The 144,179-nt window shown below is 42.5% G+C and overlaps 3 protein-coding genes across 3 annotated transcripts; all 3 read right to left on the minus strand.

Moving 5' to 3' along the window:
* Window positions 1–33,343: 33,343 nt before the first annotated feature.
* LOC139387364 (MARVEL domain-containing protein 2-like) lies at window positions 33,344–39,389 on the minus strand. The gene is made up of 6 exons (XM_071133496.1): window positions 39,050–39,389; window positions 37,164–38,384; window positions 35,413–35,621; window positions 35,012–35,183; window positions 34,662–34,712; window positions 33,344–34,336 (listed from the first exon to the last, which is right to left on the minus strand). Exons 2-6 carry the CDS (start codon window positions 38,295–38,297, stop codon window positions 34,220–34,222), a joined length of 1,683 nt encoding a protein of 560 aa, XP_070989597.1. The 5' UTR covers window positions 38,298–38,384; window positions 39,050–39,389; the 3' UTR covers window positions 33,344–34,219.
* A 7,511-nt stretch (window positions 39,390–46,900) lies between these two features.
* On the minus strand, window positions 46,901–105,301 carry LOC139386959 (small conductance calcium-activated potassium channel protein 2-like). The gene is made up of 11 exons (XM_071132870.1): window positions 104,120–105,301; window positions 79,335–79,787; window positions 72,112–72,207; window positions 71,089–71,507; window positions 69,495–69,503; window positions 58,988–59,129; window positions 58,618–58,728; window positions 52,312–52,439; window positions 51,671–51,679; window positions 50,098–50,167; window positions 46,901–47,539 (listed from the first exon to the last, which is right to left on the minus strand). The coding sequence occupies exons 1-11, from the start codon at window positions 105,299–105,301 to the stop codon at window positions 47,234–47,236; spliced, it is 2,925 nt and encodes a 974-aa protein (XP_070988971.1). The 3' UTR covers window positions 46,901–47,233.
* Window positions 105,302–141,080: 35,779 nt separating this feature from the next.
* Window positions 141,081–143,177, minus strand: LOC139387584 (insulin-like 3 (Leydig cell)). Its single transcript, XM_071133925.1, has 2 exons — window positions 142,991–143,177; window positions 141,081–141,370 (listed from the first exon to the last, which is right to left on the minus strand). The coding sequence occupies exons 1-2, from the start codon at window positions 143,175–143,177 to the stop codon at window positions 141,081–141,083; spliced, it is 477 nt and encodes a 158-aa protein (XP_070990026.1).
* Between the last annotated feature and the right edge of the window lie 1,002 nt (window positions 143,178–144,179).

Raw genomic sequence — 144,179 nt, forward strand, 5'->3', positions numbered from 1 at the left:
TTTGTATTTATTCCTTATTTTACCAGGTGAGTTAACAGTGAATACATTCTCATTTATAGCAATGACCTGGGGAAAGTTACAAAGCACAATAAAAATACATAGTTAACACACAAAATATGTAAGCACTTATTGAGTAGACCTATCTTTGTTTAATTTAATTATTATTCCAACAATACAAATCAATATTATTTTGTAAGAAATGTAAAGTCTTTTTACATGCTGCAATAAAGTTGGCGAAAGTAGAAGCTCGTCTTTTGTTTGTAGGTATTTTAACTTGGTAATGATGAGTACAGTGGTGGTCGGTGCCATTTAAGATGAGGGAGGACAATTTTTTATAATGAGTATTACAGCATATTGGATGACTGTCATTCATATTCCATTCACCCAGCTCAATGTAGCGTCAATTGTTTTAGGCTGCTACATGATACTCAGATTTTCCCTTTACCCCATCATGAGGTTATTACAAACTAGCCTATGAATGAAAGCTTACAACGTAGGTGCATAGGTCAAGAGAAAAATGTGAATAATCAAGATGACAGACAGTGACACATTCAATACCGCCTTGAACGCTCTTGCCTGCATCTAGCTGATCTAGGGTGTAATTATTAGTCCAACATTTGCAAACAAGTTTCTCTTGGACAAATTCAGGTATGTTTATCCACGTTTCGATCCATTTACTTCCATTTAAGGAACGTTTTTCAATAGAATCGTCGGAATGAATACACCCCTGATCACACACAAACACAATTCACTTCAGCATGGTCATTTTTCTCATTGTATAATTCCTTATTGCATCTATGTGCTCTCCTCCTCTCACCTTTTCCCTAAGCCTGTGGACTTCAGAGCACAATACACATCAGTTGTCTGTAATCAGGCCTTTCCAAGCCAAACCTTCATATCATGACCGCTAACCGCTACACACAGCCTACATCATTGTCACCATAGTAGTTAACGTCATAGTCAACAAATATACTAGAACTAAGAGGTTAGTAAACCTGCTACAATCATGCAGTACAGTGTACAATCAGCAAGCAGTTTAGCAGCAGGTCCCGGTGGTAATGAATTAATAAAACCAAAAGCTTACCTTGACTTGGAAGAGTTCCAGTGTTGAATAGCCATAGCCAGCTAGCTAACATGGCATCCCTCTCTGTTTGAGCCAGGTGTTTGAGTAGGATAAACTAGCTAGCTGCATTCGCTAGCTAAGTTAAAGTGAAAGTGAAAAAGATACAAAATATCTCTCTCTCTTGCTTGTCATTCATTTTTAAAGAAATGTATTCATTCAAAACTGTTGTCTTTCTCTCTCTTTGAGTCAACTACTCACCACATGTTATGCACTGCAGTGCTAGCTAGCTGTAGCTTATGCTTTCAGTACTAGATTCATTCTCTGGTCCTTTCATTCGGTGGACAACATGTCAGTTCATGCTGCAAGAGCTCTGATAGGTTGGAGGACATCCTCCAGAAGTTGTCATAATTATTGTGCAAGTCTATGAAAGGGGGTGAGAACCATGGGCCTTCTAGGCTTTCTATTGAAGTCAATGTACCCAGAGGAGGGTGGAAATCAGCTGTCCTCCAGCTACACGATGGTGCTACATGATGCTGTAGACCTTCATTCCAAAACAATGTGTTTTGATTAATTATTTGGTAACCTGAATATATTTTGTATAGTCTTATCTAAAAAATATAACTTTTGTTATGCTTCACTACTTTTATTTGTATGAAATTCACTGAGGAGGATGTTCCTCCCCTTCCTCCTCTGAGGAGTTTTCACTGAGTGAGTAGTAAGTATATGGTAATTGCACATAGGTAACTATTTACAGTATTTCGGTAACGTACTATGTACTGTAGGTACACAATAATTACAAAAAGCCCTCAAGATACACTTCATTACAACTAGCTAAATCCTGTGTAACACCTAGTATTTGCATTTTACTTAGGCAGTTATAACATATACTCTGTGTTGTACTAGTGTTTTTTTCCTCCCACTAGTGCTTCCAGAAACTTTCAAATAAGGGCCAGGAAATTAGGATGGTTAATGTACATATAAGTACACATTAATTGCAAATAAGCACCCCTCAAGATACACTTCATTTTAGCTAGTTTAATCCTGTGTACCTAGAAATTGCATTGTACTTAGGCAGATATTACATGTTCTCTGTGTTGTACTAGTGTGTTCATCCTCCCACTTGGATGGTACTTTCGGAAACCTTCAAATGAGGACCAGGTTGTCAGCATGGGTAATGTACTATATATAAGTACACATTAATTACAAGTAATTGTGCCACTTGGATGGCAAGGAGGTTCAGGTTGTCATAATGGGTAACGTACACATTAATTCTGAGTTAATTTTGTAATAATAATCTGGGATGACACCTGTATGAGGTTGACCTATATCTAAACTGTTTCTGTACGCTCAACCAAGTTAACCCAGATGGTACACTTTTTTGGGGGCAAGTGCTAGTTACAACATTGAGGGGAGATTTTGAAGAGCGCATTCATAAGGAGGTAATTAGAGTCTATTGAGACTCCAACCTTTGTAATCTTGAACCCCGCACATCTGTCCACGAGAGATGACAAGCTTGTGACAGTTGGTTACTGTATCGAATGCAGCTGAGAAGAAACAGAACACTAAATTAGTGGAAACTTGCAGATTTATATCAAGTATGGTAACAAGCATTCGTTACTTGGTAACTTTGAGTTATTACAATCAACTTCAATAGTTATTAAATGAAGTGTTACCCATGTCACTTATGAAACCAGCTCCTCCTCACAAGGAGATATTGCTACCGTATGCTGAGCTATGAGCTTATAGTATCTCTGTGAATTGTTAGTGCTAGAAGTAGAATGTCTGAATAAGGGGATTTTTTTTTAAATTCCTCTGTTTTCATCTTTCTGTTTGGATTTGTGTTTTACAAACCCTCAATGGCTCTTTTAATTTAATGCACAAAAACATGTCCATATGGTCAATGGGTGCCATTTAACTGTTTAAACAACTCAGTGCCAGGATTGGCCGAAACCATTTAGTGATAACACAGCCATGAAATTACGAATGGACTTTATCAATGATATGTCTCACATCACAATAGGACCCCAGATCCTATATGGGTCAACAAAATGCCTGTTATCCGTTGGCTGGTTAATGATCAATCCGAGTGAAACCAACTGTGCCATAGACAAACAACCGAGAGACAATGAAAATAAGTCATGTGACTCTCCATAAACTACAGCCACTCAATGATCACAACACAAGGCCATGTTAATTCTTCAAACCACTATCTTGAGAGCTGATTTCACCTTTATGTTATCCCCCAACCGTGACGTCATCCACCTTTTCTATCTATTTAACTATCCCGGTGATAGGTTGAGACCTAAAAGGAATTAAGGCCAGGTACCACAGACAAAAATTACATTTTTGCATGTACTTATCAATTTTGAGATTTTGGGGTATTTTGTTCCATTAATATTATTATTTTCAAAAAGTAAAAAGTAAAATGTCAAAAGGGTAATGAAAATGTATATTTTCATTAGTTCATCATACTACTTTCATCCAAATGTTATACATTTGAATCCCTTTTAAATGGACATACATCCATAATTTCAAAACTCACTACATTGAACCACACATTTCATAGAGAATGTTACAAACGGGACTATATGTAGTAACTTACTTTGAAGAGATGGTGATTGGGTCTAAATAGGTGTTTGAAGTTTGGTAGTCTAAAATTCAGTGTCCTTGTCTTTAACTGCCATTTCCTGAAAGTCAGACTCTTCCCACATGCCAACCAATTTTTCTCAGCCTCAGAAGCATCTGCATTCATCAAATTGCATGTGGTTGTCCTTAGAAGTATTCTCCAAAATTGTTATGTTTTCTTTAGTATTTTACAGATAGAAAGATGGGGGAAAAAAGTATTTATCCACAATCGGCTATTTGTAAGTTTGGAATATCTTAACAAAATCAAACCAAAATATTTAGGCTGACTTTATCCAGCTTCCAGAAAAAAAGTATTTGCGTGATTTGCAAATATGCACCTATTTAATGAGATCACCTAATTTGTATATTTTCAAATTGTATATATTTCAAATATATATATATACAGTTACCAGTCAAATGTTTGGACACTCCTACTCATTCAAGGGTTTTTCTTTATTTTCTACATTGTAGAATAATAGTGAAGACATCAAAACTATAAAATAACATATGGAATCGTGTAGTTACCAAAAAAGTGCTCAACAAATCAAAATATATTTTATATTTGTAACGAGTTTCGTCTTCATACGAAGGAGAGTCGGACCAAAATGCAGCGTGTGGTTTACGATCCATGTTTATTAATAATACGAAACACGAATCTCCAATACAATACTACAAAACAAAACGTAACGAAAACCTAAACAGCCTATCTGGTGAAAAAACACATAGACAGGAACAATCACCCACAAACACACAGTGAAACCCAGGCTACCTAAATATGGTTCCCAATCAGAGACAATGACGAACACCTGCCTCTGACTGAGAACCATATCAGGCTGAACATAGAAATAGACAAACAAGACATGAAACATAGAATACCCACTCAGATCACACCCTGACCAATCAAAACATAGAAAATACAAAGTAAACTATGGTCAGGGCGTGACAATATTTGAGATTCTTCAAAGTAGTCTCCCTTTGCTTTGATGACAGCTTTGCACAATCTTGGCATTCTCTCAACCAGCTTCATCCCAAGATGGCATAGCAGTTCAGACGTATTTTTGTCCTCGTCCTGTCGTGTATATAAATATATAGATATATTTACAACTTTTTTTTCACATACATTTTTAATTTTCCAAAAACTCATCTTCAGAACACTCTCCTGCAATCCGCTTCACCAATTTATATAAAAAAGTATTATTTACCTCAGATCTGTAATCCTCCGAGAGGCTAGCCAGAAATTAGCCAGAAGCTAGCCGGGAGCTAGCCAGAAGCTGGTCCAGAAGCTACTCTGAAGCTGGTTCAGAAGCTAGTTAGCTTATTTACTGGCTAATCGTTAGTACTCAGCTAACCACGGTTTGTGGTCATCGGCTGTCCTTTGGCTCGAGAATCTATCGCCAGTTTTGTACGGCGCGGTGCAGCGCAGCGCGGCTCGGAACGGAACATACCGGATTTCGGCCGCTGGCTCTGGACATCCATACCTGGATCTCACAGCTAGCTAGCTGCTATCCGTGTGACTATCGGCTTTCGTCGATTCCGGAGCTAACATCAATTGTTCCGGAGCTAGCCAGCTGAAGAGTTCCATCAATCACTCCTGGGCTGCAGTCACCTATCCGGACCCGTTTTGCTGCCTACGCGGAGCCCCACCGGGCCTTCACAGTTGGACTGCCGACGTTGTCTACCCGAGGGAATTGTCCGGCTGGCTCCTCCGGCGCAACGTTGCCTGGGCGCCCATCTGCGGCCTGCTAGCCGTTGGCTATCTTATCGGCTGCTATCTGAATAGACAATCGGACAATTTTTATTTTATTTTATTTTTATTTATTTATTTATTTTTCTTCTTGGGCCTCTATAACTATATCTATTGTTTTTATTTTTGTTGTTGTTGTGTGATTTGGATTAATCCCCTCTACCACACGGAAACCCACTAATCTACTGACGGAACGCAAGAGTTGGCTAATAACAGACCTCCATTCTATGCTAGCTTGCTCCTATGCTAGCTTGCTACCGATTTAGCTGTCTAAATCGCCGTGACCCCCAACCAACCTCTCCACTCACTGGACCCTTTTGATCACTCGACTGAGCATGCCTCTCCTTAATGTCAATATGCCTTGTCCATTGCTGTTCTGGTTAGTGTTTATTGGCTTATTTCACTGTAGAGCCTCTAGTCCTGCTCATTATACCTTATCCAACCTATTAGTTCCACCACCCACACATGCAATGACATCTCCTGGTTTCAATGATGTTTCTAGAGACAATATCTCTCTCTTCATCACTCAATACCTAGGTTTTCCTCCACTGTATTCACATCCTACCTTACCTTTGTCTGTACATTATACCTTGATGCTATTTTATCGCCCCCAGAAACCTCCTTTTACTCTCTGTTCCAGACGTTCTAAACGACCAATTCTTATTGCTTTTAGCCGCACCCTTATTCTACTCCTACTCTGTTCCTCTGGCGATGTAGAGGTGAATCCAGGCCCTGCAGTGCCTAGCTCCACTCCTATTCCCCAGGCGCTCTCTTTTGACGACTTCTGTAACCGTAATAGCCTTGGTTTCATGCATGTTAACATTAGAAGCCTCCTCCCTAAGTTTGTTCTATTCACTGCTTTAGCACACTCTGCCAACCCAGATGTTCTAGCTGTGTCTGAATCCTGGCTTAGGAAGACCACCAAAAATTCAGACATTTTAATTCCAAACTACAACATTTTCAGACAAGATCGAACTGCCAAAGGGGGCGGTGTTGCAATCTACTGCAAAGATAGCCTGCAGAGTTCTGTCCTACTATCCAGGTCTGTACCCAAACAATTTGAACTTCTACTTTTAAAAATCCACCTCTCTAAAAACAAGTCTCTCACCGTTGCCGCCTGCTATAGACCACCCTCTGCCCCCAGCTGTGCTCTGGACACCATATGTGAACTGATTGCCCCCCATCTATCTTCAGAGCTTGTGCTGCTAGGCGACCTAAACTGGAACATGCTTAACACCCCAGCCATCCTACAATCTAAACTTGATGCCCTCAACCTCACACAAATTATCAATGAACCTACCAGGTACCTCCCCAAAGCCTTAAACACGGGCACCCTCATAGATATCATCCTAACCAACTTGCCCTCTAAATACACCTCTGCTGTTTTCAACCAAGATCTCAGCGATCACTGCCTCATTGCCTGCATCCGTAATGGGTCAGCGGTCAAACGACCTCCACTCATCACTGTAAAATGCTCCCTGAAACACTTCAGCGAGCAGGCCTTTCTAATCGACCTGGCAGGGGTATCCTGGAAGGATATTGATCTCATCCCGTCAGTAGAGGATGCCTGGATATTTTTTTTAAATGCCTTCCTAACCATCTTAAATAAACATGCCCCATTCAAGAAATGTAGAACCAGGAACAGATATAGCCCTTGGTTCTCCCCAGACCTGACTGCCCTTAACCAACACAAAAACATCCTATGGCGTTCTGCATTAGCATCGAACAGCCCCCGTGATATGCAGCTGTTCAGGGAAGCTAGAAACCATTATACACAGGCAGTTAGAAAAGCCAAGGCTAGCTTTTTCAAGCAGAAATTTGCTTCCTGCAACACTAACTCAAAAAAGTTCTGGGACACTGTAAAGTCCATGGAGAATAAGAACACCTCCTCCCAGCTGCCCACTGCACTGAAGATAGGAAACACTGTCACCACTGATAAATCCACCATAATTGAGAATTTCAATAAGCTTTTTTCTACGGCTGGCCATGCTTTCCACCTGGCTACTCCTACCCCGGTCAACAGCACTGCACCCCCCACAACAACTCGCCCAAGCCTTCCCCATTTCTCCTTCTCCCAAATCTGCTCAGCTGATGTTCTGAATGAGCTGCAAAATCTGGACCCCTACAAATCAGCCGGGCTAGACAATCTGGACCCTTTCTTTCTAAAATTATCTGCCAAAATTGTTGCCACCCCTATTACTAGCCTGTTCAACCTCTCTTTCGTGTCGTCTGAGATTCCCAAAGATTGGAAAGCAGCTGCGGTCATCCCCCTCTTCAAAGGGGGTGACACTCTTGACCCAAACTGCTACAGACCTATATCTATCCTACCATGCCTTTCTAAGGTCTTCGAAAACCAAGTCAACAAACAGATTACCGACCATTTCGAATCTCACCATACCTTCTCTGCTATGCAATCTGGTTTCAGAGCTGGTCATGGGTGCACCTCAGCCACGCTCAAGGTCCTAAATTATATCTTAACCGCCATCGATAAGAAACATTACTGTGCAGCCGTATTCATTGATCTGGCCAAGGCTTTCGACTCTGTCAATCACCACATCCTCATCGGCAGACTCGACAGCCTTGGTTTCTCAAATGATTGCCTCGCCTGGTTCACCAACTACTTCTCTGATAGAGTTCAGTGTGTCAAATCGGAGGGTCTGCTGTCCGGACCTCTGGCAGTCTCTATGGGGGTGCCACAGGGTTCAATTCTTGGAGCGACTCTCTTCTCTGTATACATCAATAAGGTCGCTCTTGCTGCTGGTGAGTCTCTGATCCACCTCTACGCAGACGGCACCATTCTGTATACTTCTGGCCCTTCTTTGGACACTGTGTTAACAACCCTCCAGGCAAGCTTCAATGCCATACAACTCTCCTTCCGTGGCCTCCAATTGCTCTTAAATACAAGTAAAACTAAATGCATGCTCTTCAACCGATCGCTACCTGTACCTACCCGCCTGTCCAACATTACTACTCTGGACGGCTCTGACTTAGAATACGTGGACAACTACAAATACTTAGGTATCTGGTTAGACTGTAAACTCTCCTTCCAGACCCATATCAAACATCTCCAATCCAAAGTTAAATCTAGAATTGGCTTCCTATTTCGCAACAAAGCATCCTTCACTCATGCTGCCAAACATACCCTTGTAAAACTGACCATCCTACCAATCCTCGACTTTGGCGATGTCATTTACAAAATAGCCTCCAATACCATACTCAACAAATTGGATGCAGTCTATCACAGTGCAATCCGTTTTGTCACCAAAGCCCCATATACTACCCACCATTGCGACCTGTACGCTCTCGTTGGCTGGCCCTCGCTTCATACTCGTCGCCAAACCCACTGGCTCCATGTCATCTACAAGACCCTGCTAGGTAAAGTCCCCCCTTATCTCAGCTCGCTGGTCACCATTGCATCTCCCACCTGTAGCACACGCTCCAGCAGGTATATCTCTCTAGTCACCCCCAAAACCAATTCTTTCTTTGGCCCCCTCTCCTTCCAGTTCTCTGCTGCCAATGACTGGAACGAACTACAAAAATCTCTGAAACTGGAAACACTTATCTCCCTCACTAGCTTTAAGCACCAACTGTCAGAGCAGCTCACAGATTACTGCACCTGTACATAGCCCACCTATAATTTAGCCCAAACAACTACCTCTTTCCCTACTGTATTTTATTTATTTATTTATTTTGCTCCTTTGCACCCCATTATTTTTATTTCTACTTTGCACATTCTCCCATTGCAAATCTACCATTCCAGTGTTTTACTTGCTATATTGTATTTACTTTGCCACCATGGCCTTTTTGCCTTTACCTCCCTTATCTCACCTCATTTGCTCACATCGTATATAGACTTGTTTATACTGTATTATTGACTGTATGTTTGTTTTACTCCATGTGTAACTCTGTGTCGTTGTATGTGTCGAACTGCTTTGCTTTATCTTGGCCAGGTCGCAATTGTAAATGAGAACTTGTTCTCAACTTGCCTACCTGGTTAAATAAAGGTGAAATAAAAAATTTAAAAAATGAGGTAGTCACCTGGAATGCATTTCAATTAACAGGTTTGCCTTTTTAAAAGTTACTATGCGGAATCTCTTTCCTTTTTACTGCATTTGAGCCATTCAGTTGTGTTGTGACAAGATAGGGGTGGTATACAGAAGATAGACTAATTTGGTAAAAGACCAAGTCCATATTATGGCAAGAACAGCTCAAATAAGCAAAGAGAAATGACAGTTTCTTTGAAAGTTTCTTCATGTGCAGTTTCAAAAACCATCAAGCACTCAGAGGAAATTGGCTCTCATGAGAACCGCCACAGGAAAGGTGGACCCATAGTTACCTCTGCTGCAGAGGATAAGTTCATTAGAGCCTCAGGAATTGCAGCCCAAATAAATGCTTCACACATCTCAACATCAACTGTTCAGAGGAGACTGAGGGAATCAAGCCTTCATGGTCAAATTGCTGCAAAGAAACCATTACTAAAGGACATCAATAATAAGAAGAGACTTGCTTAGGAAATATGTCTGTTGGTCTGATGAGTCCAAATGTGAGATTATTGGTTCCAACCGCCGTGTATTTGTGAGACGCAGAGTGTGATCTCCACATGTGTGGTTCCCACCATGAAGCATGAAGGAGGAGCTGTGATGGTGTGGGGTTGCTTTTCTGGTGACACTGTCTGTGATTTATTTAGAATTCAAGCCACACTTAACCAGCATGGCTACCACAGCATTCTGCAGTGATACGCCATCCAATCTGGTTTGCGCTATGTGGGACAACAGGACAATGACCCAACACACTTTCAGGCCATGTAAGGTCTATTTGACCAAGAAAGAGAGTGATGGAGTGCTGCATCAGATGACCTGGCCTCCACAATCACTCAACTTCAACCCAACTGAGATGATTTGGGATGAGTTGGACCACAGAGTGATGGAAAAGCATTCCAGGTGAAGCTGGTTGAGAGAATTCCAAAAGTGTACAAAGCTGTCATCAAGGCAAAGGGTGGCTACTTTGAAGAATCTCACATTTAAAATATATTTAGATTTGTTTAACACTTTTTTTGTTACTACATGACTCCTTATGTGTTATTTCATGGTTTTGATGTCTTCACTATTATTATACAATGTGGAAAATAGTACAAATAAAGGAAATCCTTGAATGAGTAGGTGTGTCCAAACTTTTGACTGGTACTGTATATACAGTAAATATATAAAACATGTTTTAACTATTATATTTATTTAGGTAAAAGTTTATTGTGATATGATTAAGGGGAGGGTAGGAAGCATGAGTTTTCACCCACCAATTTAACAACACAGTGTGGCCACAGACTTAGTAACTTAGTTGTAGTCTGGTTACCTATAAGTACAAACATAGTTATGTTTTTGGTTATTAAAAATGTATTAAATTATTTCCCGGTTAACTTCTAAACTACCTCTAACGTCATATGGAGGATCTACTCTGTGCTACCGAGTTCATATGCTAGCTCGGTAGCTATCTCGAGCTGGCTACCATTAGCCATACCTCAGCTGTGTTATCTAGTGAGAACCCATTAGCCGTCGGCTCAAAATGAAAGAGAAAATCATACCTACTTGCTCTAATTGTGTACTGTAGTACCTCGTCTGTTCTTTTTGTTTTGTTAACTTTTTGTCATGTTCTCTGTGAAGTAGGCTATGGGAGTTATGTAACCTTTTCCACCTTCGCTTAGTGCTAGCACGCTTGGGGTCCAACATCTTGAATCTATTTATTTTGGATTACAGCCCTGTGAAGTGCTACCCCGTCACTTTGGTACTGTAGCTAACTCAGTCTGAACTGTCTTTGCTTTTGATCTGTGGTTATGTTTAAGTTGTGTTTTGTTAGTTGTGTTGTCGCTGGTCTCCTGTAGTTGGGCTCTAGCTTGCTGACCATAACCGTGATAGTTGGCTAATCTTGCTAGGCTAATAGTGTGTTGGCTAAATAATTCACGTTAACTGGCTGGATAGCTTGCTGGCTAGAATAACTGCATATAGGTAACATTCCTTTGTAACTGGTTAGATGGCATTATACATTTCCAAAACTTTGGTTTACTTTAATGTAGCTGTAAGCTAGGTGTTGATAGCAGGCTGGTAGGGCTAATGGTATCATGCTCGTAGGGCTAGTTAGCTAGAAACTTTGCAAGTTGATTTGTAACAATACATTCTTAAAGTATTTACTTGTAAGTTGGCTGACAATGTAATTGAAACCAGCAGTCATGACTGCAAACTATTTCAAATCAAATCAAATCAAAATCAAATTTTATTTGTCACATACACATGGTTAGCAGATGTTAATGCGAGTATAGCGAAATGCTTGTGCTTCTAGTTCCGACAATGCAGTAATAACCAACAAATAATCTAACTAACAATTCCAAAACTACTGTCTTATACACACAAGTGTAAGGGGATAAAGAATATGTACATAAAGATATATGAATGAGTGATGGTACAGAGAGGCATAGGCAAGATACAGTAGATGGCATCAAGTACAGTATACACATATGAGATGAGTATGTAAACAAAGTGGCATAGTTAAAGTGGCTAGTGATACATGTATTACATAAAGATGCAGTAGATGATATAGAGTACAGTATATACGTATACATATGAGATGAAGAATATAGGGTATGTAAACATTATATTAGGTAACATTGTTTAAAGTGGCTAGTGATATATTTTACATAATTTCCCATCAGTGGCTCGGGTGGTTGTTGTCCTTGATGATCTTTATGGCTTTCCTGTAACATCGGGTGGTGTAGGTGTCCTGGAGGGCAGGTAGTTTGCCCCCGGTGATGCGTTGTGCAGACCTCACTACCCTCTGGAGAGCCTTACGGTTGTGGGCGGAGCAGTTGCCGTACCAGGCGGTGATACAGCCCGCCAGGATGCTCTCGATTGTGCATCTGTAGAAGTTTGTTAGTGCTTTTGGTGAAAAGCCGAATTTCTTCAGCGGGGTGGAGATGTTGTTGCCTACCCTCACCACCTGGGGGCGGCCCGTCAGGAAGTCCAGTACCCATTTGCACTGGGCGGGGTCGAGACCCAGGGTCTCGAGATTGATGACGAGCTTGGAGGGTACTATGGTGTTAAATGCCGAGCTGTAGTCGATGAACAGCATTCTCACATAGGTATTCCTCTTGTCCAGATGGTTAGGGCAGTGTGCAGTGTGGTTGAGATTGCATCGTCTGTGGACCTATTTGGGCGGTAAGCAAATTGGAGTGGGTCTAGGGTGTCAGGTAGGGTGGAGGTGATATGGTCCTTGACTAGTCTCTCAAAGCACTTCATGATGATGGAAGTGAGTGCTAGCTTTCTTGGGAACAGGAATAATGGGGGCCCTCTTGAAGCATGTGGGAACAGACTGGGATAGGGATTGATTGAATATGTCCGTAAACACACCAGCCAGCTGGTCTGCGCATGCTCTGAGGGCGCGGCTGGGGATGCCGTCTGGGCCTGCAGCCTTGCGAGGGTTGACACGTTTAAATGTTTTCCTCACGTCGGCTGCAGTGAAGGAGAGTCCGCATGTTTTAGTTGCAGGCCGTGTCAGTGGCACTGTATTGTCCTCAAAGCGGGCAAAAAAGTTATTTAGTCTGCCTGGGAGCAAGACATCCTGATTGACTGTAGACCCTGCCACATACCTCTTGTGTCTGAGCCGTTGAATTGAGATTCTACTTTGTCTCTATACTGACGCTTAGCTTGTTTGATTGCCTTGCTGAGGGAATAGTTACACTGTTTGTATTCAGTCCTGTTTCCGGTCACCTTGCCCTGGCTTTCAGTTTCACGAGAATGCTGCCATCAATCCACGGGTTTCTGGTTTGGGAATGTTTTAATCGTTGCTATGGGAACGACATCTTCAACGCATGTTCTAATGAACTCGCACACCGAATCAGCATATTCGTCAATGTTGTTGTCTGACGCAATACGAAACATATCCCAGTCCACGTGATGGAAGCAGTCTTGGAGTGTGGAATCAGATTGGTCGGACCAGCGTTGAACAGACCTCAGCGCGGGAGCTTCTTGTTTTAGTTTCTGTCTGTAGGCAGGGATCAACAAAATGGAGTCGTGGTCAGCTTTTCCGAAAGGAGGGCGGGGCAGGGCCTTATATGCGTCGCGGAAGTTAGAATAGCAGTGATCCAAGGTTTTTCCAGCCCTGGTTGCGCAATCGATATGCTGATAAAATTTAGGGAGTCTTGTTTTCAGATTAGCCTTGTTAAAATCCCCAGCTACAATGAATGCAGCCTCCGGATAAATGGATTCCAGTTTGCAAAGAGTCAAATAAAGTTTGTTCAGAGCCATCGATGTGTCTGCTTGGGGGGGAATATATACGGCTGTGATTATAATCGAAGAGAATTCCCTTGGTAGATAATGCGGTCGACATTTGATTGTGAGGAATTCTAAATCAGGTGAACAGAAGGACTTTGGTTTAATTTATACATTAAGATATTTCTGTTCTAGTTTAGATTATAGAGAATAGGCTGTCTTGCCAGGTCCTCCATATTACATCACACCCCGGAAAAACATTTTCTGACATGACTTCAGCATTCTTTGAAATGCTGATTGGTTTTCTAATAACTACAAAAATAGAAAAGTGAGGTGTAACTATTGCACTATTGTAATTAAAGATGGATCGGCAATGGCTAGAAGACCGGTGACTTCGACCGCTGAACGGCAGCCGAACAAGGAGAGGAACTGACTTCGGCGGAAGTTGTGAGAACTATTGCAAAAACCTACCCTTTAATTGTAGAGCACTGGGTCAAACATTACATTTTTGTGATGTAGGGAGTGATGCAATAAATGATTTGCATACTGTATACTGAACAAAAATATAAACCCAAACATGTGAAGTACTGGTCCAATGTTTCATGAGCTGAAGTAAAAGATCTCAGAACTTTTCCATACGCACAAAAAAAGGTATATTTCAGATTTTGTGCACAAACTTGTTTATATCCCTGTTAGTGAGCATTTCTCCTTTGACAAGATAATCAATCCACCTGACAAGTGTGGCTGATTAAACAGCATGATCATTACACAGGTGCACCTTGTGCTGGGGACAATAACAGGTCACTCTAACATGTGCAGTTTTGTCACACAACACAATGCCACAGATGTCTAAAATGTTGAGGGAGCATGCAATTGCCATGCTGACTGCAGGAATGTCCACCAGAGCTGTTGCCAGATAATTAAAAGTGTATTTCTCTACCATAAGCCGCCTCCAATGTTGTTTTAGAGAATTTGGCAGTACGTTCAACTGGCCTCACAACCACAGACCACGTGTAACCACGCCAGCCCAGGACCGCCACATCCGGCTTCTTCTCCTGCGGGATCCTCTGAGACCAGCCACCCAGCCATACCGATAAAACCTAGCCGTCAAACAAGGAAACTGTTCCATTTGTTTTTCCACCGTTCATTTTTCCCATAAGGGATTTTAGAAACACTTCAAATAAGGTCTGTGTTTTGTGTAGGCTTACCCTGTCGTGACATTTTGATAACCGTATAAGTCTCTCTGGGACAAGGGGACTTTTATCAATATATTCGACTCTATCTACTCTCAGATTCAAAAATGTATTTACCCCCAAAATGAAATGCTAATCAGCTGCTAATGTTGCCATCATAAAGAACTACAAATGCCATGATCTGGACGAGACTGCCGAATTGAGGCAAAGGTAAGAATCTCTGGATTAACTATCTAATGTTAGCTATATTTAGTAATTAATAAATTGACTACATTTCTTTAAATTGACAATTCTGTGAACTCTCTTGTGCAAGTTTTAAATTGACACCATACCGGTTATCAAAGGTGTCAGCTAAAGATGACATGCAGGGACTTGTAGTCTTGCAGGATGTCTACTTTGATGCTAATTTGCATTTTTGAGTCTGAGAGTAAATAGAGTCGAATATATTGATAAAAGCCACCTTGTCCGAGAGAGATTTAGATGGTTATCAAAATGTCATGCCAGGGTAAGCCTACATTTCCGTGTTTGATCGCTAGCTTTTATGGGTATTATGACACCTCCACTGTGGGGCTCTATAAAGCACTTTTGTGGGGAAAATGTATTCTGATTGGCTGGGACTGGCTCCCCAGTGGGTGGGCCTATGCCCTTGCCCAGTCATGTGAAATCCATAGATTAGGGCCTAATTTATTTATTTTAATTGACTGATTATACCTCAGTAAAACCAGGGGTAGGCAACCCTAAAACCATTGAAATTGTTGAATGTTGAATTTATATTTTTGTTCAGTAGAGCTATACTAACCAACCACATTAAGGATTTCCTTGGCCAACATGGGAAGATACTATTGCAGGCAATTTCTGGCCTTATTTACCAGAAGAAAATGTATTCTCCACTTACCCAGCACATTATGTTCCTCTGGTGGCCTGAGCAGTGACTGGTCCCAGATCATGTTGGGTTTGCCATGGCGCCTGATCTTACTGCAGGTTTTTTAGGCATAATACGCAGCTACACACAGTGCCTCCACTACAAAGAACCCAAGCAACAAGCTGTTTGGGGAGTGCATGCTCCAGTTGGTGTAGAATCCATTGGAGGTAGTAGCGTGGGGAGGGCTACAGATGGGTGGGCTGTCATAGTGCCGCAGCTCATTCATGATTAAGAGAAAAGGGAGGCTTGCAAAACAAGAGAAATACATCATATCATGCCATCCTAATATAGTATCATAATAAATCACATCTTATCACAAATTACATAAATCACATCATGATATCAAATGACATCACATACTATTACAACCAATTGGAATGACACATAGGCTAGATCTAGAATGTCTCTCTTCTCTCCATGTGTTCGCCCAATTTAGGTTTGTTGCCAACGACGCTCCCTCTCTCTCAGTGAGCCACACAACTTATCAGTCCACTACAACTCAACCCAGTGGACCTCAATAATTCAGACAGACACCAGAAGCCAGCTGGAGCAGGTGCAATCATGCATGCACAGCGAATTGGCCATTGTTGATTTTTCAGTGTAACATTTCTAGTGTTGATTCAGGAGTTCCATTCACTCTGTAAGAGTGAAATTAACACAGTGGTGTAAAGAACCACCCCTGTTGGTGTTAATAACCAGAGTTATTGTTTTACAAATTGGAGAGTAAAATGGTCCAATCAAAACCACACCCATCTCTATAGTATTTCCTAGCAGGCCCTACTGCAGGTCAATTTTTTAGGATTGTTTTTAATATTTGTATTTATGCATGTGCATTGACTGATTGTGTCGTGGAAATTCTTACACAGGAACACTCAAAGTCAATCTTAATGAATAATTGTTTATTGTCAGCACGCTGGAGAGGTCCCAACCAACTCAATGCACCATAGTACACATGTCAATCAGGAGCTCTGCCTGGGCAGACCAAGCAGTTGTCTTATATATGGCTATACACAGACAAGTTATATTTGCATGATTTAGCATAATTAATTAATCATTACCGTTTTGTTTCATTCATGTTACTGGTTCATAACATGTGACAGACCAATCAATACCTCAAGAGGCTTCTTTCTCTTTAAGCTGAGACCTTGAAACGGAGATATCTTTTGTTCGTTCTCAAAACACGGTCTGTGCGTACTGTCAAATTGCAGCTACTGATTTGAGTGAGGATTTGTACAGTCAGCCACTTGCATGAACACAGAAATGTGTTATTAGAACAGCACATGAATAGAAGACAGGCATTAGTTATAAGAAAAGCACAAACATTAAAATCCCCATTACAATTTATTAATCTAATGCAACACAAAGATAAATCATGTATATTTTTCTAAACTATGCAAATCAGTTAGTTAGATTTATTGCAACCGTTACTGAAATGGTTAAAGTAGTCTTCCTAACCCTGACAGTCACTCTGAATGCAGGTTGCGGATGAATAAAAATTATAATTGTTGGTCATCGTAACTCTGGCTGGATTCCAATAGGAATTACACCGCACTTTGCATGCCAGCATAATGTGACTTGCAGGCCTGAGGTGGCCTATAAACCAGGTGTTCCTTAAAACTTCTTATGGCTGAGTGTCACGCCCTGGTCTTAGTATTCTGTGTTCTCTTTATTATTTTGGTTAGGCCAGGGTGTGACATGGGTGATTTATGTGGTGTGTTTTGTCTAGGGGTTTTGTAGTTTATGGGATTGTGTTTAGTTAAGTATTCTAGGTAAGTCTATAGTTGCCTGGAGTGGTTCTCAATCAGAGGCAGGTGTTTATCGTTGTCTCTGATTGGGAACCATATTTAGGCAGTCATATTCTTTAGGTCTCTTGTGGGTGATTGTTTCCGATCTTTGTGTTTGTTGCACCAGATAGGGCTGTTTCGGTTTGGCCACATTTATTGGTTTGTATTATGTTCATGTTGAGTTTAGACTGCTGTGCCACTTGTGAGCCCTGATATGGCTAACTTGCTTAAACAAATGTGGTTTCTACTGACAATTCAGATGTACAAACTATGGCATAAGGGGATGACAAACGGATTAAGACATTAATGAGCGAGCTAGGGCGGACGTAGTCAATATAACTATTTGTACAGCACTTTTTAAATATACAGCGACAGAATACAGAATATGGGCCGTTCTCCCTGTACACCAAGTCACAACCGCAGGATAAATAAAGGGGGCATATAAGCAGACAATGAAAGCTCTTATAACAGGTTGTAGGCTACATGTGCACCACCAAGTCAGAACATTAGGCGAAATTAAAAGGGGAAAATATACCAAATGATTAGGGTTATGCACATGGGCTACTAACAGCTTACTACACAACATACACTTAGTATTACTTTCTTAGCTACAGTATACATATCTCCCTGGCATATTACATAATTTAAGCAACAGCATACAATACATTTTTGGACTCACCTTGTTGTGATGTGCTCACTTGAACAGGAAGGTGGTGCGGTGGTCCTTCGTGGGCAAATTTTGCCAGCAAACTTTGTCATCAAAGTCTGGCATTCTCTGGATTTATGGTACTTTCATGACAACTGAGAACTCTGAAAAAAACAAGGTCAAGTCATGATGATGTCAGTGATCTTCAGGTCGTAGAGCTAGAAAGAGGCCAGAGTTCCCGACTTACAATTTCGAGTTGGATGACTGTTCAAAATGTATTTTCCCAGTCGGAGATCGTTTTTTCCTGAGTTCCCAGTTGTCTTGAACTAACTGAAGTCAGATATCCCAGTTCTGTGTTAACAGTTGTTTTGAGTGCAGCAGACATCATGCTGGATTGACAGCATGGCCAATGTTGAATGTTTATAATTTTAAGCTTGGAAAAGAGATCCTATTCAACCAAGAATTGGGACCACACACCCACTTATTGTTGAATTTGCAATTTCCAACTTGTTGTGTAATGTTTATGTCCAATGGCCGATGAGCACCGATACGTTTTATCTCTAATTTCTCTTCATTATTTTTCTTCATATGACAAGGATTAAAAAGGATTTGCCAGTAGATTGTCGGCTTGATTCATGATTATGACTGCTAGCTAAGATTTTGAAAGTGTGATGTTGACATGATCAGTCCAATCAAAGCTACTATAGATGTAACGTGATTTGACATCATTTTATTTGTGACCTTGAGCCTTCTTGGATGGGCACTGTGTATATATACTGTATATCCCAGACAAGAGTGAATGGAATAAGTGAATGTGATAAGTGAATATAAGTCAGTGATTGTGTCCGTAGCAGTTTGTATGAATTTGAGCGGTTACATACAATACATGTTAACAGCAGTTGAGGCTTCTGAGGGGAGAACGGCTCATAATAATGACTAGAATAGAGCGAATGGAATGGCATCAAAAACATGGAAACCATGTTTCACCTGTCTCATCCCCTCCAGGTGTCACCCATTTTACCCTGTGTATTTATACCTGTGTTCTCTGTATGTTTGTTGCCAGTTCGTCTTGTTTGTCAAGTCAACCAGCATTTTTCTCAGCTCCTGCTTTCCCCAGTCTCTCTTTTTCTCGCCCTCCTGGTTTTGACCCTTGCCTGTCTGGACTCTGAGCCTGCCTGCCTGACCACTCTGCCTGACCTGACCTTGAGCCTGCCTGCCATCCTGTACCTTTGCCCCACCACTCTGGATTATCGACCCCTGCCTGCATTGACCTGTCGTTTGCCTGCCCATGTTGCTGTAATAAACATTGTAACTTCTACAGTCTACACTTGGGTCTTACTTGAAACGTTATAGAAATATGGAAATTCACAAACAATATTCAGTTCATTAGCATTTACTAATAGGGGTAGGCAACCCTGGTCCTGGAGTGCTTCATGTTTTTGATTTAAGACTTGGAAGACCAGGTGTGCTGAATTTAGGCTATCACTGAACTGATCAATTAGCTCAGCAATAGAACGTTCAATTGAATGGAAGTGGTGCTGTACTGAATGACCAGTTGGAAAATGGAGAAGTTGTGGGTTCAAATGAACCAGTGCCTTTTAAAATATGTCACTCGTTGATTCAAGCCACACCCGACACACCCACTGAACGGAGCAAACGTAGCTAAAAGTCTGTTCAAGAAGAAGAAGTTCAAAATAAGTTTTGGGAAAACTGTCTGTTCAAAAGAAGTTTTGGGAAAGTGTGTCAATCAGTATAAACCGTTCCGCAACATAGATAACATTCAAACGAATTGAATGCACCCCTGTTTTAGGGCCTGGTTGGAACAAAATCTTGCAGTACCTGCACCATTCCAGGAACAGGGTTGCCTACTCCTCCTTGAGGGTCTTGTGGTGTCGCAACTGTTGTGAAAAGTATTGGGCAACAGCTTTCTTCCAGGGCCCATATTCACAAACTGTCTCAGAGTAGGGATAGTGATCTAGGATAACCTCCCCCTTGTCAATGTAATTGTACTCAGTGTGAAGGAAAAACAGATCTTAAAATCAGTACTTCTTTGTGAATATGGGCCTTGGCTTATCAGCATGCTGGCCTGTCAGCAATGCCACTCCACCTGAAATACAACAAAAACATTAATAAGAATTATCTTACTCTGTAACATAGATAATTAGGTAATGAAACACACATGTAAATGTGCACAAGCCTAATCAGCTAAATTGTCTGAAAACAACACAGCCTATTTGCAGTGAAATTAGGAGGGGCATTTCTCTTGCCAACGTTCAGTCACCAATAAACAGGCAGGGGAACAAAGTAGTTTGACTTAGACGGTTGAATATTCAGTAACTAGCTGGTCTTTAAACTATAGCTAAAATATCAACGCAACATGCAACAATTTAAAACATTTTTACTGAGTTTCAGTTCATAAAAGGAAATCAGTCAATTTAAATAAATTCATTGGGCCCTAATCTATGGATTTCACATGATTGGGCATGGACGGAGCCATGGGCCTGGGAGGGCATAGGCCCACCCACTTTGAAGCCATGCCCACCCACTGGGGAGCCAGGCCCAGCCAATCAGAATTGGGTTTTTTTCACAAAAGGGCTTTATCACAGACATACTCCTCAGCACCCCACCCCGCCTCCCTTTTCCCTCATCAATCTACACACAATACCCCATAATGACAAAGAAAAAACAGGTTTTTAGACATTTTTGCACATTTATAAAAAAAATAATAATAATGATATTACATTTACATAAGTATTCAGACCCTTTACTCAGTACTTTGTTGAAGCACCTTTGGCAGCGATTACAGCTTCAAGTCTTTTTGGGTATGATGCTACAAGCTTGGGACACCTGTATTTCTCCCATTCGTCTCTGCAGATCCTTTTCAAGCTCTGTCAGGGTGGATGGGGAGCATCGCTGCACAGCTATTTTCATGTCTCTCCAGAGATGTTCGATCAGGTTTGGTCCTCCATATTGATCATGACGCATGCAACAAATGATATCAACACCCCGAGGGCATTGGACACAAAATACGAATACAAATGTAACAACAGCACAACACAATAGATAAACAAGTTCCTTGAATTTCTTTTGCGGGTGCCTTTTCATTATAGGATAGACATTTGTGCTTTCTAGCTGCACCAGTCAAAGCATTGGAGCGTGTAGTGAAGCAAAACTTTAGTGGTTAAAAACATTAATGTCCCCCTCACAAACTGAAATTGCATCTTTGTCCCGAGGCAACGAGGCAACGGCGTGCTTAAGGGCCATGCGGACGCCTCCGAGCAGTCGGGTAGGCTGTTTGGAGTGTTTATCCGACTGGATTTAAAAAAATAGTAATAATAATATTATGTCCCCCCCACTTCTAAAACCAAAGCTGCACTCCTGGTCAGATGTATATAGATTTTTAATAAAAAATGAAGTGAAACTTGACAAATTATCATGATGCAAAACGCATCATACTGGCTGTTTTCTATATTTTTTATGTTATATATCTTGAAAACTTGATTGCTGACATGCAAAACATTTTGGGACTATATCAAAAATCGACTAATGAAACAAATACCGGTCCTGCGTCATTTGAAGTGCATCTTATAAAGGCTTCATAAAGCTTTCAGTAAGGCTTCATAAACACTACATAGAAGCTTCACAAATCATCTATAACCGTATATCATGCTCTATAAAGATTCATAATGTGGCATAACTGTATGACATAACCATCCATTTATTTTTTTCACATTTATTAATCCTCTACAGAGCATTAAATACGGTTATAAATTATTGGTGGCCAATTTATGTAGTGCTTATGAAGTCAATCTCTAAAACTTATTACAGCAGAATTATAGCATTGAGGCAATTCCATGGTAACAGAGTGATGCTGAGACTCAGGTGTTTTTATTTAAAATGTATGTCAAACAAAAACCAATGATTGCAGGTAAAACAAACATTTACACAAATAATAAAGATGTTTTACAGTCACATTCGCCGATAGGTGCAGTGAAATGTGTTGTTTTACAGGGTCAACCATAATAGTATGGCACCCCTGGAGCAAACTAGAGTTAAGTACCTTGCTCAAGGGCACATACAGATTTTTCACCTTGTCGGCTCAAGTATTCAAACCAGTGACTTTTCTACTTTTATCAATTTCCACATACAGTGGGGAGAACAAGTATTTGATACACTGCCGATTTTGCAGGTTTTCCTACGTACAAAGCTGTAATTTTTTATCATAGGTACACTTCAACTGTGAGAGACGGAATCTAAAATCCAGAAAATCACATTGTATGATTTTTAAGTAATTAATTTGCATTTTATTGCATGACATAAGTATTTGATACATCAGAAAAGCAGAACTTAATATTTGGTACAGAAACCTTTATTTGCAATTACAGAGATCATACGTTTCCTGTAGTTCTTGACCAGGTTTGCACACACTTGCTGCAGGGATTTTGGCCCACTACAGACCTTCTCCAGATCCTTCAGGTTTCGGGGCTGTCGCTGGGCAATACGGACTTTCAGCTCCCTCCAAAGATTTTCTATTGAGTTCAGGTCTGGAGACTGGCTAGGCCACTCCAGGACCTTGAGATGCTTCTTACGGAGCCACTCCTTAGTTGCCGTGGCTGTGTGTTTCAGGTCGTTGTCATGCTGGAAGACCCAGCCACGACCCATCTTCAATGCTCTTACTGATGGAAGGAGGTTGTTGGCCAGGATCTTGCGATATATGGCCCATCCATCCTCCCCTCAATACGGTGCAGTCGTCCTGTCCCCTTGGCAGAAAAGCATCCCCAAAGAACGATGTTTCCACCTCCATACTTCACGGTTGGGATGGTGTTCTTGGGGTTGTACTCATCCTTCTTCTTCCTCCAAACACGGCGAGTGGAGTTTAGACCAAAAAGCTCTATTTTTGTCTCATCAGACCACATGACCTTCTCCCATTCCTCCTCTGGATCATCCAGATGGTCATTGCCAAACTTCAGACGGGCCTGGACATGTGCTGTCTTGAGCAACGTGACCTTGCATGCACTGCAGGATTTTAATCCATGATAGCGTAGTGTGTTACTAATGTTTTTTTTTTAGACTGTGGTCCCAGCTCTCTTCAGGTCATTGACCAGGTCCTGCCGTGTAGTTCTGGGCTGATCCCTCACCTTCCTCATGATCATTGATGCCCCACGAGGGGAGATCTTGCATGGAGCCCCAGACCGAGGGTGATTGACCGTCATCTTGAACTTCTTCCATTTTCTAATAATTGCGCCAACAGTTGTTGCCTTCTCACCAAGCTGCTTGCCTATTGTCCTGTAGCCCATCCCAGCCTTGTGCAGGTCTACAATTTTATCCCTGATGTCCTTACACCCTCTCTGGTCTTGGCCATTGTGGAGAGGTTGGAGTCTGTTTGATTGAGTGTGTGGACAGGTGTCTTTTATACAGGTAACGAGTTCAAACAGATGCAGTTAATACATACAGGTAATGAGTGAAGAACAGGAGGGCTTCTTAAAGAAAAACGAACAGGTCTGTGAGAGCTGGAATTCTTACTGGTTGGTAGGTGATCAAATACTTATGTCATGCAATAAAATGCAAAGTAATTACTTCAAAATCATACAATGTGATTTTCTGCTAAATCGACAGTGTACCAAATACTTATTCTCCCACTGTAAATGTTTTAATCTGAAAGCCCTTTATGCCAGGATCTGTTCTTATGGCCTCCGCCAGGGGTTCTATGGCTAGCACAAAAAGGAGCGGGGAAAGTGAACAGCCTTGTCTACAACCTCTAAAGACTGGGAAAGTGGCTGACATCATGATATTAGTGGTGAGCTTGGTTTGCAGTTTATAGTATAAAATCTTAACCCAGTTGAAAAACGAAGGACCAAAATTAAACTTAGCAAGGACCTTGAATAGGTATGGCCACTCCAGCCTATCAAAGGCTTTTTCAGCATCTAGAGATACTGCTGCTATACTGTACTAGGATCGCTCCTCACACTGGCCATGTGAATTATGTTGAATAATCTGCGCAAATTATTGGTGGGGGATCTTTTCTGTATAAAGCCTGTTTAATTGGTGTTGGTCAAGTTTAGTCAACTATTGGCCTAATCTATTCGCAATCGCCTTAGAAATCGACTTATAGTCAGCATTGAGGAGCAAGATCAGCCTATAAGAAGAGCATTGTAGGGGGTATTTATTTTTATTATTTATAACTTTTATAATAGCCTTGAAAAAGGAGTCCGGTAGGCTCTGTGTCACAGCAGCTAAATTTAGAACATCTATCAAGAGAGTAATAAGCAAATCCTTAAACTCCTTTTAAAACTCTGGGGGAAAGCTATTGTCTCCTGGTGATTTGCCGGATTGTAGAGAGGAAATTGCCTTTTCGATTTCTGTTTTTGTTAAGGGATGATCTAGTTCGTTTTGGTCTTCCTGTGTGAGGTGCGGTAGTTAATTAGTAGACAGAAATGTGTCTATCATTGCTTGTTCCGTTCCATCAGAAGTGTATAGAATAGTATTGTTTAAATTACTCATTAATCTCTTCAGGGTTGACCGTTTTGAGTTTCGATAGAGTTGATGGTTCTCAAATTCTCCTCAGTTTTGATCTGCTTCCTCCCCCAATTCAAAATATCTTTGCCTAGTTCTAAGAGTAGCCTTTTCAGTTTTGTAAGTACTTAGGGTATTATATTTTCGTTTTTTATTCACCAATGAGTGGTGTGTTTCTTTAGAGCCAGATTTATGGTGTTCCTTTTGTAGTAATAGGATTTTGTTCTCTAATTCATTCAATTCAGCAGTGTATTTCTTTTTAAGACCTTTGCTATAGGAAATTATTTGACCACTAAGAAAGGCCTTCAATGTATCCCAGAGTACAAAACTATTGCGAGAGGACAGACAGTTTGCTTCACAGAAAAACTTAATTTGGTCTCTGATAAATTGACAAAATTCTGTCTGTTTCAAAAGAGTTTGGTTTAGGCACCATTTACAGGTCCCTTGAACTCCATCCGGCATCCAAACAGAAAGCGTGAGGAGAGAATGAACTGAGATAGCTCTGGATAAATACTCAGTTTCCACAACTATGGGTTAACTGTGCTGGTAGGAGAAAATGATCAATCCAGGTATGAGAATTATTAGGGCAGGAGTAGAATGAGTAATCTCTATCTTGCAGGTGGAGCTTTCTCCATGTGTCTATCAAATTGAAGCCTTTCATAAATTATAAAGTACATTTGGCTGACTTAGTCAATGAGGTTGCTTTAGGATCTATCCAGAAGGGAGGAGCAAAATAGAGTTCTGATTAGATTTGCCAAAGGGAGGGCGGGGAGGGCCTTGTAGGTATTTCAAAAAGTTGAGTAGCAGTGGTCCAATATTTTTCCAATGCGAGTACTACAGTCAATGTGTTGGTAGAACTTCGGTAGCGTTTTCCTCAAATTTGCTTTGTTAAAATCCCCAGCTACAATAAATGCGGCCTCAGGATATGTGTTTTCCAGTTTGCATAAAGTCCAGTATAGTTCATTGAGGGCCATCGTAGTATCGGCTTGAGGGGGAATTTACATGGCGGTGACTATAACCGAAGATAATTATTTCAGGAGGTAATACTAGTCGGCATTTGATTGTGAGGTATTCTAGGTCGGGTGAACAAAAGGACTTGAATTTCTGTATGTTATCACAATCACACCATGAGTAGTTAATCATGAAACATACACCCTGCCTTTCTTCTTGCCAGAGAGTTATTTGTTCCTGTCTACACGATGTACTGAGAACCCAGCTGGCTTTATGGATGGGGACAGTATTTCCCAAGAGAGCCATGTTTCCGTGAAACAATTCCTGATGTCTCTCTGGAAGGAGATCCTCACCCTGAGCTCATCTACTTTATTATCCAGAGACTGAACATTAGCGAGTAATATACTCGAAGCGGTGGAGGATGTGCACGCCTCCTGAGTCGGACTAGAAGTCCACTCTGAATACCTCTTTTCCACCGTCGTTGTTTTGGAGCAGCCTCTGAAATAAGTTGAATTGCCCTGGGGGGTACGAACAAAGGATCCAATTTGGGAAAGTCGTAGTCCTGGTTGTAATGCTGGTAAGTTACCGCCACTCTGATGTCCAGAGTTATTTCCGGCTGTATGTAATAACACAAAAAAACTAAATACTGCAAAGTTGCTTAGGAGCTAGAAGCAGAGCTGCCATATCTGTCGGCGCCATCTTACTCCATTATGTTCTACACCTTTTAGATGTGTTTCTTGTTTAAACGCAACATCAGTCTTTAGCTTTTTCAAGTACATAAGCACTCATTTTCATTTAACAGGTCCATTCAGTCCATTAACTTTCAATGATGTATGATTTACTGTCTTAGCCAGGAATATGTCCAATAAGGGTGTCGGATATTCTTTGCCTATTTTCAGTGAGCCTGTAGTCAAGCACATAATATAAAGCAAACGTCTCTCAGAAAACATTACTGTAACATAAAGAAAACAAAACAATCCGTTCCCTTCTTCCCCCCGGTGTTGTTCTTGAACGCGCCCAGCACAAATCTCACCTGTAGTGGAGCTACACTTCCTGCGTCACTATTCCTATATTCGATTTCTCACATGAAGGCAAACGTGAGCCTGGAGCTCAAAACCAGTAAATTAAAAAAACAGCATCCTTATATGATACAAGTAAAAATATCATGGCTCAGCCATACAAAAAGGTCTAGCACATCACAGTGATGCCTCTGAGGACCATGCCTGTCCCAAATAACAATGTAAAAACAAAGTGACACTCTCTGGTGAAAACAAATAGTTGTGATCTTACCTCATTGATCTGTCCTTAGCCTCTCTGTGATATTCGGAACGGTAGCGTCCCACCTCAACAACAGCAAGTGAAAGTGCAGAGTGCCAAATTCAAAACAACAGAAATCTCATAATTAACATTCCTCAAGCATACAAGTATTTTACACCATTTTAAAGACAAACTTCTCGTTAATCCCACCACAGTGTCCGATTTGAAATAGGCTTTACGGCGAAAGCACACCAAATTATTATGTTAGGTCAGCACCTAGTCACAGAAAAACACAGCCATTTTTCCGGCCAAAGAGAGGTGTCACAAAAAGCAGAAATAGAGATACAATGAATCACTAGCCTTTGATGATCTTCATCAGATGACACTCATAGGACTTCATGTTACACAATACATGTATGTTTTGTTCGATAAAGTTCATATTTATATCCAAAAATCTGAGTTTACATTGGCGTGTTAGGTTCAGTAGTTCCAAAACATTCAGTGATTTTGCAGAGAGCCACATCAATTTACAGAAATACTCATCATAAATGTTGATGAAAATACAAGTGTTATACATGGAACTTTAGATAAACTTCTCCTTAATGCAACCGCTGTGTCAGATTTCAAAAAAGCTTTACCGAAAAAGCACACCATGCAATAATCTGAGTATAGCGCTGGGACAACAAAACAGCCAAACAGATATCTGCCATGTTGTGCAGTCAACAGAAGTCAGAAATAGCATTATATATATTCACTTACCTTTGATGATCTTCATCAGAATGCACTCCCAGAAATCCCAGTTCCACAATAAATGTTTATTTGTTCGATAAAGCCCCTCATTTATGTCCAAATACCTCCTGTTTCTTCCGTGTTTAGTACACAATCCCAAATCACGATGCGCAGGCAAGTCCATGCGAAAGTTTAGACGAAAAGTTATATTACAGTTCGTAGAAACATGTCAAACGAAGTATAGAATCAATCTTTAGGATGTTTTTATCATATATCTTCAATAATGTTCCAACCGGAGAATTCCTTTGTCTGTAGAAAAGCAATGGAACGCAAGCTAACTATCACGTGAACGCGTGTGGTCAGCAAATGGCACTCTGCCAGACCTCTGTCTCATTCCCCTCTCATTCGCCCCCACTTCACAGTAGAAGCGTCAAACGAGGTTCTAAAGACTGTTGACATCTAGTGGAAGCCTTAGGAAGTGCAGTATGTCCCCATAGATACTGTGGTTTCGATAGGGAATGAGTTGAAAAACTACAAACCTCAGATTTCCCACTTCCTGGTTGGATTTTTTTCTCAGGTTTTCACCTGCCATATGAGTTCTGTTATACTCACAGACATCATTCAAACAGTTTTAGAAACTTCAGAGTGTTTTCTATCCAAATCTACTAATAATATGCATATATTAGCAACTGGGCATGAGTAGCAGGCATTTTACTCTGGGCACCTTATTCATCCAAGCTACTCAATACTGCCCCCCAGTCCCAAAGAAGTTATAGAATAATCCAGCAAAGCAGTCCTACCGGTTATAAAAGTAATAAGGCATGCTAGTGGGATACAGCCCAGCACAGGATGTTGGTGGCACTTAATTGGGGAAGATGGGCTCTTGGTAATGGTTGGTGTGAAATAAGTGGAATAGTATCAAATACATCAACCATTTCCTGAGCCGATCGCCTGCAGTCCACAGAGAAATGTTCCAACTTCTTTGGGCGTTTTGAAGAATCTTCTCTGTCCACCATGGATGATTCTCATCGTTGCAGGTTGAAGCAGCGCAAAGGGAATGGTCTTGGAGGTAAATTATCTTTACACCTGGTAGAAGTCCTTCCTGCGTTTTACCATCCCGGGACTCATGTCTGGAAATAATTGAATTAACTCCCCATTGTATAGGATCAACCCCTTATCTTTGAAATGTTTGGCCGACAACTGAGAACTTTCTCTCTGTCCTGGTACCTCAGGAACTGGACAAGGAAGGGTTCTGATCAGGGGATGGGCGAGTGACCTGTGTGCCCGTTTGATGATCAGGGGCTCAGCAAAATGTTCTTTGCCCAGAAGGAAGGGGATAATGGCAGCAGAGAAATCAATGGGGTCTATCCCTTCACAGCCCTTGCGGAGGCCGATAATTCTAATGTCGCTTCGCCTACTGTAGTTTTCAAAATGGTCGACCTTATTCATCAGGTATTTGTTGTTTTTTGCGCAGTTTCTGTAATTTCGTCTCCATGCCCTCTAGCTTGTCCTCAGCACTGCTGACACGCTCTTCAGCCTCTTCCATTCGTGATCCTAGCGTGATGATTGATGTTGTCAAACCTGAGATGGAGTTGTTGATTTCAGCCAGCTGTGCTGAGATGGAGCAGCTAATCTCAGCCGTTTTCAAGTTAAATTGTGTTGTGAGGGAGTTATTGCCTTCTGTGATCAGGGTGGGGGCTAGCCTAGCTTCTTCCTGATGTGTAATGGCGCCATCTTGGGTTTCCCAGGAGGCTATTGTCAGAGGTTCTTTCTCCGTAGTTCTTTGGCCTGTTTTAGTGCTTTTCTTGCCTTTTTCTGTCTTGTAGGCATATCACCAGTTATCAAGTTTTAGGATACATTTGTTAAAGATTCATCGGGAATTCTCAGTCAAGCTTCTTTCTAGCTTCTCTGCATCATGTGACCCCCCAGAGGTGGAGTTATTAAATTGCATTCCAAATTCCGTATCACCAAGCAAAAAAATGGTAGTTCCAATTGATAACGTTCACTTCCCTGAAACGTCTGTAATGTCATGTTTCTTCTCGCATTATCGCATTGTTATATTTTAAAGGTTCCGAATGTATTTTAAGTTTAACATTACAGTTATTCTCACTTGGAATATACTTTCCGAGGCAATCATCTATTTCTCATGCATGTACATCTCCTCAAACTATCAAAAACATTAGCCATGTAAACACAAACCTCACCACAGAGCAGCAGAGCTGTCTGAGGTTGTGCCTAGGTTGCTATTTAGCTGTAATTAGGACATTTTCAGCTGACCTTTAAACTTGGCAATACTTTCTTTGTGTCTCTGTTTGGAATACACTTGTGTCTTATAAATGTCTGTGTGCAGTACTCCAAAAACAGGGAATATTCAGAAAAACATTGAATCCACATGTCCGAGGCCTCATCACATCGAAACGACTAGTTCCTGCAAAGATGCTCGGAAATGCTAGCTGTCACATGTGCAGCAGCTAAGAAGGTACAAAACATGGATTTAATATACACTGCTCAAAAAAATAAAGGGAACACTAAAATAACACATCCTAGATCTGAATGAATTAAATATTCTTATTAAATACTTTTTTCTTGACATAGTTGAATGTGCTGACAACAAAATCACACAAAAATGATCAATGGAAATCAAATTTATCAACCCATGGAGGTCTGGATTTGGAGTCACACTCAAAATTAAAGTGGAAAACCACACTACAGGCTGATCCAACTTTGATGTAATGTCCTTAAAACAAGTCAAAATGAGTCTCAGTAGTGTTTATGGCCTCCACGTGCCTGTATGACCTCCCTACAACGCCTGGGCATGCTCCTGATGAGGTGGCGGATGGTCTCCTGAGGGATCTCCTCCCAGACCTGGACTAAAGCATCCGCCAACTCCTGGACAGTCTGTGGTGCAACGTGGCGTTGGTGGATGGAGCGAGACATAATGTCCCAGATGTGCTCAATTGGATTCAGGTCTGGGGAACGGGCGGGCCAGTCCATAGTATCAATGCCTTCCTCTTGCAGGAACTGCTGACACACTCCAGCCACATGAGGTCTAGCATTGTCTTGCATTAGGAGGAACCCAGGGCCAACCGCACCAGCATATGGTCTCGCAAGGGGTCTGAGGATCTCATCTCGGTACCTAATGGCAGTCAGGCTACCTCTGGCGAGCACATGGAGGGCTGTGCGGCCCCCCAAAGAAATGCCACCCCACACCATGACTGACCCACCGCCAAACCGGTCATGCTGGAGGATGTTGCAGGCAGCAGAACGTTCTCCACGGCATCTCTTGACTGTCACGTCTGTCACATGTGCTCAGTGTGAACCTGCTTTCATCTGTGAAGAGCACAGGATGCCAGTGGCGAATTTGCCAATCTTGGTGTTCTCTGGCAAATGCCAAACGTCCTGCACGGTGTTGAGCTGTAAGCACAACCACCACCTGTGGACGTCGGGCCCTCATACCACCCTCATGGAGTCTGTTTCTGACCGTTTGAGCAGACTCATGCACATTTGTGGCCTGCTGGAGGTCATTTTGCAGGGCTCTGGCAGTGCTCCTCCTGCTCCTCCTTGCACAAAGGCGGAGGTAGCGGTCCTGCTCCTGGTTTGTTGCCCTCCTACGGCCTCCTCCACGTCTCCTGATGTACTGGCCTGTCTCCTGGTAGCGCCTCCATGCTCTGGACACTACGCTGACAGACACAGCAAACCTTGCCACAGCTCGTATTGATGTGCCATCCTGGATGAGCTGCACTAACTGAGCCATTTGTGTGGGTTGTAGACTCCGTCTCATGCTACCACTAGAGTGAAAGCACCGCCAGCATTCAAAAGTGACCAAAACATCCGCCAAGAAGCATAGGAACTGAGAAGTTGTCTGTGGTCACCACCAGCAGAACCACTCCTTTATTGGGGTATCTTGCTAATTGCCTATAATTTCCATTTTCCATTTGCACAACATTATATGCAATTTATTGGCAATCAGTGTTGCTTCCTATGTGGACAGTTTGATTTCACAGAAGTGTGATTGACTTGGAGTTACATTGTGTTGTTTAAGTGTTCCCTTTATTTTTTTGAGCAGTGTATTTAGGAATTTTCTCAGTTAATTTTTTTTTTAATCTGCAACTGGACAGGGACATTTATAAGATACACTTTTTTCACCAAATCGAGAATGAACAAAGTATCGCCAAGACCAGGTTAGTTGAAAAATTATATGGTGGTGTTTTACTTTAGCCAAGCCGTAATGTTGACTTTAGAGTCATCACATAACGACGTTACAAGTTGTAACTACAAGAATGTGCACCCTACCTTCTCTTGTGTCTGCTCCAAAACGACCGCTCTCTCCTTCAAAATGTGGAGGTATTTGGAAAGGTGGAAGAGATATGACACTTCTGGAAGATTTTGTAATTTGCACCTGCTGTATAGGCTAGCTGCATAATGCTTGACATTAGTACATTTTTATTCAACACAAAACAATGAAAATTGCTCAAATAAAATTCTTATTGCCCCAGCTAGCACATAATGTTCTGAGAACCATATGTTTCTTAGAGCTTGGTGATAGCGTGGTGGTCCTGTAATTATTTTGCATACAACCTTCCCCACACTTTCTGAGAATGGTGCATGATAGTTGCTTGGCTTTGGAACATTCACAGCACATTTAAGGAACTTGACAAACAAACTTTATTTTCTTGATATTTTATTAATAGTATAAGTCATTTAGCAGATGCATTTACCCTAAACGACTTACACTCACGCGTGCATTCATTTTATGTATGGTTGGTCCTGGGAATCAAACCCACTACCCTGGCATTAGAAGTGCTATGCGCTACCAACTGAGCTACAAATCAACATATTACTTATTACTTTAACATAACCTTTCCTGAAATGTCAAACATTAAATGTTGGTAATGTTCTAGGAATGTTCTCCAACTGGTTTGACATTAGGAATATTCTCAAATAGTTTAGAGAATATTAAGAAAAACAATTATTCTGTGGGAATTTTAGTACTTCAGCATAAAATTTTCTACGGGTTCCCTCATGGTTCTATTTAAAGTCATGTTCTCAAATTGTTCCAAGAACGTTAAGAAACAACATTCCTCTGTTAGAATTTCAGAACTTCTGCAGAACATTTTTTACATGTTTCTTCATGGTTCTATTTAAAGTTATGTTCTCAAATTGTTCAGAGAACGTTAAGAAAACATTCCATAAAAAACACAATAAAACTTTAGTAATGTTCAGAGAATATTCTAAGAATGTTATTTAAAAACATATATATTCCATTCTCAGCAGCAACAAAACTCTCTATCCTCGTTGTTAAGTGTGTTCAGGTGTGTTGGCCAATTAGTGGGGATGGCCAACACACCTGAACACACTTAACAAGATAGAGATTAGAGAGTTTTGTTCTCTGCTGAGAATGGAATATATATATATATATATATATATATATGATCTTAATGAGTGCTTGTTTCCTTTGAAATAGGGTCTGTTTGAATAGACTAAAAGGGACAGCCTTTTATGAGTAAAAAAACACGTCATGCTATCTCCATCTTGGTGACTTAGTGGACTTATTCCAATGATCGAGAACAAAAGATTATAGGTTTGGATCTCACTGATACTGTGTCACAATACAAAATAAATGTATTTGCACGATTAATGCCTAAGGAAATACATTTCTATGTGTCTTATTTGTGCTTGGTGTTCAAAAAAGTTAACCCAAAAAAGCTAGTAGTGTTGTTAAAAGTCTTATTGAAACATTCAGTGAAAGATTTAAGGAAGTTAAAACCCTCCAGTTAACCTATAATTTCCATTATCAGAGCTGTAATAAAACCTCCCGGGAAAACATTCATGGAACCAGGGTAAAACGTTCTCAGAACCTCCCTGCAACCTAAAACTAAACATTCCCAGAACAGGCGAAATTGTCACTTCTGTTCTCAGAGATTTCCTTTTTTTAAACGTTCAGTTTTACCGGTCAGAAAACGTATGGCTTCATCTCCACAACCAATGTGAAACCAAAAACATACATTCCCACAACTTCCAAGGAATCAAATGTGCTAGCTGGGGCATGTCATTAGCCTACTGTGTAACAGCTTCAAAATGATTGCTGGTTCTCGACTGCCCTTTTAGCATTTCATATTTTAAATTTCATATGAAAAACTCTCCAAGGATTTGATAGTGTATTGCCCTGTAAGCCTACAAGTGTAAATGCAATGCTTGCCGATGCAATGGGAATTGACCCTGTTAGCATTGTTCACAAAAGTCCAAAGGTATGTACACAACTGCGCTCCGTTTATGAGTTTACGAGTTCATTCACTTCATGACTGAAACTCACACACAATATTCGTGGGAAAGTCATCTTTACAGTAAGCACAAAAAGTGTTACAGGCTATAATGTAACAACACACAGTTTACTGATTTGTACAGCCATTTACTGAAACCTACTTAAGTAACACGCCAAAAACACAATTAGTGCTGAAATAACAGTCTCACAGAGAAGACGTGACAAGAACAGAATAATAATGGCCCCTTTGTTTCCTCTGTGTACGCGCTATTTCTTCACGTCCGACCCTTTGCCATGGTGTCTTGGTCGAAATTGCGGATCCTGTTCTTGATGTGGCTTAATTTAGCTTTCAGATAGTCACATCTTTCCTTCTTCTCCAGGAAGGCAGGGTCCTGTGAAGTCACACAGAAACACACATCGTTTTGACTGCAGCTCTATCACTCCACAGCTTTCCCTCATAGCCCCAGATTTAGCTTGTGATGTATATGTGGTAAATTACAATTTCCAGAGGCCCCATTTCAAAGTGGCAGCAATATTATTCGCATGAACGGGCAGTTTTATTGAAAAAGATAATACTACCTGGGTGTTTACACAACAGTAACAATTCTAATAAATCTCAGTTGAATGTGAAAATGATTGCTGAATGATTTTTGGAATTGTCTCAGCGTGAGCGAGGAAACGTGAGAGGAATGTTAGGGACCTCTGCCCATCACTTACACTCTTTTTTTGCTCGTACTTCTTCAAAATCCGCTGGATTCTCTTCTGTTCCTACAGACAGAACAAACACCCGCAATTCAATTGGTTAAAAGGATGACAGATATTTATGTTTAAAAAATAGTATCATCCAGTCACATGCTATTTTTAGTGGAAACCTTTGTTCAGAACATACCTCTTATTAATCAGTGGCCGTGACAGTGAGATAACAAAAATGTGACTTATACTGAGAAGTGCAGTTACACTTCCAGACAGAGGAAAGTTATCGTGGTGTATCTTATCATAGTGAGATCGAAAAAAAACACCATCAAGCCTCCAGGCCCAGATTTAAAGTGGCAGATGAAATCACTCACCTCATGACTGTTGCCATCTTTGAGGAGTTTACTCATCATGGCATCCAGCTCTCTGAACTTCACAAGGGTCTCACTGATGTCTTTGTGAAGGTCCTTGTACTCCTGATACTGGTCGTTGAAGACAGCTTTGTATTTCTCCCTATCCTCCAAAGAGGAGATTTCTGGATACTTCCTTAAGGAATAAGACAAGACACAAGACTATGATAGATAACCTACCATACATACCATACCATTATTACACCAAGCTTAATACATTTACACAAAATACGAGCGCTCTGTCATTTTAAAAGTCACTAATGACATTAAGTCTGTCTCTCCGTATGCACCTCAGCTTAAGTGAGAGCCGGTCATCCTTGTTCAAAATCTGTCTCAGGATATTAGGCATAGGTCCTCTCACTCACATGACATAATCGGCGATGACTCTGGGCTTCTGGGCGTACCCTGTGGGGATGGCTCTGTTCCGGCTACCTGGCTCCTCTTGCTGAAAGTCTGTGACGTGGAGGAGTTTGGTTGCCCTCATTGAGCTGTCCATCTCATCCTCAAACACAATCCTCTTGGTCTGCGGATTGGGAGATTTGGTCTGGGCCACAGGGATGGGCCTCAGATTCTCCTGAAGCCAAAGTTGAAGCATAAGGTATCATTCAGCAACTCAGAGTATATTAGCTACCAGAGCATCCAATGACACATGTACACTGTGCTGAAAGAGCGAAAGCAACCTGTCTCATTCTTACGCGATCACTCTACAGTAGGGATGGGCAACTGGCAGCTCGCTGACCCCTTTTGTAGGCCCGAGGATTTAAAAAAAAAAGGAATTCAGTTACAGTTGAGAGTTAGAATAGTACAATACAAAAGGTTAAATTGTGAAATGTTGTAGCGCATCAGCAGTTTTTCTCTTGTTCTGTCAGTCACTGACTGACAGTCACTCAATTAGCCATGTCAGCTAACATTTTTTAGATTGGTAAATTAGTCTAGCCAGCTATCTAAACTAGTAGTAATTATGGTTGAATTACTGACCGGTGGACCCCCATTTGATTTTGTTATAGTCACTCTCACTCTCACTCTCACTCTTGGATTATATCATATTAAAAACTGTGAGAGAAAGAATCTCCACCACAGGAGGTTGGTGGCACCTTAATTGGGGAGAACGGACTTGTGGTAATGACTGGAGTGGAATCAGTGGAATGGTATCAAATACATCAAACACATGGTTTGATGCCATTCCATTCGCTCCGTTCCAGCCATTATTATGAGCCGTCCTCCCCTCAGCAGCCTTCTATAATCTCCACCCCGTGGCAAAATGTGTAGAATTGCAGGAAACTAGCTGTTAACTGCACATGTGGTTACTCAGACCCTCGAGCCACTTCGACCCTTCATGATGAGTTGAGATTTTTTTGTGGGCCCCACCCCCATCCCTGCTTTACAGTAACTGCAGCTGTGTGAAGTTATGTACAGTATGTAACTGTATGACTTTGTTCAGCTTATCTAAATAAATAATTTTAACGGTCCAGAGATGCAACACGTATAGTAGAGAATCATATTGTTCCTATATGTTGTCTTCAGTTGGCAAACTAAGCTTATTTGGTTACATTAGCTCAGCTGAATGATGCAATCGCCGTTTTCGCTCCTCACCTTCCGCCCGTGCTTATCTTATTAACGCATTATCTCTGTTGTTCTTTACCTATAGTTGGTTGCTGCGAGAACTGATAAGCTGCACTATTTAAAAACAGTAATAAACTTGGGCTGTAACAGCCAGCTGCACTGCTATATGAAACAATGGTGTCCCCATACGTATCCACATGAGTAGTTTCACTGCTGTTGTTTTGAGACCCAAGGCATTGTTGGCTCATTCCCAGTAGTAACGGTACATTCCGTGACCTCTAAGTGCTGATTAATCTGACACCATTCCCACAACAACTTCCAGATGCCAATGGGCAAGAGAAATACCATGAGTCAGGTTCCTGCTGTAATAAGTGTCATACCTCAGTCAGAGGAAAGGGCAATGTAGAGAGAGTCAAATTAGATTAATACACTAAATGTACCTCACTTGAATGGTGAGATGCGTGTCTGCTAAATGACAACTCCAAAAAATAAAATAAAAAGATGATAAAGGATCAGTGAACACTGGGATTTAAACAAAAATCCAACCACCCACCTGGTTCTCAAAGAACTCCATCTCCCTGCGGGTGGCCTCGTGCCTCCACATCTTCAGACACACCAGGAAGCTGATGAGGTACATCAGCATGTTGATGAAGATGAAAGCCGTGCCAGCCATCTGGCCCCCGTCCACCCGACACAGGCTGGACGTTATGGGGTTAATACCTATAGTCATGTAACACAAACCCCCACGGTTGAGGTCATTCAGGTACACGATACCAGCAGCCATGTAGAGGAGGAACAGGGCAACGTTGATGACGCCTTCAGTGAGAGGCCACCAGGGTGAGTCCAGGAGGATGGTACGGTAGTACATAGTCAGCCCTATTACCAGTAGGAGGATGGTTACAATCCACGCCACCCCAACCACCGCTATCACGAATAGAGTCATAGGTCCATTATAGGACTTCCCCGATGTGCCATATCCATTGTTATACGCACCATTGTACAGTCCATAGGAGTTCGACCACTCACTGTCCTTATGGATGTAGGCACAGACACAGGCAAGGACCATACCGCCAAAGAGAAGTTCAAACCCAGCCAGGAGTCTCAGTAACCCAGGCCATGATTTCATATAGGAGTACTTCAGCTTGTAGACCTCCACCTTCTCAGCATAGTACTCAGCTGGATGGATACTGGTCAACTCTGATTCCTCTGGAAGATAATGGAGTAGGTCATTGTCTATAGGGACGTCCCTCAACAAGGGCCTATGGGAACTCTTGCTGGAGGTCCCCAGTGAGTCCTGAGTGTCCCAGTACCTCCTCTCCAGTATAGGACTGACAGGTGGACTCACCCTGGTCCCATTGGGCACAATCTTGATCCCTGCGGAGCCCAGGTCAGAGTCAGCATCCCCATTGCTCCATTTCTGGAGAATACTGCCCCATGATTGGGGGAGGAGAGTTCTCAACCTGTCCTTAAGGGTCCCCTCGTCCCCACCACCCCCCACTCCTTGTACATATGGGGGAGTGCTGGATGAGTGGGCAGTGGAGTTTGCGTCATCTGAAAGGTTGTCATCTAAGGCCCTCTGAGGTGTTAGCTCTAGCGGGGCGTTGTTCAAGGAGTTTTTCTGCAAAGAGGAGTTCCCATCCACACTCTCCGGGTCTCCTCTCTTGAATATCTTATTCCAGCTTTTCATACTACGGGCTGATATCCAGTAAGGGGGCTCTGGGTTTAGTTAATCATTGAGGATGGAAGAAAGATATCATTTCTTGTCGTAGAGGAACTGTGTGAATCAAAGAGGAGCAAAAACACAACAGGGTTAGGCCTATCGTAATAAGGATTTAGCATTTTTGAATGCGTGTGCTGTGTATTTTTTTGCTTGTAATAATGGTTGATATTGACAAACTTTTCGACCAATTAATCCTATATGACATCATTTTCTACTCACTCCCCTTTATGCTGTAGCACAGATACGTTATATGTCAGCTGTAAATAGTGCTCCCTAAGAATCTTTGATCTTAAGAAAGAAAATGACCATGGTGGAATGTTTGTGAAACACTTTTTTTTCTTTACAGCATTAGGAAAGCAGCATACAATAGCTTCTCACAGGGTTCTGAGGAAAACTCATTTATCACATTGTACAGTCAAAGTCGCTCACAACTCAAAAAAGGAGAACACCAAATTGCTTTCTGGTCCAGACCCTGCATTTTTACAGTTGGCTACTCAACACACGAGACAGAAGAGACTTAAAACTGACCTTTGGCTCCTTCACAATAAATGTACACTTAGGCTTAACGTCTACACAAATTACCAACTTATAACTGTCAACATAAAACCTTCAAATAAAGTCTTAAATAAATCCCTTGAGGATTTTCTTTACAGTGAAAATCGGATTTATATAACATAATGTGGAAGTTAAAAATCTCCTTTAAAATGTAGGCAGCTTACCTTGTTGTGGCTAAGGGCAAGCTCCACACTGGCCAGTTATGAGTTTAGAAGACATTTGAGTGCTGTGAGGCAAAAACCCTTCTCAAAATGGATGCCTCTACAGCAGGCCCAGCCAAACCTTCTTAGGTGACTCAGTTTTGTTATTGCAGGCTGTTGAGCTGAGAGGGAAGCAGAGCTTAAACATTAAACCTGAACAACCTTCTGTTAATGCTGCTGATTGGCTGGCACCGCTAGGCTAATTTCTGTCGGAGAACAGCCATAAATATTTACATTCAAAAGCTAGAGCTTCCCAAACTTCTCTGACGCTCAGTGTATTTTACTTCAACAGGTGTTTGAATGTGTTTAAGAAGAGAACAGACGTCACATTTCCCTGTGAAAGAGTTACGTTTGTTCTGAAACGGTTATCTCTGGTAATACAAAATGCATGCTAAACATTTATCAGGGGCATCCCCTCAGTTTGATATCAATCAAATGGTATTAATCACATTACAACCACTATCTAAGATCTACAAAATAGCTTATCCCATTATCTATAATTCTATTCTATTATCATAACCTAAACAGAGCCAAGTCTGGCACTAGAGGGCACCATACTCCAGTTCTGAGAGCACAACCCCAGCAGCCATGTTCCTGCATCTCTTGTCTCTGTTTCCTCAGTCACGTACTGTGTAAAAAGGCTTTTGACTTTCTCCGTCTGATATGAACATGGCTGGACTACAGGTCTGTCTTTACTCACTTTCAGTTTTGTCAGGTGCGGTGCCGAGCCTGAATCCCTCCGTGCCTCGATCCAAACCAGCAGCTCGCAAGACCTCACCTGTAGTGAGGAGTTTCCCTCCAGGGTTGGAATGATTTAGGAAGTGCTGATGCTGAGCGAACTAGATTTTGCTTCCCCTGGAATGCCTAGACTGATATAGAAAGTAAGGCATGACGTTTGGGCCTCATGCTCGCCTCTGTGTCTATGCTCTTCAGAATCTGCCGTGACTGTGACATTCGTCAAAACAACGGCCAGCGCCACCTGTATTGAGCCACCCATCAGTCAATCAATCCGATTCCACCCTGCACCACTCACAGAGGTTGATGTCACATTCCACACCATTTCTGCATGGAATAAGATTTTATTTTTATTTTTAAGTAATGATATCAAGATATTATCGTCTTCTCTCAACAATGCACATAGAGCAACTCCATTCCGTTGCACCTCACTGACACTCCAACTGGCACTATCATGAGTGTGGATATGAGAGTGCGTTGCACAATGACATTGTTTTATCATCCAGCTAGCTTTTCCTCCATGGTCAACGGTATTGTACAATATTAAGAATGTACCCTAAGCTCACTCGACAGCTAGCTTGAAATGTCACGGGTGGAGCCACCTTCTGGGTGGCTCAAACCGTTGGAATGTTGTCAAGGAGCGTGGTCGCGTGTGATAGCAAAGCAGAGGTCCCGAGTTTGAGCCAGGTATGAGCCAAATATAGCGGGGAAGTGGTACTCGTTAAGCAAAGCATGTGCACATTAATATGGGGAGAAACCTCAAGGCAAGGACATCTGAAGTGAATAGCCCAAACCCTCTCACATGCAACCTCCTACCCCCTCAGTGAGCACTGTATCCCCCCACGGTCTTACCCAGCCTCAAGCCACCTCATCTAGTCCTGTCCTCTGCTGTTCAGTTGGGAACACATAGACATGGAATGCATAGAATAGATATGAATCTCTTTTCCAGGTGGCAGTGGATCGTGTCTGTTATGTACATTGTACTTCTAGTCAGCTGCTGTTGATTTGTTGTGTTTTTGAGAAAGGTGAAGGTCACTTGTTCAGTTGAGAACACTGTTGAGAGCATTGCAGATAGAAATGTAACGTAGATAGAGAATGAACAGCTGGGAACTCTATTCCACATGACAGAGGATCAGATCTGTTCTTTACATTACGTTTCTCTGTAACTGATATTATGTTTTTGCTCTAAGTGACTTCCCTTGTTTATTAAACGGTATTGGTATCTCTGACTTTGATCACTGAGTAGAGGTTGTTGTAAGGGATGACAAAACACCAATTCAGATGGCTGCGGAGTGATGCAAGTGTTCAATGTTACTGTAAATGGACAATGAACAATATGCAACATTTTAAAATTGTGAGATATGATCATGGATTTGAATCACTGGCCTTGGTTGGAGTGATTGTGAGATATGATCATGGATCTGAATCACTGGCCTTGGTTGGAGCGATTGTGCCAGATGGAGGACATGTCCAACAAACATGCACACACAACTTCATGGCTCCGGCCCTGACGCATGGCTCATGGCACCGGAAATGGGCCTCTCCCTCTTCACAGCTAAAGGAAGCAGAGGAGCCACGGCAGCCTGCCACAGACAAGCTCATTTGTAGCGTTTCATCCTGTTTCCCTCAGACCTTCGAGTGAGCAGGATGATGGATACAGGAATGGGAGACGCTCGCTCAAAGAAACATCTCCACAGGAAGCCCCCTATACTTCTCCTCCTCCTCCTACTCCTCCTCCGACGCACCACTGTTTGTCAAAAAAAGACAGAAAATATATATATAAATTCCTATCCTCTGATATCTCCAAGTGTATGCCCAACCACGTTAGTGGAAGGTGATTGGAGGAGTATTAGCATATTGCAGCTGGTAGTAAGTAGCCTCCAGGGCAGACAGGGAGTGGCAGTGGGCACATAATTCAATAAATGACTTCCTATGCCAGGGCTGATGTCCCAAACTGACCTTTTTACACTTCAAGGCCTTTGTGAGTGTTGCGTAATACCGAGGGGGGAGTGGCCACACTTATTGGAAAAAAAAGGTGTGTCATGACCTCTCCCATGATTGGTCACGCTGTATATAATTAGCGTCAGGGAATTGTTTTATATATGTAAACATAAATTACCTCTTTAAGCCGGGCCTGTACATTAATGGGTGTGCCCCCGTAGCCTGTCCATTTGTGACGACAGCTCATAGTTCACCTTAGAATGGGGCCTAAGCAGCCAGATGTCCCCTGGAGGACTGTGTTTATGTTTCAATACAGACTCCGGTAATGTTTTAGGACATTCCCCTCCACAGGATTTATTTACAGGAGGAGCACACGTTTTCTGTGGCTGACACAGCACCATTCTGGCTCTCTGTCGGCACTTGGCACAGCATGTTCCAGTTTCTCTGCTCCTGGGGGCTCCACTCAAAAACAAATGTGCTCATGAGAGGATGGAGGAAACTGTCAAATATGGATTTACAGAACTGATGCCAAACACACATTCAGTTACAATTACCACATGAAATGTGTTATGATGATACCTTATTCTATCAAAAGGGAATCTGAGGTGCAGTATGTACTGTGGGTGTGGTTGTAGAGGTAGTGAGGGTGATCAGTACCACACACTTGTTTAACTTAGAAGTATTTACAGTACTATTTACACTGTCAAATGCTTTTCCTTCAAAATATTAGTTATCCCAATGTTTGTCAAAAATTGGAGAGCGAAATAATAGCTGAAGATAGTCTTTAATGACCAGACGTTCTCCTCATTGGGGTACAACTGTTACCTGCAAATGAAAGAACAACATACTGTATACAGAGCACATACTATCCCCGATTGCCATCCATTAAAGCTGGTTCATTCCGCTACTACAAATGCATTATGTGGCAGTGTACACATAATAATGGTATACTTTACTTTTCGGTGTTTTCATCCTGTTTAACCCAGTTTAAACATAGTCAGATGCCAGCTTTGAGAAGTAGCCTGTTATCTTTGAGAGACCTACCAATTCTTTACTATATTCAGATTATTAGCCCGAACCAGATATTATCAGCATATTAATATCAATTTCCCTCTCTCTCTTTGCAAATTTGTTGCATTTTTAGTGAGGACTCCATTTTCAGAAAACGAGGACTCTAGTTTGCTGTAACAGCTATTGTAATGGTGTTTCGGCAGTTAGCGTGTAGAAAAACCCTGGGGCATGTCATAAGGAAATATACCGTCTAGAACTGAGTTCTCTAGTATAATGTGAAATACAGAGAGCAATACCCTGTCTATACATTACTTTATTCTTTAGATTTCTGTAATGTTCTGAACATTGCGCCCCGCTGCATCTGCCCCTGCGTTAGTACATTAGTCCCATTTGCTCTGTGACTTCCACAATGAGGTCATATTCACGGGACACCCACTCTCACTGCTTCCAAACCCCATGGGGCAAAACAGAAATCTGTCAGTAAATTACGTACAGCTCTAATCTTTCTCTCTCTATTTGCTTCCTCTCTGCAAGCTGAAGTACCTCTACTCTCTGGAGAGGACATTCAAGCACCTCTGATGTCTGTTTACTGGTGCTAAACTAAGTATCACATACTAAATGCAATGTGGAGAGGGACATGGGGGTTCCCCCATCTATTGACCAAATTTTCACGCCATCAAAACGGTTGCTGAAGCAAAAAAACATAATGAAAAATATCATTCATTGTGGAGCTTTTATTTTTGGTGATGACAGATGAAGGAGTTAAATCTCAAACATACAAGGAGGGTAACCCCGGTATGCTTGGAACAGGTGAGAGCACAATGGAGTAGCCCTCCAATCATCTTGAAGGTGCAACACTGATTTAAAGAGAGACTGTACGTAATGGAGTGATATCCCTCAGTTGGAGAGGATGGTTAGAGTGTTGGGGGGGGGGGGGGGAAAGAAATAAGAAGATTCACGCTTGATTAAGTCCAATTCACATCAACCTGAACATGTTATTAAACCAAGAGCTCTCTCTCTCTCTGGACAGCCTGACCGCTGGCGGACGCTTACAGGTACAAACTTGGTCGACTGGTCGGAGGAAGTCAGACTACAACGTCTAACAGACTTGCTGACATGGTTTTGTTCTCCTTACTAAAGCCATATCGTAATACAGTGTTCTCTTGAGTGATAATGTAAAAATCATTTTTTTTTAAATGGGAGATCCATGACCTTTTTGAAGGAGGTCAAGGTAATGAGTATCTTGGACACCTTGGTACTGTGAACCAATTTACTGTCTATAACCATCCAAGTATTTATTTAGTACTTGTTTATATATACAGTACCAGTCGAAAGTTTGGACACACCTACTCATTCAAGGGTTTTTATTGATTTTTACTATTTTCTACATTGTAGAATATTAGAAGACATCAAAACTATGAAATAACACATATGGAATCATGTAGCAACCAAAAAATCGAAACGTATTTTAGATTGTTCGAAGTATCCACCCTTTGCCTTGATGACAGCTTTGCACACTCTTGGCATTCTCTCAACCAGCTTCATGAGGAATGCTTTTCCAACAGTCTTGAAAGAGTTCCCACATATGCTGAGCACTTGTTGGCTGCTTTTCCTTCACTCTGCAATTCAACTCATCCCAAACCATCTTAATTGGGTTGTGGTTGGGTGAAGGCCAGGTAATCTGATGCAGCACTCCATCACTCTCCATCCTCGTGAAATAGCCCTTACATACCCTGGAGGTGTGTTTTGGATCATTGTCCTGTTGAAAAACAAATGATAGTCCCACTAAGCGCAAACCAGATGGGACGGCGTATCGCTGCTGAATGCTGTGGTAGCCATGCTGGTAAAGTGTGCCTTGAATTCTAGATACATCACAGACAGTGTCACCAGCAAAGCACTCCCACACCATCACACATGCAGAGATCATCCATTCACCTACTCTGCGTCTCACAAAGACATGGCGGTTGGAACCAAAAATCTCAAATTTGGACTCATCAGACCAAAGGACAGATTTTCACTGATGTCTATTGCTCGTGTTCCTTGGCCCAAGCAAGTCTCTTCTTATTATTGGTGCCCTTTTGTAGTGGTTTCCTTGCAGTAATATTGGGGCTCCCGAGTACCGCAGTGGTATAAGGCACTGCATCAGTGCAAGAGGCATCACTGCAGTCCCTTGTTCGAAACCAGGCTGCATCATATCCAGCCGTGATTGGGAGTCCCATAGGGCGGCACACAATTGGCCCAGTGTCGTCCGGGTTTGGCCGGGGTAGGCCGTCATTGTAAATAAGAATTTGTTCTTAACTGACTTGCTAAATAATGGTAAAAAAATAAATAATAATTGACCATAAATGATATAAATGATTCACACAGTCTCCTCTGAACAGGTGATGTTGAAATGTGTCTCTTACTTGAACTCTGTGAAGCATTTATTTGGGCTGCAATCTGAGGTGCAGGTAACTTGAACTTATCCTCTGCAGCAGAGGTAACTCTGGGTCTTCCTTTCCTGTGGCCGTCCTCATTAGAGCCAGTTTCATCATAGTGCTTGATGATTTTTGCGAATGCACTTTCAAAGTTCTTGAACTTTTCCGGATTGACTGACCCTAAACTAATGATGGACTGTCGTTTCTCTTTGTTTATTTGAGCTGTTCTTGCCAAAATATGGACTTGGTCTTTTACCAAACAGGGCTCTCTTCTGTATACCACCTATACCTTGTCACAACACAACTGATTGATTCAAAAAGCACTAAGAACAAAATAAATTCCACAAATGAACTTTTAACAAGGCACATCTGTTAATTGAAATGCATTCCATTTGACTACATTACGAAGCTGGTTGAGAGAATGCCAAGAGTGTGCAAAGCTGTCATCAAGGCAAAGGGTGGCTACTTTGAAGAATCTGAAATATAAAATATATTTGATTTATTTAACACTTTTTTGGTTACTACATGATTCCATATGTGTTATTTCATAGTGTTGATGTCTTCACTATTATTCTACAATGTAGAAAATAGTAAAAATCAAGAAAAACCATGCAATGAGTAGGTGTGTCCAAACTTTTGACTGGTACTGTATATATATATATATATTTCATTTTAAAACAGGGAATGCATTTGTTATACAGTAACACATTACTGAAACTCTCTAGATTTCCAACTATAGAAATTCTAGTTTCCTAATAAAAAAGAAATCTCAGTAAAAAAAAAAAATACAACTAAAGTAGCATAAAATCTAAATCTAAATTTTCAAGCCATCCAAAACGTTTTGCTCCATCGTCATTTTGGCACAGAACCATGCAAGGGGTGGGGTTGGTTTCTCAGTTCGGTCAGTGTAGTGTGCCTGTCGCTATTTACCAGCAGACTTCAAGCCATGCCATTATCTGAAGACCTGTGGAAGCTCTGATTTGTAGTGATGGAAAAGGTAGACTACATTTCATAGTTTTGTGTGAGCATGAGTGCACAGCATCGAGCTTGAAGTGAACTCTCTCTCTCAGACACATTCTCACTCGTCTTTCTCTCTGACCTACTCAGATTTTAGTGGTTAGTATAAGTAGAAAAAGAGGAAAAAAAGTTTTCAAAACATTTAGAGATATTGTGTAATGGAGGCAATGTTATGCATTACATTAAGACAATTTCTTTGAGTTTTTGAAGAGGAATGTATCTGAAAAAGGAATGCAATGCTTGTATTCAGAGTGTTAACATCATTAAAAAAACTTGCTCTGAAATTAGTAATTAAATAACCCTCTACTATTTGTACATTCAGGCACTGAAAAATCATGTCAATATGTAACTAAAAAAGATAGTCACACTCAACTTTCCCTTGGTAAGAACAAGGAAACTGAAACTTTGAAATTGGCATTCGTGTAAATTTTCCTACTCAGTAGTAATGTCATGTGCATTCCCCTTGCTCTCCTTTTGTATGACCCCCCTCCCCTCCCCCCTCCCTTTAAGTGCGTTTCAATACTGAACTGACGTCAGAGCTTTCAGAGGCCCTCTTAAACCGCCAACTTGACTTACGGGGAAAACGAAGGCAAATGTCCACCGTTTCCCTCCGTGCAGACACAGGTGTCCTCTGTCCTCCAGGCAGCCCCCCCCCCACCCACCCCACCCCACCCAGGTGTGATAGCCAGCTCTCACCCCAGCAAACCTGAACTCAGTCAGTTTAACTATACAAGGGCTTTTACAAAAAAAGCTAACTTGAACAGCCATACAATGGCTAAAAAATAAACCATATCTCTACTTGTCTCGGTTTAAGTCATTTAGGTTGTTGTTTAGAGGATGTGTCGAAGTTTTCACTCATTCGCATTGGAGCAGTTTCCAGTTCAGTCCTGCCCTGGGAGTTCAGTCACAGCGGTGTTTGTTTTTGGATGCGAAGGCAGAGGGGGTTTAGGGGGGTTAGGGGAACGCTATGGGGCTCCAAAGGAGAAGTTGTAGTCGGGGGTGGTGCGGTTTAGGGCAGGTTCAAGGGCTAGCCGCTGTCAGAGGAGGTGTGTGGCGCCGTGGAGGGCGAGCGGCGTCGGCGGGCGGTGGAGGTCCAGGAGCGCTCTGAGCGTTCGGAGCGCTCTGAGCCCAGCGAGGCAGGCCGGAAGCGGTGCAGGAAACCGTCTAGAAATTCCTGCTGCTGCTGGGTTATGGCTTGGGAGATGAGGCAGGGCAGCGCCTGTAGGCTGCCCGTCACCGAGTCCAGCTTGTCCTCCAGCATGCCGATGCGCTTGTCTAGCTCCTCGCTGCGCTCCTGCAACTCTGACACCAGGTCGTACATCACGTTCTGGGTCTGCAGGAGGAGGAGAGAGAGGTGGTGATGGATCTATTACGGTATACTGTATGCTAACTGAATTTACTGTGTATATAAAAATGTAGTCGTTTGACAGTTGTCATAAATTGCACTAAAAAGTAAATATTGTATTCTATCAGTATTATTGGTATGGTCCATAAATTGCACTCAAAGCATGTATATGTAAATACTGTATTCTATCAGTATTATTGTATGGTGCATCTTTCTGCCAAAGAGCCAAAGATAGAAATTAGCCTAGTAGCTTTGATCTCACATCAGTTGCGCATGACCCCTTACGAGGTAATAATGAACAAATGAATGAATAAATAAATACATAAATCATGTTAGGGTAAACAAGCAAACAACTAGAATCTGAATCTAAGGATCTCAATATCAGAGTTGACAGGAAAGAGAAATATATCTGGGGTAGAAGGGGTAGTAACTAGGGCAAGAACAAATTGATGGGGATCTTTTTTTTATCAGCTATTTCTAAACACTCAATCACTGGAAGTGTATTCATATACAGCAGGGTTCCCCAACTGGTGTGATTTTGATTCAGTCAAATATGATATATGTTTGTGCTACAAGCGATCAATTTGCAGTCTACAAATGATTATGTTCCGGCACCCTAACCATCCGCTCAAGAAAAGATTGTCTCGCAGATTAATCTAGTTGATGATCCCTGATATACATATGCCTTTTGGAAGTGTTCTACATCTGTAAATTCCACCGGTCCTAGTTCTGGGACAATTCAGGATCAAGGATGTCTTGTCAAAACGTAGACTAATAGCCCTGCAGTTCAATTAATGAGAGAATACATATCTCTGAGCTAATTGGTCATTTTTCATCATCATATATATCTGTCATTAACAGAATCATACGCTGAGGGAATAATCTACAAACGACTTCACGGAAAAGCAAAGCCCTTCTGTGCTACTACCCAGCAAACAGGGGGCGTTCTAATGACATTAAGCGACGTTCCTATAAGGTCCCTTTAAGGGTTTTTGCGAGACATTATCCCACTGATGTTCTGTAAAGGTTCTAGGAACATTTGAACATGATGTTAACCTTGGGACTATAATAGGACGTTCAGTACAGGTTATTTATATGTCCATTAGGGAATGTTACGTAAAGGTTCCTATTTGGTTCTGATAGGACGTTATCCATGGAACATTTAATGACCACAAGGGGACGTCGCATGATGATCCCAAGGGAACGTTCTCTGGGGACCTTTGTCTAGTTCCCTGTAAGTTACCAGGACGTCCGTGAGGACCATGTCTCAGTTTTACTAGTATGTTCTCGGTACGTTGTGTCATGGTTCCCAAAAATCTCCAGGAGACCTTGACACAACATCCTAAGAATGTTCCAAAAATGGCCTCGGGGACATCCCCAGAACAAATCGGGAACTAGACAAAACCTCCAGGCGACCATGACACAACATCTCAAGAACATTTAGAACAAACTCGGGAACTAGATAAAACCGTTGTCACACCCTGATCTGTTTCACCTGTCCTTGTGCTTGTCTCCACCCCCCTCCAGGTGTCGCCCATTTTCCCCATTATCCCCTGGATACTTATACCTGTGTTCTCTGTTTGTCTGTTTCCAGTTTGTTTTGTTTTGTCAAGCCTACCAGCATTTTCCCCTCTGTTCCTGTCTATTGATTGTTCCTGTTTTTCCTGTTTTTGACCTTTTCTGCCCGCCCTGAGCCTGCCTGACGTCCTCTACCTTTGCCCCACTACTCTGGATTACTGACCCCTGCCTGCCTTGATCTGTCATTTGCCTGCCACTGTTGCTGTAATAAACACTGTTACTCCAACACAGTATGCATTTGTGTCTTACCTGAAATGTGATAACCGTCAGGGGACTATGACACAATATTCCTTGAATGTCCTAAAAACGTCATTGGGGATTTTCCCAGAACAAACCGGGAAAATAGACAAAACCTCCAGGGGAACATGACAGAACATCCATACGAACGTCCCATAAACATCCTTGGGGACGTCCCCGGAACAAACTGGGAACTAGACAAAAACATCCATGAGTCAAAGATAAAATCATCCTAAAATCGTCCCTGGGGCCGTTCCCGGAACAACCTAGGAACTAGACAAAACCTCCACAGGACCATGACACAACATCCCAAGAAAATCAAACAATTGTCCTTGGGGATGTCCTGGGAATAAACCGGGAACTACACAAAACCTCCACATGACACAACGTCCTGATGACTTAAGGCGACCATTTTGCGAGGTTCCGGGGACGTCCTAACAACTCATTTTTGTTTGCAGGGTAATGACTACTGATAAGTTTAAATAATGCACATACAGTTGCAGAGGTTACCTGTTATTTACATGGCTATCCAATGCTCTATCCCTTAGGACTAGACAGACTGCTTTAACCACATGTGTAGAGAGAGGGGTGGGGGTCCGGCAGTGCAAACACACATTAAAGCACCGTCTTCTGAACATTTTAGAACAGACACCTGGAGTGCAAATGCCACCCACATCAATGCAGTGGCTGGCGGCCAGCTGCGGCCCTTTGAAAAACCCCAGTCTTCTTACCTTCGCCAGGTCCACTAGCGTGTTGGCCTGATCGTTGAGTTTCCTCTGCTCCATCTTTACACTGCGTAGTCTGGGCAGAGGCAGGGGGGTTGGAGTGGGGAGAGAGTGGGGATAGAGGGCAGGGGTTGGTTGGTCGGTCATCAGGGTGAAGGTGGATGGGTGGTAGGGGGGGGAAGAAGCAACACATCTTTGTCAGGAGAACGCTCTCTGGGAGCACGTTGAGGAGAGAGAGAGAGCCTGCATGCATATATAAGCATTCCCAGTCTTGATCATCGCCATACCAACACATGCAAAAAATGCAAAGAAATCTGAGTCAAAACAAAATAAGTCCCCCCCACACATTTCTGTCAATAAAAATGTATAAATAAAGCCTTTCATAAAGGTGACATGACTCTGTATGCTTCCAGCTGTCACACCTTTCCAGCTAGCTGAGTGGCAGGCCGTCAGAGAAACATCAGTCATTGGGTGAGCTTGCAATGACTTGTGAGTGACGTGCACTTATGGTGTGGAGGGTGCTAGTGGGGGAAGGGCCAGAGCCTGTGAATGTGACATACGATAATGCTTGCAGTGGCACGTTAAATTCAATCTATGGCACCGACCGATAAAACACAGTGGCTACCTTAAATGACTTTGTTGATTGATGATTTCGGCGTACTACACTTCCTATAACACTGATCTTCTTGATCTGGTCGCCCTTGGAAATGAGATTCCTTGTCTAGGATAAGGTAAATAAAGGTTTGAGAATGGTGTCTCACTTTCAATGGCTACTGAAATACCTTTGAGATTTGTGCGTTGGTTTGGAGGGATGACGCCAGTCAATCAGTGGATCAACATTCTGGTGACTTGATCAGGTAGAGAGTCCTCTATGGGGCTAATTCTGATGCAATGACATTCAAGGACATTCATTCATGTGCAAATCGGGAGATCACAGCAAAGGCTCTGTTTTCGGGTTCATCTAATGAGAGAGGCTCAGTTTTGCCACTGTCCTTTCTAGCTTGTGCCTGTGAAGGAAAGGACCCGAGTGGGATACAAAAAATATTCTAAAACTGTTTACCAGGGTACTACTATGGTGTGTAAAGACACCACTTGATTTGTGCTCTTTATTGTGAGTGTCTGATATGGCTGAGTGTTGATTTGCCGTAAAAAAAAAACAACACCCCAAAACAAAAACTGACTTTTTAAACTCTGAAGATATGTGTTTAATACAAAATCCGGAGCAAGGATGGGACTGCCAATGCAGGTTAATATAGCCTACATATTGTAGCTATATTAATCATGGTAACATCATAGATGGCGACTTCATTAATGAATGGACTCTGGCCAAGCCGACAAGCCCCAACAAGCTCATACAGCCAGATGCCTCTGACTTTCTTCAGACACCCCACTACCATGTCATCATCAGTGGTAATGTTGATGCTTTCTGTCATTCCATTCAGAGGATGAGGGTAAATGGAACATTAAAAGGAAACCAAAACAATCGGCATCCAGCATTTGAAGGTTCATGCATGTCAAACGTAGACATGGAGAGAGAGAATGTAGAGGAAACAGGAGGAACATAGAAGACTCAACTTACTTCTGAGCTCTGCAGTGATAGAGCAAAACAAAGACAGAACACAATACAAAGTTTTAAACCCCACAACATCCACGAAACAAGTGAACCATTACACTTCTCACTGTAAGCACAGGGTAAGGGTTGAGGAGAGGGGAAGGGAAGGGCAGGGCAGGGCAGGGGAAGGAGAGCCATTAAAGTGCATTGTAGTTTAGACTGAGGATGGTGTGTGTGTGTGTGTGTGTGTGTGTGTGTGTGTGTGTGTGTGTGTGTGTGTGTGTGTGTGTGTGTGTCAGGTGCAGCTGCGTTTTATGTGTGTGTGTTATTATTTTTGTATACTATTGAATAACACAACTTGCTAACTGAACACATGGGATATCGTCACAGGAAATGGCAGCGAGAGTAGGAAAAGTAGGACATTATAACAAAGTGTGCTGCTGGCTAGGAGTGCTGTTAGGAATACACAAATACAGCTAAATACTGTTAGTATGATAGCAGTGCAACTAAAATCACTATTACTTCCTACTGCTTCAACAACAAATAACAATAAAGACAATAACATATATTTAACAACTTTGAACAGGTGGTAAAAAAACAACTAAGTGTTCACATAGGCTTCAGGCATGCCTACAAGGAAGTCATATTCTTTGGGAAATGGTACTTACTGATGGATGGCCTGTAGAAACTTCCGCTGGTGTTTGCGCACCTTAGCGTGATCTATCTTCTTGACCAGCTTAGTGTGTTTGTAGATGAGCCATGTTTCCCTGAGTACATTGGCAGCTGTGTTCTTTACCTGCGGAACAATGAGGAAACAAATGTGAATCCTTACAACATGGGCAAGGTGTCACGCAGTGTTGTGTTCGAGACCACCTAAAGCGAGACTGATTCAAGAACAAGACCGGAGCGAATTTAGTCTGAGTCAAGACCAAGACCGGAAGGAGGGCGAGGCTGAGTCGAGACCGAGACCAAAAAAATGCGAGTCCAATTCAAGACCATGATTGGAATTTTGTCAAATCGTCACCATAAGAGTTCAAAATGTCTAATATTTCTGTATTCATATTTCAGAACAACATATGGATTCTTTAGACATTCAGAATGGTGAAAAAAAGCATGCTGAGGGAAAATAAAGCCACTCTACACATTTTTACTAATGTAACAGTATAACTTTAGACCGTCCCCTCGCGCGAACCAGGGACCCTCTGCACACATCAACAACAGTCACCCACGAAGCATCGTTACCCATCGCTCCACAAAAGCCGCGGCCCTTGCAGAGCAAGGGGAACTACTACTTCAAGGTCTCAGAGCAAGTGACGTCACCGATTGAAACGCTATTTAGCACGCACCACCGCTAACTAAGCTAGCCGTTTCACATCCGTTACACTAACCCAAACACCGTGGGGAACAATTAGGGCCTTCTACACTTTAAGAGAAAGGCTAAGGATTTATAAAATAAAATATAGATATTTTCAATGATGTTCTGGTTTAATCTCTTATATTTTTGTTGGAAAGGAAAGGGTTAACACGGAATTTAAAAAATATCCAATCAGGATTTTACTTTGGTGGTCTCTGGGGAGATAATTCTAGCTAGCTAAGTCAGCCATTGGCTAGGCCATCAGAAGCTTGATAGAAGGCATCTGCCATTAACTGTATTAGGGCAAAATGTTGGAGTGACTGTGAAATCACTTCTCGAAGGCCAACAAGTCACTGTGCAAAAGCGAGCAGTAGCTTTCCCACGGTCTAGATGGCTAGCTTTTGTTGTCGGCTAGTTTGCAGCAGCTGCAGCAGGTGTTATCGAAGAGGATGTTGTTGCTAATTTGTTAGGTTCTCCCTTTTCAAGAATAACTTTCAACAAGAAGTTAAGTTTCAAATGATTATTATCTGGTGAGTGGAACTGTGTTCTTTACTGCAACTCGCATGCTGTTAGCCATCTCTTTGAAAATAGCTTACGTGTGTAAAACATTTCTTACACTTTAGATCACTGGTTACTTTGTGTGCTATACATTAAAACAAAATTGCAATGGGAAGTAATAGTTGTCCATTTCGACTTGGAGATGCTTAGCCTAATGGTTGTGTTTTTGTATTATGATTGGGACCTACTGGCTTATTATGTCTCAGTGAATGGACTGCTTTCTTTCCATCGGCCCTATGCAGTGGTGTAGTGGTGCCTGGAGAAGTGTGTCCTGTGCTAAAAATCCTGTTTTCCTATGGAATTTTCTGATTTTCACTCTCAAAATCACACGTTTTGGGTGTCGTTGCCCTTTAATTAATTCAATTGAGCAAAACAAATGTCCTCCCCATTGATACAAATCAGAGTTATATTATTCTGTCAGGTAGGCCTACATTGTATTCAACATTTAATTGGAGCGGTTTTTAGGGGAAAGCCTTTAGAAATATTCACGCTGTTGGATTCGGGGTGAAACTTTGAACATTGTTATACTCAGAGGTAGAGGAACATTAGTTACAAAAGAGACACGAGGGGAGCCATAATGAAGCTTGGGAGGGGCTGAGTGCAGGGAACACGATCGCATGTGGCAGTACTGATAAAGGGAGAAACCGTTGAAGGATCATGTCACTTAGCTCCCTGCTTAGCAAGAATGATGCAATGTCTAGCGATAAGGAGGAGACGCCACCCTTTGGGAAACATTTAACTTGGTTAAGCTTCTCTAGTGTCCGTGAGTTATTTACTCTGAAAATTAGAACCTAACAATGCAAACAGCCATGATGACTGGATTACACATCACAAATAGCCTAATAACTAAGACTATGGCCCAAACCTTTTCAATATGTCTTTTACATACCCATTGTTGACTTAGTTAGCATTTACTGGTAAATATAAGTCGAAACGTCTTTCCTACCTACCGGCTAGAGATGTCATTCTTCTGTGAGCTGCTCCAGGGACAACCAGTTGAGAGCTGTGCGCTCTTGCTGCCTGCAGATGATATTCCGCTGAAACTTGGCTATGTGTGCTGAGCGCATGTAAATATATATTATTTGCGATTGTGTAGGCTTAATAAATCGTATACCTCCACTACACTACTTTGATATGCAACAGTGGAGATGAACCTCTCTGGGATCGTTCGGGACGCTAGCGTCTCACCTCGCCAACAGCCAGTGACATTGCAGGGCGCCAAATTCAAAACAACAGAAATCTCATAATTAAAATTCCTCAACCATACAAGTATGTTACACCATTTAAAAGATACACTTCTCGTTTATCCAACCACAGGTTCCGATTTCAAAAAGGCTTTTCGGCGAAAGTGGAACATATTGTTAGGTCAGCAACTTGTCACAGAAAGCATTCAGCCATTTTCCAACCAAAGAGAGGTGTCACAAAAAGCAGAAATATAGATCAAATTAATCACTAACCTTTGACGAGCATTCAGCCATTTTCCAACCAAAGAGAGGTGTCACAAAAAGCAGAAATATAGATCAAATGAATCACTAACCTTTGACGATCTTCATCAGATGACACTCCCAGGACTCAATGTTACACAATACATGTATGTTTTGTATGATCAAGTTCATATTTATATGCAAAAACCTCAGTTTACATTGGCGCCATGTTCAGAAATGCCTCCAAAACATCCGGAGAAATTGCAGAGAGCCACATCAAATAACATGAATACGCATCATAAACTTTGATGAAAGATACATGTTTTACATAGAATTAAAGATAAACTTGTTCTTAATGCAACCACTGTGTCAGACTTCGAAAAAGCTTTATGGCAAAAGCACAATATTCAATTATCTGAGAACAGCGTTCAGCCACAAAAGCAAGCCATACAGTTACCCGCCAAATTGTGGAGTCAACAAAAGTCATAAATAGCATTATAAATCTTCACTTACCTTTGCTGATCTTCATCGGAATGCACTCCCAGGACTCCCACTTCCACAAGAAATGTTTGTTTTGTTCGATTACGTCCATATTTATGTCCAAATACCTCCGTTTTGTTTGTGCGTTTAGTTCACTATTCCAAAGGCACAATGTGCGAGAGCAAAATCCAGACGAAAAGTCAAAAGAGCTCCATTACAGTTTGTAGAAACATGTCAAACGATGTTTACAAACAATCTTTAGGGTCTTATTATAATAACTCTTCAATAATATTCCAACCGGACGATAGCGTATTCATTACAGAGGAAAAAGAAGGAACGGCGCGCCCGCGTGACCGCGCAGTAAACAACTGATTGGCCTCAGCCTAGTCCATTTGTTGAAACAGCTCTTAATCGACACCCTTCCACAATAGAAGCCTCAAACAACTTTTGGAAGACTGTTAACATCTGCTGGAAGCCTTGGGAAGTGCAATCTGGCCCCATAGACACAGCATATTGGATAGGCAATCACTTAAATGAAACACTTCCCACTTCCTGGTTGGATTTGTCTCAGGTTTTAGAAAACACTCTGAAGTTTCTAAAACTGTTTGAATTATGTCTGTGAGTATAACAGAACTCATATGGCAGGCGAAAACCTGAGAGAAATCCAACCAGGAAGTGGGACATCTGAGGTTTGTATTTTTTCAAAGCTTGGCCTACCGAATACACATTGAGATATGGATAAAGTTGCACTTCCTACGGGTTCCACTAGATGTCAACCGTCTTTAAAAACTTGAATGAGGATTCTACTATAAAGGAGGGGCTCATGAGACCTCTTTGAGTCAGCGGTCTGGCAGAGAGCCTTGGTCTCATGACGCGCTCTCCCGACTTTAGTTCCAGTGCTTTTCTGAAGACAAAGGAATTCTCCGGTTGGAACATTATTGATGTTTTATGTAAAAAACCTCCTAAAGATTGATTCCATACATCGTTTGACCTGTTTCTAAAGGACTGTAACGGAACTTTTCCAGTTTCTGTCTGGATGAAGTGCCTGCGCCTCATGAAGATGGATTACTGGGCTGAACACGCTAACAACAAGTGGCTATTTGGACATAAATTATGGAACTTTATGGAAAAAATCTGTAATTTAGTGTCGAACTGAGATTCCTGGGAGTGCCTTCTGATGAAGATCATCAAAGGTAAGTGGAATATTTATGGGGTTGTTTCTAACTTTGTTGATTTCAAAATGGCGGATATTCCTCTGGCTGTTTTGGGTTCTGAGCGCTGTTCTCAGATTTTGCTTTTTCCATAAAGTTTTTAAAAATCTGACACAGCGGTTGCATTAAGGAGAAGTCTATCTTTAATTCTGTGAATAACACTTGTATCTTTTATCAATGTTTATTATGGGTATTTCTGCAAAATCACCGGATGTTTTGGAATCAAAACATTACTGCACGTAAGGCGCTAATGTAAACTGAGATTTTTGGATATAAATATGCACATTATCGAACAAAACATACATGTATTGTGTAACATGATGTCCTATGAGTGTCATCTGATGAAGATCATCAAAGGTTAGTGATTAATTTGATCTATATTTCTGCTTTTTGTGACTCCTATCTTTAGCTGGAAAAATGGCTGTGTGTTTTTTCGATTTGGCTATGACCTAACATCTAATATGTTGTGCTTTAGCTGCATTTTTTAAATCGGATACGATGGGTAGATTAACAAGATGTTTATCTTTCATTTGCTGTATTGGACTTGTTAATGTGTGAAAGTTACATATTTCAAAAAAATATTTTTGAATTTCGTGCACTGCCTTATCAGCGGAATGTTGTCGAGCACTAGAAAAGTTCATGGTTATATGTAGGAGCCAGATGGCTTTGGAATGTGCTGGGTGGATGTGAGGAAGTCACAGGATCCCTATAGGGGATACGGGTGGACATCTGTGGATTAGGCAAATGAGGGGTTGAGGCCAGGTCAGATCCCCTTAAATCTTATGGTTTATTACCCAATTACTTCGTCTTCCTGTCGGAGCATAATTGATGTAAGGATTGGAGAGGAGGAGTGCCTAAATTGGAGTATAAATACTTGTTGTGGTGGAAACAACATGTTTTGTCTAATACAGCTATATTTATCCTCTGGTCAGAATAAACTTGGTTAAGCTTTCATAATGTCCGTAAAGTTTTTGTAACTCTGAGAATTAGAACCTAACAATACATTTTACGTATGGATTGTCCCAGCAATCAAACCCACTACCCTGGCATTACCAGTAGTGTAAAGTACTTAAGTAAAAATAATTTTGTTGTTTTTTGGGGAATCTCTACTTTACTTTACTATTTATATTTTTGACAACTTTTACTTTTACTTCACTGCATTCCTAAAGAAAATAATGTACTTTTTACTCTGACACCCAAAAGTACTCGTTACATTTTGAATGATTAGTAGGACAGGAAAATGGTCCAATTCCTCCCTGGTCATCCCTACTGCCTCTGAGCTGACGGACTCACTAAACACACTTGCTTCGTTTGTAAATTATGTCTGTGTGTCGGAGTGTGACCCTGGCTATCTGGAAATGTTTTAAACAATAATGGCGTCATCTGTTTTGCTTAATATATATTAATTTTTATATTTTTTATATATAATATATTTTTCTTTTTGATACTTAAGCATATTTTAGCAATTAAATTTACTTGTGATACTTTATAGAAATGTTTTGATTTACATATTTCATGACTTCAATCATGTCTCATCACTGCAATTCCCCAACGGGCTCAGGAAAGGCGAAGGTCAAGTCATGCATCCTCCAAAACATGACCTACTTGTGATACTTAAGTATATTTAAAACCAAATACCTGTGAACTTTTTAAGTAGTATTTTACCTGGTGAGTTTTACTTGAGTCATTTTCTATTAAAGTAATTTATCTGTACTTTTACATGACAATTGGGTACTTTTTTCGCCACTGTTCATTACATGCGCCATGGTCTCCCAACTGAGCTACAAAGGACCACCAGGGACATAAATTTGTTTGTACTTTTTAACAGTTTGTAATACCGTGTTCCATCATGAACCATAAACGACAGTTCTTGTATTATTTTTAGACAAGCTACCATACAGTAAGTGATGTGACATTTACTTTAGTGCGTGAGCGTGAGTGACTCACTCGTTTGCAGAGTTGTGTGTCCATCATGAAGTTGTGGACATGCTTCTCAGCCTTGGTCAACTCCAACTTCCTGGCTACCACGGCGACCACCAGCGCAGTGCAGCCCGCTCCCTATTGGTCAGAAACATAGTCAGGGCCATTAATCAGTTAATACTCTGAAAGGTGACTACTGAGTTGGGTCATTGTGTTAGTACTGTATGGGTGGTGACCGTTGGGAGGAAATGTTAAGTTGCTCTAGAATAAAGCAAGTTGAAGAAACACAAGTTTTCAGATTTCAAACGTGGCTGTTATGTGGAATAATATGCCTATTAGTCATGAAATAGTGCATGAAACAAACACACAACCTCATTTCCAATGACCGATAACATACCATGATCCCTGTAAGCAGACATACGCCTTTCCCACAGTACGTGTTAGGTACCATGTCTCCGTAGCCAATGGAGAGGAAGGTAATAGAGATGAGCCACATGGCTCCCAGGAAGTTACTGGTCACTTCCTGTGTGTCATGATACCTAAAGTAAGGAAGAGAGAAACAGAGGAAGATACCCATCAGTGACACCCAATACTGTAAAGGGAACCTGAGCATGCTGGAGAGGCCATGAACTAACAGAGGTGGTTGCTGTTAAAGAAGCTATACAATTTGTGCAAAGTGTTTCACCTTTCGTCATGCCTGCACTAAATATCTAAAAGGCTCCCAATCCATGTTGGAAACAAAATGGTCAAACGTTATGACGTTGTGCCATTGCATTCCAAACTACCATAGTTTTTTTTTGTCAATTGCGCTGTGGTAAATGAAGTTCAACAGTCAATCATTCAATGAGTAGCCAAATGAAAATGAAATGGAAGGGAAAACATAATTGATTTCTAGAATCCTTTTAAAGAATCAGATCAAATGCCGATGGTGGTTTGAGAATTCTCCACAGCAAAACACTGAACATATACTATATGTATCAGTGTCTATCAATCAACATGAGAAGATAGATGATTTCAATTGAGAAGCATTTAAAAATGGACATCAATCCAGACGTACACCTGAAATTACAAGATGATTGGAATGAGGAAGTAACATACAGTAAGTTATGCAGCTATGCATTTAAGCGTTATGAGAACCGCAGGCAATTAACTTGATGTTTTACAGGAATTTAATACAAAACTAACCAGTGGCATTCTAAAATACTATAACCATTTTGATCAGCACTCATCTCCCAACAAATACAAAATCAATGCACCAAAATAAAATTGACCATCGACATAATTTTGGAGAGTCAATTCTCGTTTCTTCCAACATGATAGGGGAAAAAATACTTTGGATCTCTAATGTGAAGAGTTTTAACTACCCCAACAAAGGTTTGGTTATGAACATCATCCCTTCAAACTTTGTCACTTCACTTCATTTTTTGGTTTGTTCAAAATGGCAGACAACCATGCGATAGCCAAATGTTCCCAAAAACACAGCAGATATATCATTGATTGAACATTGATAAAGACATTCCCATTCCCTTGCATTGTGGAGAAAAGTCCCAAAATATGCATGTCCAGCCCAACCCTCCCTTTATTTACATAACATTTCCCTGATTGGCTAAGCAGCTGTCTAGGAGGAGTTAAAATACTGAGGCTCATTGTACAATTGGATTACTAACAACTCTCAAAAGTACACAGGGTGACTTTTAAGGATATAGAGCAAATGCCAAATGGGCTGGTCCATTTTTTATGTAGTGGACCTGTAAGTTTTTTTGTGCAAAATAAGAATTATCTGGAGAATGATGGGAGCCTCAAGGAAATAAATGGGCCATAGTGGGGGCCTTAAGGGAAAAAAAGGGCCAATGTTTTGAAATGCCAGAGATGACTTCTGGTCTGAGTCCGCCCCTGATATAGAGGATGATGTTTTCTGCTCGCAGAGATTTTATCCGAAAGGGACCCTTGTTATACCAATCAGGAATATGCTAATGCATCGATTATGCAGTTGTGACCCAGCATGTGGAATTCAAATGGCCGGAACAATTCCACCTATTCAAGGCAGAAATAGAGTTTGGAACAGCTGGGGCAGATGAACTACGTTGGAACTCAAAGTTTCCTCAAAAGAAAGGCTTCTTAAAAAAATCTCCTCCTAGACAGTTCACTTTCATTAACCAACTAGTCATGCCTTCAGCAGCTGTTAAACTCTTATCTGCTTAACTCAACTCTGGTTTCATGCTCAATGTCAGGAAAAACAACATGATCCTTTTTTCCTCAGAGTGAATAGTGTGGGTTCAAGCCACCGTATGGCATGCAAAAAAAGCAAGTCGATACAATACCATGCAGGCATTAAAAAGATGTCCGCATCCTGCATGCTGAAAAGCCAGTATATTGAGAGCAAAGAGAGCGACAACAAAGCCTGAGATCTATTTAGAAATGAAAACCATCCTTGACAAATATCGCAATATTGTCAAGTTGGATGGGGGTTGAATATTTACTTAGACAGTGTTTTATCTGCAAGCAGCTGTAAAAACGCATTAAGAAGCTCAATGTTTTTGACGTCCCTGTCTCTTTCCCCTGGACTCTCCGCCTTCAGTAGCATGCCGTCTGACAAGGCTTTGGAGCAAGGAAGGGGGCCGCAATAGTGACTAATTTGCTCATTTTAGACAATCTACGATTTAAAACGGACAGAGACATTAGTCATTCCAGGTCACAAATTATGTGACAGAACCTGATGGAAGACGTCCGTCAACATAATACATGGATTCCTATTTTACCCTCTGATTAATGTGAAGTTAAGTAGCAAAGCAGAGGTGAAATGTGTCCTTTAAAAGTGACTTGCTTCTACGTCATGTTAATTGTCTAGTGAATCATGATGAGTTCCACTCAATCAGCTCGGTTCATCGGGGGTTGGGTCGATGTGTCGTTTGCACACAGGAACTGTCTCAAATTGCATGGATGCTCTTGACGGCACCAGTGACGCCTTTGTAGGAGGAGTATTTTAAATGCCGTAGTGTCCAAATGATTCCAGGCTGGTGAAAGTGGTTAGAGCATTACACAATGCGAGAGGTTGCTAGAGGGTTCTCAATTTCCGTAATGGTATAACATTGCACAGTGTATGTTTCTCTGTATCGGGATATGTTTGCTTTAAGAATACGTCTTATTGTGAATCTCTACATTTAAGGCTGGACTACGTTGGATGTGGAATTAGGTGGAATTAGGTTTTGGAATTAGGTGGAATTAGGTTTTCACAAAAAATCTATGAATCTTGAAAAGGACACAAATAGACAAATGTCCATAGACTACAGTGATGTGGGCACTAGAAGCTACGGAAGCAGAACCAATTGATGGCATTTTGAAGCTCTCAATATACTGTGTAGTGTTGGCATAGCATGGAGAAGAGCTGGCACCACTTTCGACCTAGTGCGAGACAATTGGAATTGTCTGAAACAAGATGTCTCCCACCCTTGCAAAATATCCCATAGAAGTAGGCTTTCAAAACATCCTTTTGTTATAGACCTTTCATTGTTTGTATGATCACTCCATCAAAAAATTCAGATTTTCCTTACTTCGTCAGCAGCTCTATTTGCAAGTACACACAGCTGAGAAAACTAGATATAAATGCACCTTCCAAAAAGGGCTTTAGAACATGTGAATATGTGAATATCACTTGATTCACACGGTTGAAAACAACCTAACCTGTGACATCACCATATATCTACCGCATCAGCCAACACAAAAGAGACCATTGAAGAACGTAACTGTCATAAACAACATCACTGTCCTGGGTGGTGTTGAAGTACCAGCCTGGTCTCATGGACTAGATGTAACATAATAAATGTAAATCCGGTACACTCAAATTAGTACAATATACAGTAAGTTACATTTGGTATGGTTACATACCTCAGAATTTTGGCAATGAAGTCCTTTACCATTTTTATGCCTCCGTGCACAGTTAGATGGAAGTTGCTAACTAGTGTTGGAATGGAAGTCTATTGGTACCTGTTAGCAAGATAGTAGATACCATAGACCTCCAGTCATTGTGCTAGTGCTAGTTAGCACTGGCTTGGAAACTAACTTCCTTCATACTGGATGCAGACATAAAAATAGAAGTAGATAAAGGGCTTTATTGCCAAAATCCTGAAGTATCCCTTTAAGGCAAAAACAAAAGGAGGGTTGATGGGGGCATAAAACGTGAATGTCTAGCAACCCAAGGGTTATGTGTTCAAATCTCTTCAGAGACCACTTTAGCATTTTAGCTAATTAGCAACTTTGCAACTACTTACTACTTTTGAGCTACTTTGCAAATACTTATCATGTTAGCTAACCCTCACCCTACCCCTAGCCTAGCTAACGTTAGCATAAGCCATTTAGCCACCTAACTAACGTTAGCCACAACAAATAGGATTTTGTAACATATCATACGTTTTGCAAATTCGTAACATATTGTACTAATTGCAATTCGTAACATATTATACGAATTGGGTTTCATAACATCTCATGAAATGGATGATGGACATCCATAAATGAATACATACCATACGTAACATATCATACTAAATGGAGGGAGACAGATTTAGGTATAGATCAGGTTGGAAGTACACAACTCATCCCTGATGGGAAAGGGTTAAAAATGGATGCAGTGATATGGCCGTGGGCTGCTTTTTCCTCTTTGTGTCATCTAGCCTTTTAACCTTGGCCATCTCCCCCAGCTTTCTTTATCTCCCTCTCTCACCATGTTTGGATGAGCTCATGCAAGAGACAGATGGTTTGTCCCGGGGATATACAGTAGCAATAACTGACAATGCGTCCTCTAAGCTATTGGAGGGATTTCATGAACAAGGGATAAAATCAAAAGGCCTCTCTCAGTCATGAGTATTCAAAACTTCCCAAAATCCTGTTGTCAGTTCTATGCAGTAATAAAATGTGACATATATACATTTACCAAAAAGATTGGTTGGAAATAATTGTAACTGTTACATACAGTATAAAGACAACATTACACAGTAGACAATGATAATGCCAAATAAAGCATTATTTGTTGCTTGTATGGCATGCTGCATGCAAGTCTGATTAAACCTGAAATTGAGAAAAACGGGTTTAACCGGCAATTGTGGACACAATACTGTATATGGAGCAGCAAGCAGTATTTTTTGACACGTGTTTTATTACAGACACTTTAATACATACTTTTAAATTAGATTATGTGAGCTAAAAATATAAATGTAATATAAAAAAGTATACTTTTTTAAATTACTAATGTTACTTTCCCCACTACAATTTTTGGGGGGGTTTGTAATTTTGTCTTTGAAACATTTAATTAATTTCTATGGAGGAATGCTTTTACTGGGGAGTGCCAATATGACCGACCTGTGGCTTCAAAGCCTCTCGGTGGCCAATACATAGCATCAGCGATCCATGGTTTATAAACATAATTGCAGGTAGGCCATATGATCCTACTTGCTCTGGACTTCATAGGAGTGACAATGTGACATGATATCCCCAGTTGATATTAACTGCTAACATTAAAGACTTTCAGCTCAAAATGCAGATGTAAAACAGTTTATTTCTGTATTGTGCTTTTTGAAATTGCAATCACCGTTTATGGCTGAAATGACAGGCTACATTTGCATAGCGATGATTTTGCGCTGGAGTTTACCCTGTGTGCGCGTGCGTGGGCTGCAAGCTTTGAATCTCGCCATTTTTGGGATCGAAGGTCAAACGTTTGAAAACCACTGAGCTAGTGAACAGATTGCTGATTTGCTGTACAGCTACAGTGGGGCAAAAAAGTATTTAGTCAGCCACCAATTGTGCAAGTTCTCCGACTTAAAGAGATGAGAAAGGCCTGTAATTTTCATCATAGGTAAACTTCACCTATGACAGACAAAATAAGAAAAAAAATCCAGAAAATCACATTGTAGGATTTTTAATGAATTTATTTGCAAATGATGGTGGAAAATAAGTATTTGGTCAATAACAAAAGTTTATCTCAATACTTTGTTATATACCCTTTGTTGGCAATGACAGAGGTCAAACGTTTTCTGTAAGTCTTCACAAGGTTTTCACACACTGTTGCTGGTATTTTGGCCCATTCCTCCATGCAGATCTCCTCTAGAGCAGTGATGTTTTGGGGCTGTTGCTGGGCAACACGGACTTTCAACTCCCTCCAAAGATTTTCTATGGGGTTGAGATCTGGAGACTGGCTAGGCCACTCCAAGACATTGAAATGCTTCTTACGAAGCCACTCCTTCGTTGCCCGGGCAGTGTGTTTGGGATCATTGTCATGCTGAAAGACCCAGCCACGTTTCATCTTCAATGCCCTTGCTGATGGAAGGAGGTTTTCACTCAAAATCTCACGATACTTGGCCCCATTCATTCTTTCCTTTACACGGATCAGTCGTCCTGGTCCCTTTGCAGAAAAACATCCCAGAAGCAGGATGTTTCCACCCCCATGCTTCACAGTAGGTATGGTGTTCTTTGGATGCAACTCAGCATTCTTTGTCCTCCAAACACGACGAGTTGAGTTTTTACCAAAAAGTTATATTTTGGTTTCATCTATTTTGGTTTCATCTGACCTTCTCCCAATCTCCCAATCTTCTTCTGGATCATCCAAATGCTCTCTAGCAAACTTCAGACGGGCCTGGACATGTACTGGCTTAAGCAGGGGGACACGTCTGGCACTGCAGGATTTGAGTCCCTGGTGGCGTAGTGTGTTACTGATGGTAGAATTTGTTACTTTGGTCCCAGCTCTCTGCAGGTCATTCACTAGGTCCCCCCGTGTGGTTCTGAGATTTTTGCTCACAGTTCTTGTGATCATTTTGACCCCACGGGGTGAGATCTTGCATGGAGCCCCAGATCGAGGGAGATTATCAGTGGTCTTGTATGTCTTCCATTTCCTAATAATTGCTCCCACAGTTTATTTCTTCAAACCAAGCTGCTTACCTATTGCAGATTCAGTCTTCCCAGCCTGGTGCACTTCTACAATTTTGTTTCTGGTGTCCTTTGACAGCTCTTTGGTCTTGGCCATAGTGGAGTTTGGAGTGTGACAGTTGGAGGTTGTGGACAGGTGTCTTTTATACTGATAACAAGTTCAAACAGGTGCTATTAATACAGGTAACGAGTGGAGGACAGAGGAGCCTCTGAAAGAAGAAGTTACAGGTCTGTGAGAGCCAGAAATCTTGCTTGTTTGTAGGTGACCAAATACTTATTTTCCACCATAATTTGCAAATAAATTCATTAAAAATCCTACAATGTGATTGTCTGGATTTTTTTCCCTCGTTTTGTCTGTCATAGTTGAAGTGTACCTATGATGAAAATTACAGGCCTCTCTCATCTTTTTAAGTGGGAGAACTTGCACAATTGGTGGCTGACTAAATACTTTTTTGCCCCACTGTATATGATCGGGTGCAGCGCAAACTTCAAATTGCAGGGAGAGAAGAAATGTGCATCTCCAGAAATTGTTTGGTGATCAAGAAAATGAACTGTTTACTTTGCAAGCTCACCAGCAATGGGGCATCATGCAACAATTACTAGCATAGATCTACCGGTCTTTTGGTATTTCAAAATTGCTTGAAATTAATAATTTACTATTGTAGCTTGCATTTAGAAATGGTTGTTAAAATGCATTATTGCATAATCAAAGTGTGTTGAAGACAAAGTAATATATGTGTAGTTGAACAAGTCTTTGCCTGTATAGAAATTTCTTCACTTGACTTGAAAAAACGTATGACCTGACTTGACTTGCTCTTAGAATGCACAACTTGGACTTGACTTGGGAGTCGCCCATTCTACTTGTGACTCAACTTGGAGACTTGGACCTTGACACTTGAGACATGCTTGTGACTCAAATGATAATGACTTGGTCCCACCTCTGCCCAGAGCAGGCAACATTTTGGACAGGCTAATTTGCTCCTAATATAAGCCTCTGCAGGGGATAGAACATTCAAATGTGACTTGTCATATGCCTTAGCTTGTCCGTGTAAAAACAGCAGCCCTTTTCTACAGTAATTCATCATACTGTATCAAGCAATAAAAAAATCGTAGCACATTTAAGGATTTTTAACGGGTCTCCTTGATTTTGAGCAGTGGCATAGATTATTTTGGGACAAATATGTTGAAATGTAAGAGGGAAGGATGTCAACTGCAGTAAACATATACAGATAGGTTTGCAGTCGAGTTTAATCCTAATTGTGTTTGCACATCAAGCCAAAATGCAAAGCAAGCACTCCACAAGGATTCTAGCAATAATTTCAAGCATTCTAGAAATGCTCTCTTTTCATTACCATTTACTGAACGAAATTGTAATTAAATCTATTTGAAACGAAGTCTCATTACGCCGCAAGCGAAACAAGCCATACCACAGCAAACGCAACCCCCCAAAAATAAGAAAACCAAGCAAAAGTATCAGATAGCACAAGACAACACAGAACATATCTCCTTTAAGCAGCAATTTTGGCCTGAGGAGGAAAGCTTTTGTATAGCCTCATGGAAAAGTACTGTAGTGACTACAAAAGCTATCTTTGACAAACATAAACATCCTCCATGTTTCGGAATGTTGTTAGGTCAAGCTTGTCCATTGTCAGTAATAATACTGCATGGAATATCAATGGCATGATAAATACAGAGAGTGTGGGTATACTCCAATAGTACACAAAATACAACTCAGAATAACTTCTCTTGAAGGTCTAGAAGTCTACCTGGACCATCTTTCTCACAACATACAGTGTGTTCAGTTTGTGTGCATGGAGTTAAATGTTACATCACCACATAATGAGAACATGTTGAGAGTTTATGAAAGGCTAGGCAAATGAATCCAAGAGGGCCATTTCTGAGCCCGAGCTGCATACAAGCAAACTTGAACAGACCCACATATCCTTCACAAAATCTTCGTGGAATTTCAAAGTTTCACACACATATCTCTCAAGTCAGGATATGGCCTGTACTTCATTAACAGCCAAATCCAAACTTGAGAAAAGTACACAGAACGTGAACTTTTTACCCAAACACAAATGTGTGATTTACACGAAACTTGAGTTGTCGTGAAAGTTCAAGTTCAAGCAAACATGTATCTCAAGTTAGGATTCCACCCTTGCTGTGAACTGTATCTTTTGACCGAGTGACAACAACACACACTGGATATCAGTCAGTCACCGGCTAGTAACTCAACCCTGTTCATCTGTGGCAAGGGAAAGTCTCCTGACTTTCCAAAGCTTGTTACATGGCCAGAGGTCCAAAGGGAGACCGGGAAGAAAAACAACGGTCTCATGTAGCCTCGAAGAAGAGTGTTTCGTTTTCAGAGCGAGAGAGAGTGAGGGGGAGAGAGTTGGAGAGAAGAGATAGGACCGGAAGGGAGACAGGCAAGGCATGCAAGTGTATCTGAGTTCTGACTGGATTAGGCCTGCTGGTTATGGATAAGGAAAGAGAAATAAGTGGGGAGGATGAGGAAAAACTGCAAGCATGCCACGTTAGATGGTTACACTAGGAGGATATCCATAAAGGATCATGACGTAAAAGGGAGGGAGTTTGATAGGAAAGCCAAAAGACTGAGGAGCTTAGATAAAGTAGGGAGCTCTGGAGCTGCAGTGACCAGCAGTGGTTCCATCTACTGTACCGTCACGGTTCCTGCCAACTCCGCCACCCACCCCTTCCCTCCACCCACCGTGTGTCAACCCTCCCCCCCCCCGTCTAGGTGTATTCCAGATAGACTCTGTGCTTGTCCAATCTCACATCGTTCTGCCCTTTGGCTCAGGAGCGTGGCCAATGTAACAGCGCAGCAGCAGATTCATTTCCTAACTCACACCCAGCACTTTGGAAAACAAGCTCCTCTTTTTTGGGTGAGTTGGAATGATGTGATGGAGAGCAGTAAACATGAAGACTCCCAGGCTGTTTCATTGTTTACCACGGATGATCACTCAATCCATGTTTTGAAACCTCAAACTGGAGACACTGCCTTTGCCTCGAAGAAAACAATCTCCTCATGACTCCATTTTTGAAACGGTGCTAGAATGCATAGCAACACTCTCACTATTTCCCATCCTAGCTGCAGAGCTTTTCGTATAATGTTTACGGGTTAATGGGGTTATTATAATATGGTTAGATGTTAGAACTTTGGTTAACAAATGTGTCCAAATCAAGCTCAAATCCACACTAACGATTTTGACCAGCCAAATGACTTGACATTTATTTTCACCTCAAGTAAGCACGGATGTCTTGTGTGAATATTTATCTCAGATGAATTTCCTTTGCCACGTCTGGAGCAAACTGAATCAGCTGGTAAAAAGTGACAAAAGCCTGTTGAATACCTAACCATTATGACATCACTCAATCAATTCTGTGAGGGGAGACACATAATGAAATGGTAATGTGTGTGAACCCAAAGGACTGAAAAGCTTTTGTTCCTCAGCAAAATCTTTGAAGTAGATGCTGGAAAGAGTGGGCACATTATGGATCTATAACAATTGCATAAGGAAGAGGAATACATTTTTTTAAAACGAGAATTGCTCTCAGGCTTGCTCGTGAAGGTGACTTGAAGGAGCTGCTCCATTTTTATCACAAATTCCCTCCGCCTCCGCCTCCTCCTCCTCCTTTTTGCTACCATAAAACAGTTTAGAAAGAGACGTTTGGTTCAAAGTGCTGTTCAAATCATAGGTTTCCCCTATGCTCCTAGCCACTAAAAGCCAGGATGTTTTTTTTTCTGATCACATTTTTTTTTATTTTATATATATATATATAGGTGCCACATTCATGCCAGCTAATAGGGAAATACCTAGTCCTCCTTTGCCATACTCTGTTTGGAAAGGATAGCAGTTTTTTGGGGTGGCTGCCCCACGCCATCCCCCCCCCCCCTCCCTCCCCACTCAGGGCAGCAGTGGCGCCAGCTCGATGCAAAATGATGCGTTTTCCACTAGAGAGCGAGAACTCACATGGTATCCCTATGGAGCAGCATAATGGGGAAATAGAAAGTACAACATAACATTATAGACACACGCGCACACACACACACACACACACATACACATACACACACACACACACACACACACACACACACACACACACACACACACACACACACACACACACACACACAAACACATACACACCCAAACACACGTAAACATGTTACTTTCAAATTGAACCCATAATTGGACTGTCTCATATAACATGCACTGCTGCGGACTAGTTTGGCATGGAGTGGTGATGGGGATATCATTTCTCCTGACCCTATTAGCCACTCTATTGTGTTGACCCCAGCCGCATGTTGGGCTCAAGTACCATACATATCCGTAGTACCATAGATACCGTTAAATATTTACTAAAGAGCTTGGTTACATTTCTCTGTGGTTCTATGGTTTTCCTTTGTAGTGTTGGGAAATTACTAGACAGATAAAACACCATCAACAATGCCATCCATACTTTCGATTCATGATTTCCACTGTATTTGGCAACACATGTATCTCTCATTGTTAAATTAAGACTTAAATACCAGTATATGCATCCTTGTGAAAGTACCACTTTAAAATGGTGTCATGCAAGTAACTTCAGCAAAACGCTATTCGTTCCTGTAGACTATGATGAATAGAGTGTTCTTTTGAATGTGTGCCAACAAAACTACTTGGTGAACTAGGATGCGAGTTGCGCCTCACCCTACTGCTTTCCTTTTTCATGTGGAGGTGGACTCAAAGGTCAAACACTCTTTTCTCTGCTGGACCCTATGGCTCGAGGGTGCAGGGGGAATTTGTTAGTGGTGTTAACAGAGGGAGGAAGTACGGGAGGAAGTGTGAGGGAAAGGGAGAAAATAAAATAAAAAAGCAGGCAAGACGTAGGAGAGCAACTGACCGAAAGACTGACTGACAACATGACAGACTGACAGTGAGCATTCCTGTTGACTGATTTGTCTTTTTGACTTTTTGACTTGCAGCCCTTTTTTCATAACGAGCCTTACGGGAGCTGACGTCAACCCATCCCACCTCCCTCAGCCCCTACAAACTAAACAACTTAACATCAAATAAATTATAAACTTCAAATTTTCTCGGCATAAAGCGCGGGGTCTGAAAAAAAAAAAAGTACGCTCTTCCCTGCCTCCTCCCCTTTCTCTGAGAATCTGTGAGAATCCCCACCGCCCCCTTGAGATAAAGCCTGATGTGCAGTTTTGGAGGGAACGGGGATCCTTGGGGCTGCTCAGCATTACCAAAACAAACCATTCAGCAAACAAACAATTAGGCACTCATGAATTATGGAAAAGCTGCTAAAATAGCATAAAAACAAGGAGTAGGGACTCGTGTAGTGATCGCTGAGCTAATGAAACTCATGTTTTTTTCTCTCTCACTCAGTCAGTAGTGTGTGTGTGTGTGGGGGGGGACAACACAACAGGACACCGATAACAGAAAATGAGACTGAGGGAGAAAGAGAGACAGGGGAGTGCCGACACACACAGTGCACAGCGGTGGGGCGTGCGTTTCTGTGGCGTGCGGCAGTGGTTTTCCCTCTCTAGGGAACTCCCTAGCTGTTGTTTACCTCTCGCAGACGCGCACCGTCCAGGCGGCAATGATCCAGGAGGAGATGCTGAAGACAAGCAGCACGGTGCCGGGGCAGATGGTCATGAGGGTCTTCATGACGAAGCGCGTATTGAAGTTGATCTTGTTGAGGGCGCCGATGCTGCGCGACGAGGCGTCCGTGAAGAGCTTGCTGTGCAGCAGCATGACGCGGCCGATCAGGTAGAGGCGCAGGAACATGGGGATGGAGAGGATGATGTCCACGTCGGCGTTGGCCGTCGACGGCGTGTAGGTGAAGGCGATCCGCGCCGTCCACGTGAAGCGGTAATGGCCCGGGATGGGGTGGATGGCGCACACCAGCAGCTCCAGCACGATGAAGAAGATGCGCTCGTACGTCATGGCTATCCTCCAGTCGTCCGCCCCATTGTCCACCATGAACAGCTGCAGAGGAGCACAAAATAGCTCGGTTATGCTTTATTTGACCGTCTTCGTTGGTCACACTTAACAGATGCGGCACTAAACCCATGCATTTACCAGGTAATTATATAAGCAGGTAGTTTCTTACTGCAGTGTGGGTACACATTGCTCCACCGTGCTTAGCTTTATGCCAGGTTTTTAGACCGTACAAACGTGATCAAATATTTAATATACACCCCATCTTATTTAAAAAATGGTATTAAAATAAGTACCAGAGGGCACCTTGTTGAGAGTACATTGCATTGTTGTCTCACAATTTCTTAGTAAATATCATCATATCAATCAACTGAAGAAGGACAGTTAAATATCTAATGTGCCCAATTAAGCTGACCTGTGTAACGGTTGAATCCTAAAAAAAAATCTATAAAAAAACTTCAAATATTACGATTTATTAATAATAGGCATCATAATCAATGCAATAAGATAATCAAACTCAATTACACTGCATGCATTACTGCATCCATGAAATGTCATTTTCGAGCAATTCAGCCAATCACCACACCACCACATAAATGACGGCATAATGAAATGGTATTTCCTGCAACATTGTTCCATTGTTTCGACTCACCTGGATTTCCCGGGCATGGTACATTATTATAAGACCAAGCAATATAACAGTGGAAAGGCTGATAAGGCATTTCAGTGCAAATGAGTACGAAGATTCCTGCAGTGAGAGACAAAGACATAAAATATTTTTTTAGAGACAGTAATATTGACGACAAACATAAATACAGAAAATATATGAACAATATATTTAGTTCTTTATTGATGATTCGTGTAGAACCTATGTTGACTTTCAGAAGAGTCGTCATACCTGGGTCATACCTAAAAGCATTAATATAAACTGTCTAATAAATCTTCACCTGTGTCAATCAGTCTCAAGCAGTCTTAATGGGGTGGCAGGTAGCCCAGTGGTTAAAACAGGTAGCCTAGTGGTTAGAGCAGGTAGCCTAGTGGTTAGAGCAGGTAGCCTAGTGGTTAGAGTGTTGGGCCAGTAACCACAAGGTTGATAGATCAGATCCCCAAACTGACAAGGTAAAAATCTGTCATTCTGCCCTTGAACAAGGTAGTTAACCCACTGTCCCTAAGCTGTCATTGTAAATCAGAATTTGTTCTTAACTGACTTGCCTAGTTAAATATAAAAAATGGTGGGCAAAGCATGTTGATTTCAGATTTCTAGTTGGATGGAGCAAATAAATCCTTCCAACTTTTAACTTCTTTGGAGTGACTGTAGTAGCAGAGAAACACTGACAGTGCGGGCAACAACAAACTGGTGAAAACCACCTTTAATTAGCTTAAAACCTAACGAGAGAGCCCCACAAAGTGTTGTCTCAAACATGGCAGTGGCAGAAAGCAGAGGTGAAACATTGGCTGTCTACAGAATGCTAACTACTAATTCATAAACGCTGCCACTAAGAGGGGAGAGAGGTATTTTCAATCTAATAGTAGATGCAGAAACGGCGCAGTTCTGTTGTGCATATCCTGGCATTAGCAAGACGTGACCCTGGATGAGTGGTGCGAGGGATGAATTGGTCGTTTGGATGCTAGAGCTGCAACGCATATAAAGGAATCATAGATCTTTGGAATGAGGGCCTGCACTACTCGAGTTCCCTCTGTGGGTAAAAAGCAATTTGATAAATCAGCTGTAATAGTGGTGGGGAGTAAAACGTGTTATGGTAATGACGTGGGGTTGTAATCACGATCCTGACAACGGCGACAAAAACAACAACGGGAATCATTCATAAATGTCACTAGCGATTTGTAAAAGCTGCCCATTACTAGGTTGTCAAGGCCCTCAGACGTCCAAGTCGTTGTAAATGGATATTGACATGCTCTCTTGGGGTGGGGTCAAGGAAGCATGCATTAGAATGGGAGCCATTACACTGACCATGCAGCCAACAGACATAGTAGGCGGAGAGAAAATTAGCAAATGTATTTTTAGCAATCAACTAAATTGCTTTGCCCCTCAGGTCTCTGGTACCTCCCAAGACACCCTAATGTCTGAAATTGTTTTGAGAAGTCCCCAGTGAAATAACATTGAGTAAACCAATTAATCCACCTGCCGGAAGTTCAAGGATTTTTCAGTCCCAAAGCTCACTCCCTTTAACGCATTCCCCTCCTTAAGGGCTCGGAAAACCTTGATGCCCATGTGATGTGACATGCAAGATAGAAAATGGCTCATTCGTCTTGTTGCCCGTCTTATGTGGGAGGAGTGCCCTGTCGCTCAGGGATGGGGTCAGTTCAATTTCAACTTAGGTCAACTCCGAAAAGGAATCTAAATGTTCTAAAACAATTGGTTAACACCCAGCAAACAGGGGACGTCCTAAGGAAATTAGGTGACATTCCCATTAGGTCCCTTTAAAGGTTTTCCTTCTGAGAATGTTCTAGGAACATTAAAACATGTCGTTTACCTAGGGACCATAAGAGGACGTTCAGTACAGGTCTGGGTTTGGTCGCAGTATAACGTAATAATGAGGTATTTTGATGTCCATCAGGGAACGTTACGAAAAGGTTCATATTTGGCTCTTGAGAGGACGTTATCCATGGGACATTCAATGATCACAAGGGGGCGTTTCGTGATGGTCATGAGGACGTCACATGATTGTCCCAAGGGAACGTTCTCTGGTGGGCCTTTGTGTACTGTAGTTCCATTTCATTTATCAGGACGTCACTGAGGACCATGTCAGGACCTTTTTAGTACTTTCATTTTACAAGTATAATAATAATTAGGAGGGCACTTTTATCACTATGATAAACATAATACTTTCTCTTAAAGGTAGACTCAGCGGAATGACGTGGCTACCAGCAGCGCCGCAGATATTGAGATGAGCGAGATGCAAGATGTTGCTCTCACACAGTCACACACGGTCCCACAAAATATCTGCGCATGTGCACGGGCTCCGCTTCATGCTGTTACAGCGTGGTAGCCATAGCACCAAAGAAAGCAGATGAGAACCAAGAGATTGTGAGGTTAAATTCAAGATGAGGACACGTTGAATAATAATTACTGTATAAATAAGATAAAGAGCTGTGAATGGATCAGAGGTTCACCAATCAGGTCCTTGATGGGATTGGCAACAGTAACAAGGGGTGAGTTCTAATGAAGCTAGGGTGCCCGTTCCCTGTGTATAACTTTATTTATACATTTATACTTTATTTATTTTTGAGTGCATCTGCATTGAGGAATGGGAGAAACTCTCCAAATACAGGTGTGCCAAGCTTGTAGCGTCATACCCAAGAAAACTCTATGCTCTAATCGCTGCCAAGGGTGCTTCAACAAAATACTGAGTAAAAGGTCTTTCTTTGCAACCATCAAGTGACGTCCCTGTGACTAACCGGGAACTAGACAAAACCTCTAGGCGACCATTTTGTGAAGATCTGGGCACGTCCTAACGACTTATTTTTGTTTGCAGGTTAGAAACCTTATAAACGCCTATAGGCAATATTGGATTCATCAATTCAATTCAAATCAATTTATGGAATTGGCTGGACTTGACCAACACATTGCTGCTGTATCTTTACCTCATGCAGTTGTAAAAAATAAATAAATAGAGTAGCCGTTCCAGCTATTACTTAGGGCAATCAATGCTGGCTCGTAGCATTGACTATGTGGTGACGCTAGCCAACAGTGCTGCCTTGTAAACATTGGGACCGAACCTTTCCCCAAGTGCACTGTGAAAAAATGTCTGGACAGAAAGCACTGCCCAAATCCAAATTGATTGGTTGATAGACCGAATGTTAGGTCTGGGAGTCACGACCAGGCCGATACGACTCTTTGAGTTTATTGAGTTTATTTTATTTTTACAGGGACTGTGCACATTAATCAACGTTTCAGTAAAAGTGCCGGTTTTAGCCAGCCAGCTAATTTTCAACCGCAGTCCCTGGGCAGGTTATTAAAAACAATTACAATATAGACAATAGCAACATAGGACAAGCAAGACATAGCATACAGACAGAGCAACATAGGACAAGCAAGACGTAGCATACAGACAGAGCAACATAGGACAAGCAAGACGTAGCATACAGACAGAGCAACATAGGACAAGCAAGACGTAGCATACAGACAGAGCAACATAGAAAAAAAAGCAGCAAGACAAAATTCATAAAAGCATAAAAGCAACAAAGTGTTTTCACACCTCACAAGCTACAGACAACAGACAACATGGAAAGTGGCAACACACAGCTAGGGACCATGTTCACAAATATGATTGACCTTTAGCCATGTCTTCAAGCATTTTGTGAAAGTGTGATATGTGGTGCAGTTATGTGTGTCTGATGGCGGTGTATTCCAGACATGGGAAGCTCTCACAGAGAAAACGGATTTACTAAAGGTGCTTTTCCTTAAGGGAACTATACAGTCACCTCTCATGGCAGACCTTGTGGATCTGCTGCCATATATTTGGGTTTTCTGTTTAACAAAAATACTGAGTGGAGGGGGAGCCAGGCCATTTAGGATCTTGAATACAAGACATGTGTCGGTGTATTGCACAAGATTTTCCCAATTCAGGAGCTCATGCTTTCTGAGGATGTAACAGTGATGATGGCTATTGAGCTTCCTATCAAGCACTTTGAGAGCCTGTTTGTAGACAGACTGACTAGGTCTTAATGTTGTACAGCAAGCTCTGTAGTCAAACAATTTTGTATAAATCGGAAATTACTTAGGTTGAATTTGGTTATTTTAATTACCTTTTTCACATGCTTTTTAAAAGAGAGGTTGGAATCAAGTATGATGCCAAGGTACTTAAAATCAGATACCACCTGGAGCTTCTCCCCTGACACATAGACATCTGGCTCAGTAGCATCTGTTGCCCTCTTTGTGAAGAACATGCAAACAGTTTTTTTCTTATTGAGATGCAAACACGAGTAACTGAGCCACTTTGTAACCTGGACCATTACAGTAGTGAGTTCTTGTGCATCTTGTTGTTTGCTCTTTGCATGCACATATATCACTGTATCATCTGCATACATTTGAACTTCAGACCCAGTACAGACAGAAGGCAGATCATTAATGTACAGGCTGAACAGGAGGGGCCCCAGTATTGACCCTTGGTGCACGCCCACATCATAGCTAAGAGTGGTCGACAACTCATTGCTCACTCTGACACACCGAGTTCTGCCTTCAAGGTATGATTTCATCCATCTCAAGGCATCAGGGGAAAAGTTGAACTTGGACAATTTTGTGATGAGAATCTCATGGTTAACAGTATCAAAAGCCTTCCTTAGGTCCAGAAACACAGCCCCAACAATGCCCCCTTTGTCCATCTTGGACATTTTCCAGAAGAAAGCAGTTGGCCGTTTCAGTGGAGTGTTTCGCTCTGAAGCCAAACTGCATGGAGTGTAATGTGAAGGGGCTGTTGTTGAGGTGGGCAATCAGTTGTTCTGCTATACACTTTTCAACAACCTTTGACACCACAGGTAGTATAGTAATGGGCTTGTAGTTACTCATGTCAGCAGGGTCGCCTGATTTAAAGATGGCCATTATTATGGCCGACTTCCATACCCTTGGAAACACACCGAGACCAATAGATGTGTTGGTGACCTTAGCAATGGGGCCAATGAGTGACTCTTTGTAGTTTTTAAGAAAGGTAGAGTCCAGCCCAAACACATCTTTGGCTTTAGAGTTCTTTAGTGAGCTAATCACCTTGTTCACCTTTGACTCAGAAACCTCCCTTATGATGAAGGCAGGTTGAGCGTCATTCACTAGCACTGAGCCCAAGAAACCAGTGGAGGGGTTCTGTGTCAATACCCTGACAGAGTCAATAAAGTAGGAATTGAAGGATATTGCTATTTCGACTGCATCCTGTGTTAGATTGTTATTCACCATGATTTCTAGTCTTTTTGCAGTGTTACTATGGTCTTTCCCTGTTAACTTTTTTTAGATTCTCCCAGATCAGTTTAGAATTTCCATTTGCTTCACCAATTATGTTAATCAAAAAACTGTGAAATTACAGCAGCTTCCCCCATGTTGGGTTGTCCTGACACTCCCATGCTCTGGTCAGAGATAATGTCCCAGCAAATACTGAACGTCCTGAGGACATTCGATGACCTTCCCATTAGGTCCGTATACGGTTTTGCCGCTACATTATCTTGTTATCACATCGCGTGATGGTCCCAAAGGGAACGTTCTCTGGGGGACCTTTGTTTGGTTCCCTGTACGTTTTCAGGACGTCACTGAGGAACATGTCAGGACCTTTTTAGGAGGTTATCAGGGCTTTCATTTGACAAGTTCTTAGGACATTGCGTGATGGTCTTAAGGGAACGTTCTTTGGGGACACAATGTCCCAAGAATTTCCTAAAAACGTCCTCGGGGACGTCCACGGAACCAACCGGGAACTAGAGAAAACCTGGGGACGTCCTAACAACTCATTATTGTTTGCAGGCGTCAGACACTTGGAAGTAGCTCTCTCTATTGCTTGATTGTGCAGCGTCTTGTTTGAATTCTCAGGATACCATCAGCAGCCTAATGAAGTTTGGCCAAGCTCTGCCCTCTGATACGGCAGCAGTTGTCTATTCCAATACGAAATCAACCCATTCAAAAAGGCCATCCTTTTTTTGTTTTTGTTACTTTAATACACATATATCTTTATGAAATTGACTGTGTGTTCACCATGTTTAGCATTACTACATATCTACACATAGCATAGGAGGGTCGTTCCACCGATAGAGTACATTTTGGGTAGTGAAGTTTTAAAAAAGAAACGGAAAAGAAAAGTCACCTAATTTTAACATTCTGACAAAGAGCAATTTAATAAAAAACATGTTTTTACCATCTTGAATAAAAAATACAACGAGCCAATAGAGTGCCAAATTAAATAACAGGGTTGATGTTTTCATCTTAAATCAGCCATGAATCCGCTTGTGACAGGGGGAATGGAAGCTTGTTGTGTACAACAGGGAGGGGCAATTAAATACAAGCTTCACCCCAAAAACTGTTTTGTTTAAATATTTCTAGCTTATCCTATCTATCTATTGAGTAACAGGTTGGCATGTTATGTTATGCTCGACGCACCGAGTTTTCCACCACAAAACACCAGAAATGGCTAAAATTAGTAGAAAAGGCTCACCTGCATTTATTATACAGTGCCTTGGGAAAGCACTCAGACCCCTTGACTTTTTCCACATTCTTTTACGTTACAGCCTTATTCCAAAAATGAATTTAATAAAATAAATTCCTCAGCAATCTACAGACAATACCCCATAATGACAGTGCGAAAACAGGTTTTTTGATATTTTTGCAAATGTATTAAAGATAAAAAAAACAGAACAGAAATACCTTATTGTGTGTAGATTGATGAGGGATAAAAAAACAATTTAATACATTTTAGAATAAGTCTGTAACGAAATGTGGAAAAAGTCAAGGGGTCTGAATACTTTCCGAAGGCACTGTACATTCACAACTGCAGACCACGTGCAACTACACCAGCCCAGGACCTCCACATACAGCTTCATCATCTGCGGGATCGTCTGAGACCAGCCACCCGGACAGCTGATGAAACTGAGGAGTATTTTGGTCTGTAATAAAGCCTCCCCTTTTGTGGGGAAAAACTCATTCTGATTGGCTTTACCCCTGCCCTGTAATGTGAAATCCATAGATTAGGGCCTAATGAATGTATTTCAATTGACTGATTATCTAATATGAACTGTAACTCAGTAAAATCGTTTAAATTGTTGCATGTTACGTTTATATTTTTGTTCAGTATACTTAAAATATCCAAGGGACGCAAAACGTACACTATATGTGGAACGACCCAATAGTATTGGAGGTAGGCAACAAACAAAAAGACCACCCACACTAATTACCTTGCCGTAAACTCCCCAGGACAGTTCCGTCTCCGTCACCATGACGACAATCCCAAACATCCCGAAGATGAGGGCGTAGTCACTGAGTCTCTTTCGCTTCTCAAAGAGCGCCCTCCGGTGGCCGAGTCTATAGCCGATGTCTTTGTTCTTCTTCACAGGAGCACCGTTCCCGTCCCTGACCAGGCTCTCGTTGGACGCCTTGCCGGGGTCCTCACTGTTTCCCTTGGAAACAACCACCTCCAGGCCAGAACTGTGCAGCGTCTGGAGGGGCTGTGTTTCGGAGTCGAGCTCTGCTAGGTTGCGCCGCGACGACGCCAGGCTGCCCAGTGGTCTCACTACGCCGCCATTGTGCTTGCAGGTGTTCATGGCTATCTGAGGGAGTCGGCCGCTGCTCTCGGAGAGGGAGGATCCAGCATGGCTCAGCTTCTTTTGCTCAGTGGTTGCCTGGTGGGAAAAAAAGACAGGAGGATGTTAGAGAAACAGAAACCAAACTCAACAGTGCATCAGTGTCTGAGGGTGGAGGGATATCTCACCAATCGGTCTGGTGTCAGAGATTGGGAAAATACAGTATAGTCCTCTTTTGAGGACTATTTGAGCAATATCCCATGGGCCGGAGTCAGAAGTACGAACTAGAAACACTGCTCTGCACTAAATCAATGCTTAGGGATGACAATATCTGCTTTATTGTTCTGCTGCACATGGCACACATCAACTGTCCCTCACAAATAATGCATCCAAATCAACAGGGCAAAAAAACACGAACAGTGAATGAAGATGGATGCATAAATAAAGCCATATAACTAATAGTGGACCCTACAAAGTGCAGAACGTTTCATCTTTGTGCGGCACAAATTTCAGTATGAAAGATTTTTGTGCTGCATGACCATGTTTCCTGTTAAATAAACACTTTTTCCTGCAGAGATGGGTGGGGTGTCCAAAAGACTGTGCGACTGAGTTGCTTTTCTTTAATCAGACAAAGGGAAATGAAGGACATTCTTCAGCCAAAGACGCGTCTTCGTCATCTGTTTGTCAAAAACAGCATCTAAATTGAAGAGGACTCCTGCTCTGACCTTTCGGTGCTATCTTTGAACCAGAGTGTGATTGCATTGCATCACTGGTTCAAGGAGAGGCGAGAGTTAAATGGGGTGAGAAAGCAGAGGAAGTGCAGAAAAATGTACAGTATGTACACCACTGTTCAAAAGTTTGGGGTCACTTAGAAATGTCCTGGTTTTTGAAAGAAAGGCAAAAAGAATTGTCCATTAAAATAACATCAAATTGATCAGAAATACAGTGTAGAGATTGTTAATGTTGTAAATGACTACTGTAGCTGGACACGTCAGATTTTTAATGGAATATCTACATAGGCGTACAGAGGCCCATTATCAGGAACCATCACTCCTGTGTTCCAATGGCCCGTTGTGTTAGCTAATCCAAGTTTATAATTTTAAACACTTTTGCAATTATTTTAGCACAGCTGAAAACTGTCGTTCTGATTAAATAAGCAATAAAACTGTCATTCTTTAGACTAATTGATTATCTGAAGCATCAGCATTTGTGGATTTGATTACAGGCTCATAATGGCCAGAAACAAAGACCTTTCTTCTGAAACTCGTCGGTCTATTCTTGTTCCGAGAAATGAACAGCGCAAACTGGCTCTAACCAGAATAGAAAGAGGAGTGGGAGGCCACAGTGCGCAACTGAGCAAGAGGACAAGTACATTAGAGAGTCTAGTTTGAGAAACAGATGCCTCACAAGTCCTCAACTGGCAGCTTCATTAAAAAGTACCCGCAAAACACCAGCCTCAACGTCTGCCTTCTGGGCAGAGTTGCAAAGAAAAAGCCATATCTCTGTCCAGCGTCTGTGTTCTTTTACCCATCTTTTCTTTTTATTGGCAAGTCTGAGATATGGCACAGGAGTGATGGTTGCTGATAATGGGCCTCTGTATGGCTATGTAGATATTCCATAAAAGAATCAGACAATAGTCATTTACAACATTAACAATGTCTACACTATATTTCTGATCAATTTGATGTTATTTTAAAGGACAATAAAGAGCTTTTCTTTCCAAAACAAGGACATTTCTAAGTGACCCAAACTTTTGAACGGTAGTGTACAATGCTAGCTAGTAGAGTACTACCCTGGCGTGCATTCCAGTGGCATCTCCACAGCTCTTCAGGCAGTTCACTCAGTTTATCATTAATGGCTTGTAAAACTTGACTTCACATGGAACCGTGCATTTTCCAAAATAACGGGGGTGTTTGACAACACTGCCTTTTATTTGGCTTGAGTGAGCTCCCTAATGCCTCTAGATGTGTTTGGAAATAAAGTCTGATTGCCCACAATGGAAATGTACTAAATCGGGCCCAGTGACACTATCACCTGACACAGACCGGACTAAAGGTTAAGGATTAGAGGGGGCCAGGGTGTTCTAATCCCCTTTACTGTATTAAATAGTTTTATCATTGTGTCATTAAGACCCCTTTTTGAAATGTATCTCAGATAGTGGCACATTCCTACCATAAAACCATAAGGTTGCTTGGAATTGGAAGACCTCAAACTTCATTATACACTGCTCAAAAAAATAAAGGGAACACTAAAATAACACATCCTAGATCTGAATGAATGAAATATTCTTATTAAATACTTTTTTCTTGACATAGTTGAATGTGCTGACAACAAAATCACACAAAAATTATCAATGGAAATCAAATTTATCAACCCATGGAGGTCTGGATTTGGAGTCACACTCAAAATTAAAGTGGAAAACCACACTACAGGCTAATCCAACTGTAATGTCCTTAAAACAAGTCAAAATGAGGCTCAGTAGTGTGTGTGGCCTCCACGTCCCTGTATGACCTCCCTACAACGCCTGGGCATGCTCCTTAATGAGGTGGCGGATGGTCTCCTGAGGGATCTCCTCCCAGACCTGGACTAAAGCATCCACCAACTCCTGGACAGTCTGTGGTGCAACGTGGCATTGGTGGACGGAGCGAGACATGATGTCCCAGATGTGCTCAATTGGATTCAGGTCTGGGGAAAGGGCGTGCCAGTCCATAGCATCAATGCCTTCCTCTTGCAAGAACTGCTGACACACTCCAGCCACATGAGGTCTAGCATTGTCTTGCATTAGGAGGAACCCAGGGCCAGGACCAGCATATGGTCTCACAAGGGGTCTGAGGATCTCATCTCGGTACCTAATGGCAGTCAGGCTACCTCTGAAGGAGCACATGGAGGGCTGTGCGGCCCCCCAAAGAAATGCCACCCCACACCATGACTGACCCACCGCAAAACCGGTCATGCTGGAGGATGTTGCAGGCAGCAGAACATTCTCCACGGCGTCTCCAGACTGTCACGTCTGTCACATGTGCTCAGTGTGAACCTGCTTTCATCTGTGAAGAGCACAGGGCGCCAGTGGCAAATTTGTCAATCTTGGTGTTCTCTGGCAAATGCCAAACGTCCTGCACGGTGTTAGGCTGTAAGCACAACCCCCACCTGTGGACGTCGGGCCCTCATACCACCCTTATGGAGTCTGTTTCTGACAGTTTGAGCAGACACATGCACATTTGTGGCCTGCTGGAGGTCATTTTGCAGGGCTCTGGCAGTGCTCCTCCTGCTCCTCCTTGCACAAAGGCGGAAGTAGCGGTCCTGCTGCTGGGTTGTTGCACTCCTACGGCCTCCTCCACGTCTCCTGATGTACTGGCCTGTCTCCTGGTAGCGCCTCCATGCTCTGGACACTACGCTGACAGACACAGCAAACCTTCTTGCCAGAGCTCGCATTGATGTGCCATCATGGATGAGCTGCACTACCTGAGCCACTTGTGTGGGTTGTAGACTCTGTCTCATGCTACCACTAGAGTGAAAGCACCGCCAGCATTCAAAAGTGACCAAAACATCAGCTAGGAAGCATAGGAACTGAGAAGTGGTCTGTGGTCACCACCTGCAGAACCACTCCTTTATTGGGGGTGTCTTGCTAATTGCCTAGAATTTCCACCTGTGGTCTATTCCATTTGCACAACAGCATGTGAAATGTATTGTCAATCAGTGTTGCTTCCTAAGTGGACAGTTTGATTTACATTGTGTTGTTTAAGTTACATTGTGTTGTTTAAGTGTTCCCTTTATTTTTTTTGAGCAGTGTATATACTAGCACCTCCCTTTTCACCTAGAAAAGGTGGGACAATTACAGTTCCCTAGCGACGCCTATTTGTCATGATTCATTTCCCCAATAAGATTACCCTTCTGAGGCCGAAAATAAAACACAATGACAAAGTTTGCTTTGTTAAGTGATTAAAGGACAATCGATCAAAGCAAATGGATATGACTGCCGTATCAGACCAAAGGAGGTAAACAGAAAGGAGCCATGACAGGTTATTCCAATAACATACTGAACAATATTGATGTCTCCCCTTGGCTCTCGGTCACCATTTCTGACCATTATGCTGCAGGCTCTTTTGGTGGCTGAAAATATACCACTGACCGCTGACTGACTAACTCCTAGATGGGGGGTGTCCGTACCATATAGGAGACGACGCAAGAGAAATACAAGAAGGTAAGATGGAGGTACAGTAACACAATCTTTTTCTACAGACAAATCCCACATGGATATCCCAAAAGAGCTCATTCTGTACCATCCTCCCAACTCACAACACATCATCTATTCCATTTTGGCATTTGAACTACTGTTCCTCTATTCTGATGCGTTTCATTTCGGTGAATCTCCATGCATTTCAGTTCATTGTATTTGACTTCCATGGAAGAAATCAAAAGTATCATCATCATGTCATAACACCCGACTCTTTGCCGTGCAGAGAGTGCTCTCTCCCGTTTTCCACAGCTGAAAAGATTGTGCGTCCCAAATGTCACTCTATTGCCTAAATAGTGGACTACTCTTGACCAGAAACCACACCCAGCTCTTTACCATGCAAACGGGTGCCCTCTCCCGTTTCCCACCCCGACAAAAAGCGTGCGTCCCAAATAGTGCATTACCCTATATAGTGCCCTATTGGCCCTGGTTAAAAGTAGTGCAGCATATAGGGAATCGGGTGCCATTTGGGACGTGAAAGGGCACAACAAGCCGCGGTTGCCTTTGTCCGCTGATCATCCTTCAGAAGGAGACATGGGGTAGTTGTCTGTCCCGGCGAACGCTTCCATTTTCATTCTGAATGGCACACAGCATCCAGCCTGTATGAAATGGAGCCTCTTAATCAAATTGAAAAGCCACAGTGCAGAACAGTTGAAATGAAGCACTGCAACTCACTGCCTATCTCCTCCTCTAGCTCCCTCCCTCCTTCACTCCCCTCTCCAGCCGGCTCCAATCTAATAGAATACCCTCCTTCTTTTTAAATGCACACACACAATCCCTTGGAATTGAAATAGTGCACTGTACAGCCAACCCATGTGTGTGTGTGGGGGGGTGTGTACATGTGCATAAGAGTGTGTGCATCACAGGAGGCTGCTGAGGGGAGGACGGCTTAAAATAATGGCCTAAACGGTGCGAACAGAATGGCATCTACGCCTGCATGGCTGCCTGCCAGCCTGTACGCCTGCCTGCCAGACTGTACGCCTGCACGCCTGCCTGCCAGCCTGTACGCCTGCATGGCTGCCTGCCAGCCTGTACGCCTGCCTGCCAGACTGTACGCCTGCACGCCTGCCTGCCAGCCTGTACGCCTGCATGGCTGCCTGCCAGCCTGTACGCCTGCACGGCTGCCTGCCAGCCTGTACGCCTGCCTGCCAGCCTGTACGCCTGCCTGCCAGCCTGTACACCTGCCTGCCAGCCTGTACGCCTGCCTGCCAGCCTGTACGCCTGCCTGCCAGCCTGTACACCTGCATGCCTGCCTGCATGCCTGCCTGCCAGCCTGTACGCCTGCATGCCTGCCTGCCAGCCTGTACGCCTACATGCCTGCCTGCCAGCCTGTACACCTGCCTGCCAGCCTGTACGCCTGCCTGCCAGCCTGTACGCCTGCCTGCCAGCCTGTACACCTGCATGCCTGCCTGCATGCCTGCCTGCCAGCCTGTACGCCTGCATGCCTGCCTGCCAGCCTGTACGCCTACATGCCTGCCTGCCAGCCTGTACGCCTGCCTGCCAGCCTGTACGCCTGTACGCCTGCCTGCCAACCTGCACGGCTGCGTGCCAGCCTGTGTGTATTCGGACATGAGGCGCATGTGTGAAGGAGGGCCGACTCAAACAAAGAAAACGGAGGGACACGAGGGAGGAGGGAGAGAGGGAGGAAAAGAGAGAAAGACAGGACAGACCCCTGGGGACCTCCCCAGCCTGCTCCTGTTGAGACAGAGAGCTGTAGGCTATAGTTGCCGGTTTGTCACATTGCACAGACGCTGTCATATTTCTGTGACAGGCCAGCAGGCACCAGGGCTGGGTTGTCCAACCCGACCAAGAGCACCAGCCAGGATCTAAGCACGTCTAATTAGTAAAGATGTAACGCACCACCGCCTATTCAGACTAAGCCTGTCTGCGTCCTTGCCAGAAAATGTTCTAAGGAAAGATCTTAATGTACTTTGATGCAGTAAAACTACAACGCTTCAATGTAAACACTGTAACCAATTACTTACAGAATCCTTGCTGTATACTTTACAGTATACACAGTAAACAGTATAAATTCACTGTATACTGATATATGTTTAGTCTTTCTAAGGCAGTACAAGAGGAGTTTTCCTCAGTGGAATCAGTATGGGCCGTCCTTTGAGAAAAACCTTTGGTGAAAATGACTGCAGTTTGATAGCAGGCACAATTACAGGCTTCCTGAAGCAGCATTCTCATCCCCATCTCCTCCTCGGAGATGAAAAGAAAAATGAATTATGGCTTAAACAAGACAAAACTCCCCACAGAGACGACAAGACAGGTATTTTGCCGGTGTTGAATGGCCATTGTTAGAGCTAATAATGCACTAGGCGTTCAACAGCATCACAATAGTGTACTAATTAGTATGCACCAAGGTGTCACAGTAGACACAGAGAATAATACTGAGATCCGAGTGATATAACCAAAGGGTTTAGGACTCCCTTGGGAGACAAATAGGACCTCATTAGTAGCATGTTTAACGTGTTCAATTCCAGAAAATTCGTAGAATGAATTGGAATTCAGTTCTTGGTTTCAAAAATTGTCCGTAGATCTCGTGAAGTCATGAATTAAAATTGTACTCAGTTCTGGAATTTACTGGAGTTGATAGTTGACTTGACTCCCTGAATGTGATTAGTACGTAAGTCGATTGCAGAATGTAAATGTAAACATAGATCATGCTAGTGCGCACTACCCGCGTATTAGTACATACAGATGTTGAGCCAGTTTGCTACAGCAGGAAAATAATCCTGCAGAAACAGGAAATGTGAATTATTATGTGGATTATAATTAATGGATATTTTTTGTAGGGGTTGATATATTTTTCATGGGGGAAAATCAGGTAAAAAATGTCTAAGTGGAAATTACAAACATCAGAAGCCTTTGTAAACCTCAAATAAACTACAAGTTTAAAATGCCCTGCATTGCAGGACTCTTCATCTGTACACTATAAGACACTGTAATTTCAACAGTAAAGCACTGAAAAATGCACAGTAAAATACCCTGAATATGTTTTATAGATTTAAAGCTGTAGATTGCACTGCATGATGGGTAAAATGCTGAAAAATACTTATTATTGTTATTACAGTAAAAATGTATATTACAGTAATAACTTAGGCCTACAATAGATTCACATGTTCAATTGCAGGCGAGGTGAATGAAGCTCAGAAATTCATTAAGATGAAAAAGATCACCTAGATAATAATTGTTGTAATGATTAGGCTTCCGCTATACTGCAGCCTCTGGGTGCCACAGTGAATAAACGGACTGTTATGTTTGCACCATTACTACAGAGGAAATGGTAGTATTGTATTTCAAATGGCACTGTAAATCCACCCCACAGAATACAGTACCCTACTGTATTTTTGGAGCACCAAAAACATTTGACCACTAGTGGGTGCATGGTATTATTGTGTCTGGCTCATTAACATATTGAGGCATGCCTTGCATGAGGTTACATTTATTTCTATACATACAGTACCAGTCAAAGGTGTGGACACACCTACTCATTCACGGGTTTTTCTTTATTTTTACTATTTTCTACATTGTAGAATAATAGTGAAGACATCAAAACTATGTGTAACGGCCGTTGTTGATGGAAGAAGGTGAGGACCAAGGTGCAGCGTGCTATGTGTCCATTTTTATTAAATGAACACGGCAATAACAAAAATAACAAGGAGAACGACTGAAAACAGTTCTGGCTGGTGCAGACACAACAGAAAACAGAAAATAATCACCCACGAAACACAATAGAAAACAGGATCCCTAAATATGGTTCTCAATCGGGGACAACGATTGACAGCTGCCTCTGATTGAGAACCATACCAGGCCAAACACAGAAATAGCAAATCATAGAAAAACTAACATAGACAACCCACCCAACTCACGCCCTGACCATACTAAAACAAAGACATAACAAAAGAACTAAGGTCAGAACGTGACACTATGAAATAAAACATATGGAATCATGTAGTAACCAAACTAGTGTTAAACAAATCTACTCTCTGTTCATCATATATGCAGAGTCACTTTAACCATACCTACATGTACATACTACCTCAATAAGCCTGACTAACCGGTGTCTGTATATAGCCTTGCTACTGTTATTTTCAAATGTCTTTTTACTGTTGTTTTATTTCTTTACTTACCCAAACACACACACACTTTTTTTTTCTTTTTTTTCCCGCACTATTGGTTAGAGCCTGTAAGTAAGCAATTCATTGTCTGGTGCACCTGTTGTTTTCGGCGCACGTGACAAATAAACTTTGATTTGAAAACATATGTTATATTTGAGAATCTTCAAAGTAGCCACCTTTTGCCTTGATGACAGCTTTGCACACGCTTGGCATTCTCCCAACCAGCTTCATGAGGTAGTCACCTGGAATGCATTTCAATTAACAGGTGTGCCTTGTTAAAAGTACATTTGTGGAATTTCTTTCCTTCTTAATGCTTTTGAGCCAATCAATTGTGTTGTGACAAGGGGATGGTATACAGAAGATAGCCCTATAGTCAATCTTATGGCAAGAATAGCTCAAATAATCATAGAGAAACGACAGTCCATCATTACTTTAAGACATGAAGGTTAGTCAATGCGGAACATTTCAAGAACTTTGAAAGTTTCATCAAGTGCAGTCACTAAAACCCTCAAGCGCTATGACGAAACTGGCTCCCCTGAGGACCGCCACTGGAAAAGAAGACCCAGAGTTAAGTTCATTAGAGTTACCATCCTCAGAAATTGCAGCCCAAATAAATACTTCACAGAGTTCAAGTAACAGACACATCTCAACATCAACTGTTCAGAGGTGACTTCATGGTCGAATTGCTGAAAAGAAACCACTACTAAAGGACACCAATAATAAGAAGAGATATGCTTGGGCCAAGAAAACACGAGCAATGGACATTAGACCGGTGGAAATGTGTCCTTTGGTCTGATGAGTCCAAATTTGAGATTTTTGGTTCCAACCGCCAAGTCTTTGTGAAAATCAGTATAAGTGAACGGATGATCTCCGCATGTGTGGTTCCCACCGTGAAGCATGGACGAGGAGGTGTGATGGTGGGGGGGGGTGCTTTGCTGGTGACACTGTCTGTGATTTATTTAGAATTCAAGGCACACTTAACCAGCATGGCTACCACTGCATTCTGCAGCGATACACCATCCCATCTGGTTTGTGCTTAGTGGAACTATCATTTGTTTTTCAACAGGACAATGACCCAACACACCTCCAGGCTGTGTAAGGGCTATTTGACCAAGAAGAAGGGTGATGTAGTTATGCATAAGATGAACTGGCCTCCACAATCACCCGACCTCAACCCAATTGAGATAGTTTGGGATGAGTTGGACTGCAGAGTGAAGGAAAAGCGGCCAACAAGTGCTTAGCATATGTGGGAACTCCTTCAAGACTGTTGGAAAAGCATTCCAGATTAAGCTGGTTTAGAGAATGCCAAGAGTGTGTAAAGTTGTCATCAAGGCAAAGGGTGGCTACTATGAAGAATCTAAAATCTAACTTTTATTGTGATTTGTTAAACACTTTTTTGGTTACTACATGATTCCTTATGTGAAATTTCATACTTTTGAAATTTGTCTTCACTTTTATTATACAATGTAGAAAACAGTAAAATTAAAGAAAAACCCTTGAATGAGTAAGTGTGTCCAAACCTTGTCTTCCGCCGGAGTCGGTCCCTCTCCTTGTTCGAGCTGCGTTCGGCGTCACCGGCCTTCTAGCCATCGCCGATCCACTTTTCATTTTCCATTTGTTTTGTCTTTATTTTCTACACACCTGGTTTCAATTCCCCCATTACATGATCATTATTTAACGCTCTGGTTTCCCCCATGTTTGTGTGCGTGTTTGTTTTATTGTTCAGGATGTTACTGACAGCTGGTATTTTGTTGCTGGGTTTTGTTATAACGCCCGTATTTTTCGTGGTACCGGTATTTTTTCCACACCATAGTATTGTGTTCATACTGGTGATATCTTGTATTAAATACCTTGTCCACACATCTCAGCTCTCCTGCGCCTGACTCCTTTCACCAGTTTACCCACAGCCTTGACAGAAACACGCACCCACTCGGAATGGAGTCAGCAGGAGCATGTGCCCTTGCAGGAGGGGTTGAGGAGCGAGTCCAGCAGCACGCTGCCATGCTACAGCATCTCGGCAGCGCCATGGATCGAGTTCTACAAACCATGTAGCGCTGGGAGAGAAGAGTCCCTCCAGCACCACCAGTCTCGCCATCACTCACCCCTCCTTCACCCGGCCCAGTGGGATTCGGCTCGCCCTCCCGAGGGAGTATGATGGAACGGAGGCGAGTTGTCAGGGGTTCTTGCTCCAGCTAGAGCTCTACATGGCAACCGTCCATCCGGCTCCTTCAGGCCGTGAGAGCGTGGCTGCCCTCGATTTCTGCCTCTCAGGGAAAGCCCTGGAGTGGGCCAATGCCGTATGGGGGGAAGAAGAAGCGGTGTTGGACCACTTTGAGGATTTCACTCGCCGCTTCCAGGCAGTCTTTTACCACCCGCCTGAGGGTAGAGTGGCGGGTGAACGTCTCGTCCACCTGAGGCAGGGGACGAGGAGCGCACAGGAGTTTGCGGTGGAATTCCGGACCCTGGCCGCCGGCGCAGGATGAAACGACAGGGCCCTGATCGATCACTACCGGTGCAGTCTGCGCAAGGACGTGTGTTGGGAGTTGGCCTGCAGGGACACCACTCTCACATTCGACCAGCTGGTGCACCTGTCCATCCGGCTGGATAACCTGCTGGCTACCCGCGGACGTCTAGATCGGGGACTGTCGGTTCCATCACCCAGCCCCGCCGGTCCTTCTCCCATGGAGCTGGGAGGTGTTGTACTTAGGACGACTGGAGAAGGGGCCGTTCCATGCACCATCGATGGCCGCAGAGGGCACACTGCCGGTCGGTGCTGGGGAGGTTCCTCTGGGAGTCGAGGCAGCAGGCAGGGCACTCTCGTGTCACCCCAGGTGAGTCGGCACCAGGCTCACCCAGAGCCCCCTGTTGCTCACATGTTTTTGTTAATTAATTTTCCTGAGGTTTCCCCGCATTCCCAGCATAAGGCGCTTGTAGATTCAGGCGCAGCTGGGAATGTTATTGACAGATTATTTGCCCATAGTTTAGGGATCCCCATTGTTCCTGTGGATATGCCCTTCCCTGTGCATGCCCTAGATAGTCGACCATTAGGGTCAGGGCTAATTAGGGAGGCCACCGCTCCACTGGGCATGGTTACGCAGGGGGGTCACAAGGAGACAATCAGTCTCTTCCTTATTGATTATCCTGCATTTCCCGTGGTGCTGGGCCTACCCTGGTTAGCCTGTCATGACCCCACTATTTCGTAGCAACAGAGGGCTATCCTGGGGTGGTCACGAAAGTGCTCGGGGAGTTGTTTAGGGGGTTTCCGTCGGTGCTACTACGGTGGAAAGTCCCGACCAGGTCTCCACCGTGCGCAACCCCTCTGAATATGCCAATTTGGCTCTCGCCTTCTGTAAAAAGAAGGGGACTCAATTACCACCCCATCGGCGGGGGGATTGTGCGATAAATCTCCTGGTAGACGCAGCACTTCCCAGGAGTCACGTGTATACCCTGTCGCAAGAGGAGACAGCGGCTATGGAAACATATGTCTCCGAATCTCTGTGTATTGACTTTCGAGCCATCAACCAAATCACTGTGAGGTACAGTTACCCGCTACCTCTCATAGCCAGTGCGATCGAGTCAACGCTTCTTCACAAAATTGGATCTCAGGAGCGCTTACAACCTGGTGCATATCCGGGAGGGGGGCAAGTGGAACACGGCATTTAGTACCACATCAGGGCACTATGAGTACCTCGTCATGCCGTACGGGTTGATGAATGCTCCATCAGTCTTCCAGAACTTTGTAAACAAGATTTTCCGGGACCTGCACGGGCAGGGTGTAGTGGTGTATATCGACGACATTCTGATATACTCTGCTACATGCGCTGAGCATGTGTCCCTGAGGCGCAGGGTGCTTGGTCGACTGTTGGAGCATGACCAGTACGTCAAGGCTGAGAAATGCCTATTCTTTAAACAGCCCGTCTCCCTCCTAGGGTACCGCATTTCCACTTCAGGGGTGGAGATGGAGAGTGACCGCATCTCCCACCACGGTAAAGGAAGTGCAGCGGTTTTTAGGGTTTTCCAACTACTACCGGAGGTTTATCAGGGGTTTTGGTCAGGTATCGGCTCCCATTACCTCACTGCTGAAGGGGGGACCGGTGCGTTTGCAGTGGTCGGCTGAGGCGGACAGGGCTTTTGGTCACCTGAGGGCTCTGTTTACCTCGGCTCCGGTGCTGGCCCATCCAGATCCCTCTTTGGCGTTCATAGTGGAGATGGACACGTCCGAGGCTGGGATAGGAGCTGTGCTCTCTCAGCGCTCGGGTACGCCACCAAAGTTCTGCCCCTGTGCCTTCTTTTCAAAGAAGCTCATCCCGGCGGAACGAAACTATGACGTGGGGGACCGGGAGCTGTTGGCTGTCGTCAAGGCTTTGAAGGCATGGAGACATTGGCTTGAGAGACACACCCTTTTCTCATCTGGACGGACCACCGCAATCTGGAGTACATTTTTTTTTTACATTTATTTTACCTTTATTTAACTAGGCAAGTCAGTTAAGAACAAATTCTTATTTTCAAGGTCCATGGATCCCACACCCATACTCCCGGCCTCTTGCCTGGTGGCACCGGTAGTGTTGGTGCTGGACGCGGACATCGAGGGGGCATTACGTACAGAGCCCACTCCCCTCCAGTGTCCAGCTGGGCGTCTGTGCATTCCGTTTGCTGTCCGCGACCGTTTGATCTATTGGGACCACACGTCACCCTCCTCTGGAATGGCCGATCCATCAGTGGGTGCTCTGATCATTGGGTGTGCTTGCCCCCACCTGCCCCCAGCCCAAAGGAATTTTCCAAGGGTGGGAAGGACTAATCCCCGGCAGATGCATGGGCGGGCGTGGAAGCGAGCGTGCCAGCACACACACCGCTCACAGCGTAAAACCAAAACAGAAAACAGAATAATTAAACACAAAATATACAATAATCACATTCCCACCCTCACCCCTGATTGGAGGACTTCAAACATTGATACTGTGCATATATTTATTCCCACACACATTAATTCCAATGTTCAGACAGCCACAGATCAGCCCATCTTTCCCAGTAAATCATCATTCTACTATTTCCATCTGCAAAACATCCCTCTATTATACCATGGTGTGTCATTAGGGACTTGAACCTCCCCATCTGCAACATTTCTGCTGAAATTGCCTCAACAATTTAAAAAATGTACCTAAGAGCACAGTGATTGTGGCTGTGGTCCTTCAAATCCCCTAACAATACAATTTGCCGGTCCAACCACGCCCTGATATGTAAGGGATAAACGTTGACGTTCTGTACATTACCTTGGAAATAATGGACGACACAGCGGGATGAGGTGGAGCCGAGTCCCAATATCTTTTCCAACTGTCCCGTTATCTGGTTTTAATGTCCATTCTAGAATGCCCTTCTGACCAATCAGAAATGAGTATTCAACAATGTTGTGGTATTGTTGAATATTTTGTCTCGGGCCTAACAACACCCATGCTAATATATCTTCCAAACAATACCCCATAATGACAAAGCAAAAACTGTTTTTAGACAATTTTACAAATGCATAAAAATACAAATAAACTTAAATATCACATTTACATAACTATTCAGACCATTTGCTATGAGACTTGAAAATGAGCTTGGGTGCATCCTGTTTCCATTGATCATCCTTGAGATGTTTCTACAACTTGATTGGAGTCCACCTGTGGTAAATTCAATTGATTGGACATGATTTGGAAAGGCACACACCTGTATATAAAGTACTACTGTTGACAGAGCATGTCAGAAAAAAATACATGTCATGAGGTCGAAGGAATTGTCCTTAGAGCGCTGAGACAGGATTGTGTAGAGGGGAATGGTACCAAAACAGATCTGCAGCATTGAAGGTCCCCAAGAACACAGTAGCCTCCATAATTCTTAAATAGAAGAAGTTTGTAACCACCAAGACTCTTCCTAGAGCTGGCTGCCCAGCCAAACTGAGCAATCGGGGTTAAAAGGGCCTTGGTCAGGGAGGTGAACAAAAACCAGATTGTTACTCTGACAGAGCTCCAGAATTCTTCTGTTGAGATAGGAGAACCTTCCAGAAGGACAACCATCTTTGCAGCATTCCACCAAGCAGGCCTTTATGGTAGAGTGGCCAGACGGAAGCCACTCCTCAGTGAAAGGCACATGACAGCCCGCTTGGAATTTGCCAAAAGGCACCTAAAGGACTCTCAGACCATGAGAAACAAGATTATCTGGTCTGTTGAAACCAAGATTGAACTCTTTGTTCTGAAGCTAAGCATCATGTCTGGAGGAAAACTGGCACCATCCCTACGGTGAATCATGGTGGTGGCAGCATCATGCTGTGTGGATGTTTTTCAGCGGCAGGGACAGGGAGGATAGTCAGGATTGAGAGAAATATTACCTCGACTAACCGGTGCCCCCGCACATTGACTCTGTACCGGTACCCCCTGTATATAGCCACGCTATTGTTATTTTACTGCTACTCTTTAATTATTTGTTACTTTTATAACTTTTGGGGGGGGTATTTTCTTAAAACTGCATTGTTGGTTAAGGGCTTAAGGGCTTGTAAGTAAGCATTTCACTGTAAGGTCTATGTTTTGATATTTAAATATCTGAATTCCTCACCACCCCACTCAATTAGTGATCATTTTGATTAACCTTCGATTAACAGATTCATTTTAGGAATGCTTACCACATTAAATAAATAGTAAAAAAAAAATTATACCTGCTTTTCAAAACTTTTTAAATGAATTTAGAGAAACATCAAATCTATTGTTCTCTGTAAAATATTCAATGTTGATTGTATGAATCTGAAACTTGTTGATTTATTGAATGACTTATACATCGAATTCATTATATATACCTATCTTTATTTTGGCAAAATAAAAGGTGTTGCAGTGTCAAGTGTCAATCATAGAGATAAATGGAGGACTCTAGGTCGATATAATGGGCTCCCGAGTGGTGCAGCGGTCTAAGGCACTGCGTCTCAGTGCAAGAGGCGTCACTACAGTCCCTGGTTTCAAATTCAGGCTGTATCACATCCGGATGTGATCGGGAGGCCCATAGGGCAGGACATAAAGGCCCAGCATTGTCCGGGGTAGGCCGTCAATCTAAATAACAATTTGTTCTTAACTGACTTGCCGAGTTAAATTTAAAAAATATAACTCATTTTAGTATAGACGTTGCCACTGAGGGCTTCCACCATTTAAAAGTAGTCAACTGGATTCCAATGTGTTGGGAGTGATTAGCCAGTTATCATAGAGCATTATCTTCTTCAAATTAGGTTACCTATGCTTTGTAAGCCACAGACTAAGGTAACATCCAGGAGCCAAGATTTATATCAGGACAATGGCCCCAAGATCCAGACACAGACCCAGTGAGTTGAGACCATGACAAGTTAAAGCACCTCAAAGCACAATCCAGTACAGTATAATACAGCACAACAGCAGTGGTTACTAAACGGCACACTTTTCCTAACATTCACTCACTTATAAACGTGACCTGTGAAGTGCACCAGTGCCATTCGGATAATAAATTGAACGGCACATGGTTAGGCTACATCTGTGTCGTTGCTTCAAGTCCAGTGCGCTCAGGCTGTTGTTAAATGTGTATCATTTGAGGGGCGCGCATCACAAGCAAGTAATTTATATCATTTTACTTCGACTGTGAGAATCATTAGCACGGCTTAGGCTTAGCTGTACCACAGCCTCTGCCATAGAAACAAATGGGGCATGGCTTTGTTTCCGTGGTTGCACCTTTACGATGCAGAAAACTGCTCAAACCATTCAAAACTCAGTAACTATTTTACAGGAGCTGGCGCAGGTTGCAGGAAATTAGTCATAATGAGTAAAAATGAAATTAGTTCAAATATAGCCTATTTCATATATTTGAAAAAAATTGTCACAGAAAATAGATGATTTGCAGTATGGATCAGATGAGATGGAGGTCATTACAACTAAATAAATTAATTGTTTGCCTATTTTTTTGCCTATCAAAGGGTACATTAAAGGTTGGGAACCACTTCAGTAGAGTACAGTATAGTACATTATAGATGTCTAGATTTTGTCAAAATAATGTTTGGAGTTTGCCACAAGCCACCTGGGAGACACACCAAACATGTGGAAGAAGGTGCTCTGGTCAGATGAAACCAAAATTGAACTTTTTGGCAACAATGCAAAATGTTATGTTTGGCGTAAAAGCAACACAGCTCATCACCCTGAACACACCATCCCCACTGTCAAACATGATGGTGGCAGCATCATGGTTTGGGCCTGCTTTTCTTCAGCAGGGACAGGGAAGATGGTTAAAATTGATGGGAAGATGGATGGAGCCAAATACAGGACCATTCTGGAAGAAAACCTGATGGAGTCTGCAAAAGACCTGAGACTGGGACGGAGATTTGTCTTCCAACAAGACAATGATCCAAAACATAAAGCAAAATCTACAATGGAATGGTTCAATAATAAACATATCCAGGTGTTAGAATGGCCAAGTCAAAGTCCAGACCTGAATCCAATCGAGAATCTGTGGAAAGAACTGAAAACTGCTGTTCACAAATGCTCTCCATCCAACCTCACTGAGCTCGAGCTGTTTTGCAAGGAGGAATGGGAAAAAATTTCAGTCTCTCGATGTGCAAAACTGATAGAGACATACCCCAAGCGACTTACAGCTGTAATCGCAGCAAAAGGTGGTGCTACAAAGTATTAACTTAAGGGGGCTGAATAATTTTGCACGCCCAATTTTTCAGTTTTTGATTTGTTAAAAAAGTTTGAAATATCCAATAAATGTCGTTCCACTTCATGATTGTGTCCCACTTGTTGTTGATTCTTCACAAAAAAATACTGTTTTATATCTTTATGTTTGAAGCCTGAAATGTGGTAAAAGGTCGCAAAGTTCAAGGGGGCCGAATACTTTCGCAAGGCACTGTAAAATCTAGATTAGGTGGAATATCCTACCAATACACACAGGCAGGTAACCTGTGATACAAGTCAGTATTCAACGGGCATCGGGAAATTACGTGGAAACCGGCTATTAGGGTCAATGGTGAGTGCTGTTACCTTCAAGTAGGCTTTGGTTTTGAAAGGATGTTGTGGACAGGAATGGAAGATGGGCATAAGTATAAGCATCTGCCTCTGGTTCCAAAGGGCCAGATGCATGTTCGAATTCAGCGATAGAGATTTGTTTTTTATAGGTATTAAGAGACTATGCCTGAACTTAATCCTAACCCTAAAATTATGAGTTAATGCCTAAACTTAACCTTAAACACTTTGACGTTTAGAACAACTGAGCAATTTGGCATTTCAGAAACATGAACAACCGTCTAATTCTGACATGAGACTCTGAGACATTGTCGATATGCACACATATGCACACACAGCCACCTTCATCCTGACAGTCTCTCCCTGTGTCCCCGTCTGTTTTGGCGGTACACACATTTTAGAATAAAGACATTCAGGCACACACATGCACATAAGCACACACACTCGCACACACATGTACACACACACACACACACACACACACACACACACACACACACACACACACACACACACACACACACACACAAACACACACTTCATACCAGTAAAGGCCCCTCTGCTTCTACACATACAAACACTTGCCGACCCAGTAAACTACATCATCCTATTACGCAGCCCTCGTGACTATTTGACATCATAGGGACAAACAGTCATAAATTCTACTCTGAGATTATTACAACAGGCAATATCCTTCATTGGTGCAATCGCACAACTTTGTCTCACGGCGCCAAATTTACTGTCTCGGAATGCAATGGCAATGCATAACAATCCAACTTCAGAGTTCATTTTGAAGGATGTAAGTCATTTTTGGAACGAGCCTCCACTAAATTCCAGACAAAGGCCGTTTCTTTCTCTCCCAAGGCAGAGACATCAATACCAAGGGAGAGTGCAGCACAACCTATAGCATAGGATGGATCAATACCATAACAAACTCAGTCAAGATTGACTCGAGAACTCTGTGGATCCATCCAGCCTTAGATTGATGATGTGAGGAGGACAAGACGACAGAGTTTCAGCCAAGCGAGAGAGAGACAGAGAGAGTTCTCTCCATGGTTCTGAGAAGAGAGAAAAGTATCATGGAAACTCTCCGTTTCAAAGAGCAATGCATTAACATGGAGATAATACCCAGGTCATACTTAGCGTTTCGCACCTGTTTTTGTGGTATGTTTTTACCTTAAAGGGATACTTCAGGATGTTGGCAAATGAGGTCCTTTATCTACTTCCCCAGTCAGATGAACTCGTGGATACCATTGTTATGTCTCTGCATCCAGTTTTAAGAAAATTCCTAACTAGCAATAGTGCATTGCGCTAATGCTAATTAGCATTAGCTCACAAATTTAACTCTTACTTCCTTCATACTGGACACAGTTCATCTGACCCGGGTGGAAGTAGATGAAGGGCCTCAGTGCCAAAATCCCAAAGTGTCCCTTTAATGCCTTATTCCTTCACATAACATTTGTTCGACTTTTTTTTTTTACACATTCTATGTTCAATTTTCTTGGGAAAAAGACAGCTGCAAACCTTTTTCCATCTGCAACTGCAATCCCCTCCATGGTGCATCTGGACCCTACTCAGACAACGGCCGCAATGCCTCCGAGTCCGGAAGGAAAATTACAGAAACACGCAAGTTGAAACACGATATCTGTCCTCCAAGGCCTAGTCTAAGAGACAGCCCTGACCATATGTCACGTAACATGGATCTGACTCCGGCAGCACCCAGTAGAAACTAATTGAATTTCCTTATCTGCTTTATAACCCTCTTTTTCTGCTAAATGAAAGAGAAGCCATTTGGAATAGCGGCACATTTGTATTCACCTGCCCCCCCCCCCCCCCCCCCCCCCCCCCCAACCCTTCGCCCAGACACTTACAGTCAGTTCACTAACATACTGTACTACTCGCTCAACCCGATGTTGTTTTGAGGTTGTTGTATGGTTGGGAGGCCCACGTATAATACATGCGGCTATATCCCTATATGCTCAACAGGATTCTTCCCATGCCCGGCTATTAAGTCCGACAAGATAAAAGTCCTGGGAATTGTGGTCACAGCCCTCAGATACAGTTTGCTTCTATGATGTGTTTTTTTTTGTGTGTTTTTTTTTTGTTGTAAAATTAAGTGCTGCGGTTTTTAATGCCCTCGGGGTCCTTTAGTGTAAATTGATTCTATTTAAAAAGTTTTTTTTACTTGAGAAGAGAAAATAGATGGCTGCAGAGAGAGAGAGAGAGAGAGAGAGAGAGAGAGAGAGAGAGAGAGAGAGAGAGAGAAAAGGCAGTTAGAAAATGGACTCTCCCCGGAACTGGTCATGAAAGGTTTGAATAAAAAGGAGCTAGTGAGGTGACCAAAGGAGCCGGGACAGAGTCCATTAAGGGGTTAACAATCAGACGACCCTAATGAAGGGCTGTGCAGCTGTATGTACCACGGAGCCACAGGGTGAAACCACAACGGGGACTTTCGCTATAGAAACACAGTGAGGGGGGTTCCTTATTCTTCTCATGTATACTATACTTAGTGTCGCACAAGACAACAAGATATTAGAGATGGAAAGGTCTATAGCCACACTGTTCACAATAATAATATACTGAACCACACAGCGATGAGCATCACCGTGTGTGTTCACAAGAACAGATCAAACTACATAGCTGTGTGTGTGTGTGTGTGTGTGTGTGTGTGTGTGTGTGTGTGTGTGTGTGTGTGTGTGTGTGTGTGTGTGTGTGTGTGTGTGTGTTCACACTAAAAACAACACATCAAACCACATAGCTATTACCACCATCATGAGAAATCGTGTCGAAAATCCCTCCTTCTTGTGAAAACGTGAACCGAGTTGCATTCGGAGGCTGTTGTTAGGACTCGGAGGGGAGAATCTCCCCAAAGACAAATGAAACGCGTCACAACGTCATTGTGGAGAAAACTGGTGTTTCAACAGAGTTTGTATGCCCTTTACGCCTTTTAAGGGAAGATTGTGGCATGGAGATGACAATGGTATACTAACAGCTCTCCCTCCCACTCACTCACAAGTACACACACACTCTCTCTCAGTATTTGTCTTTCTCTATCATGCACACACACGCACACACACACACACACACATGCGCGCACACACACACACACGCACAATATCTAGTGAGAGCTCTCCTAAACAGATACTGTTAGGCACTATTGCAGTGAGAGAGCACATACTGTACTGCAGTGCTTCATTCGACTGAGACCGTCGATCAACTGAGTGCCATTCAAATGACGTGCAAATAAGGACAATAATTTAAACACTACGCAAACAGCGATTCCCCTACTGGTACTCATTACAATGGCATGCATTGTACGTTTGTTCTATGACAGCTACACAAATACACGCACGCAAATATTGTTTTCATGATGAATAATTATCATTTGCATTCTATAAATTCAAATAAATGCCACACAACATCCATTCTCTATAATAGCTAAGTCCTTAGCTCTATGGCAGAACCAGCTAATACATATTTCAGTGTGAAAGTGTTCAAATATGCCACACAGACTGGACACCCTCCTACTGGCACACATCTCTATGGAAAAGTCAACACATTCATATTCATGTTCTTTGTAAAAAAAAATATATAATAATAAAAAGTGGTTCAAGGCAGTTTCTGAGCGTGAGATGTCCTCTTTCCGCTCAATGGCGCCTTCTGTTTTACACAGAATATTTATTCATCTGTCCAAGGGTTTTTTGTGAGGTTTACAGAAACGGTGATATGTTTGATGCGGGAGAGAATTAAGTGGTGCAGTATCTCCAGTCAAATCCAAACCTTAGGGCACCAGGACCTTAGCCCGGGGTTAAGACTTCAAACCAAACGGGTGAAATACAGTGAGTGTCTGGGTAGCCTCACAATGGGGGGAAAAAAGCTACAGTACACATGCGCTAACTGGGTTAAACGGTAAATCACAGTGGTGAGAGATGCTTTCAGACGTGCATATTGTAGTGTAGTCAGGGAACCATGAGTTGATTTAGTGTAAGATGCACAGCACACTATCTCTGCTGTAAAGGCGATCTCATTCATTCTCACAGTGAATTGCAATTTGCTGTAATATGAACTATAATAGCGTTACAGTACTTATTCAGTAACACCTGCCAACTGGTACGGTTCCGCGATGGCGCCAGAAACACTGAACATGATATTCTAGCAGATGTAATGAAACACATCACACTGATTACAATTGGAGCATATCACAAGTCTTTCCAGACTCCATATCATGATGAATGATCAATATCAAATTACAGTGACATTATTCATACTCTCCAGGTTCCTGTCCTCTGATCATGCCATAACCCAAGGCAAGATCAATAACATAATTAGCCACCAACCACATGCATGGCTGTGATACATTATATGGCTGACACAACTTGGCCACTATCGCGCAAAAATTACCATATGAAGGAACCTGGGTCATTTATCGAGCAAAGCGGCATCTGGGCAGAGTGACAAACCCCGACAATTATGGCATGTTACAGCGTGCATTAAAATGGGAGCGCAGCAGAGGTCTAATACAGGCGACAAATTGCACTTGGGTGACCGGAGCAAAAACACCTGGCATGTAGAGCGATGGTGGTCTACGGCAGCGTTGCTCTGGGCTACTGAGGAACCCCCCCCCCCCCCCCCCTCAGATAAAACACAAGAAAGTCATGTGAACTGAGCACGTGGAGAGGATAGGAAGCCATCACCTATTAGAAGAACCGTAGCAGCTGTCCTGTGTGTGGGTGTGTGCGTGTGTGTGCGTGTACAATGTATGTAAAACCTTGGAGGGCATTTCTTCCCTTCATTCTCTGTACGTAGGCAATGTCTTTAGAGAGGCCCAGCTATACAATGTCAGGTTTTCCTCACCATAGCAACAAACATAGAAACATAAATCTATTTCAGTTACCAAGTGTGGAGTAGCAGCACTTAAATGCAGACCCCCCCTAATTCAATGTGAATGTGTTATCAGAGATCGGCCATTCACTCCCAGCATACAGGATATGGCTGGGTTCCACCCCCGTAATGAATGAGGGGGACATTTCTTCATTGGTGTGTGTTTACTTACAAGGTGTTGGCTGCCCTGGGCCTGAGGATGGGAAGGTAGCCAGTGGAAACATGCACAACACTGCACGCCCAATCGAGCTAAAACAAAGTGCCTTGTAGAACAGGCCTGATTGAGAGAGTCAGATCAACAAATGTTGTTTCCTCTGGCAACGGATGGAGCCTTGAACAGCATCGCTAATCATAGCAAAGCAGGGGATCTGTTCGACATTGCAGGCTCGTGGGTCACACAATCGCAATTACCGAAGTCTAGTCGTGTAGCCTGAATACATGCTGCCCTAATAGCGGTAGCCATGAAAAGACAACTCTTAGAAAAAAACGAGTCTTGCCGAGCCTATGCGATTTTGGAAAAGAACATATTCCTTTGAGATAAAAAAAAACTCTCTCTAAAAACCCCCGAGCCAAAAAAGGCAAAAGCCAACGAAGGTGCAAAGACAGCAGCACAGCCGTAATGTAAATCCAAGCATTATGTCATGTCATATGGCATCAGGTTGGTGGCAGTGGCACGGTGACGTATACCCTACTGACCTCCTATGGCTCACATAGGGTGATTATGACCGTGTGCCACTCCAGTTTGGCACCAGCGGTACAAAGGCTTTAGTGTAATAGCTTTCCCCTTCGTCTCTCCATCCATCCTGCCGATGACACGCGCGACCCCATCTTCCCTTTTAGAGGTATATAGGCTGGCAACCGGTGCCAGTCTGCAGCCGGAGCCACTCACTTGTGGGGGTGGGGGGGTGGGGGGGTCGCTATCAATAAGTGGCAGGGGTTCAAGAGTACTTACACGAGACTCACAATGGGGTCAGCAAGTTACATTTGCACATACACATGTTATTGAAGCTGGACACAATATCACAGTGCTGTCAATATGGAGCAGCTAGTGAGATGGGGGGGGGGGGGGGGGGGGTGTTGCAGGATACTGTGATGGTATACACTGTATCAGTCTCGCGCTGTCACAATTGTTTTGTTTAAGGGATTTCAAACAGGGGGAGCAGACTCGTTAAGGGCAAGTCAATAAAGTAGAACCAGAAAGCTGCGAGTGTATCAGAAAACGTGTAGTAGTTGTTCACGTCTGATGGACTAGGGACTAAACAAGCATTTAATGCATAATGTATAAATGTATAAAATAGGGAATTCAAGCATTGTTATATTCAGTTTTGCTATGGTTATTTTATGATGAGCCAGGGTGTATGCATAATATGGAAATGCATATAGTTTAATGTAACAGCAATATAAATTCAAGAGGTACATTTTTTAAAGGATTTATTAGCAGAGATTACATTTAAAAAATGATAGCACTTAAAATAACACAATCTCGGATGAAAACATATTTGAGCATTTATTTATTATTTGCTGTTAGGCTACATATCCATTATGTCATGGGTTGGCTTTTGCACAGTATTTGCATCCAACCCGTTCATTAGTTTGTACGTTGCAGTACAAAGGATCCAATGAAAAACTGGACTCCGGTAAGGTGCTTCAAAGCAAAATGTTTTGTCATAACTGTGGCACTATGCCAAAACGTGTAACAGGAGAGAGTCGCCTACTGTGAAGATTTAACAGACAGTTATCTCTGGCTGCGAGAGAACAGATTTACATTTTTCAACGCGCAAAAAAAGACTCGCTGTTATTGCAACATGGAACAGGTGTGTGTGTGTCCGTGCGTGCGTGCGTGTGTGAGATTCTAGGAAAGAGGGGGTGAGTGTGAGAATGAGAGAGCACGTTCGTGCGTGTGTGCGTGAGGAGGGGGGTGTCATAGGTTACATTCGTGTTTTTTGAAGAAGCAGTTGCAGTTACATAGACCCTTACGAATGTTACCTGTGAAACAATATGCACTAACACATACCTATCCATCGATCCAAATAACCCACATGAAACGCTGTTAGGCCGATATCAAATAATCATGTGACAGGCGTGGCCATGGAATGTTAACGTTATAATAGCCCATTTACAGGTTACAGGTTTATCAGACCCTATAATTATTTGTATCGATGGTGCATCAGCAAATGTGAAATGTACCTGATGATGATCGATGAGTATCCTCTCTTCTCCCTTATGCGGGCTCTCGGGCCACAGGTGATAGCTGGAGCCGTAGTTAGGGCTGCTCTTGCTGCTACTGCCAGTCGCAGACGAGTTCCCTCCGTACGGCTGCGTTGGTGAGTTTACACGAGAGTCGCGGCAATGGTGCTGCGGCTGGTTGGGGTGCGGTGGCTGGTTGGGGTGCTGTGGCTGGTTGGCTTGGTTTGTCCTCCCTGGCTTATTGCGGTCTTGGTCACAGTGCTGCGGACGCCCCTGTGCGTCTTGCTGATGCTGTTGCAGCAGTGTTGCCTGGTTATTCCGACAGAGCTCTCCTGAACCGTTGGCGCAGTAGTAGACAGGGAAGCTGCTCCCCACCAGAAGCTGTTGTTGAGCTCGCAATTGTGGGAGTTGCTGTAGCTGTTGCAGGTCCTGAGTCTGGGACTCGAATGCTCGCCGATTAGCCTCGATTGACTCACATACATTTATAGTGCGCCCCTTCTGTGAGTTTGCTCGGGTTGTTTCAGGGGAGGGGTCCCTGTGTTGGAGTCTGCTGTGCTGCTGCTGCTGTTGCTGCAACAACTGCTTCTGGTCTCGGTGCCCTCCTCCTCCACCTCCCCGGTAGCGTTCCACGTTGCTCGCCTGTTGATAATTGTCACTGCTTTGCAAATTATCCCCGTGATTAGATTCCTGCAAAAACAGCAGAGAGGACGACGGCGGCAAAGATGGAGAGGGCTGCGGCGGGTGAGTGAGGGGCTGGCGCTGGTGAGAAAGGCTCGCCTCCTCGGAACAATTGCAGTGGCAGCTCTGAAAAAAAGGCTGCTCCGACTGCGGCTGGGAACCGGCTGCGGCCCAAAGGTTCTGCTGTAGGTGTGCTGGCTGCCCTGCGGGTTCACAGACCCGGTGTGAAGGTCGCTGGGCGATGTCGTAGCTTGTTAGAGGCGGGGGGTCGCCGTGCTGCGGCTGACAGGCATGGATACCTCTTCGAGAGGGCTTGCTCAGACAAGGCAGTTGGTGGTGGTTCAGGTAGTGCGAGGTGGTAGTCGAACGCTCTCTGAAAGACGGAGGAGGGGGCGGCAGACTGAAAACTGGAGCGACTGGGTTTGGGTCTTGGCTCTGCACGCTGCCTCGCTCTTCGTCGGGGATTTGGTGCTGATAGACAGCTCCCGCGTATCGATGCCTCATCCCCTTAATAGCCGCGTCTTACTGTGGATGCTCCTTTGCCTTGTATAGCTCGGACACCCGTTCATTGCGATCAGTCCCAGCAGAATAGAGCCGACTCGTCTCATTGGTAGGTTTGACCAGGACCTGCCTTAAAACGTCACCGTACGGCCAAAACACCGCCTTCGTTAGAATATTGGTAGCCACATATGCACACATGTTAGTGTATAGAGCCTCAACGACAACAATGCGCGCAACTGATTTAGTTGATGCGACAACCAAATGGGGATGAAAGTGTTAAGATCCTTTGCAGGCTTGATCTATATGGCCAATAATTTATAAACGCATTGGATCTTGACTATCGAATATCCACTGTTGCCACAACCACCATGCATGTCATCGGGCGATCACTTTTCCTCCAACTGAATCTGCTTTAGCTGTCTACCCTGAGAGCTATACCATAACTAGGCTTAGCCTACTCGGTTGTGTCACTACTCGGTCTATAGGTCTATAATACGAGGTTCTATAAAACTCTACTTCCAACCACTCATCATAAGCATCAACTGAAAGGCCTAATTAAAAAAGTAATGTAATGTAACACCTCAGAAGACTTCACATACTTGGTCCATAGAGTCCATTCGAGAAAATTGTTTTTAATAATGGTCGAAAACCCTCTCCTATCTTATCGTTGAGACTTGCAGGTCAGTGTTTAATATTTCATCATGAGTAGACATGGTTTTGGATTACCAGGCAGAAAAAAAATCGGCATGATATCATGCACAGTGGTTTTGAGCACAACAAAATGTGCAACCATAAGAGGTGCTCACAAGGCCTATGTAAAAACACTGTAGCTGCTGTCGGATTGCGTTACACACAAAGCATAATGATATAAAAGCATTTGGTTGTCTCGCAACATGGTAGGATTTGTTGTGCAGGCCATTTTAAGACAGCCTGCCGATAGATCCGAGGGAGGGAAAGAGCGAGGGCGTGAGCGAGGGAGAGGGGAAGGGCAAAGAGGGGGAGAGCGCTGCCCAAGCTTCTGAAAGAGATAGCTGGTGAGCGAGCGACAAAAATACTCACCAGTGGCGGTTCTAGCTTGTTCCCTGGGCGAACCCCCAAGGGAACAAAAACATAAGTACCATCCTATATCACACAAATACACAAATAGAATAACACAATTATAAAGAAGAGAACATGATTATTACACTACTAATTGCATTACTGATTGCATTAGTACTGTACAAAGTTACAGGTGTGCTATTTGATAGATTCCCCCGCTCCCCCTACCTCGGGCTTCCAGTGGGGAGACCTGAGGTCAACCTAGCCCCACCCCCTCCCTATCTCGTACTTCTGAGTGGGAAAGGCATGATGTCATTAACGTGACGTGCAAATGAGCGATATAAAACCGATTGTGCAAATGTCACCATTCAGAATATGTTTTTCAATTGTTTAAATGTTATTATTTGTTATTACTATTATTATTATTTTCCGTGTGGGCGCCCCGTGCCGTCCTGGGCAAGATCCTGCCATGGGCGGCTGCCCATGTCGCCTATACCTAAATCCTCCACTGCAACTAACTGAAGGACAGCGACCAAGGAGGGTGGAAAGGGAGGAGAGGGGGAAACCCAAAATTATATGTGAATGATGATCTGTGTTTACGGCAAAAAAATGAGGGGGTAGTGGTTCACTATCCATTTCGAAGGGGAAAAACACATTTCAAAATAAAACTGACAATCGCCTATAGGCCTAACTTTATAAAACTGACATAAGTCATAAAACTCAAAAATGACATGTTGACAGTTTGCGTAGAAGCTGGAGAGAGTGGGTGGGCAAGAGAGAGGAAGCAAACTCGTGTTCCTCATACATTAGGAGTACTTCTTAATAAGTAATACTTTCCAAAGCTGGCTCAGCCATTTTGAGTTTTGATGGGCCTCAGACTGCAGATGTAGACCCTTTCGTCAATAGTTGGGGGGGAAGGCTTAGGTACACTCTGTTTTATAGCTCCTGTGAAAGACTGAAGGAATTTGGAGTAGCCCTGGCCAGCATCACATTAGAAACCTGATCATTTTCATTAAGTAATTGGTCGTTGTGACCTGTGTGGGTTCCTTGGCAAGATGGAGTTTCATTTGGTCGTTTGGGATGCAATGTTACTGCTGCCATGTAAATAATTAAATCAAACTTTTACAACTCTTACACAAACACAAACGTCCACGAACACGAGTGTTGACACACACAAGCACAAGAGTGCGCATTCCAAAACACACACGCTCGCTCGCACGCACACTCACTCACTCACACAGACACTCCACTCCTCCCACCCTCTCTCTCTAGCAAAAAAAAAAGACTGGCATGCCTACTTAATTCCTCTTGGATTTAGCCCACATACCAGAACCCATCCTTCTTAGCTTGACTATTTGCATTAGGAAGCCTGTTGTGTGAATTGCAAGCCTTGGTGACATCCCATAAGAAATACCGTGGAAGCTCAGTAACACATAAATGGTAGTGTAGAGAGCACGGGCAAGGGGAAGCAGTTATACCTAACACAGGAAGCAGTTATACCTAACACAGGAAGCAGTTATACCTAACACAGGAAGCAGATAAGAAGACCGTAATCACAGATTAAGTTGTATATACACTGAACCAAAATGGAAACACAACATGTAAAGTGTTGGTCCCATGTTTCATGAGCTTGAGACCCATTATCGTGCCGTTCATCCGCCACCGTCACCTCATGTCTCAGCATGATAATGTGTTGCCCTGTGTCGCAAGGATCTGTTCACAATTCCCGGAAGCTGAAAATGTCCCAGTTCTTCCATGACCTGCATACTCACCAGACATGTCACCCATTGAACATGTTTAGGATTCTCTGGATTGACATATAAGACAGCGTGTTCCAGTTCCCGCCAATATCCAGCAACTTCGCACACAGTGGTGGAAAAAGTATCCAATTGTCATACTTGAGTAAAAGTAAAGATACCTTAATAGAAAATTACTCAAGTGAAAGTGAAAGTCACCCAGTAAAATACTACTTGAGTAAAAGTCTAAAAGTATTTGGTTTTAAATATACTTAAGTATCAAAAGTAAATGTATTTGCTAAAATATACTTAACTATTAAAGTACAAATAATTTCAAATTCCTTATATAATGCAAACCATGTTGTTGTTGTTTTTTGATTGTCTTACGGATAGCCAGGGGCACACTCCAACACTCAGACATAATTTACAAACAAAGTATGTGTTTCTTGAGTCCGCCAGAACAGAGGCAGAAGGGATGACCAGGGATGTTCTCTTGATAGGTGTGTGAATTAGACCCTTTTCCTGTCCTGCTAAGCATTCCAAATGTAAAGAGTACTTTTGGGTGTCAGGGAAAATGTATGGAGTAAAAAGTATATCATTTTCTTTAGGGATGTAGTGGAGTAAAAGTAAAAGTAGTCAAAAATATAAATAGTAAAGTACAGATACCCCAAAAAACTACTTAAGTAGTACTTTAAAGTATTTTTACTTAAGTACTTTATACCACTGTCCGCACAGCCATTGGAAGAGGAGTGGTACAACATTCCACAGGCCACAATCAACAGCCTGATCGACTCTGCAAAAGAGATGTGTCACGCTGCATGAGATAAATTGTGGTCACACCAGATACTAACCTTTGCACCAACAGATGCACATCTGTATTCCCAGTCATGAAATCCATAGATTAGGGCCTAATGAATTTATTTCAATTGAATGATTTCCTTATATGAATTGTAACTCAGTAAAATCTTTCAAATTGTTGCATGTTGTGTTCCTATTTTTTTTCAGTATAATAAGAGCAGGTGCAGGTTAGAGAAAATAAAACACATTCTATTGAATAGAGGGGAAATGGAAACTATGTTGTGCTGTGGTCAACGAAGTCAACAAAAATAAGGATTCAACTACAATAGTGAGGATACAGGGGAAATAGTAACGTTGTATGCATCTATCAGTTCTCCACATCTTCCGTGTGTATGACCTATTGCATTCTGTAATAAAGATAGCATTTTCATTACGACCCCAACCCGCCAATGTCTCGTCAGACTCAACACCTATGCATGTGTAGCATGACATGATTTGGTTAAACAGTGCACACTCTGTGCCTGTCTGTTCTCTGAGTCCCTGTGTGAATCTATCCATGTGTAATGAGAGTTGCCTTCTCCCTCGTATTCTCTTTGTGCTCACTGTGGGAAGCGGTGGAGCCGACAGCTGTTGTGGAAACAGGAGAGCGAGAAGAGCCTGTGTTGGGAGGCTGTACTTTTTACATTTAAAGAGACAAGCCGTGTTTCAAATAAATCCCTGCTCCTCTGCCTTATATGGAGGGGAGTTCTCATGTGATGGACAGGAGCGACGGCCATCTTGGATTACTGTCTGTCAATTCAAAGCAACTTCGTACGACTTCACTCGAGTGCGATGACTAACAATGGTGATTCTTACAAGCAGTGAGGGGGCGAGGGTCCTTGGTGCAATGTTATGACACACAGAGGAGGTGACATCCAATAGAAGTGATGCATTTGTACAGCATTGCCAATAGCATGATGAATGACCCCTGAACTCAGAGATATGAGACAGTGACTCAAACAGGCCTGCCAATCACACACCACACAGAGAGAGAGAGAGAAAGAGAGAGAGAGTGAGAGGCATACCCTAGCATTTTCACATGTATTACATGTTAACACCACCCTTTCACATGTGAGGAGAATAACATGTTTTCACCTCACATGTGAATTGTGTTTTCACGTGCGAAATTTGCATTTTCACACGTTAAAAACGTTCACGTGAAAATCGGATATGCAGTTTCCCATGTGAAAAACATTCTCATGTGAAAATCCTACTGTCACATGTGGAATTGCAAGTTCACAAGTGAAAATCAATGTAATTACATTTTTGGGGAGTTGGATCACATTCAACTGGCAACATAGTTCTGCTGTATAAAGGTCACTGCCTGTTAAAGGGGCAATCCTTAGTTGCTACATACACTTTTGGACTTGTAAATTAATAATATGAAGCCACGGAACCTTTAGGAATAAAACATATAAATGCCTTTATGAGCTTAGTTCAACTGTCGTAACCCATCAGAACCCAAGGCATAAGCTTGTTTTACCCCTATGTTTGTAAACAAAGTAAATGTAAAGCACCACTGTATAGCCTAAACACATGTTTAAACCATCAGTTTTGATATCATGCATGGGCAGTACTTGTATGCATAGCGTGGTCTATGGATTTGAGAGTGGTTGCATTTCTCCAGCCCCATCCCTCAGCTTTACTGAAACTGTGGCGGGGAGAAGACTTTCAACACTTTTAATAGAGTAATAGCGTTATGGGATGCAATCCTCAAGTGAGTGAGCAATCTGTTTTTCTATTAATATCATGGAACATTCTGAAGGCGAGAAAAAATGTCATTGTATTGTAAACAAAAATAATGGTATCGAAAGCTTAACACAAACCCAAAAGTATTGATAGCAAAACAAAATATTGCAAGGAAATCCTTTCCCAATGCGAAAACAAATGAATTGTAAAAATCATTTTCAGTGATTATTGTTTATGATAATGCTATAAAATAACACGCTTCCTTCTTTCCTGCCATTATCCCTATCTTTAGTTATGTTACCCTTGCCTTTGCTTTCGCTGTCTTTTTTCCAGTTTTGGCACATTCATTCCAGCGACATAGCGCCCTGCATCCCACTGCTGGTTTGCCTCTGAAGCGAAGCAGGGTCTGTCCCGGTTGTCCCTGGATGGGAAACCAGATGTAACTGGAAGAGCTAAAGAAAATATATATCACGTGTGAGAAAGAAATGAATGAGGGAAAACCACGTGTCTGATTCATGTAAAAAAATAAATACATGTTTTGTAAGGGTAGGCACCGTCGACCAGATAGATACTGGCAGGCAGCGGCACTGACAGCCAAGCGCCCAATGGTTGAATAGAATTCCTCTGACAGCTAGATCATCAGTTAGATTTGCTAAGGCTACTCAAACGACTAAGCATCCCGCCATCATTCAGGGCAAGGCAGGTACATGGCAAGCCGCTGTTAAATATCAGTTTGCGTGTTAGTATCCAAGCCCCCATAAATGAATGGACCGGCACTGGGCGGACAACTTTGATTAAGTGTTTTCCATTGCAGCCACAAAGAAGTGGGCCGCCGGATGATAAAGTGCCACATGCAGGCGGCGGCTGTAGTACAGCACGCTGGCGCCGGCTCAGCCAGATCAGATCCGTGTTAAAGGGATATTCTGAGGAGCATTCAAGTTCATACGCCACTGTGAAAGCGCCGTGAGAAAGAAAGCCTGTAACTGTTACCGTTACTCCATGTCGTCATGCGCCAGTGCAAAGATAAGGGACCAATAACCAGTTAGTTACCATGGCCGAGGGGATCGCATCCTCCTCTCCACACTGCCTGAACGTGATCATGTCTTCTCATTAGGGAGGGGGTACACCGTGGTAGGGTTGGTGTGCCCGATGGCGGTATGAGGTTTTAAATGAATGGCTGGATGGATGGTTGGATGGAGGATGAGGGAGGGGTTATAGTTATTATGCATTGCAGTGAGGTGCATGTCGACAAAGTAGAATGGCCAGTACTCTAACAACGACACAGGAGCTTTCCCTGATGCTCATCATTTGACCCCCCTCCCCCCAAGGAGCCAAATCATCAGATTCCCTCCACTGAGCCAATATTGTGGTCCCAGAGGAAGCAGGTTGGAGGAGCGGTTAAGGACAGGAGAATGGACATGTTGAATGGGATAAGGACAATGAAAGAGAAGGCCACTCTGAAGGGGGTCTGAAGCTTGTGATGTCAGAGATGGCCAGGAACGAGCTCCGTGCACAACAGTGCTTTGAAAGTGTGTATTGGTAGAGAGTGTGTGTGGGTGGAGAGGTCTGTGTGGAATAGAGGGTATCTAGGTGAAATATGGAAATGAGAGGTATAAGAGAAACTCATCATTCATGCAAGGTTCAAAGACTCACCCGAGCCTCTCATCCCTTCAGAGCCACAACAGCAACACAAAGAAGGGAACTGACCACAGCAAGCAAGCACTTAGAACCGTGGAACCATATTGTTAGCTTGGCCATTGAAAGTAAACAACAGCCTTCCTGATTTAAGTGCTACACATGTACTCCCCTGTGCAAAATCATATGCCAAGCCTCTAGGTCAAAACATTGACTTTGTAACTGCTATCACAAATGTCCTTCTCTATTCAGCATAATTCTATGAATTTTCTTCATTTCACTATACTGTTATTCTAGTAAAAAAAATATATAATTTATCTCAATATAATGTGAGAGAAATAGCCTACCTGATTCGTCTGTGGGTTGTGCAGACTTCTCCAGGAGGAAGAAACATCAACGAGATTATAAATGACAGTAAGAAAATCAATGATCATATAGTACTTTGGGTGTAGGCCTTTAGGCTCTGCTGAAAGTGTTTTGTTGTCTGTGCCAATTGGGGCTCTGGGTAAAATAACCCGATGAAATATTGTTGCCAAGCATGTTTGACTGTAACATTGGAATTGTAGCGTCATTGGTCAAATTATTCCCAACCTGGGTGTTTAATTAATTTTTTCTCTCTTGTATTTTTTTCCATGGCACTAGCTTGCGCCACTTGCATGTTTACGACAGACTTCCACTGCATAAACACATTTTTTTTTTAAGTGTGGGGTTTGCGTGTCTCCATTATAAAGGATTATGTCCACCGTCCTGAAGTGAAATTAATTATAAATCCAATCCAAAAACCAAATATTTGACAGCGAAGATGGGTCTCTTAAAGAAATGCTGACAGTTGCTGTAATATACGTGACGTTCCTCTTCTAAATGAATGCAGGGATTCCTGGTTCTATTTTTAGGTATTGGCGGTAGAGAGCCGTGCGCGGGTGGGTGGGGAAGGGAGGAAGGGGCGCGGAGGTTCCCATGCAGGCAGGCAGACTCCAACTGCAGCACGAATACAAAGCTCCCCACGGCGAATCTTTGAATCGTGACCAGGTAACCGGATCAGAATTTAAAAACAGAAAAGTGTCATTTTCACAGAGCTTTTGCGTCTTTTGGCTGGCGTCATTGCTGTCATTTTGCTCATGATAAAATGCTGAAATGTGGTTGGTTTTGAAATGTCGAAAACAATTTAAGTTTAACGCAGTATTTTGATATAAATAACATCATTTTTGGGGGCTGACTGCAAGCCTGGCCTAATCGCCCAACATCAGTGTCTGACATCACTAATGCTCTTGTGGCTGAATAGAAACATGTACCTGCAGCAATGTACCAACATCTAGTGGAAAGCCTTCCCAGAAGAGTGGAGGCTGTATAGCAGCAAAGGGGGACCAACTCCATATTAATGCCCATGATTTTGGAATGAGATGTTCGATGAGCAGGTGTCCACATACTTTTGGTCATGTAGTGTATCTTGAATGTGAAAGGGACACCTTGCTGCAAATTAAATACTTTAAATATTTTTTTTTTTTATTTTTTTACAAATTCACTCGATTGGATACCTTAGTTTATTAAGTTCAAGCTTCAGGACCACTGAGTCTATAAGCAGAACTGAGGCTCAAAATTCTAATTAAAACCCCACAAGCCCCAAAAGAGCGTTCCATCCTGCACTTTGGAGAGAAGAAAATAGAGTGGAAGAAGAGGTCCAATGAGGTAAGGGATAAAACAGGAGGTAGCCTGATAGGGAGGAAGGGGGGGGGGGGGGGGGGCAGGAGGTAGCCTGATGGGGAGGAGGGGGGGAAACGGATTGTATTAGGAATGAGGGAGGAGAGCGATAGAAAGTGACAAAGGGGGGGGGGGGGGTAAATTCAGATGTTCTGGACGATAATACTGCCTTACATCCTATGAAAAACCCCAGATCCAATCTGGCCCCTGAATGTTTTTATCCTCTCCCCTTGGTAGGAGAGAGTATGTGGGGCTGCTGTGTGCTCCTCCTGAAAGGTTTGGCTGAGTAATCACAGTGGCGGATTAGCTAGCTCTCTGCCTTAGTCTTCTCAAGGTAGTCTCGCCTGAGACACTGACTGGATTCTGCTCTTCAGTCCCTACCCCAGAGCACTGTAATTAGAAGTGCTTGCTGTTCGGCCCGCAGGTTTAAAGTTCGATTTTCTGCTTTTAAAGAAGAAGGGGTGGTTTGGTAATTAGTGATTGGGGGTTTGGGGAAAATAAAGCTTTGACACTGCCTGATAATCTGATTACAGAACTTTCTGAACTGATAAGCAGACACTTTTTAATAGATGATCTGTCTTGTCACACCGAAATACTAATTTGTTACATAAATTGGTGATGGACTAGCCTGGTCCAAGGTCTATTTGTGCTGTCTTGTCAACTCTTATAGTTATTCTCATGCCAGATGCCTGATTAACAGCATCTGAGGCATCATTCCCATTCTTGCTGGAGAAGTCATTATGGGTGATCAATCAAGAACACTGCCAAACGCACTACAGCTTTGACTACATAGCAGTCACATTAGTCTATACGAGATTAGGGGCTAGTAAATGATAAAAATGACATGACCATTTATGCTAATGATCACATCACACCGAAACTGTATATGTGATTGGAAAAGCCAAGAGGGCCAACAGAAATGTACTCGTCCAGCTGTCTCACGACCCACAGCATCTCCATTTGCCCTCTATCACTTCACAGCCCTGTTTCTCTTTAAAATGTGTATTTTTTGTCTCCCCCCCACCGTTATTTTTTAATCCCTTTTCCTCTGAGGAGTGAAATATGATTTCACAGGACATTAAGTGGATGGGGGTTGATCTGGCCTAATTATGGATGTTGGTGACTTTCCCTGTGAGTGTGAAGGGCAAAAGGAGTGTTGCTGAAATCATAATCCCCCTGACTTTGACAGGAAAAGGATTAGTCGAGCGCTACCCTGCGTGTCCATGTGCAGGCTCCCACTGCATCGTGTGTCTATTTCTACGCCGAAGATTTTGACTCTGAAAGATTATATTCAAACATCAAGAGAGTTTCGTAAAAGAAGCCTTTCAATGTCCTAGGGCTTTGTGGCCGAATATACATAGCCACACAGAAAATATATATATATTTTTTTACAATCTAAGCCTTGTACTCTACTGTCTCTGCTCTGTATGTCTTTAATATATTAGTATAATGCAATTTAGTATAATCTCCTTTGTATGGGACCAAGTGGCATGGCCCTGTTGTCTATACAGTAGTGTTTTACCCATACCATATAATAGAGGTGACCCCGTGTTTTCTTAAAGGCTCTGACCCAAGTGTCATTGCGCAGGTAAATGAAGACAAGTCCAGCCAAATGTACACAAAGTGTTCCCTTCCACCTAACAACCCGGAGGCCAATTATCTCTCAACCCCTCTGATATTGTACCTCGGCACGTGGGAGAAACAACTTCTACCAGGGTTCAACGCCATTCAAATGACGGATGGCGGTGAATGTCTGCACGACCTCTGTGGCGGTAAAGGGATGGTACGATGGGAATCCAGCCGAGCCCACCGCGGCGTATCGGGCATGAGAGGTTGGCGGCGGCGCAGGACCGATGGTTGATTGATGACGCACCATAACAACCTCTCGTTACGGGTCATGCTGCACAAGGGTGCCACTTGGCACGATGATGGACGACCTCAAAACTCCACACAAAAATCAAACCCGATATAAAACACATTCCCCAGTCTTTTCTTAACCGTAATGTGAGAGAAATCTGTTTCACGATTCATTCCGTGCAGATGGTGATGGATTGCGAGAGGGAGTGAGTTTTCTTTTATTGTGTGTGTGGACGACAGACTGTGGGAATGTAAGTTAGAAAGAGGCCCCCTGTCGATTCACGCCAGTCGCCACCATCACTCTCTCTCTCTCTCTCTCTCTCTCTCTCTCTCTCTCTCTCTCTCTCTCTCTCTCTCTCTCTGCCTGTCTGTTGAACATACACACACTAAGACGTGTTACGAAATGCCCACTCACAGACAACATCTGCTCTATCACTGTATTTCTAGGAAAGCAGCTCTCATGCTGTTCATGCAATGACACTGATAGTACGTGGTATGGCACCATACCGTGGCATGGTATGCCTGAATGTTACTTACCACATACTGTAGGTATGTATGCATACAGAGTTGGCACCACAGGTTCAAAAGTGGTGTGGCAGAATTCATACGTGATTTTTCTGGGGCCTGGAATTTTTCCTGATCTCATGAACTGGTCTGGTAAAACTCTGGATCTTATTTGTAGGCTATGCCAAAATATTATTATTATAGATAGCTTCCCTTTTCATCTGTCCTTTGACTATAGGGCTGGGTTTTTCTTGGAAACACTCCTGGCCAAAGGTGGATCAAGCCCTATCAAACTACCACAAACCTTGTTAATATTCATTCTGAATCTGATATCAAAAGAGCCAGAGACAACAACTTCAGTGAACATCATACTCTGTAGTTTAGTGAACTACACTGAACAAAAATGTTTTGATCCCATGTTTCATGAGCTGAAATAAAAGATCCCACAAATGTTCCATACGCACAAAATGCTTATTTATCTCGAATTTTGTGCACACATTTGTTTACATCCCTCTTAGAAACATTTCTCCTTTGCCAAGACAATCCATCCACCTGACAGGTGTGGCATATCTAGAAGCTGATTAAACAGCATGCTCATTACACAGGTGCACCTTGTGCTGGGGACAATAAAAGGGCACTCTAAAATGTGCAGTTTTGTCACACAATACAATGCCACATATGTCATAAATGTTGAGGGAGTGTGCAATTCGCATGCTGACTGCAGGAATGTCCACCAGAGCTGTTGCCAGATAATTTAATGTTAATAAGAAAACGTTTTGTTTTCTTCTATATTGTTTGTGGTGAGTTTCATATTTATTAAACATGTGGAACTCTAAGTACGCTGCGCCTTGGTCCATTCATTCAGACGATCGTGACACAGACTAAGTCCTTTCTAAAGGAATTATGAACTCCTCTTCTCTCAAAAGAGGACGCCACCTCGCTGGGAGCCAAAATCTCTCTCAATTAACTCAAAGGGGCATTGGATAGCATGAATAAAAGCAAAATCACCTGGATGGGACGGTATTCCTCCGGAGGTCTATTTAATATTTTGGAATCAATTAGGTCCACTATTGCTCAAATGATTAATACAGCCATTCACAACGGTTCATTTGGGTGAGATTTTTTTAAAGGTAAGGATGTTAACGTGTTCTCACTATCGCCCCCTATCTTTGATAAGCACACATATTAAACTGTTTTTGGGACTTACCTAAATTGGTCCACATGGACCAAAGCGAGTTTGTTAAAAAGTGTTTATCCTCGGATAACCTCTGTCAACTATTACCTACAGGGAGCTTACATGCTTCATCAAAAACAACAGCTCTTTAGGCTTTATTACTTCTCAATGCAGAAAAAGCTTTTGATAAACTAGAATGGTCATATATCTGCTCTGACTTGGAACACATGGGAATTGTCTCCAGTTTCATTAATATGATTAAAATACTATATGCCAATCCATCAGCCATAGTTATAAAAGGCAATATCTGTTCTGCTCTGTTCAGAATCACCAGAAGCAGCAGACAAGGTGATCCAATTTCGCCTTTCCTATTCTTAATATCCATGGAAGACCTGGCCCAAGCAAATTCATCAATCAAAGGAAATAACACAAATTACTCTAAAATCTACAGATCATTTCATCTCATTATACGCAGTTTATATTTTACTACAGTGCATTCGGAAGGTATTCAGGCCCCTTCACTTGTTAGAAATGTGTCTGTGTGCTTCAGGTCGTTGTCCTGTTGGAAGATGAACCTTTGCCCCAGTCTGAGGTCCTGAGCACTATGGAGCAGGTTTTCATCAATGATCTCTCTGTACTTTGCTCCATTCATCTTTCCCTCGATTCTGACTAGTCTCCCAGTCCCTGCCGCTGAAAAACATCCCCACAGCATGATGCTGCCACCACCGTGCTTCACCGTGGGGATGGTGCCAGGTTTCCTCCAGATGTGACGCTTGGCATTCAGGCCAAAGAGTTCAATCTTGGTTTCCTCAGACCAGAGAATCTTGTTTATCATGGTCTGAGAGTCCTTTCTGTACCTTTTGGCAAACTCCAAGCGGGCTGTCATGTGCCTTACTGAGGTGTGGCTTCCGTCTAGCCACTCTACCATAAAGGTCTGATTGGTGGAGTGCTGCAGAGATGGTTGTCCTTCTGGAAGGTTCTCCCATCTCCACAGAAGAACTCTCATACTCTGTCAGAGTGATCATCGGGTTCTTGGTCACCTCCCTGACTAAGGCCCTTCTCCCCCGATTGCTCAGTTTGGCCAGGCGGCCAGCTCTAAGAAGAGTCTTGGTGGTTCCAAACTTCTTCCATTTAAGAATGATAGAGGCCACTGTGTTCTTGGGAACCTTCAATGCTGTTGACATTTTTTTGGTACCTTTCCCCATATCTGTGCCTCGACATAGTCCTGTCTCTGAGCTCTATGGTCAATTCCTACAACCTCATGGCTTGGTTTTTGCTCTGATAAGAACTGTCAACTGTGGGACCTTATATAGACAGGTGTGTGCCTTTTCAAATCATGTCCAATCAATTGAATTTGCCACAGGTGGACTCCAATCAAGTTGTAGAAACATCTCAAAGATGATCAATGGAAACAGGATGCACCTGAGATACATTTTGAATTTCATAGCAAAGGGTCTGAATACGTTTATAAATAAGGTATTTCTGTTTTTTATTGTCAATACATTTGCAAAAATGTTTTAAAAAAAATGTTTTGGCTTTGTCATTATGGGGTATTGTGTGTAGATTGAAGGTGGAAAAATGTATTTAATACATTTTAGAATAGAATAAGGCTAACGTAACCAAATGTTGAAAAAGTCAATACACTGTACATCTAGAGGGTTTCCCAAACTCGTGCTAGGGCAAAAACCAAAATGTGCACTCAGAGTGGGCTCCAGGACCGAGTTTGGGAAACCCTGGTCTAGACAATTGGTGAGGACTGAGAATGTGTTGACTTTTAATGGATTGTTTTTGTAACTGTAACCCCCCTTTGAAAAAAAGACAAACCTAACCAAAAAGTTGGTCACAAAAGAAATATAACCACCGGCCCACCAGAGGTTGGTTCCCTGGTGCTCACGGTAGGAACTGATTGCCTGTAAAAATCCATATATTCTATCGATAAATCAACTACTTTCAACATTTTAATTTAAAATAATATCCCCCTTTTCAAGTTCATACCAATAGGTGTCACTATGCACTAGCTAGTCAGAAAAGACTGACGCCATTACGGCTGCCTGTCTCCGTAGGCCTATTTTTTAAAGATATGGTGGCGCTACGATCCATCAATTCTCTCTTTCTGCGTTAGCCATCCATCTGTTATGGTTGGATATTGTCTGTGTAGACTGTTAGCGTTAGCTGCTTGTAGAATGATTGCATCAACCTATCTAGCTAATGTAATCTAGCTAGCGATCTAGCTAGGCTCCTAAAGCTAATGTTAGTAGTTTTGTTAGCTAGCTATAGATTGGATCTTTCTTGCTAGTTTGAAAGGATGCCTAAACTGCTTTTATTAATGCATACCTCATTTTCCATTAAAATTTGTGTTGGCTCTCTTATGAGGCATGCAACTAGACAGATAGGAGTGGAGCATGAGCGAAGAATGAAACAAAGTACAGAGTCAAACAATGAGGTGCTGGTGCAGCCAGACATAGTTGTTGAGAGGCGTGATTTTTTATTTTATTTTACCTTTATTTAACTAGGCTAAGTTAAGAACAAATTCTTATTTTCAATGACGGCCTAGGAACAGTGGGTTAACTGCCTGTTCAGGGGCAGAACAACAGATTTGTACCTTGTCAGCTTGGGGATTTGATGAGGCTCTGTAGGCTGTAGCTAGGAGACCACTGTGACTGACAAGTGAATCCACCTGTCACAGCGGACGTGGGGGTCACTACGTGAAATCCCAGGGACAGGGTTGTATTCACTAGATAAAACAGAGGCAAACAGTCTTACATTTGGGGTGGTACTATGCACTGTCAACTTGTACAATAAGAAATGCCTGCTTTAATTTTTCCCATGTTTTTCTATGACGTGAACTAATGAATATGTCTGGTAAACACGTTCGGTGCTGCTGCTTTGAAAAATTCTGCTCAAGTTCTCAGTAACATTATGCCCACTGAGTGTAAATCCTAAAGATGAGAGACATTTTTTAGATGCAATTTATGCAAATAAAAACGCATTTAAATCAAAACGGCCACACACTCAGACCCAAGCACACTCATACACACAGTAAGATACACACACACACACACACACACACACACACACACACACACACACACACACACACACACACACACACACACACACACACACACACACACACACACAAACACACACACACGCACACACACACACACGCACACACACGCACACCTGTGCATACTCTCCCTCTGTCTCACACATATACACACCACCCACAGAGTATTGTTAGCCTATCAAATTGATTCCTTGTCAGGAATATCGCAGCAGCTAATAAATATTAGATAGGAAGCGGATGAAGCCTCAACCCAGGGAGGCTCCCAGTAAGACAGGTGGTGATGCACACTCAACAGTGAAGCTCTGCCCACAGAGATTCCCCGCTAGTTATGAATTCCCTCACAGTGTGTGTTGTGGGTGGATGTCATGTGGCTGAAAGAGAGATGTATTCATCTGTATCTCCATGAAACCTCCAATTGGATTTGCCTTCTCATCATGAACTGCGCAGGATTGTAATTGCAAAGCCTCGACCGTACAGAGGGATTTCAGGGCTTAAAAGTTTACTTCCGTGAGAAGAGAGAAAGAAGCTGTGCATCAGCAATTCGGTGTGTGTGTGTCTGATAGAGCACGGGGCGAAACACTGAGCATACATTTGACATACAAGTGTCCAAATAGCATCTCACGGCTAAGCCAGACCTTTAAGAGAAATGTAAAAAATGGAGTAAAGTCTTGTGTGGGGTGTTCCCATTACCAATTTTGTCTTCATGGGCAGAATCCTAATTTGAGTGTCGCTTGTGTAGCCTAACTCTGATTTAGGCATGAATTCAATTATATCAGTGGGAGATGTGAGTGAACATTTTAGCTATGCACGTTTATCTCAAGTTACAGTGCCTTGAGAAATTAGTCACACCCCTTCGCTATGACTCTCCAAATTGAGCTCAAGTGCATCCAATTTCCTTTGGTCATCCTTGAGATGTCACTACAACTTGATTGGAGTCCACCCGTGGCCAATTCAATTGTTTGGATGTGATTTAGAAAGAAACACGCCTGTCTCTATAAGGTCCCACAGTTGACAGTGCATGTCAGAGCTGAAACTATACCACGAAGTCCAAGGAACTGTCCGTAGATCTCCGAGATGGGGAAGGGTAGAAAACAATTTCTACAGTGCTGAAAGTTTCCAAGAGCACAGTGTCCTCCATCATTGGGAAATTGAAAAAATATGCAACTACCCAGACTTTGCCTAGAGCTGCCCGTCCGACCAAACTGAGCAACCGGGAAAGAAGCACTTTGGTCATGGAGGTGACCAAGAACCAAATTACCACTGTGACAGAACTACAGAGTTCCTTGGCTGAGATGGGAGAACCTGCCAGAAGGACAACAGTCTTGACAGCGCTTCATCAATCTGGGATTTATGTGAGATTGGCCAGACGGAAGCCACTCCTGAGAAAAATGTACATGACAGGAGTCTGCATTAAGGCACGTGAAAGACTCAGAGCATAAGGAAAAATATTTTGTGGTCTGATGAGACAAAAGCGCTATGTCTGGAGAAAACCCGGCACAGCTCATCACCCGTCCAACACCATCCCTGTCATGAAGCATGGGGGTGGCAGCATCATGTATGGGTATGATCTTTAGCGGCAGGGACTGGGAGACTAGTAAGGATACAGGGAACAATGATTGGAGCCAAATACAGGCAAATCCTTAAAGAGAACCTGCTTCAGAGTGCAAATGACCTTAGACTGGGGTGAAAATGTACATTTCAACAGGACAATAACCCCAAGCATACAGCCAAAGCAATGCTGGAATGACTTCAGAATGAGAATGTGAAAGTCTTTGAGTGGCCCAGCCAAAGTCCAGACTTGAATCCAATTGAAAATCGGTGGAAAGACTTGAAGATTGCTGTTCTCCGCAGCTCCCCATCTAATTTAACAGAGCTTGAGAAAATCTGCAAGGAAGAATGGTAGAAAATCCCCAAATCCAGATGTGAAAAGCTGATACAGACACACCCAAGACGACAGACACAAAGCTGTAATCGCAGCTGCACATTAATCAATTTAAAGACATGTTGACGGTTTAGCTGCACGAACATTATGTACTTTAGCTTTCCCAGCTAGCTAGCAACAAAATGTCAGACTCAAGAGTCCATTGTCGTGTCCGCGCGTAAACGACATAACAAAGTATTGACTCAGTGGTGTGAATACTTATGTAAATTAGATATTTAATTTAAAATAAATGTTTAACAATTTCTTAAAACATGTTTTCACTTTATCATTATGGGGTATTGAGTGTAGATGGGTGGGAAAAAAATCTATTGAATCCATTTTGGGACTTCCGAGTGGCGCAGCGGTCTAAAGTATTGCATCTCAGTGCTAGAGGCATCACTACAGACCCTGGTTTGATCCCAGGCTGTATCACAACCGGACGTGGTCGGGAGACCCATAGGGTTGAATCCATTTTGGGGCTTCCGAGTGGCGCAGCGGTCTAAAGTATTGCATCTCAGTGCTAGGGGCATCACTACAGACCCTGGTTTGATCCCAGGCTGTATCACAACCGGCCGTGGTCGGGAGACCCATAGCGTGGTGCACAATTGACCCAGCGTCGTCCGGGTTAGGGGATGGTTTGGCCGGGGTATACCGTCATTGTAAAATAAGAATTTGTTCTTAATTGACTTTCCTAGTGAAATTAAACATTTACAAATGTAAAAATTGAATTCAGGCTGTAACAAAACACAATGTGGAATAAGTCAAAGGAAAGAATACTTTCTGAAGGCACTGTAGCATTCTGCCCCATGAGAGGAGAGAGTATACTAACTCTTTGTCGTAGGGAAATGTATTAATCTCCACTATATTGCTCTATACAGTATTGCATTATTATTACAAGGATTAGAAACAGTTTCCAGACATGTTTGTACCTCAAAGTCCATATTCCATGCCATCTGTTGTGTAAACGCACAGGGAGAAATTTGCAGGCTTAATTTCCAAATAAATGGGAAAGATTGGCACCATCTAATTAGCATAATGCAGGCTAACAGAATCTGCACAACAGATGGCACAGAGTATGGACTCAGCTTGCCTATAGACCACAGGGAAGTATGTAAGCTTTTAACAAACTTGATTTGGGGGTGAACTATCCCTTTAATGCACCATGACTATCTCTTTAATATACTATTGATATTCATATCTCCATGGCTTGATGATATAGGACAAGATATGATCAGAACCAATATTCAGAGTTTCTAAGTGATTAGGTGTAAGGGTTTACTATATAGCATACCTTCAGTAACGCTGTATGGTAAAGAAACAGGAATGTTATTCCCACAAAGCTAAAAGGGGAAGATTGAATTTGAAATTAATAACCACCTTGGTCTGACACCTGGCTAACTAGATTATCTTCTTCTGGTAATAAGCTGGTGGAGAGAGGCAGGAAATGCATTAACTGATAAACTGTGCCTTGCTGCCCTAGCCTGTGTCCAGTATACGGGCCTCCCATCACCTGCAGGCCTGCATTAGGTCCAGGTCCAGGCTCTTGCTACGACACCACAGCAGCAGCTCCTACATTGTGTATTGATGAGTGCGGGTGGATAAGATGACAGTGTTAAGTGAAACCAGAGCCCCCCGCAGTATCAGGGGGTGTGATTGAACATTTGAACGTGCTCACTTGATGAGACAGGCCCTTCTCTACTGTAAAGGCCTGGGAGAGAAGTTAAAGCTTCTTGCTCGCCCGTCGGCAACCACCACCACTGCAGGGAGAGAGAGAGAGAGAGCGAGGGAGAGAGAACACCTCCACTCCACTGAAGCCTTAATTATGCATGGGAGCCAGAGTGAGCAAGCAAAGAGAGAGAGAGAGAGAGAGCACCCTTGAATTGAAATTGAATTGAGAGAGCATCCATTGCATGTAGGATGATGAGGGGGCAGAGGGGTGAGGAGGTGGAGGTTGGGGGAGTGTGGGTTGTGTCCAGACCTAGAGCTCAAGGGCGATTGTGGGGGTGTGGGTGGTGAGCCATGGGCCATGAGCCGTGGGCTGTGGACACACACAGAAGAGGCCCATGCACTCTACCCATAGGTGATTCTATTACACTACGTTTATTTCTAAAGGAATATGAGAACATCAAAATCATAATATGAAGAGTTTGTGCAAAACTATATATACATTTTCAGAAATATTGGTGAATTAACTTTTATTGTTTAACGAACTTATGAAAGGGATTGGTGTGTTTTTTTCACTCTCTAATCATGGCATGGGGTTGTTCAATGACCGACATATTTCTTTCAAATCTATTTCTTGTTGGTTTCATTTCAGATAGCATTTTAACAAAAAACATGATTATTTGTCTATCGGCCTCACTCTCAGAGAAGTAAGTGGTTGTGCTAGGTTTTACACAGTCAAATGTAGCAAATAACTTTTTTTTAAATAAAGAACTGCACAAATGATACATTTGTGACATATTTTTTTTTTAAATCAATAATGAAATTGTTACTAATTGATTGTATGTGAACTTCTGACCCACTGGGAATGTGATGAAAGAAAGAAATAAAAGCAGAAAGAAATCATTGTCTCTACTATTATTCAGACATTTCACATTCTTAAAATAAAGTGGTGATCCTAACTGACCGAATACAGGGACTTTTTACTTGGATTAATTGTCAGGAATTGTGAAAAACTGAGTTTAAATGTATTTGGCTAAGGTGTATATAAACTTCCGACTTCAACTGTATATATATTTAAAACATGTCTTACCGAGCCTTTCCATAAGTCCACGGCAGTTTCTTCAACCGTCTTCTGACTGTGATTAGTGCGATGTTGATGTTGTGCCGTGATGCCAGCAGATTACAGATTGGCCTTTGCCGATCACTTATCATCTTCATTCATCAGTGAGTCGATGGCTTGAATAGTCTCGCTGGAAATGAAATACAATGTTAAATGTGCAGCATACAGTAAAGACCAGCAGTCGATTTTTTTAGGCATTATTAGGCCTACTTTACGTTATTGTTGCCTACTGTACCTGTTCATTTTCCTGGGCTTTTGAGTTTGGTGTAAAACAGGCATCTAATAATAGTGTTTGCGAATAGCACTGTCCGTGACCAAAATCCCCAAGTCTACCTGTATTTTTGAAATGCCTCCAGTAGATTCTTATTTACCTACCCCTTCCTCCCTGTAAGGGAATTGAATCCCGGTTTCCTGCGTGCCGCATTCTCTAATACAGATATGGCCTGCTCTTAGGCACTTTCCCATGTTTACTACAGTATGTATTGTAGGTTATGTTTACTTGTCAGACTGCACAGTAGCCTAATAAACCAATGCAGTTGGCTTATACAGTGAGGGAAAAAAGTAGTTGATCCCCTGCTGATTTTGTACGTTTGCCCACTGACAAAGAAATGATCAGTCTATAATTTTAATGGTAGGTTTATTTGAACAGTGAGAGACAGAATAACAACAAAAAAATCCAGAAAAACGCATGTCAAAAATGTTATAAATTGATTTGCATTTTAATGAGGGAAATAAGTATTTGACCCCTCTGCAAAACATGACTTAGTACTTGGTGTCAAAACCCTTGTTGGCAATCACAAAGGTCAGACGTTTCTTGTAGTTGGCCACCAGGTTTGCACTGTTTCAAGGCTGACGTTTGGCAACTCGAACCTTCAGCTCCCTCCACAAATGTTCTATGGGATTAAGGTCTGGAGACTGGCTAGGCTTCTTCTTGAACCACTCCTTTGGTTGCCTTGGCCGTGTGTTTTGGGTCATTGTCATGCTGGAATACCCATCCACGACCCATTTCAATGCCCTGGCTGAGGGAAGGAGGTTCTCACCCAAGATTTGACGGTACATGGCCCTGTCCATCGTCCCTTTGATGCGGTGAAGTTGTCCTGGCCCCTTAGCAGAAAAACACCCCCAAAGCATGATGTTTCCACCTCCATGTTTGACGGTGGGGATGGTGTTCTTGGGGTCATAGGCAGCATTCTTCCTCCTCCAAACCCGGCGAGTTGAGTTGGTGCCAAAGAGCTCCATTTTGGTCTCATCTGACCATAACACTTTCACCCAGTTGTCCTCTGAATCATTCAGATGTTCATTGGCAAACTTCAGACGGGCATGTATATGTGCTTTCTTGAGCAGGGGGACCTTGCGGGCGCTGCAGGATTTCAGTCCTTCACGGTGTACCGTGTGTTACCAATTGTTTTCTTGGTGACTATGGTCCCAGCTGCCTTGAGATCATTGACAAGATCCTCCTGTGTAGTTCTGGGCGGATTCCTCACCGTTCTCATGATCATTGCAACTTCACGAGGTGAGATCTTCCATGGAGCCCCAGGCCGAGGATGATTGACAGTTCTTTTGTGTTTCTTCCATTTGCGAATAATCGCACCAACTGTTGTCACCTTCTCACCAAGCTGCTTAGCAATGGTATTGTAGCCCATTCCAGCCTTGTGTAGGTCTACAATCCTGTCCCTGACATCCTTGGAGAGCTCTTTGGTCTTGGCCATGGTGGAGAGTTTGGAATCTGATTGATTGATTGCTTCTGTGAACAGGTGTCTTTTATACAGGTAACAAACTGAGTTTAGGATCACGCCCTTTAAGAGTGTGCTCCTAATCTCAGCTTGTTACCTGTATAAAAGACACCTGGGAGCCAGAAATCTTTCTGATTGAGAGGGGGTCAAATACTTATTTCCCTCATTAAAATGCAAATCAATTTATAACATTTTTGACATGCGTTTTTCTGGATGTTTTTGTTGTTATTCTGTCTCTTACTGTTCAAATAAACCTACCATTAAAATTATAGACTGATCATTTCCTTGTCAGTGGGCAAACGTACAAAATCAGCAGGAGATCAAATACTTTTTTCCCTCACTGTATCTTCAAAATGCTTTATTATCCAAATGTAAAAGCATATACTGTACAGTACTGTATTTCTTCATCAGCATCTTTATGCCTTCGTTAATAAAATAATGATAAAAATACTATTTCGATGTTGATTTAGTTATGGATCCATAACGAATTACTATTGGATAAATATCACTGATTTACAGAAATATGGGAACAAAGTTATCTAATGAAGGCAATAAATTTAGAATCCTCCAATGTCACGTTGTACAGCGCCATATTTTCCATTCCATCCTAACGGAAACCCTGAGGGTTTTGTTTTTCTCGGAATAGAAACACCATAATGTTAAGGAAATTAATTAAGCCACATTTCTTAAAATCAATCCCATATGCTATGTTATTACAAAAAAAGGTTTTCAATTCTCTGGTAATGCCAATATGGAAGACTATCAAATGCTTCTCAAAGATGCCCTCTGGTGGTCAAACTAGCACTAACTTGCATTAACAGAAAAAATGGCTGACCATTAAATAACATTTTGCAGCAGCCCGCAAGGTGTGCTCCAGTGCGACGCAATTTTTAAAGGAGGAACCACTATATATGGCTCTGACCCATTCGCGAACATTCTGAATATGATACATTTTTACATTTGAGTCATTTAACAGACACTTTTATCCAGAGCGACTTATAATTAGTGCATTCATCTTACTCTAACTGCACTGTCCAATTTACAGTAGCTATTACAATGAAAGAAAACCATGCTATTGTTTGAAGAGAGTGCACAATTTTAAACATGAAAAGTTATTAATAAACAAATTAGGTACATTTGGGCAGTCTTGATACAACATTTTGAACAGTAATGCAATGGTTTATTGGATCAGTCTAAAACTTTGCACATACACTGATGTCATCTAGAGGCCAAAATCTAAATTGCACCTAGGCTGGATTAATACATTATGGTCTTTCTCTTGCATTTCAAAGATGATGGTACAAAAAAAATACAAAATAACTTTTTTTTTCTTTGTATTATCTTTTACCAGATATATTGTGTTATATTCTACTACATTCCTTTCACATTTCCATAAACTTCAGTGTTTCTTTTCAAATGGTACCAAAAATATGCATATCCTTGCTTCAGGGCATGAGCTACAGGCAGTTAGATTTGGGGATGAATTTTAGGCGAAAATTGAAAACAAGGGGCTAATCCAACACGTCAGTCGTAGTCAGTACATTTTTCCTCAATACATAATAATAATCAGCAAAGTCAGTTGTAGTAGGAAAATATGATTTAAGATCAGTGGAGGCTGCTGAGGGGAGGACGGCTCATAATAATGGCTAGAATGGAGTTAATGGAATGGTATCAAACAGTTTTCATGTGTTTGATACCATTCCATTGACTTCATTCCAGCTAGAACACTCCATTCCAGCCATTAGTATGAGCAGTCCTCCCCTCAGCAGCCTCCACTGTTTACAATACTCTGTGAAGAGGTACTCTGATTTGTTGAAAAAACAATACGGCACTGACTTTGTGTTGAAACGTTAAGTGTCAGGTGTAGTAAGTGTCAAAGGTGGAAAATGTACAGGCTATTTTGGATCCCCAGAACAGACAATACTGCACAAAGGGTAGCTGTTAAATACACAATCTTTATTGTAGAAAATTCATAGGGAGTAGACAGTACTCGTTGGTAGGGCAAAACAAAAACTAACACACATGGACAGTGGGGCCACCTAGGGCCCTACAGTGGCAAGAACTGACCCTAACAATGACCAGAGGTACAGACAGGCAGTGTAAACCAAAAGGGCAAATTCATGCAGCAAAAAGTAAATATCAAACAGCAAATCCCAAACTTGGGATGCAAAACCACAAGATTCTGTTTCAATGAGGAGCACATTAAAACACAGAAACAACGCAACACACTATGGCACAGCAAACTATGCAACTTTCTCAATATCACACGTGAGAGTGGCAAACAAGGTACCAAAACTAGCCGGAGGAAACCAAGCATAAAGCATCTATGGCCTAACCTCACTCTTTAGAGATGTTGACAAGTTTGAGTACTATAAATAAGTGCAGCCAATCAGGATACCGAACCAGCCACCACAGGCTAGATTCACGGTGGCTAAATAGCTGTGAATGTACAAAGTAAAGGTACTTCCTCTCGTTCACAGTCAGAGCCGACCAAAACATAATACATTATTACACTGCCCATCTCACCAGACCAGAAAAGCCTCAGATTGATGGAGTTTCTAGAGTCCGGGTTGCAGGCTTTTGGGGATTTATTTACAGTCTGTTTGGGGTTCTTCTCTCACAGTGGCTGACGTCACTCTGCTGCGACAGTCTCCGTGGTAACAGCGGTAAACATGGAAGTGGTGCTTCCGGCTTGCTTCATTCGGCAGTTAGTAGTGACTGGAGGAGCGAACACAAAGCAGGGTTCAATGGAAAGCCTGACAAACAGACAGTAGAAGAGACTCACGCATTTCCGAGAGACAATAGGAAGTGCGTTGTCGCTTGTCCCTTCTCAACTCCCTCGGCTTTGCTCTCTCCGTAGGCGAGTGCTTCAGCATCTCTGTGGGCGTCCGAATCCAGACCAGCGGAGATGACTTGGAAGGAGCAGGACAAAGCAAATGAATACTCAGAACACTCAAATGCAATAGAGTCTCATTCAAACGTGACTTTAGGAAAGGCTTTGTCTGCGTTGAGCCCCACTCCAGTTGTCCTCGGCAGCCGTGTTCCTCCCTGGAGTGGCACGTCAACTTCCTCCTTCCACCGGCGTCCTGGATGAGTCTTTGCTCGGCTCTTTTATTTCGGTGTCCGCCGGATCTGGCGGCTAACAAGGGCTGATCTAATCTCTCCTCGTCTCCGAGGACAGATTGCAGACGAAGAATTCCAATTAACTTGAGGAAAAGAGACAGCAAGAGAGAGAGCGACCGGTACAAAACAACAATGCCGTTCTCCCCTCATGCCCTATAGTCCGTACATCCATCCCACAGTTCTAGTCCTTTAGGCTACTAAAATCAAATCAAATTGTATTGGTCACACACACATATTTAGCAGATGTTATTACGGGTGTAGCGAAATGCTTGTGTTCCTAGCTCCAACAATGCAGTAGTATCTAACATTTCACAACAATGCGCACAAATCTAAAAGTAAAAGAATGGAATTAAGAAATATATAAATATTACATTGAGCAATGTTGTAGTGGCATTGACTAAAATACAGTAGAATAGAATACAGTATATATATATATGAGATGAGTAGAGCAGTTTGTAAACATTATTTAAACATTATTAAAGTGAGTATTGTTCCATTATTAAAGTGGCCACTGATTCCAAGTCTATGTACTGTATATAGGGCAGCAGTCTCTAAGGTGCAGGGTTGCGTAACCAGGTGGAAGCTGGCTAGTGATGGCTATTTAATAGTCTGATGGCCTTGAGAGAGAAGCTGTTTTTCAGTCTCTCGGGCCCAGCTTTGATGCACCTGTACTTGCCTCTCCTTCTGGATGATATCAGGGTGAACATGCCATGGCTCAGGTGGTTGTCCTTGATGGTCTGTTTGGCCTTCTTGTGACATCGGGTGCTGTAGGTGTCCTGGAGGGCAGGTAGTTTGCCCCCGGTAATGCATTGGGCAGACCGTACCACCCTCTGGAGAGCCCTGCGGTTGTGGGCGGTGCAGTTGCCAGGATGGATGCTCTCAATTGTGCATCTGTAAAATTTTGTGAGGGTTTTAGAGGCCTCAGCCTCCTGAGGTTGAAGAGGCCCTGTTGCGCCTTCTTCACCACGCTGTCTGTGTGGGTGGACCATTTCAGATTGTCATTGATGTGTACGCCGAGGAGCTTTCCACCTTCTCCACTGCGGTCCCGTCGATGTGGATAGGGGCGTGCGCCCTCTGCTGTTTCCTGAAGTCCACGATCAGCTCCTTTGTTTTGTTGACGTTGAGTAAGAGGTTGTTTTCCTGCCACCACACTCCCAGAGCCCTCACCTCCTCCTTGTAGGCTATCTCATCATTGTTGGTAATCAGGCCTACTACTGTTGTGACGTCTGCAAACTTGATGATTGAGTTGGAGGCGTGCGTGGCCACACAGTCATGGGTGAACAGGGAGTACAGGAGGGGGCTGAGCACACACCCTTGAGGGGCCCCTGTGTTTAGGATCAGCGAAGTGGAGGTGTTGTTTCCTACCTTCACCACCTGGGGGCGGCCCGTCAGGAAGTCCAGGACCCAGTTGCACAGGCCTGTTCAGACCCAGGGCCCAAGCTTAACGATGAGCTTGGAGGGTAGAATGGTGTTGAATGCTGAGCTATAGTCAATGAACGGCATTCTTACATAGGTATTCCTCTTCTCCAGATGGGATAGGGCAGTGTGCAGTGCGATGGCGATTGCATCATCTGTGGCTCTATTGGGGCGGTAAGCTAATTGAAGTGGGTCTAGGGTGTCAGGTAAGGTAGAGGTGACAATATCATTGTCCATCACCAGTGGTGTAATGTATTTACGTAAAAATACTTTAAAGTACTACTTAAGTCATTTTTGGGGGTATCTGTACTTTACCTCACTATTAATATATTTTTGACTACTTTTACTTTTACTTCACTAAATTCCTAAAGAAAATATTGTACTTTTCACTCTATACATTTTCCCTGACAACCAAAATTACCTGTTACATTTTGAGTGCTTAGCAGGACAGGAAAATTGTCAAATTCACACACTTATCAAGAGAACACATGGTCATCCCTACTGCCCCTGGCCTGGTGGACTCACTAAACACAAATTAATCTTTTGTAAATAATCTTGGAGAGTTGGGGTGTGTCTTTGGCTATCCGTAAATTTAAAAAACAAGAAAATTGTGCTGTCTGCATTGCTTAATATAAGTAATTGTAAGTGATTTATACTTTTACTTTTACTTTTGATACTTAAGTACATTTGAAACCAAATACTTTTAGACTTTTACTCAAGTAGAATTTTACTGGCTGACTTTCACTTTTACTTGAGTAACCTTCTATTAAGGTATATTAAGGTACTCAAGTATGACAACTGGGTTTCCACCACTGTTTTATTTTTATTGGCCAGTCTGATATATGGCTTTTTCTTTGCAACGCTGCCTAGAAGGCCAGCATCCCGGAGTCGTTTCTTCGCTGTTGACATTGAGAATGGTGTGTCGCAGGTACTATATAATGAAGCTGCCAGTTGAGGACATGTGAGGCGTCTGTTTCTCAAACTAGACACTCTAATGTACGTGTCCTCTTGCTCAGTTGTGCACCGGAGCCTCCCACTCCTCTTTCTATTCTGGTTAGAGCCAGTTTGCGCTGTTCTGTGAGGAGAGTAGTACACCGCGTTGTATAAGATCTTCAGTTTCTTGGAAATTTCTCAAATGGAATAGCCTTCGTTTCTCAGAACAAGAATAGACTGATGAGTTTCAGAAGAAAGTTATTTGTTTCTGGAAATTTTGAGCCTGTAATCAAACCCACAAATGCTGACGCTCCAGATACTCAACGAGTCTTAAGGCGGACAGTTTTATTGCTTCTTTAATCAGAACAACAGTTTTCAGGTGTGCTAACATAATTGCAAAAGGGTTTTTCTAATGATCAATTAGCCTTTTAAAATGATAAACTTGGATTAGCTAACACAACGTGCCATTGGAACACAGGAGTGATGGTTGCTGATAATGGGCCTCTGTACGCCTATGTAGATATTCCATTAAAAATCGGCATTTCCAGCTAAAATAGTCATTTACAACATTAAAAATGTTTACACTGTATTTCTGATCAGTTATTTTAATGGACAAAAAATGTGCTTTTCTTTCAAAAACAAGGACATTTCTAAGTGACCCCAAACTTTTGAACGGTAGTGTAAGTGTTAAATGAATAGTAATAAGTGTCATTTAATTATTCCAGATCTGATTGTCATTTAAAATAATAAAAAATAAGTGTTTAAAGATTTGTATTGAAATTATTCCACTATTATGACATAGAAAGAGACAGACCAAATGAATAGCAAACAGCACCAGCTAAGCACCAGCATTCATGAGTATTTTCTCAACATCCCACTGGCAGTAAACAGCTCAGTCACAGGAGAGATGGAAGGTGCAGTGGTGCAATGGGGAGCAGCTGTGATAGAGCAGCTGGGGTAATCGTGTCTGGGGCCTCCCCCCCCCCCCCCCTGCCCCCCTCTCTCTCTCATCCTCCTCTCCCCTCATTCCCTCTTTTGCTCCCTCTCACTCTCATACACACACACAAACACACACATACACACTCTCCCTTCTCTCCCTTCTCTCTCTTCCCCGCTCTCAGAGTCTGTGGCAGGTCACATCGTCTAGCGAGAGGTGAAGGCATTTCCCTGGCACGGGCGCCCGCCACCGCATTCCAGGGCAGATGCGGGCACAGCTGAGTCTGTATGACCTCTCCAATCAGTATCAACAGTAGGCCCCTCAGAGAACACACCCGCCACGGCATCAGACATTAGAGCGAGCACAGGGCTGGTTAGTAATTGCATCACATTAAGAGCTGGCGCTGCCAAGTGAAATGGCATCACGTCGGGAGTTATCGCAGCATACGGAGCGATAGCATCACTGTAGAGTAAACATAGAGGCAGAGAAAGAGAGAGAGAGCATAGTATCACAGTTAGGATACAAAAACAAGGAAATAGTGAGCACCCTGTTAACCATGTTAGTGGTTGTGGAGAGAGCCGAGGATAATAATGGCGTTAGCCACATCACAACAACAATACTCGAGGAATACCCCTCACTTAGTCCTCCCTACCTTATTGGTACAGAAGGATAAGAAGACTGTATGGGATACCACCACATTGCTGCGGTCAGGTAGCTGTTATCTGTCAGGCAGTTTGCAATCAGTGGCTATGGCGGAGAACATAAGAGGATGCTATTTACATAAAGAAGATTGTGACATTGGTCTATCGCATTACACCTGTGCGTAAGTCAGTCAGGGCACGAGCGTCTGCTAAACAGATCAGATGTAACGTGTCCTATAGCTGATACAGCATAGGGCAATAGCATCAGATGAGTCTTGGGGCAGCAAGGAGCGATTGCATCACGTTAGAGCAAAATAGGCCTGCAGTAACAGTAGTCCGCTGCTCCCATACTGCCCTCTACCAGCTCAGTCTATTAGTTCAGCATCACTACCTATTAGTGGCCAAGGTTATTGTAAGGCACTGATAATGTCTTAGATGTGTGTGTGGACGTGTTTAACTATTCCTGTGGGGACCAGAACGAACAGAAGTATGACCAACCGGGGACATTTATTTTAGTCCCCACAAGGTCAATTGCTATTTCTAAGGGGTTTAGGGTTAAGGATAGAATTAGTGTTAGGATTAGAACAACGTTAAGGGTTAGAGTTAGGAGCTAGGGTTAAGGTTAGGTTTTTGGGTTGAGTTTAGGGTAAGAGTATGGGTTAGGGTCAGGTTTAGAGTTAGAGTTAGGGGTTAGGGAAAATAGCATTTTGAATGGAACTGAATTGTGTGTTCCAACAAGACTGTGTGTGTGTGTGTGTGTGTGTGTGTGTGTGTATATATGTATATATACATGTGTTCCGGCATTGTGCTGACCTGATTAACTGGATATAATGACTTGCATATGGATGAACAGACTATAGGGCCAGAAGGGATTAAGGGAGTACAGTTAATTAATTGATTTTGGTCTGTAGCGGTAGTGGGGGGAGCCTTTAGGCTATAGTGTAAAGTAATAGGGTGGAAGGGCTACTTAGACTTATGGTACGGTCCCCGTGCATCAAGTCTATTCATCTCCCCCATTATAGTACCTCACCACTGGGATCTGTACAAGTACACCAAAAAATGAACTATTAGACAATTGTGCGATGATTCCCTTCACCCATTTCCATCCTCAAAAAATATTGCTTTGAAATGTCTTAGAAATGTCACATCAAAAGTGTATCTGGACATTACAAACTGTATTTAACCAAATTAAGTGGATTCATAAATCCCTGGACATTGGATGGTTGAGCAGGCAGGGACGTGGGCAACTCGTCTTACCGAGGGACCCAACAAGGCCACTGTTACCTTCCTGTGATCACGACGTGTCACGACCAGCCACAGCCCACCATCACTCACCAGAGGCCATCCTGTAAACTAGTGGGCACCGTCATCCACTTGATCATTTCATTGTCATGTCCTTCCGATTCTAGGATACTCGTCTTGCATGACACCAAGTCCGTCTCAGACTGCGGCAGCCCTAATATGGACACCGTAGCAATGGTTTCATCTTGCGTCGTATGACGTGTTTCACCTTTTTAGGCCTCTTGAAAGACTAACCCGATGCTGGGCAAAAAGATCCTAAAAAGACCCATTCGTATGATATGCGCCAAAGATGTTTTCAACTTCTAGTGTTTATTAGGCGTTATATAAGGCACAGATAACACAGTCCTAGCACCTCCAGTCATCAGTGCATATCAAAACAGCCTGAGACAGGGCTGCAGGTAAAACTGTCCCAGTCTGCTGTTCTGCACCTGAGGAAGAGATTCCCTAGGGAGGCATGATCACAGGATGTTCCTGCTGCAGCTGTCACTGGTCATGTCTTTTAACAGTCACCACCGAACACAGAGCCCAGGTAGAGAGAGGAGAGATGAATTTAGTACACTTTGTGTACCCATACATGCATTCCACCATGCTTGCACATACTCTACATGTATACCTAGGCAGACACACACACACACACACACACTTCTAACGTTTCTAACCAAGACACTTTTACTGTTGGAAACCTGAGTCCTGTGAGTCATTTCATTTACATGAAAATCGACACCCGCCATTCCAACGTACTCTCCTGGCTCGTGTGTGTGTGTGTGTGTGTGTGTGTGTGTGTGTGTGTGTGTGTGTGTGTGTGTGTGTGTGTGTGTGTGTGTGTGTGTGTGTGTGTGTGTGTGTGTGTGTGTGTGTGTGTGTGTGTGTGTGTGTGTGTGTGTGTGTGCGTGCGCGTGTGCGCGTGTGCGCGTGTGTGTGATAGACTGGGCACTAGGAGAAGGTGCTATTCTCTAATGCAGCCTTCTTCAACTCTAAAACTTGGGCAGCGTTATAGAGAGTTTCCATTCATTACCATTGCAAGTTTAGAACCTTCAGTGTCTCTCTCAAGAGTAAAAGTGTACAGAGGTAGTCGTCTAAATCAAATCAAACTTTATTTGTCACATGCACCGAATACAACATGTGTAGTAGACCTTACAGTGAAATGATTCATTATACAAGCCCTTAACCAAAAGTGCAGTTCAATAAAGAGTTAAGAAAATATTTACCGAATAAACTAAAGTAAAAAATAAATAAATTAAGTAACACAATAAAATAACAATAACGAGACTATTTACAGGGGATACCGGCACCGAGTCAATGTGCGGGGGTACAGGTTAGTCGAGGTAATTTGTAGGGGTGAAGTGACTATGCATAGATAATAATCAGCAAGTGGCAGCAGTGTAAAAAATAAAGGGTAGGTGGGAGGTTTCAATGGAAATAATCCGGTGGCCATTTGGCTGACTTGGCTCTCCGATACCGCTTGCCGTGCGGTAGCAGAGACAACAGTCTATGACTGTGACGAATCTTATCAAAAGCTATTTAATGTTGTGTTCATTATGAATAATTACTGGCTATACTGATGATTATCTTACAATCTGATTGGAGATTTTATCAGGAAGAGATCAAGTATCTGAAGATAAATGGCACTGTTATATGGATTGTAGAAACAAACTATAGACAGGAAGGACATTGGTAGCAATTAGATATAGAAGTGACAGAATGAGCTCAATATCTGGCAAATCAGTGGTTCTCAGTCACTCACTATTTGGTCAAATAAGAGCAACTATAATAGTGAAATGCAGACAACGCAATGTTCATATACAATAGATATCTGATGCCCTCTGGTGGTCGACAACACACTGCAAACACACTACTTGCCTTTCCAACCCCAATGGTCACGGCTAGAAGAGATACAGCGTTTGTCAAATTAACGTAAAAGAAATCTGACGTTAATTTGACAAAAACTGGATACCTTCTAGCCATGAGCCAACCCAACCAGTATTGGTTGTGGACGGTTAATCCCATTTAATATCCCTCATTTCCGGACATGACAAGAAATTCTCAATATATTTGTTTCTCTCTCACGTTAATCAACCTTGCAGGAAATGCAGTAGGCCTAATATATAGGGTTCAATTTAAAGAATTGCTGGTTACCCCCCAGAGGCACCCCCATTAGTGTTGAAATATAAACATGTGCACCCCTATACAATTTTGGTTCATCACAGAATTTATAGGGCACCTTCAAAAGTCAATGTGCAATTTGAACCGCAACTGTGGGCAATCAATGTGAACGGTGATCATTCGATATTAGGCTTATTGGGATGGATAAATTCAGTGAATCAATAACCTACTACGGGAGGTGAAAGTAAAATGAGACATTCTTTATTTATTTAACTAGGCAAGTCAGTTAAGAACAAATTCTCATTTACAGCCTAGGAACAGTGGGCTAACTGCCTTGTTCAGGGGCAGAATGACAGATTTTTACCTTGTCAGCTCAGGGATTCGATCTAGCAACCTTTCAGTTACTGGCCCAACACGTTAGCCACTAGGCTACCTGCTGCCCCTTTTAACAACTATCCCCTGGTTTTAAGCCAGGAAACCAACCATCCGTATTTTTCCATATAGCCACTTCTAACACACACCAAAATAGAGCTCGCCAGTTTGTAGTCTTAAAAAAGGGAAATGATTCACCTCTGCTTCATTTAGCCATTCCTATGAGCAAAGGAAGGAAAATGCTTTTGGGATGAACTCCGAAAATAAGATCGGAGGTTAACACAGGCTTAGGAGATCTTATATGTTTTGTTCTATGAGATCATATCAGTCAGTTAACATGACCTTTAGGAGTTATGAAGCCTTTTATGTGCTTTTTTGAATTACGTAAATGCTTCAAAATTCGCTAAAAGGGATGTCTGCTGATGAAGATAACCCTAACCCAAACGTACCAGATCTCCTAAGCCTGTGTTTACCACTTATTTTCAGCGTTTATCCAGTAGGCGTTGTCCAACAAACCATGGCCTAGTTAGTGCCTACGTAAATACACCATTCCTATTGCTCTGTATACAGGTAGGCTCCAACTCGTTTCCCAATAATCCGGCAGAATTGAATTGTTGTACATTCTAGCTAACCCTAACCCTTTCTCTAACCTTAACCTAATTCTCATAACCTGATGCATCAATTGTCCTAAACTGCTGCATGAGTTCTCCTAACTTGCTACGAAAGTCACTTCTGCTGTACTCCATCTAGTCAAAACCGGCAGGCCTGCCCACAGAACAGTGTGTTTCCAAAAACACGATACCATATTAATCCAATTGATCAAACAAAACAACTTGGGAGATTTCTTTGATTATGACATGTATTACTCTTCTTTGTCACACAGTTCCAGGTTGTGAATGCAGTGATTGTACTCTAGCTCTTGAGAACTCATGGGGGGCCCAAGGGGGCTTAAGCCTGTTCTTATGGCTCCCAGTTGAAACAGTTTGCGCAAATATTATGAGTACATTTTGTGACGTTTTTGCTCGTGTTGGTGTTCTGGGAGGGGGGAGGGGGTTCAGCTGTTGTGCACATAAAAAATGTCTTAAGGCAAGTCGAAGTTCGGCAGCCGATGTCTACACCGCTTAGTCAGTGATTGTCAACAGTAGGGGTGGGAACTATGGACAGGATTCTTCAATTAAGTGTTTGCTGTCATTCAACAATGAGAGAAGAGAAATTGTAGAATAGGTGGGGTTTAGCCACTTTGTGGCTGTGGTAACTAGTTTTCATCCACATTTTTTCACTGCACCAAACAGCTTAGCTAGATGTAAAATTGCGCGACTAAAACCGCCAAAATTAAATCCAGATTTCTTGATTTATCTTAGATTAATTCAGACTATTTTGAAGAAGTGTTACTGGGTATCTTGTTGCAACGGTGGCTCAAGAAGGACAAACAACGGTAATATTGCGTTTTTTTCAGGTCTTTAGGGAGTCTGCGAGCACTGACGTTCGCTTTGCCTAGCCAAGTTCTATGTATGGGACGCCTTTATAGCCTTCCCCCTTGGGTTCTCAGTTGATACGGACCACATCTGGCTAATGTGAACTACAATCCCAACGCTATGTTTTAACGTTTAGAAACGCTATTAAATCCTCGCTAGCGTTGCGGTTTTTGAAACCTTGCCTGGTGCAACTTTGCTAAACTGCATACAGTAAGTGTATCTTTTGTATTAAAAACAGTATTTCTTGCTTACGTGAACGTTAAGTTCCAAATGTTTCCAAAACTGTATTGCAAGCGATGCGTATTCGCATATAGACAGAGCATTTGGGCAGCATTGGTGTAATGCAATGGAATTGGAGATATTGAACAAAATCCACAGGGGATTATAAATTTTTTAGCTCAAATTAGCCAATACATTTGGCATAAATGAAAGGATACAGCAAGATACAAATGAAAGGACACGATACGATTGACATGGTTGAAAACTGTATCTCTAGGCCTGCCTGGTGTCTATCACTGCCAGTTCCACCTGTTAATTAGTGACCGGCACCATGTTGCCATTAACCCCTGAAATGCTACTCTGCTGGTGAAATACAGGTAATCACCAGGTGTCACAATAAAACAAACAAAAAATTGGTTTTATAAAGAGATTTATTTTTTCCAAATAATGTTTTCTATACATTTCATACAAAAGTATTATGCATTCTGTAATATCATTTCAACACATTTTATTTTCATTCAAAATGGCTAACACCATCTGAGCTGACGTAACACTACAGTAACCATATATTAGCCCCTATTCTACAGGCTAAATGTTCCACTATATAGTGGCATCTGTAGTGCTTATCATATCTGATGGGATATTAGCAGGACACACCCCCCCCCCCCCCCCCCCCCCCCAACACAACACACACACACACTGTGCGGAGCTGAAGCGGTTAAAGGGATTTGTGTTATGGTGTCTTAGTTGGAGCACTTGGCCCAATCCGATTCATGTAATTTTCTCTGGATTTTCTCTGCCTTTTTCAATGATGTACACTGATGAAGATTGTAATGAGAATGGAAATTGTTTCAAGTGGAGTGAGAGGGCAGGCGGATCATTTGATCTTTACTAGAGGGGGATGCTCTGTGGGGGTGATGCCTTCTCTATGACACATGGATCGATTGCATTTCTACTGTATAGCACATGTCGCTATAGGTTTCAAAGCACTTTCAACATGGCATGGAGCTCGCAACACATTGTGGAGAAGTGAGGGGTTATTGTCCCTGTTTGAAGTCAGAAAAGCGTGGTTTGCATAAGACAGACAACTGTTAAGTAACCTCCACTCACCGATGATCTTCAAAAGCTTTATTACATTGTGTTTCAAGATGAACAGGAAGGTTTCTTGACAACTCTCATTTGGCATTCATTGTTGTCCTTCATTGTGCAGGTGAGAATCAAGTATAATATTAATGTGATAAATAATACAAATTATTATTATGATAAATAAAGCCTCTTTCGACAACATTCTTTCCGTCTTGATTTTATCATTACACAAATCCTTCCACAACAATACTCTAATGATTAGATTAACACACAATTCATGATATCAAGAAAACATGAACATTTTTGTAGAACTAACTGCATTAGCTCTAATGCAAAGGTTTGGCAACTGCAAAATGGCCCTTCAAACATCCCAACCAATGTAAATAAACCTGATTTTAACCTATTCCGTCATTCCAATGGCTAACCAAGCAATGGCTGACCAACAATTCCTTGTGAAATGTTATTCTTGCCTAGCATTAGCCTACCATTAGCTTTAGCTTAGCAATACTGGACCAGCTCGCTCATGGTGCAGCCGGATCGGCAGCACACCCCAGCAGGCCCCACGTCTCGGCGGGTACGGGAGGACACGGTGTACCCCAGAGGGACGGTTGAAGGCTCCATGTCCCCCTGGACCTGCGGTGTGCTGGGAAACCCTGGATGGGTCTGCTGGTCTTCTGTCATACTCTCTGTGGAGTCCTGGTCATCTTGCTGTGTCACCACATCTTCACCAGTCTCTGAAGTCCTCAGGTTGGAAAACTGATTGCTGTTCAGCCAATCCAGAATTACCCCTGTAGAAGGAAAAAACAGAATTAGGCATCATTCACAATGTAGGCAGATGTCAGCAGAGGTGTCATGCCTATAGGGGGCACAAGAGCACATGCCCCCTTAGAATTGAATTTGTTATTTTTATTTAACATTTATTTAACTGGGCAAGTCTGTTAAGAATACATTCTTAGTTACAATGCAGCCTACTCCTGCTAAACCCGGGACTCGCAATCACGACCGGTTGTGATACAGCCTGGAATGGAACCAGGGTCTGTAGTGATGCCTCCAGCACTGAGATACTTAGACTACTGCGCCACTCAGGATTTGTCCTGTTTTGACATTTTGTAGATGTTAAATTAGTTACTAAACTTAATTTCTAAGCCCAAGTGTTATCAAAATGGTTTATAAAAATATCTGTCAGTGGTATTTTGCGGAGGGGGCACTCTGGCTGGAACCCCCTACTCTCCCTAGTAAGTGGTTACTTCGAAGGTGCACCACAGAGCAAGAAAAAGAGTTAAGAGTGACACACAGGGTTTGATTTGATTTTAGTAGTCAGTGATGGGCAGCACAGGAGGTATGTTTGTAAATAAATTTGATCAAGCTATGTAGCCTATTCATTCCTTCTTGATGAATAAATAAAACAAAAATGTTTATTTGTTTCTCTGAAATGCTACCACCTAGCAATTTTATAAAGTTGGCTTTAGCTAGCTAGCCAGATGGGTTCCCAATCTCCCGACCTTCTAACTAGCTAACAAGCCATTTCAGGCTATCAATCAAATTAGAGTAGATTGTCTAACTATCTTAGCTATCTGCTGGAAGGTTGCTAGACTTTAGCAACCAATTACTAAATGTACTGATTAAGACTCACATTCCTTTAAATCATTTAACCAGATTTTGCAGAGATACAGAGTAAACATATTTAGTTTCTTGAAAAAAAGAACCACCAGTCAGGAGGATACAGACAGCTCAAGAGGTAAGCTTAGATATGCAGAAAAAATGCTTGTTTTAAATGTAATCTGGCACGCTAAGTGTTTAAATATCATGATATTATTGTATTAATTATGACTCCATGATATGTGCCTGTATTGATGATATGTGTTATGATCCCATGTACTGTTTTGTAATTTGTATGTAATATATTAGGCATGTTATTGCTGTATATTGAGATGTGTGATTTACAGTCAGAAGGACACCCTCATTAAAATGACACTGGGACAGGTGAAGAAGATATGCTGAGATAACCTATGCAGAAAAAATTATGATGATTATGGCTCTGTTCCAGGTGATTGAAAAATGCTCAATTCAACAACTCCCGTAAGGGTTCTCGGGAGGGGTTCTCCAACTCCATCCTCATATACTTCGTGCTTTGGATGTCAGCTTGTTTGAGAAGAGGATTCCATTTACCTCCAACCTCCATTCTCGTCCCACTGGGCACAGACGTCAATTGAATGTCTATCCCACGTCATTCTTTGAAATGACGTGGAAACAATGTTGATTCAACCCGTGTGTACCCAGTTGGATGCGTTTCAGTATAAAAAAATACATGTATGCCTTTCGGATTCAACTAAACTGAACTCCAGCACAAACAGCAGCATAATAAACGTATGAAAACAAGCTATTAGGTCCTTGAGAGTTGTACTCACTGTGGTGGTTGACGGGGTGTTGTCCAAGCTCCGGAGTGGAGCGCCTCAGTCTGGAGCTCCCACACGATGTGACTACCATACGGATAAACTCTCTCCCACACAGCTTCACCCTGGCATCCTGCCCGTGGGTCCCATACACCCCAACCATGAGAACTACCACAAGAGACACAAGACACTTAGCATCCATGATGTTGATGAGGATGTTTGCGCCCAAGTAAATCACACAAACAGCAAATCGATGCAGCAGGTATGGTACGATGAGGAGGGATGTGATGTGTAGCTTGTGAGAGCTTCCTAGAGCCTTATATAGTGCCCTGCTGTCTATGCCAGGCCCGGGATTCTCATAAGGAGCCATTCGCCCTTGGCCAAGGAAAAGGATGTCCTGATCTTGAGATCACTACATGTCAAAGAGAGTTCCCCTCAAGGCTGGAACTCTCATTTGAGATAAATACATGTCAAATGGTGATCTATAGCATGGAGTTTATGAACTGAGGTTAGTGGTGCAAGTATAGGAAAATGAATACTTCCAGGTGATCTGAAATTGTTTTTCTTTTTCATTATAAAGATTAAGTTTACTCATATTCAAGAAAAGGCTCTTATGGCCCCAAAATAATAGGGTGATATATATATTGACCTGATGGATAATAAATCTGATTTTTGTTATAGGTAGCCCAGTGGCTAAGGAGTTGGACCTGTGGCTGGTTTGAATCCTGGGCCAGGCGCTGAGAAAAAGGGAGTGGGTGGAAGACTCATTTCCATTGTTCTCTGTAACACATGGACAATGAAGTTGCTGTGTTGTATCCTACCATTATGAAATATTTCATTATCTAACCCTGATGAGCCTCTACTGTGAAAAAACTTGGCGCATAACTTACTCCGTAAATCTTCACATTTAGGGACTTTTTATTTTTTATTATTTGAAAATGTTGATATGTGTATGTATTCTCTGTGATTAGTTTGCATATTTTCTTTGAGAAGTGTTATTTACCAACTGTGACTATGTGTCTGGACTTATCTAGAAGAAGGGGAGCTAATAAAATCAGGATGCAGGTGCAAAACAAAGTCAAGGATAATGACTTACCATGCGCATTCATACCACAGCTTCATATTTCAAACATTTGTTGAATACGGACATTATGCGGTACTTGGCATTGAGCTTCAGTTACATCTTGTTTTGTTCGCCTTAAAA

This window comes from Oncorhynchus clarkii, chromosome 28 (genome assembly GCF_045791955.1).
Source record: "Oncorhynchus clarkii lewisi isolate Uvic-CL-2024 chromosome 28, UVic_Ocla_1.0, whole genome shotgun sequence".
Lineage (NCBI taxonomy): Eukaryota > Metazoa > Chordata > Actinopteri > Salmoniformes > Salmonidae > Oncorhynchus > Oncorhynchus clarkii.

Bases quoted from the DNA above. Each gene is read 5' to 3' on its own strand.
- LOC139386959 (XM_071132870.1), bottom strand. From the start codon at position 105,301: ATGAGGCATCGATACGCGGGAGCTGTCTATCAGCACCAAATCCCCGAC. The intron at 79,788-104,119 runs GTACATTTCACA...TTTTCCCACCAG, and splicing joins TACTCATCGATCATCATCAG to GCAACCACTGAGCAAAAGAA. The intron at 58,729-58,987 runs GTATGTTATCGG...TCTGACCAATAG, and splicing joins GTCTGCTTACAGGGATCATG to GGAGCGGGCTGCACTGCGCT.
- LOC139387584 (XM_071133925.1), bottom strand. From the start codon at position 143,177: ATGGATGCTAAGTGTCTTGTGTCTCTTGTGGTAGTTCTCATGGTTGGG. The intron at 141,371-142,990 runs GTGAGTACAACT...TTCCTTCTACAG, and splicing joins ACACCCCGTCAACCACCACA to GGGTAATTCTGGATTGGCTG.
- LOC139387364 (XM_071133496.1), bottom strand. From the start codon at position 38,297: ATGAAAAGCTGGAATAAGATATTCAAGAGAGGAGACCCGGAGAGTGTG. The intron at 34,713-35,011 runs GTGAGTGATTTC...TTCTGTCTGTAG, and splicing joins AAGATGGCAACAGTCATGAG to GAACAGAAGAGAATCCAGCG. The intron at 34,337-34,661 runs GTAAGTGATGGG...GTGACTTCACAG, and splicing joins AGTACGAGCAAAAAAAGAGT to GACCCTGCCTTCCTGGAGAA.